The 131,035-nt window shown below is 44.5% G+C and overlaps 3 protein-coding genes across 7 annotated transcripts in view; 1 reads left to right on the forward strand and 2 right to left on the reverse strand.

Moving 5' to 3' along the window:
• LOC127050967 (MAPK-interacting and spindle-stabilizing protein-like) overlaps positions 1-113 on the reverse strand; it is a 13,483-nt gene extending 13,370 nt beyond the window's left edge. Inside the window, exon 1 of the mRNA XM_050952743.1 lies at positions 5-113. The gene's annotated coding sequence lies outside the window, so the exon portion shown is untranslated. The remainder of the gene's footprint in view (positions 1-4) is intronic.
• Positions 114-26,002: 25,889 nt separating this feature from the next.
• SOCS4 (suppressor of cytokine signaling 4) lies at positions 26,003-38,969 on the reverse strand. Of its 3 annotated transcripts, XM_050952669.1 has the most exons (3): positions 38,899-38,963; positions 31,277-31,335; positions 26,003-28,263 (listed from the first exon to the last, which is right to left on the reverse strand). In XM_050952669.1, the coding sequence occupies exon 3, from the start codon at positions 28,162-28,164 to the stop codon at positions 26,857-26,859; it is 1,308 nt and encodes a 435-aa protein (XP_050808626.1). In that variant the 5' UTR covers positions 28,165-28,263; positions 31,277-31,335; positions 38,899-38,963; the 3' UTR covers positions 26,003-26,856. The 3 variants fall into 3 exon arrangements, with proteins under 3 accessions (XP_050808626.1, XP_050808624.1, XP_050808625.1); XM_050952667.1 differs by lacking the exon at positions 31,277-31,335 and having other exon boundaries at positions 38,899-38,969; XM_050952668.1 differs by lacking the exons at positions 31,277-31,335; positions 38,899-38,963 and adding an exon at positions 34,953-35,079.
• A 32-nt stretch (positions 38,970-39,001) lies between these two features.
• Positions 39,002-101,182, forward strand: WDHD1 (WD repeat and HMG-box DNA binding protein 1). Of its 3 annotated transcripts, none has more exons than XM_050952529.1 (26): positions 39,002-39,094; positions 46,110-46,198; positions 47,767-47,878; positions 53,911-54,062; positions 58,186-58,297; positions 58,885-58,935; positions 59,888-59,983; positions 62,594-62,686; positions 63,644-63,750; positions 68,533-68,674; positions 68,858-69,056; positions 69,253-69,437; positions 70,450-70,634; positions 72,208-72,449; positions 73,331-73,468; positions 75,953-76,109; positions 77,918-78,032; positions 80,355-80,486; positions 81,415-81,635; positions 92,521-92,648; positions 94,063-94,119; positions 94,387-94,430; positions 94,586-94,744; positions 95,180-95,301; positions 97,392-97,527; positions 100,233-101,182. In XM_050952529.1, the coding sequence occupies exons 2-26, from the start codon at positions 46,122-46,124 to the stop codon at positions 100,434-100,436; spliced, it is 3,366 nt and encodes a 1,121-aa protein (XP_050808486.1). In that variant the 5' UTR covers positions 39,002-39,094; positions 46,110-46,121; the 3' UTR covers positions 100,437-101,182. The 3 variants fall into 3 exon arrangements, with proteins under 3 accessions (XP_050808486.1, XP_050808487.1, XP_050808488.1); XM_050952530.1 differs by having other exon boundaries at positions 72,232-72,449; XM_050952531.1 differs by lacking the exons at positions 39,002-39,094; positions 47,767-47,878 and having other exon boundaries at positions 46,114-46,198.
• Positions 101,183-131,035: the final 29,853 nt, after the last annotated feature.

Consider the following 131,035-nt stretch of genomic DNA (forward strand, 5'->3'; position numbering starts at 1 on the left):
CTACCTGCGAGGGGACCCGCGCGCGCCGCAGACCGAGGGAGGAAGCCGGCCCAGCAGCAGCACCGCGACCCAGCCTCGCACGCGGAAGCGGAAGTGCGTCTCTTCTCCCCCCTCCGACAGGAAGGTCACGTCCGCTAGCCCCGCCCCTTCCCGACGGAAGAGCGATCAGACCGGGCCCCCAAAGGCGGGTCACGTGATAAAGACCCCGCCCGCGGCCCGAAGCGCGAGCTGCCTGTCGCGGCGCGAGATGGGTCACGTCACAGCTTCAAGCCTCCTCCTCTGTCCAGGCTCTGTGCCTGCTCCGCTGCCGATGTTTGAGAGCACCACAGCGGCCCCTAGTGGAAGGCAAGGGAGGTGCAGCTGTGAGGCAGAGCCATTCGCAGCAGCGAACAAGGGTTTGAGAGAATCCCATGCTTGGGCCATTAACAAATAACAATAACACACTGACGATTAAGGTTGCTCATAGAAATAACCCCCTGCAAGAAGCCAAGAAAACAAATAAAATATCAACCGCCTAATGTGAGATGATAAGTCACATGATGAAACAATGAAACAGCAGCGCTCAGGGAAGGACAACAAACACAACCCCGCCACCAATAATCAGAAATTGAAAAATTCTGACTTAACCCCCTGGATGCTGGGGATTTGCTTAATACAAGAAGAATACAATGGGGTGGGGGGTTAGCTATTTGAAGAAAATCTGACTGTTTTGGTCAAAAATATTTTTTTTTCATAAAATGCTTCATTTTTATGAAGCGACAAAGAGTCCTGTGGCACTTTATAGACTAACAGATGTATTGGAGCATAAGCTTTCATGGGTGAATACCCACTTGGTCGGATGAATGTAGTGGAAATTTCCAGAGCCAGGTATAAATATTGCAGGCAAGAATCAGTCTAGAGATAAGGAGGTCAGTTCAATCAGGAAAGATCAGGCCCTCTTGCAGCAGTTCAGGTGTGAACACCAAAGGAGGAAAAAACTGGTTTTGTAGTTGGCTAGCCATTCACAGTCTTTGTTTAATCCTAAGCTGATGGTGTCAAATTTGCAGATGAACTGAAGCTCAGCAGTTTCTCTTTGAAGTCTAGTCCTGAAGTTCTTTTGCTGCAGGATGGCTACCTTTAAATCTGCTATTGTGTGTCCAGGGAGGTTGAAGTGTTCTCCTACAGGTTTTTGTATATTGCCATTCTGAATGTCTAACTTGTGTCTATTTATCCTTTTGAGTAGGGACTGTCCAGTATGGCCAATGTACATAGCAGAAGGGCATTGCTGGCACACGATGGCGTGTATTACATTGGTGGACGTGAATGAACAGATGATGTTGTGACTGATCTAGTTAGGTCCTGTGATGGTGTCGCTGGTATAGATATGTGGGCAGAGTTGGCATCGAGGTTTGTTGCATGGATTGGTTCCTGAGTTGGAGTTACTATGGTGCGGTGTGTGGCTGCTAGTGAGAATATGCTTAAGGTTGGCGGGTTGTCTGTGGGCAAGGACTGGCCTGCCTCTCAAGGCCTGTGAAAGTGAGGGATTGTTGTCCAGGATGGGTTGTAGATCACTGATTATGCATTGGAAAGGTTTTAACTGAGGACTGTAGGTGAAGTTCTGTTGATTTCTTTCTTGGGCTTGTCTTGCAGCAGGAGGCTTCTGGGTACACGTCTGGCTCTGTTGATTTGTTTCCTTATTTCCTCGTGCAGGTATCGTAGTTTTGAGAACGCTTGGTGAAGATCTTGTAGATCTTCATTTTTTATGAAACCCTAATTTTTATTTAATTTTTTTATCAGAAAAGTGTCAAGCAGCTGTAGCGACAATATAAATGTATATCTACAAATAATAAATAGATAAACATCATTTTGAACTTATATAGCACCATCCATCCAAAGATCTTACTCTGTTATAAAGAGGGTAGGTGTCACTATCTGTCAGCCTGTCTAGCAATCTATCTAGGACTCAAGGAGCTCAATCTATTTATTTTAGCAAGGAGAAAGCTAAGGGGTGACTTGATTACAGTCTGTAAGTACTTACATGGGGATTAAATATTTAATAATGGGTTCTTCAATCCAGCAGAGAAAGGTCTAACATGATCCAATGATTGAAGCTAGACAAATTCAGACTAGAACTCAGGTGTAAATTTTGAACAGTGAGAGTAATTAACCATTGGAACAATTTACCAAGAGTCATGGTAGATTCTCCATCACTGACAATTTTTCAATCACTATTAGATGTTTTTTGAAAAGATCTATATTTTGGGAAGTTCTATGGCTTGTGTTATCTGGGAGGCCAGGTTAGATGATGATCATAATGGGCCTTTTTGGCCTTGGAATGTATGAATCTGTCTATGAGCTCCATATATTGTACCTAGCACTTGTAGCTCTTGCTACTGGGTCTCCACCTTAATGAGCATAAACCCTTCAATGTGTTATTTAAAATTCTATCACAGCGTTGGTGATATATTTAGGTCGGATTTTAGGACATTCTCCTGCCTGACACTCCAAACTGTAGTAATGATCCTGCAAACGTTTTTGTATCTGAGTAATCCCACTGAATTCAGTGAAATGTGTTCATGTGAGTACACGCGTATCTGAAGAATTGGGCCCCTCATTCTATGCATTTTACTGTTGTCATCAATGTACCTCTTTTATCGCTTTCCAAGGTCTTGCTCCTGCTCCCCTTTGAAATCACTTGCAAAAGTACCACTCTCTTCAATAGGACCAAGGAGAAGCCCCAAATGTTACCATAGCTGAAATAGGAATGAGAATGCAATAGCTTTGCTGATGCAATTTATTTACATAAATTATTATTGCCTAAGCCAAAATATATTAACTACAGCCCCAATCCTTTTATGAGGTAAATGATGATTTAATAGTATGTCCGCTAATCAGCTCACTCGGCATTTAATGAAATACAATGGATCATTTAGGCCAGCTTCAGCAATTCTTTACTACTGTAATTTTGTCTTTGGCTTTTTAGATTGTCTGGCCAGTATCATCACCACTGGTGATTGTACCAGAAGGGCCCCGACCAAGTTGGAAAAACGAGAAAATAATATAATAGTGAAATGTACCCTCTTGCCAACAAAGTGCCATTCACAATGGTTCATTTAGTGGCATACTCCAGATTGAGGGGTCCAAGCATGGCAGCTGCTCAGTGCCCCAGACTGTCTAGCGAACGCTGTACTGAATAACCTGGTAGCCAGGAATCTTAATTAAAGAGCATATGTGCAGCTAATGAAGGTTACAATGTATTACCGTAAATGTTGACCTAAAGCTGCCCTAGATCAGTGGTTCTCAAGCAGAGGTATGCATACCCCTGGGCAGGGCTGGTGCAACCATTTAGGCGACCTAGCGGTCGCCTAGGGCACTAGGATTTGGGGGGGCGCCATTTTCTTCAGCAGCGACTGTGGCGGCCGGATCTTCGGCTACCCCGGTTGCCGCCGGCATTTAGGCGGAGGGAGCTGGGACAGGCAGGAGAGCGCCAGCAGGGCCAGGTTCAGCAAGTAAGGTGGGGGGGTGGCACGCAGGGGAACTCCCCGCCCCAGATCACCCCTAGGAGGCGGGAGACGTGAAGCAGTGACGGAGGCGGGGCAGGTGTGAGCTGCTTCACTTCTGCCGCCTCCCAGACTTGCAGCACCAATCAGCTTAGGCGCCGCAAACCTGGGAGGCGGGAGAAGTGAAGCAGCCATGGCGTGCTTGGGGAGGAGGCGGGGCAGGGGTGAGATGGGGCGGGAGGGGTGCCTCAGGGTAGGGGTGGGGAGCTGCCGCAGGGGGGCGCCTCAGGGCGAAGCGGGGGAGCTGCCCCTGCCCTGATCCCCCTCCTTCCCTCTAAACCCCTTGGTCCCACACTCCTGCACCCCAGAGCCGCACCCCCAGCCAGAGCCCTTACCCCATCCCACACCCTAACCTCCAATTTTGTGGGTATCTGTGGCCTGGCAGACAATTTCCATATCCAGATGTGGCCCTTGGGCCAAAAAGTTTACCCACCCCTGCTCTATGGTAGCTTGTATTTTTCTTCAGTGGCAGAGTTGTCATCCTTAGCTACTCACCATAGATTGGGATATTGGAAAGATCATTAGGAAACACTTAATCTAGAATTTAAAATATGAATAAAGTGTCAGCGATGCTATTCCATGTGAGAACTGTTAGCAACTGCATCTTCCATGAATACAAACACTGGCTTCCTTGGGGTTGCAGGAGTGAAAAAAGGGGGTGGAATTTGCATACTGTGCTTCAGTTATATTTCACAGGAATTGAGCTGTCATTGTTCCTACAGAGTCAGATTTAATCTTTCTCAGGGACAACAGCAGAGATGCAGAGATGACAAACATCGGAGCCAGGAAATCCAATCACACCCTCCAGGCTGTGTGTACCACAAACAAGCTATCCAGAGAAACAATAACAAAATCTTTTTTTGCACCAGCTGTGTGAATCCAGCTACTCAGACCCATTACAGAATGGAGAAAAGAAGCATCTTTAACACCCAGTCTAATAGAAGGATTTTCATTTTTTAGTCCAATAAAAGTTCTGGAATACAAAATTACTTGTAGCTCAGACAGAAAGAAATTGCCAAAAGCTTACAATGGACTAGAATGGTAAACTATGTAAAATTAATCTGCAGTTACACAGAGCTGGTTCTTACTGAGTTACTTCCATTTTTATATCCATGCATCATTGTGCACTGTGTACATCATGCACTCTAAAGAATTAGCTGACCCACCCCGAATCTAGTTTGTAAAGGATACCAGATGGTACATTCAATGCATGTGGTAAGCTTTTATGTGCTTCTCCCTTATGGCCAATCGCAGACTGATAATTTATTTCAGAAACCCTCATAAAATAAATCACATTGAAAAAGACGCTGTCTTCTAGTTAATAATTGCTCTTTCTCTAGGCAGATCCTTGCTGCCATGATGATAAAATCAGAAAGCTGGTTTAATGTGCAATTAAATGGAAAATGCATCCTATTGAGAAAACGAGATTAGACTGGGTTTAACTGGAAAAGAAGCAGTGCTAACATAGTAGAACCTTTGATTCTTCCGGAATTATGTACAGGTGGTCTGTCACTAGAGACACTTTGATAATCACTTACACTCTGGAACACAGCTCCCCACAGCAAGGGGTGAACTCTGCAGCAAATTCTAGGCGTGTCAGACTGAGGAGTACTGTTTGAGTTTTTTTCAGGCCTCACCTATGTGGCCATCTGAATGTATTTAGCAGCTGCCAGGATAACCCCATCTATGGAGGAAGATGTTTACTTTCCATTGATGTTTAGTGAGTAGGAATTCGTATTTCCAGTACTTGTTGACACCCAGAAACTGGGCCTAACTGGAGCTTCTCATATCATTTTCCATTCTCTAAAAGGGAAAAAAAATGTTTTAAAAAGTACTAAACATTGGAGCTAGACCTGAATCAACCCCCCGACATCTGTACAACCACACATATTGGATCTTGATCCAGTGATGCCATCTGTAAAGTCTCACAACCTCAGCTGCTTTGCTTAAAGCTCCAGTTCTGGAACCAGGTGATGACATCAGACTCAGTCCTTGCATAAAAAAACAAACAAAAAAAACAACCCCCAAAACCCACAAAACTTTTTCTAGCCCTCACTGTTGCGGAAGAAAGCTTTAAAATGTGACTCCTGTGGGTCCACAAAGCAGAAGGCAAATAAAAAGAACCCCAAATTTATAATTTAAAAAAAAATCTAATGTAATGTAAAAATCAATATTTTTAAAAATCTAATCTCAAATTTAAAAAAACTAATCTCGTTATTTTGGGGGGGCCTGACACGATTCTTGAATGCTTAGGGCCACCAGTACTCCCTGGTTGGCCCTTATTCTCTAATGAATAATAAGAGCTCCTTTATGGGGCCTGGTACTACTTTTCAGCTCCACGGAATGTTGTATTCTTGTATCTCTGATGGTGCAGCAGCTTGGGTACATACATGTGATAGATTGATCAAAAGGTAGATGCCTTATCACCCAGCTCCACAAAGGTATTTAGGCTTCTAATTTCCACTGAAATCAATGGGAATGAGGTGCCTAAATACATTTGAGGATCTGGGCCTGTGTCCATAGTGACATTCTTTCAGCAGCTGCTCTTATTTTGGATACTGTTTTGAATAGCACTAAAGCAATTAATGTTCTCCCAAGGCCCACAAATATATGTCCAAAGCAAGAACAGCATTTTCTACAGGCAGTATGTCCCACAATTGCCTCTGGGGCCTTGTGAGTAGCCCTGAGCAGGGAGTATATTGTGCATCATAGGACACAAAAACGATTCACGTCTGCATACATAGCAAATTACACCGACTGCAGTCATTTCAGGGACTCAGCAACGTGGCTACATCAGTCAATTGTTTGCCACTTGACTGCTTACTTGTGAGTCAGCTTGTGAATGCGTCTGTTTCTCACTTTGTCTTTCTGTGCAATGTTGCTAGGATCCATTTGTCTGTCTAGAGATAAACGTGCATTCACACTTTTCTCTCTCTTGATCAAACATGTCCTCTAGCAATCCCTCTTAGTTCCTTTGAGATCTCTAACTTTGTACGGCCATAAATGCATGTATTTCTACATGTGAAATTAATTGTTCACAATATAAAGTTTCTCATTTATCTAGTTAAAATGTATACTAATGACACATATATGGGTAAGGTCAATGATCCACTGATCAGTGCCAGAGAACACATTTGCAGTCCAATGGCTTGTATTAATGATTGGAATGAAGCATATATGGATCATTTGGACTTGTCAGGGGTCTATAAGTTACTCTAATGGCAAGGATACTAATGAAAGGCATGTCATGAATTACTGATATAAGTGCTCAGTCGGAAGCAGTCTGCGGAAAGGATTAGGTGTAGAAGGTCTAGCCCAAGAGCTAGACACAGGAACCTCACCTGGACAAAGGGGGTGGGTTAAATTTTCCCTTTTGTCTGGACGGAGACCATTGGAGGAGTTGGCTCCTGTGGACATTTGGTTTTAGTTCAACCTCTTTGAGGTTCCTTTGTGTTTCCTAGCAGCAGCGTAGAAGTTTTAACAGCCAGGCTAGGTTAATTACCAAACCTAGACTAGGGAAGGACAGGCCTACCATAGACCCTTTTACCTGGATTGTAATGTCAGTTGGATGGAGGGGTCATGAGAGACACACCAGACATTTTTGTATTGGCAAAAGCCCCAGTGCTGACTCAGTTATACAGGCAGAAAGTGCTTTTGCCTGTACTGTATAGCTTGTTCACTGAACCAGTATAAGCTATACTACCAAAAGCACTTTTTTGCTGGTATAAACTGGGTCTATACAAGTAGGGTTTGCTGGGATATAATACTGGCAAACCTTTTTTAGTGTGGAGCTGGCACTAGTTTTGGGAACATAAGGATCATGCAGCCAGAGGGACAGTGACTTTGGGCTATGGGATTTCATGAGAATAAAGTACAGGACAGAGGCAGGAGACAGGAAGCGTGTGCAGTGGGAGGAAAGTAGAGGTCCTTAGCTGTGTCCTCCCCACTTTGGGTCGTAACTTGATGGCTGCACCGCAATGCTACCAGTAATGCAGGATCCAACTCCACAACACCCCCTGTACCTCAGCCGCTTTTTACATTTGCTCTGTCAGTTTCCAACCCTTCAAGAGCATATTGTAAAAACAGTCATATAGCAGTCAAAGCTCATCAAATCAACACTGAATCTTGTGGCACCTTATAGACTAACAGATGTTTTGGAGCATGAGCTTTCGTGGGTGAATACCCACTTTGTCAGATGCATGTAGTGGAAATTTCCAGGGGTACCTGCCCTGGAAATTTCCACTACATGCATCTGACGAAGTGGGTATTCACCCACGAAAGCTCATGCTCCAAAACATCTGTTAGTCTATAAGGTGCTACAGGATACTTTGCTGCTTTTACAGATCCAGACTAACATGGCTACCCCTCTGATACAAATCAACACTAACAGGGACATTTCTTCCCACATAGCTAAAGTTAAAGGGCATTCAGCCATTCAAAGAAAATCTGGATAAATAATACCCATGTTATTCTTCCTTGGTTCCCCTTTTCAGATTGAAGGCCCTGCTTTGGCAAATCACTTAAGCACATGCTTAAGTGCTTTGTTGAATCAGTCTCTTACTGCTGATAATACCAACCTGCATCTTCAATCCATGTGAAAGTGCTCTAGGGGTGGTGAAATTGCTTCTGAAAATCCACATGAGCGCTTCCATAACTGGGTTTTATTTTCACATCAGCCTGCAGGAAAACTCAGCAAGAAAAGAGGTTGGCCTGGAAAAGGCTTTTCTTTTCAACTAATAAAAACACCACCGTGATACTTATTCAGCAGCATTTTAGATCAAATGGATTTGCCAAATCAATAGCCATCAATGGATGCATGATTCCTGTAAATAAATAAGAGACTTAGATATTTTGAATACCTATTTGACAGAGCTATTAAAATCCAGAAATTAGACAGCAATTAATTAAAGGCACAATCAGTTCAAGCCAAAAGACCCATAATAAAACCCTGAACATATTTTAATTGTAGGGGTCTCTTTAGTCAAATATATAGCAGTAATAATAAATTCAGACAAATTCCATGAAAATCTCTGTTCTTCCAACTCTCGAGGCAATTAGCATAATCACCAGTTCCTATTCCTTTTTATGAAAAGAGGAAGAAATTATGCAGGGTAGGAGTATTTTAAACCCTAGCCCGCATCCCTGGGGAGTTTTATAGACATTGCAGTGATAAATTAAAAGATAGATAATTGAACATTCTTAATAGGCTTGATCCAAAGCCCACTGAAGTTACTGGGAACCTTTACTTTGATCTCAGGGCTCTGGATAAGGTCCACGATGAACAGGTCTTGTCTGGTGGAGCCATGCTGCCAAGGCTCTCCCTGTGGGCAAAGCTCACAACAACTTGGGTTTCACAGTGGGGATTACAGAAATGTTAATTCAAACTCGGGCTATATTCTAGGAAGTCAGATTACATACACTGAAATCAACGGATTGCCGTGCTGCTCAGTTAATCTCCTTCAGGATCACTGCATTCATCTGCAACATAACTCTTATCCATTTCTTCAAAAAGGTAGAGTATAGCGAATGGTCAATTTGTGCTAACAATCATCTTTGATGACTCTGCTTTTCTGTACGAATAAAGAGATTTCTGTCTTCTTGTCTGTGCCTCCTTTTTATCTTGGTTTTAAAGTTCTCCTCCCAAGTACAGACCTTTTAGGAAGGCCTTGCTTTTCCAGTTTACAGCATTCCAGCTGGCTGGATTGAGATCTCAGAGAATTATTATTTATTCTATCGTCGTGTCATGCACCAGGACCCTGTTGTGCTAGGCACTGTATAAACACAGAACAAAAAGAAAGTCCCTCCCCAAAAAGCTTAGAATGTAAGTACACGTCTACCTCGATATTACGCTGTCCTTGGGAGCCAAAAAATCTTACCGCCTTATAGGTGAAACCATGTTATATTGAACTTGCTTTGATCCACCGAAGTGCGCAGCCCCACCCCCCCGGAGCACTGCTTTACCGTGTTATATCCAAATTTGTGTTATATCGGGTGGCTTTAAATCGAGGTAGCGGTTATAAGACAAGGACAACAGACAGATGGGGGAGTATCAGGAAACAAAGAGACAATAGTGGTCAGCAAGGTAGGCAGTGGTCTCAACTCACCAGTAACCTACCTGTTGTCAAATCAAATGGCCTCCCTATGCTCGTTCAGGCTCTGCCGGGATAAGAACTCAAGGTCTTTCTAGTGTCTAGATTGTTGTTTTAACTTCTAGACAGCATAGTCTTCCTTTAACTATGAGGTATGTTACTGAACAGCAGATGCTATCCTGGCTCTTTTATCTGTCTGCTGAAAATCACGGCCCGTTCCTTTGTTTGTCTGCACTGATTCAAAATTCCCTCAGTAATTTTTTCCAAAGGGAGAACTGAGCCTAATTCATGAATTGAAGATTTCGACAAAGCACACTGCAAACACATTTGGTTTGACTAGATAGCTATATCACAGGAATCAGAGGATGTAATGATAGAATCATAGAAATGTTGCGCTGGAAAGGACCTTGAGAGATAATCTCATCTAGCCCCCTGTCCTGAGGCAGGAGTTGCAGGAAACAGCTATACCATCCATGACACTTTCACCAGGCTGGGGTAGGGGGTTGGAGTGTGGGATGCAGGAGAGGGCTATGGCTGGGGGTGCAGGCTCTGGGGTGGGGCTGCGGATGAGGAGTTTCAAGTGTGGGAGAGGGCTCCAGGCTAGGGCAGGAGGTTGGGGTACAAGAAGAGGTATGGGCTTTGGGCTGGGGATGCGGGATCCGAGTGGGGCCAGAAATGAGGGGTTCAGGGTGCAGGAGAGGGCTCCGGGTTGCGGCAGGGGGTTGGGGTGCTGGGGGAGTGAGGGCTTCAGAAGGGGGTGTAAGCTCTGGGATGGGGCTGGGAATGAGGGGTTTAGGGTGTGGAAGAGGGATCTGGGCTAGGTAAGGATGTTGGGGCCCACCAGGTGCTGCCCCCACAGCTCCCTTTGGTCATGGTTCCCGGCCAATGGGAGCTATGGAGCCAGCACTGGGAATGGGGACAGCGCGCAGAGCCTCCCTGACTACCCATGTGCCTAGGGGCCACAGGGACTTGGCGGCCACTTCTGGGACCCATGCAGAGCCAGAGCAGGCAGGGAGCCTCCCTTAGCCCTGGATTCGCACTGTGCCTCCGACTGGACTTTTGAGAGCCCGGTCGGCAGTGCCAACTGGAGCTGTCAGGTCCCTTTTCGACCAGGTGTTCTGTTTCAAAAACTGGACGCCTGGCAACCCTAGCTGGAACTTCGGGACATGGTGTGGGTGGGTGGCACGAGGCCCCATCCCTCTCCATGGCCCCGCCTCTCTCCATGGCCCCGCCCTACTTTTCTTCTTTCCCCTGAGGCCCCACCCCCTGACCAGGCAGAAGCCCTGGACCCTCCCCCTGTCCTGGGCCAAGGGGGCCTGAAAGCAGCCCCTAGGCCATGTCCCCGCCTCTTGGGGCACACCACCCAGGGCTGGAGGAGGGTCCAGAGCTCCCCACAGCAGCCCAGGCTCCCTGAGCAGCTCTTTCCAAACCCTGACTCTGGCTTCCGACCTGGCCAGGGGGCGGGACCTCAAGGGAAAAAGAGGAGTGAGGGAGACCTTGTGACGAGGGGGTGCTAAGGCTCACCTCGGTCCTGCCCCACACCAGGAAGAGTAAGGCGGGAAGTAACTGTCTCATTGTTACCTTGTGTTCCCCTAGCTGTTTGCTGCATTCACCCCCTCTCCCTTGACTTATACTGAGAGTACATCTATACTACCCGCCGGATCGATTTATCGCGTCTCATCTGGATGTGATAAATCGATCCGCTAATCAACGCCCGTACTCCGAATTCTGGGTTGACAGCCCAGTGGCTGGTGGGGCAAAAATCATTGTCGCGGGTGGTTCTGGGTAAATGTCGTCAGTCACTCCTTCCTCTGGGAAAGCAACGGCAGACAATCATTTCATGCCCTTTTTCCCTGGATTGCCCTGGCAGACGCCATAGCACGGCAACCATGGAGCCCGTTCAGCTTTTTTTTTTACCGTCACCGTATGTGTACTGGATGCCGCAGACAGAGGCGATCCTCCAGCGGTACACAGCAGCATTTATTTGCTTTTGCATAATAGCAGAGATGGTTACCAGTCGTTCTGTACCGTCTGCTGCCAGTGTAATTTGGCAATGAGATGACGGTTATCTGTCCTTCTGTGCTGTCTACTGCTAGCATGGGTGCCCCTAGCTGAGATCGGCCGGGAGCGCAAAAGCAAAACTGGGAATGACTCCCTGAGTCAATCCCTCCTTTATGGTTTCTAAAAATAGAGTCAGTCCTGCCTAGAATATGGGGCAAGTGTACTAGAGAACCAGTGTATCAGAGAGCACAGCCGCTCCATGTCAGATCCCGCAGAAATGATGAGCTACATGCCATTCACGGGGGGTGCCCCTGCAACAACCTCACCCATTGCTTCCCTCCTCCCCCAACCTTCCTGGGCTACCATGGCAGTGTCCCCCCTATTTTTGTGTCATGAAGTTATAAAGAACGCAGGAATAACAAACAGTGACTTGTTAGTGAGATAAAATGAGGGGGAGGCAGCCTCCCGGTGCTATGACAGTCCAGGCAGGACATTAAGCGGTGCAGGGGAGAGGAGCCCAGCATGCCGCTGCTATGATAATCCAGGCAGTACAGAATCTTTTCTTTATACAGGAAAGGGAGGGGGCTGATGGAGCTCAGCCCCCAGTTGCTATGATGAGGACGGTTACCAGCCGTTCTGTCCCATCTACTGGGAATGACCAGAAATCATTCCTATTTTTACCCAGGCGCCCCTGAGGCCAGCCAGGGGTATTCAGCAGTTATCAAGCACGGGCTGATGGTGACGACAGATAGCAGTCATATTGTACCATCTGCCACCGGGGAGGGGAGAAGAGCAGATACTGCTCTTCACTGCTGCAGCATCGCTTCTACCACCAGCATTCAGTAGACATAGGGTGACATTGAAAAAAGTCAAGAAACGATTTCTTTCCCTTTTCCTTCACTTGGTGGGGGGAGGGAGTAAATTGACAAGCTATACCCTGAACCACGCTGGACAATGTGTTTGAACCTACAGGCATTGGGAGCTCAGCCAAGAATGCAAATACTTTTTGGAGACTGCTGGGGACTGTGGGATAGCTGGAGTCCTCAGTACCCCCTGCCTCCCTCCACGAGTGTCCATTTGAGTCTCTGACTTCCCGTTACACTTGTCACACAGCACTGTGTAGCCTGTAGATTTTTTTTTCAAACGCTTTGGCATTTCGTCTTCTGTAACAGAGCTCTGATAGAACAGATTTGTTTCCCCATACAGTGATCAGATCCAGTATCTCCCATACGGTCCATGCTGGAGCTCTTTTTGGATTTGGGACTGCATTGCCACCTGTGCTGATCAGAGCTCCACGCTGGGCAAACAGGATATGAAAATCAAAATTTTGCAGGGCTTTTCCTGTTTACCTGGCCACTGCATCCGAGTTGAGATTGCTGTCCAGAGCAGTCACAGTGGTGCACTGTGGGATAACGCCCGGAGGCCAATACCATCGATTTGCAGCCACACTAACCCTAATCTGATATGGTAATACCGATTTTAGCGCTACTCCTCTCATTGGGGAGGAGTACAGAAACCGATTTAAAGAGCCCTTTATATCAATATAAAGGGCCTCGTAGTGTGGACGGGTACAGCGTTAAATTGGTTTAATGCTGCTAAAATCGGTTTAAACGCGTAGTGTTGACCAGGCCTAAGATACTTCGACTTCAGCTGAAGTTGTGTATCTTAACTCGAATCCCCCCGCTACTGTAGCCCAGGCCTTAGATTGTAAGCATTTTGGGGAAGAGACCATCTTATTAGAGTTTCCAGTGCCTAGAACCATGAGACTGCAGCCTCTATAGGGGCATGGACAACTTTTTTTATTGTGAGGGCGGGAATAAAGTTAAGAAATAATAAACTAATAGTTGTTAAATAGCACTATAATGAGTAGTTTTGTACCATGACTAAACTTGTCCACTTTTAATAAAGAGAAATAAATTAGCTTAAATTCCAAACTCAGAGTTTTCTTTCTTTCTTTATTAGTGCAATCTCTAAATTTTTGGAGGGGCTCCAGCCACTCTGTCCCCATCCTCTATGTGCTATCTCAGTACAAATAATTAATATAAATAACACTAGCTGTCTACTTCTTCTCTGTCTAGTATCACATTGAAAGGAGATCTCTTGCAGAAAAACATAACATCAGGGCTGGTTGCTGACCTGAGAAAACTAGTCACATTCTGGAACAGTTCAAAGAAATCACTCTCCCTTCCCCACTACTACCCTTGCTAAATACATTTTGAGAAAACAAGTTTTGCTGCCAAAATAGCTAGAATGGGCCAACTCCCTAAATGGGAGGGAGACCTTCCCCTAACTCTACCGATGCTTCAAAGCATACTCCTCCCTTCAGAACCAAGTATTTTTAGTGCTTCCAAAGAGCAGCCCAAGATTTTATGATGTTACTATTTATGTGGTTGTTTTAATCAAATAACAGCGAGTTAAGAGCAAGGAGCACAACACTGCAATCCTATGAAGAGTCCTTACTCACAAGACTAACTTAATAGAAAGACTACTATGTGAATAGAGTTTGCAGGACATGAAACTAAATCCTGTACATTAGGGCCTCAAATCTGCACTGCATTTAAGCGCATGCTTAACTTTAAGCAAGTGCTTAAGTCCCATTGACCTCAATGGACTTATGTATGTGCTAAAAGTTCAAAAAGTACTTAAATGCTTTGCTGAATCAGGATGTAGGAAGAGAATTTAGTTTTGCTGATTCATTTTGAAATTAGACCATGCAATAGTAGTTTGAAACATTTTAAATCATTATTTACTACAAGGATTCGGTATCTGAACCATAAAGTCTATTCCCCTTGTACGTTATGGTATTTGAACCAAAGCTTATGAAATATGGTTAGGTCTCAATGATCCATATTATACTTCCCAATACAAATATTTTTATTGCAAATTTGTGGTTGAAGAAAATGCATTGGCTAATAGGAAAGTGATATTTTACAAGCTTAGCAAATTCAGAAACCAATGTGAAAGGGAATGAATGCCAAAAGACATGAGACTTACTATCTTCCTGCATTTAAACTAGCTATCATTGTGTGGTCTACTCAAAATACTCTTATTCCAGGTTGTTGCTAATCCCTCTAAAATTACATTAAAGAGCAGGTGGGTCAATGAAGTGCAAAAAGAGATTTTATGTAGCTAGCCCAGAGCTTAGTTCCACTAAACTACGATTTGCACTGTTGGTTAGGCAGCTCTTGTGTCGTGGCTACTGCTTATTTGGCTGTCCATAATTATCTCATGTTACCTTGTTCTCCACCCATCTGTTTGTATCTGTCTTTGGGAGCAGAGACCATTTTTTGCTGTGTGTTTGTACTGCACCTAGCACCTTAGAGTCCTGATCCCTGGTTGGGGCTCCTAGGCACTATGGCCTAGATCCTCAAAGGTATTTAGGCACCTAACTTCCATTTAAATCAATACGTAGCATGAAGGACAACGCTTCTATGCAAATGTCCTTTCTGAATGTCTGCCAGAGAAGTGATATGAAGGCAGATGAGGTCACAGTTAAGGTTTTGCATTAGAGTACAAGTCTAGGAAAACTGAGGCTTCTGCTTTTGGGTATCTGTTGGAGACAAAAGTTAAAGCCTTGTGGGACATTGGAGCATGTTATTGATAGTGTTGAAGGCCAGATGATGGTGGAAAGGAATGCACAAGTTTTTCCCCTTAACTTCTCATTTTAATGATTTTAAGGTTATGGGTGAATGGAGTGTGTCCTGTCACAATCTTAACTGCCACTACATGTAATTTTTATATGCTAATACAATACACTCTGTGTGTGAAATGGGGTATGCTTCTTGCTTGAATCACAAAGGGTTACACCCAGTTTCCACAATATAATTTATATTGCAATCTTGGAAAGTGTTGAAAGGCTGAGCTCTAAAAGATACTTTCTAGAGTGCTATTTGGTCATGTCTGTGTAGGAGTTTAATTGCTTGAGGATGCAGTTTTGGGGAATGGAAGACATTATAGTTAAATAACAATGGCACAGTTGCTGGCTTGATGAGTGGCTGGAAATGGATGAGTCATGTGCTTTTTCCCCTTCCCCAGAATCTCTCCACCCAACTATTCCTGGCTATTTTGACTCCAAAGAAATGAGCATGTTGGGTACAAGAAGGTGGTAGTTCATTTCCTGCTTTTGTCATTAAATGAAGAAAAATATAAAAGAATTGACTATATGACCTTGACCCATGTAAAAGAAGTTTTCTATAGAAAGGAATGGACTGCAGCCTCTGTAGGGGCATAGACAACTTCCTTTCCATATTTTTTAATTGAGGTTTATATAAATGTGAGCGAGATTTTCTTTGAAATCCTAGTACCTTATACAGTTTATATGTTTAAAGTCACACAAACCCACACAATGTCACCCTGGCATGTATCTAACCCACTCAATTAATCTTCTATTCACCATCACACCTACCCCACCCAAGTGAACACTGGGTCAAATCCATCCACAGTGTAAATCTTCTAAAGCCTTTGGAGTTATACCAAGGATTAATTTCATCCCAGAGTTTAAATATGCCAGTAGTTGGCCTGTCTCACTCATTAATCTCATCTGAGAGTGGCTGAGGTTGGATTGAAACCAACCTCCAAAGCAAAAATTTTGTCATTTGACAAAAGATCTTAAAAGGATCAGCCTGACACTCATTCTACAGCTGTTGGAGCTGGAAGGTTTTTGCACGAGATATATGGGCAATTTCTGAGCAGTATTCAAGAGCTGTAATATCAAGTTCTCCCACAGGAAATCTGAGCATGAGGTTTCTTGCTTTTATGAATGAAATACTGTGACAGTGCAAGGAGTTAACAGCTGAGCCAGGACTCTGATCACTCTGGCACTAATTGGCTCCCCCAGAGAGGTCTGGTTGGGTAATTGAAGTTAATGATATAATCAGGTGAGTGGAAGCTGGGTGAGCTAAAGAGGCAGTTAGCCCATCAGCCCAAGACTGATAAAAGCACAGGATGTCAGTCCAAGGAAGGAGAAGGAGAGTGTGAATGTTGGTTTGAAGTATCAGAGGGGTAGCTGTGTTAGTCTGGATCTGTAAAAGCACTAAAGAATCCTGTGGCACCTTATAGACTAACAGATGTTTTGGAGCATGAGCTTTCGTGGGTGAATACCCACTTTGTCAGAATGTTGGGTTGCTGTGTTTAAGGTCAGAGAGCTTTCCAAGAAGGGAGATGTCTTTTCCTCTTGGAACCTGGGAATGGGGCTGAGCATACAAGGGATGTGGGAAATCATATTGCTGCACAAAACTGGAAAGGTGTTATTGGAGGAAACATATACAAACAGCAAAGTGTGGAGCAGCTTTCTGTGGTGCAAGAAGGCAGGAGCAGAGCATGCCCTGTTACAAGGAAACAGTCAGGGGTTCCTGCAGTTTGATCCTGCACCCCACTCAGCTTTACATCCACACCTCTCTCTTATTGCTGCAGTTTTCCATTCAGATATCTGCTGTGTCTTCCCTTGTTCTCTTCACTTTGGGCCAGTAATGCTTTGTGTGCACTAAGCATCAGTGGTCTCTAGTATTTATATCAATGCTTTGACAATGCAAACCAAGTCCATTCTTTTTACAAATGCAAGCAGGTTACAACTACTCAAAACAACACAAGTGTTTAGTCATCAGCCTCTGTTGGGCTTTATTGAGACACTGCTAACACACAGGGCATACAATCCTTGTGTGCTTATTTTGCTAAAGAAAATTTATTTTCAAGGGGAAAAAATAACCCCAGAAACAATGAGACAATGAGTTTTGGGTGTCATGCAAATGATACAGTAACATTGCCATAGCTCAGATTAATTTTCACCCGACTAAGTTTACTTGACCAATTTGTCATGGTCTGAATATCAATTAAAAGAACCCTGCCCATTTGTCTAGTGTGTTACTCCCCTACAAAATAATGAACTGTTTAATACCCCAGAGGCAATTTCAATTTATCTAGTTTAATGAGGGAGGTTGTGGCAAAAGATTTATTACCCTGTTTGATCTGCTAATGTATTTCCCTGACCATCCCAGCAGCACCAATCAGCACATTTACATTATACAGCTCTATTTTCAGAGGGTCATTACTTGCAGTCTAAAAATGTAGATCTCAGCCCAAGAGCTAATCCAATTTGTTTTTAATTGGAAACAAAATTTGATCAGCCCACTTTCTAGTCAGACCAGCATCAAAAATTAAGAGACATTTACAGGGCTTTTTGGCCATCTTGCAACTTTTTTAAGGCCTGTCCTTGGAATATAACTACACATCTGTTGCAGGAGGACAAACTGCAGTCTATTCCTTGAAAATTCACATTGTTAATGTAAGCAATAGGTTGTAATTGGTGCTGATTAACACATTTTTAAAAACATTGTAAAAATGACCTATTCAATTGATACAAACCCAGAGCTTTTTCTAGCTGTTGGCTCACAGTGACACTTTTAAATAAATTGCCTAATTATACTGAGTAAAAAGATAAATACGAAATCATTCCTCTCTGATGGGTTAGAAAAAGAAATAAAGCAGGAAGAGGTGGATTAGGCTGCAGACACAGAGCCACGAACCACTAGGTTACTCATTAAAATCCTGATCAGGTTGGCAGTTTCCAGCGATTGTTATCAGATTGATTCATTGATTGCTCTTCTGTCATGGACAACAGTAGGTGAAACAAGTGTGGTGGCTTTCCAGCTCCATTTCCATATAGAAGAACCAACAATGCAGCTGGCACCCATCTTGTCTATCACAACAGAGAAGCCAAATGGACTTAAAGGCTGAACTGCTCCCCCCTTTCAAAGCGTTCGTGCCATTAGGTTGAGTCACATTGATCAGGAAGGGTCCAATGGCACTGTCTGCATTATAGCAGATCTGCAGATACAGAGAGGATTTCAGTTCTTGCAGGGCTATTATCAATGAGGATGATATAAATTACATAGGTAGATTAGCTGATCAAATATGCTTAACATTAATCATGAGTCTGTCTGAAAGATCAAGATTGGATGTGCTTCTAAAATACATGGTCTATGAATTTAGGGGGGAAGGTTCCATGGCCTTCGTTATACAGGAGGTCAGATTAGATCAGTGTTTCTCAATCCTTTTGTGTGGGCAATCCCCTTTGGACTTATCCCTGTGGCACAGGGACCCAGACCCAGCGCTTCCTACCCCCAACACCAGCCTTGTTTTAGACCCCCCTAATCTGTCTCGTGACCCCCAGGTTGAGAAACATTGGCCTGGGAATCTATGAATCTTGACACCTTTAACAGATACATAAAGGTCAGTGTAAATTTTGCTACTGACATCTCAGGGAACAGAATCAGGGACAGCGATCCCACAGAAGAATTAATGAAAATAAAGAAGAACTCAGGCTTTATTATGGGTACAAATGCCAACCTCCACTGGAGACAGGAACTTACCTATATAATGTAGATAAAATAAAATGAGCAAATCAGTTTCAATAAGGGTGGAAATGCCACTCTTATAATATGTGGCAAAAGATTCAGGGAGGGTTGAATTCGCCAAGCATGCTTGTGTGTAGAGGCGGAGGGGGCAGGGGTGGATGGAGAAAGGAGCGAGATTGCACCCTAAGGCCTGATTCAGCTCCCTTTCAAGCCAATGGTTTAACACACTAGCCAAGTGTGTTTTTGTCCTTTCTCATGGCCAGACCTCATAAAGAGGTTTATAAGCCTGCTACAACCTTTCAGCTATGAAGCTGGTTCTTTAACTCAAGCAGTAGAGGTTCATGGTTGTAGATCCAGATGTCCTTAGTTCATTTTCTGCAGACAATCTGACCAAGGGGTCTTATAGTAAAACTCCTTTTGAGCATCAGTAGGAGAAGATCTGGAATCCGGGGAAGTTTACCAGAATCTTTAGAGGTGCAACAAATACCTTTAAGAATGCATGCAATCCTCAGTACTTTCACTTGATTGTCAGAGGGGAAACATTTAGATAATGTATCAGCAACACTCATTGAGGCAATAATTACCATGAGTATTGGGGGTGAAGTTATTGCAATTCACCCCATGCACGTACTATTGATTTTATATGCAGCCCTAGCAAATCATGCAGAGTTGAGTAAACCTGTATCGATTTTTACACTGTAGCACAAGATGAATATTTCCAACATTCTAAAGGCTTTCATGACGCTCTTGGTAACTATCCCCTCACCCTTGGTTCCTCAGAGTAGTATTTAATATGGACAATCAAGTTAAAAAATCAGTTAACAGCTACAACCTCTGTTTCAAATGGAAATCAATGTACACAGGAGGTCAAATCTCATGCAGGGCAATAGAGACATCTATTGCCTCCCAATTGTAGTCCAGCATGGTTCAGAATAGATATTCTGCCCCCCCAGATGACTCTACACATATCATAGTCTACAAGAAAGCAATGAGGAGAGGATGTTTGAAATGATGTTTCCATCTTTCTCCGGTGCTAGCTGGTTCCCAGACTAGGAGTGACATTAGCTCCTGTGCATCCTGCCGAGAGACAGAATATAATAGATATATGACTGCAGTGCTGAGACCAAGAAAGAAGATGGCTCTCAGTATCAAAGGAAGTGAGAATATTGTATAGATCAGCCTAAAATCCCAAACCATCAGCAAAAGCTCCCATCAGCAGAATATGAGCTGTGGTCAAGATTTCTGTCTCATTGTACCATCAACTTATCACTTCACATACACATAAAAAAATAAAAACAAACAAACTTCAACAGCATTTTCTAATATAATGTACATTAGAGATTTAAAAAACCACTTTCTTCACAGTTAATTTTGCTACACTGGACCAATGTACAAGTCCTTTATTGGATTTTTATTACAGCTAAAATTGACTGAGAAAATCACTAGGATATACTTAAAAATGGGAAGGAAATGTACGTTTACAATAAATAGGTCTCTGAAGGTCTCTTGTTTCATAGGAAGGAAGCTGTCTTTATATTACATGAACTATAAAAAATTATTAAAACTGAAGAGACAGGAAGCTGATAATTTGATTTATCATCTTAATGGCTATGATTCATGAATAAATAATATAATGGTTTATGTCTCTCTCTTGTAAAAAAGTAAGGAAGAGCAATTTGTCTAATAAATGACTTCAAAGATTACAGTTGAGTCTTGTTTGCCACATTTGTTCTATTTAAAAGAATGAGTGAATTCCTTATTTCTTATTACTTACTAAGACATTTGTTGTATTATTTATAAGAGTCAAAAACCTTAACTAAAAGCCACTCATCTTTGACCACAATCTCCCATTAGCTTTAAATTCAGGAAAGAAGATGGGATTGATCACCAGATCAATAAATCTAGCCTCAAAGCTGACTAAAAGCTTCCTTCAACCTCCTTCCTATGGGGTCTTTTTTCAAAATTAAAGTACCCCCTTTTTAATTATTTAAGAGTATGTCAGTTTTACAGTAAGGCCATGTATGACAGCATCATACAAATATTCCTTCTTTATATTGGAAATGTGGCAAGCTTCTTTAAAGGGACAGCATATAAATGATGATCCCTGTATTTCTTTGCAGCTGGATGTGCCACTAAAGAGATATAGCTTGTAACAAATGACTGCACTGTAGATTTCATTGGTTTGAAGCTGCTGACAAGAGTAATAAAATCAACACGAAATATATACCCCTGATTATCAGACATGCTGAGCACCCAAAACCTTCACGCACTCCACCAGGAGTTACCAGGGCTCTGCACTGCTGATGTCAGGCCAATAACTTACATTGCTGCAGAGAGCTATATACACTCAGTGAGAGTAAAATCCAACATAAAGAGTAACACCAAAACAATCTTTTCTGTAGGAAAAGCTTATATCTGAAATTTGTACACTGTACATTACAAGGCCTGACTTTCCTTCCTATGCTTTCTTACCAAACCTATTTTACTGAAGATAATGGTAGCCAGGCCTTTTCTTTTCCTTACCAGATGGGAGGCCTAACTAACAAAAGGTAAAAGCATTTCACATTTATTACTATCAGCTTGACATGTTTCTAATGTAGGGTAAAGAAAGAAATTAAGTGTTACCCCCTCCCCAAGTCATTCTGCTTATGGCAAGACTGGCAGCGTGGTCCAGTGAATAAGGTATTGGGCTTGGTCTCAGGAGAGTTGGATTGTAGTCCCAGTTTAGCCACTGACCTGCTGTATAATCCTGTGTCAACTGCTTCACATCTCTGTACCCCTTCCCTCCCCATGCTAGTGTCAGCAACTTAAATAGGTAAGACAGGCAATCTCTTACTCTGTATATGTACAGTACCTAACACAATAGGTCACTTGATTGTGACCTACAAACAATAATTTACTGTAAAAGCAGCATCTGACATGCATCTGAGGAAGTGGGTATTCACCCATGAAAGCTCATGCTCCAAAACGTCTGTTAGTCTATAAGGTGCCACAGGATTCTTTGCTGCTTTTACAGATCCAGACTAACACGGCTACCCCTCTAATAATTTACTGGCACTCATTTGTTGACTTGGGGAAGCAAGAGTGGGAAAGAACATTTTGCCTCATGACAAACATATGGACCGGTTGTCAAACTACTGACATATGCATGAGTTTATCCACTGGGTCAGTTTTAGAGGAGTCTTGGGTTAGGAGTAGGAGTTGTAGTGTCAGTCCTACAGCAGTACTCAGCTGTGCATGTGGATTTTCCTAACACTGAGTATGGTGTGTGATCTATAGCACAAGCTGAGGAGTGATCAGCGGACCAGACCTTCTCATGCCAGGGTTTGGAGCCTCAGACAATAGGACCAGCCTGGTATAGTGTAGGATTATCATGGGAAAAAACAAGCCCCAGAGGTTAAATGGCATGCCCAGGTCTACTAGATTTTGCATGGACCTGGGAGTCATAAAGATATAATTTATAATCTGGCTTCTGACACTCATTCTCTGTGTGATCTTGAGCCTGTCACTTAACTTCTGTCAGCCCCAGTTATCTTTGAAGCAGATATATTTGCCTACTTCACAGAGGCGGCATTAGGCCTTGTATTTAAGACAACATATTAGCAAGTCTGTTAGTGGCCGATAAAGAACCCAGGGATGTTCTAAATCAGATAGCCTCTAAGAGGGTTCTTTCTCAAAAATTGGACAGTTTGAGTTTTTGAACAAAAGGGGCTATTTGAGTTTCACATGCTTCATGGTAAAAAAAAAATTTGTCTTGTGAAATTAAAGGCCCACAGTCAGATCCCAGCGGTGCAAAAAATCACATTAAATGAATTGGCAAAACAAAACAAAAACCTGTACAATTAAAAAAAACAACACTTGTTCAGCAATTTTGTTCCTATCTAGGTACTTTAAACAGTTATGATTAATGAACCCACACGAAAGGCTGTTTTATACACACAATAACTTTCCCACTTAACTATTTAGTCTCCCAAAATTGTAGAAAAATCTGGAATAAACCAAGCTATTGTTTCATTTCAGTGTTATAACAGATGCCACAATTATAGAGGCTGCATAAAAATAGATAGACAAAGCTGAAAAAAATGCAGCAGGTTGTAAAATTGCATCCAAGACACATTTGTCTGATGGCCTTTCACTGTGAAGGGACAATTTTTGTTGTTGAAAATGAAGATAGTCTTTGCTTTGTAAGCCTTCATTAAAGCACTCATCTTCCTTCTTAATGGGTTCAGTGTAAGAACTTAAATATATTAGATCATCTTTATGAGTTGCAATCTAGTTTTTCTACAGTGTTGTGGAAAACATGATGAACAATTCCACTTAAGTAAGAAATCCTTTAGTTATGAAGTGCTTGGCTTATATTGGAGTTTCTGAAGAACAGTTTGATTAAGCAAAGTGCCCCTGCAAATTTTGGATAAATTTAGGTTTGGACTATTTATTAGTCACTCATGGACCAATACTCCATTGTACTTGATGCTAAGCACGCATGGAACAAAAGATGATTCACATTTTTCATCCAGTCTCATGTGACTATGGCAGCAGTAGATAATGAAGAAATAGATTTTCTAACATGAACTAGCTTAAAAAAAATCATGAATCCTCTTAAGAGAATGTCTGGTCTATTCAATGAAGTTAATTGAAGTGGAGGAGTACAAGGAAGTATACATTGATAGCTATGGATAGTTTCATAAATATCAGTTCCCTAATAGCGATTTGCACATACAGAAGCAGTGGCTCCTCTGATGTAAACTTTTGATAGACTCATCTGTGGTGCTATGATAGTTTGCACCAGCTGAGAATCTGCCCCATACACCACTCAGAAATATTAATTATCAGTGAGTTATTAGTTTTCCAATGATATATTTGGGTATATATCATAACATCAGTGTGTTAGGTGTAGTGAGTCTGTCAGGCCTGACAAGTCGCTGGCAGAATAGCAAACCGCTAATGGGCCTTGGTGTCACATCTTCCTTTTCAGGCCTCAGCCTTCTCAGCATAGAAAATGCCCTGAATGAATCTGGCGTCTTTGTGATGTAGACATTTTTCCACTAGGGACTAAAAGGAGATCACTGTTTGTTTTCACTTGTGGTTTAACAATGATAAAATATTAGTGCATCAATCCATGTTATTGCATGAACATATGTGCTAGAATTATGTTCTTAAAAGGTGTTTGGGAAGAAATGCATAAGCCTAGACTGCCTTACACGAAGGAATGTGAATTTGATTTGTCTGACCAGCCAGGTCATCAGGCAGAAATACTGAAGGTACTTTTACATAAAAAGGAAACAAAGCTATCAAGCTAACATGGAGAGGAACCAGTATGAAGACTTCATCAGACTGCATGGCATCTCTTCCCCGTAGGAGAAAAGTTACTTTATCTGAGAATACATTTCAAAAGATTATTGGTCTATAGACAGGGGGTCTGAACTTCAATAGATAAGCAATTGAATCAACTGCTTGTAAACAATATTGCTGTATTACAAAAGTATATTGAATAAAGTCTTATGAAAGCCTATGACATGCTGGTGATTAATATCATTGTGAAATGAATGCATTAACACCATATGAGGAATTATGGATATTTACTGATATCATGCTTTAAAGTATGTGACCAAATCCAGGGACAAAAAAATTCTCTCTCAGTCAGGAGGGAAGGCAGCTCTATACTGATCTCCAATGTAAATTAAACAATCTAGAATCAAGAAAACAGAAACCCTCCTAACATACAAATCAGCAGGGGGATAGGAAGTCCACAGGAAGCCTTCTTGACTCTTGAAACAGAGACAATGAACTGTGGAGTGATGGAAAGGGGCAAAAAGACAGTGATCAATTACTTGTATGATTCAAGGGGCCAGAGCTCTTGAAATCAAAGAACATTGGGTCCTTCAATGTCAAATGTTCAATAGGGGCTGAAGGCTTGAGGAACTGAACATAGGTGAGAAACCTACTTCTGCAATGATTGCATCTTGCTGAAATTAAGTGTTAGTCTTAAAAGGGTATTTTTACTTTTGCTTGCTTGCAACCCTTTCTATTTGTATTATGTATACAAATAGAATAGGGTATAATTTGACCCTATGACTTTTTGTTTAAAAAACTGTAAAACAAGTTTATTAAACAAAAGGTCACAGGTAAAAATACCCTTTTAAGACTAAAACTTAATTCAGTTCTGTTAAAAGTAAGAGTGTTTGTCAAACCTCAGTTAAATCAACAACCTGCAGTGTATTCTTTTTAAAGAGCAACAAACGTAACTTCTGTGAATGTTCCAGGAGAGGGCTGCAGGGAGACAGCTAAGGAAATTTGGGATCTGGGGTGCACTGGCATCACTCTGCAAATAGTTACCGGGCTGTGGAAGCCCGAGTGTAACCTGCATGCTTGTAGACTGACTGTTGGCATTCAGGCTGTGATCCCAGCAGCCTAGCATTTAAGACATCCAGAGTTGAAAGGGAGGTGATGACAACCCCTAACTGGTCTGGGTTGAACCCTAGGATGATGTCACAGAAGAATTTTTAGGCATGGAATGCAGTGCTTCAGTGGAGCTGTGTGGGAAAGTTTGCGGGGGGAGGGGAGATTTGCTGCCCATAAATTCACATAATTTTCTGACAACTGTTTCTTTGGCCATTTTAATTTCAATGTCATGCTATTTTAGGTTCCAGTTCTGCAAACATTTATGCATGTGAGTGATCTCATTCAAGTTAAAGAGACTATTCATGAGTTAATCATGTATGAAAGGATCAGGGCCTAAATTCCTAAGGGATTATTCAACATGTCAAAACTGTCCACATGGTTAAATGGAAAAAAAATATGCTCACTTTAGTTACCTATATTATTACTTATCACATTTGACAGACTGGATAATCTGGGCCCAGTGCCATAAGCAGAAGTGAGTCCCTTCAATGAAGATAACGAGATTGGAGAGTGCTCAGCACACGACAGAACTGGGCCCCTCTGCCATTTATAGTGACTAGTTCTATGCCTGACCCGGCACCCACTGTGGTTCACTTGGATTATGCCATTGATTCAAGTATGAGCAGAATAATAATTTTATTGAAAAGAAGGCAAGAGTTTGATTTCTATAAATGACCATACAAATATAACGTAAAATGGTGCAGCTTTCCAGAGGATTATCCATGCATAATTTTCTTGCACACAGAATTTGGCAGCAAGCAATCTTGTCTGGGGAGATGCAGCATTTGATCAATCTGTAGCTATTTTTTCTACACCATATTTAAACAAAAAGCCCTCCCGCTACTAATGAAGTAAGAAGATTATCCATCTTTTCAGGATTAACAGTGCAAGATAAAACAGTGCTGTGTCAAGAGTGTTTAAAGAAAAAAAAAGTAGAAAAAACTTTATAGCAATAACTGCCCATCAAAAGATAAAGACTGATTAATATTTTATACACAGTAATAGTGTTAGAAATAGACTGATTAATTTTACTTTATATATAGGTCATTAGCACTCATTTTAAAAGATAGAAAATACAGATTAATCTTTAGTGTTCAGTGCATACCTTTCAAACATGCCTGCAACCTATGCAAATTACAATATAAAAAGACAGACCAAATTCAAATATGAATTTTTATTTTTAAATCTAAAGACTATCCCTATGTGGAAACCCTACAAAACCTACCTGAAATTCCATAAAACCCTAGGGTATGAACATTACCAAAAAACCAGACTCGAGTGAGTTGACTAAAAAGGGGTGGCAGGAAAAGTCAAAGGACATTTGGATAGAAAGACCCAGGGAGAGATCAAGTTGGACTGTAAATTATCTGCAGAAAAGATTCAAATTGCCATAGGAAAAAATTCAAGGAAGGAAGGACAACACAAATTTTATCAGATCAAGAGACAACCCCTATTCCCCCAAAAAACTACATTCTAGCTTTGTTGCTCTGGTACATCGATCCTGAGTACTCTAACTTTTGATTTATAGTGATATTCCTTCAGATATAACTTGACAGATGGAGGAATAGGAAGAGCATCAATGCCATCATATGTTGTAGAGTTGCAAATAACTGTTCTGCATATATGCTGAAGGGAAAAAGGAAAAGTCCTGTGTAAGGGAGTGGATAAAAGTGGTTCAAAGAACATACAAGAGCTCGGGTCTTTATAATGCTCTAAGAGACCAGTAATGTCAGGAGAATGGAAGACACAAGGATCATGAGCATCAAAGCTGAAGTTATGATTCCACTGTTCAATTCTTGCATGAAGAGAACGACTATACCGTCTAAAACTAACAGAAAACAAATAGTCTTCTTGGGCAGAGTCTCGTAGTAAAAAAGTTCCTTCTGGCTTTCCTTCTAGTAGTGCCTCAGCTGCGTATTTGTCCATTACGCCCCAGTAGCATGGATTGTTATTGATCTGGAGAAGGTCTGGGACAAGACAGTGGACATAATCAATCTGGGTATGATATTTGGGAGGAGATTCCAAATGTAGCAGTTCATCATCTGTTTCCCATTTGGGTTTGTTCCTCTTTCTAGAACTTGTGCAAAGTGTTATAACTTCATCATCAGAGTCCATATCACTCTCCTCTTTATTGTTCTTTAACACCTTACTCATAACCGATTCAGTCCTAGGATCACATTTACAGGAGTTGCTATCTGTAATGTCACACGGTCGTGAGAAAGAGTTTCCTCCCCCTGTGCTCGCTCCATCTCTCAGATGATCATCCTTCTCTTCATTTTGGGATAAATCAGGGTTTATCCAATCTTCTGATTTTTGACTTATAGGGGCAGTGTGTCTTTTAATTAAATGCCATCGAAAAGCTAGCTCTGATCGTGGTGGAAAAGGACACTTATCTAGCATTAATTCACTTATATGAATTTTTCTCTTCGATGGAAGTACTGAAGAGTGCCGACTGCTACAATTCTTTATAGGAAAACACTGTCCCACAGCATCTTGCAATTTCTGTTTAAGAGACCGGCCTAAAAATCGGTGGCCACATGAACGATCTAAATCCAGTTCAATAGATGAACAGCTGTGCTTCCTCTCTTGGCTCCTTAAACCAGCCACTGGTTTTCCTACACTACTTGCTGCTTCACCATCAGAACAATTCTCATTCTTTTTTGACCATGAGAGCTTCTTTCCACTCCATACATAACCATCCTTTCTGTCTGCACTCCTACTACGGGTGGTTTTGGGTCTTACATCGACATTTTTACTATTACTTTCTTTATTTTCCGCCATTTTGATAGCTTAACTCCAAAAGTCCCAGAGCTCTATGTTGTGTTTTTCTGTAACAGTTTCTACAGCTTGAAGCTTCTTTCAGGCATTTTCTGGAAATATCTAAGGAAACAGAAAACACAACTAGGTTAACAGCTTCACAAGTTCACAACACAAGACCAACTCAACTGTATAAATGACAGTAATGGCAATTAACTGCTGGCATATGTATAAATAATATACATCAAGCTCAATTCATTAGGAAGGTTCTTGACAAACACTGCCTTGGTCACAGACCTAGACTCTCTTAATCCTTCTCCATTATTAATATTTTCCAGTAGTTACCATCTCCTTGAGTATGAATAAGGCATACATACACTGTGCTTTATAGCAAAATTGACAATAATTTTGTGCCAGGTAGGTTTTAAAATGCCACAGTACATGCATTAGGTTATATTGCTTTGGTTGTTCACTGAGCAAATGCTGCATCTATTCCAATCAGCCTTTCAGGAAAGAACAAGCCAGAACAGAAACAAAGTAGGTCAAAGAGTACAAAGAGCTACTGTACCTAGATGATATGCTTGTTTATTACTAATCCACAAAATCTGATGCCTAGGATCCTATTCTTAATTGACACTTTTGGGTCACTGTCAGGATACAAAATAAATTAAAAATAAGTAAGTCGCAGATTCTGCCAATTTCTGAATGTTGTTTTCAATTATTTTTCAAAATGGAGTTAAAAAAAACACATTAGGTCCCCAGGGGGCTGAAATATCTGGGATTTTACATATGGTAAAGGATTAAAACAAATCCAGATCCCTTACTAAAAGCAATTGAAAAAGGCCACAAAAGATGGAGCTGCTTATTACTTATTACATTAAATGAGCGTTTTCCTGAGACTTATACATGCTTAGTTCACTCCCTATGTTTGCTTCCTAAGGCTTATTGTATTCTTGAGTTAAAATATGTGTATGTGTGTGTGTATCTGTGTGTACATGCTACAAGGAAGGGAGGGAGGCATCTTAAAAAATCTGCTTCTGAGTACATAGCTGAAAGTATAGTAGCACATTTTTCAACATGCATGGCAAGGTGCATCTAAGCACTCCAGGTCTGTCATAATCTGAGGGAGGTCTTTTCCATACCAAAAAATCAGATGTGTGTCCTCTCCTCCACTGTTAAAAACTGACAGAGATGGAGAATACAAAGAAGGGAAAGAAAAGGCATACACTTCCTCTCTCCATCAAATCCATTCTCATCATGAGAATTACCCAGTATTATACCCCATCGCTCTGCATTCCCTGAGGGGCTGAGCATGCTGGCAATTCTGCATGCTGCGTTCTCTTCTCTGTTAGTGGGCGAGCAAAAGTTGGATGATAAATGAAACCTATGTCTCTCATATAGAACTACACAGCACTACCAAAAGGCTAGCAAGATGTTTCAATTTAATCAATGGGCCAAATTCATCCCTGATGTAACTCCACTGTGGAATTTTGGAGAGTCACTTCATTTTACTAGAAAATATTTCCCATAGGCATAGTATGGACTTTGCAGCCTGGGTAGACAGATATATGGCAGCAGGGCTTGCACTAGTACACTAAAAATAGTTGTGTGAAAACTGCAGCACTGGAGGAGGCTCCGCCCAGCCGCCTGCACTCAGAACCACCCTACCTCCTGGGTCCAAGCTCAGGTGGCAAACCTGAGCTGCCAGTGATGCCTCAACATCCACACAGCTATTTTTAGCACACTAGCCCCACCTTGTCTACTCAGGCTGGAAGGCTCACGCCCTGTTGCTGTGTAGACATACCTTTTATGTCAAGTACCAGAAGTTTGTGAAAAGTATTCGATTAGAACACTCTTGATGATTAAAAACTCAACAATATGTAGTACTGGAGAATAGAAACTACAGGCCTGGAGGGTAAGTTTAATAGATTCATTGGCCCAGTTTTCATTTACATCCATATACATATATGAACAACAATTAGCATTTGTACTTCAGTAGTGCTTAGAAGATCCAATCAGGGATCAGACTCCTGTCGTGGTAGGCACTGTAGATACACATAATGAAAAGGCTGCACTGCCTCAAAGAGAATATTATTTTCCCAGTTTCATCTGCTGCTGCAGACTAATTTTGTCAGGCCAATCAGAAAGGCAATTGATACTCAAAATATATGACTGTGCAAGAGTATCTGGAGCTGCAACCTCTCAAAACCAGATCTGAACTTGGCCTGATAAAAGGACAGAAAGGATGGTGCAATGGCTACCTGGGGATCTGGGAGACCCAAATTCAATTCCCAGCTCTGTACATATTTCCTGTGTGAAGCTGAGCAAGCCACTAAATCCCATTGAAACCAAATGAAGTTAGGTGCCTAAATACCTTTTAAAAAACTGGCCCTCAGTCTTGGCATGCCTCAGGGCTTGTCTACACTTAAAACACTACAGCAGCACAGCTGCATCACTTCAGTGCTTCTATGTAGACCCTTCCTACACCAAGGGGAGTATTCTTCTGCCAGTGTAGGTAATCCACCTCCCCAAGAGGCAGTAGGTGGGTTGATGGAAGAATTCTTCTGTTGACCTAGTTCTGTGTATGTGGGGACTTATGTTGGTTTTAACTACCCTGCTCAGGGATGTGGATTTTTCACACCCCTGTCTGACGCAGTTAAACTGATCTAATTTTCTGCCACAGACCAGGTCTTAGTTCTCTGTTTGTAAAATTAGATTAACAACAAAGTCACAGGGGCATTGTGAGGATAACTACTTTAAAGATTCTGAGGTGCTCAGATATTATAGTGATTGGGGTCATATAAGTACATTGGACAGGTACTGTACACTTAACTATCCTATCCATAAACTGAAGACTTTCTAACTAAATAATGCCATGTAGGTGTACTGCCATTAGTGACTGAAATGCAACCAAAAGAAAAAGAAAAAGAGAAAGCCAGCAGAGAGAGAGAGTATACTTTTACCTACCGGGAAATGTTAAATGAAGCTATCCAGTATATCAAGTTATGCACATCAGCTCTGAGAACTTTATATTTACAAAGATGAATAGACACAACAACCAGAAGACAATTATATGCATAAGATTAGCGTATCAGATAAGCCTGTCTACTGAGGCTTTCTTGTAAAATGGGTATACCTTAGGCATGTTAAAAGCAGATACAGCTGACAAAACTCTTAAACATGAAACTCTTCCTCCTAAACAAATGACAAGACAAAACAACATAAATGGTTAAAACAGGGTGCATGTCAGGCTACTGGATTCTGAAGGTTATCAGACATCATCATGGATTTAAAATCCCTATAGGGTCATTGCTACACTGTGTTCTGACATAAACTTCAGGATCTCAACTAAAAGCAACATCTTCTAACAGATGCATTTATACAATGAAAATGCTGCCCCCAATCATACAGTAGGCAACAATCACCAGCCAGTCAAAAATATCAAAGAGACAGAGCCTGATCCTGTGTGCTGGAGTCAATGGCAAAACTCCCATACACTTCAGAAGCAGTAGGATCAGGGTCATAACAAACACAGGGAAGTCCTGTTCTGAATAACTTGAGTGTTGCTCTACTAAAATATTATTTTTCTACAGCCATCGTGAATGTCTGTCTGCACTGCACTGCCAATCCCTCCAAAACCTTTCTAATCAAGTTGTTAGTTATAGTTTCCATGTGATTAATTATTTAGACAGTTCTCTACTCAAATACAAAAATCCAAGTGTCTCCATTTGATTTTTCCTCTCATTAAATGACAGCCCCACCCTTGGTATACTACTAACCAAAAAGATTAATTTCAGTCACAATTGTGGAAGCTGATATTTTTATGTAATTTATAGCATTCAAATCTATTAAATGATTTTCCTAACTACTACCCACAGTTTCAGACTGCTTACATTTCAATAACTAGTATAAATTAATATATTATTTGAATGGTCTATATTTATCTGTCATCTCTTTTTACTGGTATTTTTAGTTTTTTTTTTTCCTTTAAGATTTTTTTTTTTAAAACAAATGACTTAAGTTAAGACCAGCCATACTGGGTCAGACCAATGGTCCATTTAACTCAGTATCCTGTCTTCCAACAGCAGGTGGTGCCAGATGCTTCAGAGGGAATGGACAGAACAGGTAATCATCCTTCCCCTGTCATCCAGTCCTAGTTATTATATACCAAAATATATTCAGTTATTTATATATCTCTCATTGACCAACTGCTGTTCACATTCATCTTTGCCCAATCATTATTTTCGCCATCACATCTGACTTTAATTTAACACTTTCATTTCCACTGAAGGTGGGACACTGTTGACTTACTTCTGAAATAAACCCAGTCAAACATAGCATTAACTCCCAATTCCCTTGTCTCTGTTCTAACTATTTATTTTGATTTACATTACAGATTCTAAAAGTACCTAACCTTATCTCTGGGTGCCTCTGTAATACATTACTGATACAATCCCACTCAAAAATGGAACCAGCAACTACCTCTCACCCCTACACCGGAAAATGATTTACTAGAGACAAAATCAAAACCCAGATACCACCTCCAGCCCAACAAGAAATCCTGATTCTTACCCTGCCTTTTTCTTCACCAAAACCCTGGGTAGAGGGGCCTTGCACCATGCCTAAAGATTAAATACTGGGGCTATTTCATATCCAGTATGTGCGTGCGTGTTGGAAGTAGGTTCAAAAGTTCAGGGCTACTCATGCAAAATGCCCTACCAGAAGTTCCCCCTCTTTTATATTCAAGGAGCTCAAAAAAAAAGTGCCCCTGCAGACTCAACAGCAGTGGCCATGTGGCACAGGGAGCGCAGCAGTATCTCATGTAGTCAGGTACCAAGACATCAGGGCCTTATAGAGCAAGACCAAGCCTTTAAATTCCACACAGAAACCACATAGGCAAATCATGGAGCACTGCTATCGTGCTCCCGCAAGTTTACACCAATTAATAAGTCAGATACTGCAATCTGCACAAGCTTCAGCATCCAGGTAGATTTAAAGCGTAGCCCTGTGCAGTGTGCCCTGCAATAATTTAATACTCAGATGACAAATGCATAGATGACGGTAGCAAGGTCTGGAAAAAAAAACGGTTGCATCCTCTTGGCCAAGCAAAGATGAAACAACCATTAATAGAAAAACTACTGCTAGACCATTTTTTTAACAGCAGCTGAGGATCCAATAATACCCCCAGATTGTACTTTAACAACAAATGGAGGGCAGGCACAATTCTCACCATATCTTCTGGTGGCTTTCCTAACCTAACAACATCATATCAATCTTATATGGATTCAACTTCAGCAAGATTAGCTGTAACCTGATTTTGTACTTAAAGCAACCTTTACAGTATAAAACATTTTAGATGAAAGCATTAAAATGTTTATGAAAGACACTATGCATAAGACTACTGAATTGTTTTAAAACATTTGAAATGAAATTCCCTCAGCCCCCATAAGAAATTTATGAGTTGGAGAGTAGTTCTACGTTCCCACTCACCTGATTAGGAGTTCCTACTATAATAATTTGTAAGAACAAATACCTCATATCCCCACTGAAAACCATGTCTCTGCACAGCTTCTACAAAGTTCTGCAATGAGAGCTGAGAATACTAAAAATAAAAAAACATAAAGGAAGCCTAGAGTCTAATACTGTCTCAAACATGAAAGCACCAATGAAGTGACTACTACAAAGGGACCAATAACACTTCCAATACAAAAATTATTTTCCTTCACCAGGCACTGATGATGCAACTGCAGAATAAAACTAGACATAAAAGGTTTCAGCCTATAAGCAATTTTTCTTGGAAGCATGAATAAAATGGGCTATATTGTTAAAGGTACAGGAAGAGAAAACAGATCTATTTTCTTATTTCAGATACTTAGTGATTTTAAGACAAACCATTTTTTTTGTCCTTAAAGAAATATCAGTTCAATTTTAAAAATGAATATTAATTAATGAAGGTTGTAAAGGATCAAATGTGCTTGCAGGGACAATATTTTTTTTTAAAAACCACCAACAAAACACTGCAGGTTTGACTTGTACAGTCAAGCTATTATAGCTAAAAATTATAACAGCAGCATCACTTAGAATAGTTTAAGACGGCAACTTGTATTTACAAAAATGTCAATGTACTCTGAGAAAGTCTATTTTAGTAAAAATGACTATGCAAGTCAGCATGAAACATAAAATATGTTCTTGTGTTCTGCAAACACAGGCTATAAGACATCAACATTTATTTTAACTGCTTTTGTAGACGTCACAACTATTTACAGCAACAAACCTGCACCAAAATACTTAGGAGGACAAGTTCTATTTCCTGTTATTCTCCCCTTCAGGAAGACAACAGTATGAGAAAAAAGGGAACGTGTCCTCAAAATACTCTTATGTGTCTCCCCAGTGCTTATGAAATCACAGACATTTAATACCTGACTCTCTGGAATTAACAACAGAAGGAAAACATGATTATTTGTACTTATCTATATTGTAGAGCTTTCACTCCACGAATGAGATACTACTCCACTATTAAAAGTTTGGCCTAAAACTATTTAAAAAGCTGAATAACTGCTCCTTTAGGACCACCCTGAAGGACTATAAATGGAAAACAATGCATATTTGAAATGAAGCATAGATTTGTGCACACTTATTTCTAAACATTATCTTGTGTCACCAGTCTGTTCTGAGCAGTATTAAAAACCCAGCATCCCTCCATGTTAAAAAGTGTGAACTGATCAAAGCTTTGACTCCTCTTTAAGCTGCTTGTGAGCAATAAATAAAAGAATAAGCACTGTCTGAATGCTAATACAGCCAATGTTACTTACCTGCTGCTCCCTGGAAAAGATTAGGAGGGGAATAAGCAGGTGGGAATCTCAGAGCCCGACCTCATGCCAGACAGCAGCAGATAACACTCACCATCAGACACAAGCATAGACTGGATTAATTGAACAGCTGGATGGGTGGCAAGGGAAAGAGGGAATGACAGAGAGGGTGTGGGGAGAGAGGAAGAGGAGATTAGAGTGAGGAAGAATATTGGAGGGGGTGGAGAAGAGAGAATGGAGAGGAGAGAGGGGACTGGCGGAAAATGAGAGAGGCAGGAGGAGTAATGGAAGTGTGGGACAGGGAGGGGAAAAGGAGGGGGAGGGCTGGGGGCACAGAGGGGACACAAGGAAGATGACAGAGGGGGAGGTTGTAATACAGAAGAGGGGGAGTGAGACAGGCTGGGTCAGGGAGAGAGGAGGAGGCGGAAGAAGGAATGAGACAGGCTGGGGCAGAAGGAAGGGGAGAACGGAGGGGCAGGAGGAGGCTGAGGCAAGAGGAGGAAGGGGGAGTGAGGCAGGCTAGGGTGGGAGAAGTTAGGGAGGAGGTAGCAGAAGGAAGAGAAGGGCAGGCTGGGTGGGAGGATGGGGAGTGGGGCAGAAGGAAGAGGAGGAGGGCAGGCTGAGGAGGGGCAGGAGGAGTGGGGTAGGTTGAGGAGAAGGGCAGGCTGAGGAGGGAGCAGGGGGAAAAGGGCAGGCTGATGGGGGGCAGTGGGAGTGGGGCAGAAAGAAGAGAAGGGTAGGCTGAGGAGAGAGCAGAAGGAAGAGGAGAAAGGCAGGCTGAGCGGGAGTGGGGCAGAAGGAAGAGAAGGGCAGGCTGAGGAGGAGCAGTGGGAGTGGGGCAGAAGGAAGAGGAGGGGGCAGAAGGAAGAGAAGGGCAGGCTGAGGAGGGGTGGGAGAGTGGGGCAGGCTGAGGAGGGGCAGAAGGAAGAGGAGAAGGGCAGGGGGAGTGGGATAGAAGGAAGAGGAGAAGGGCAGGCTGAGGAGGGGTGGGGGAGTGGGGCAGGCTGAGGAGGGGCAGAAGGAAGCGGAGGGGGCAGACTGAGGGGGGCAGGGGAGTGGAGCAGAAGGAAGAGGAGAAGGACAGGCTGAGAAGGAGGAGTGGGGCAGAAGGAAAGGGAGAAGGGCAGGCTGAGAAGAGGGAGGAGGAGTGGGGCAGAATGAAAGGGAGAAGGGCAGGCTGAGGAGGGGAAGGGGAGAAGGGGCAAAAGGAGAAGGGGGAGGTTGAGGAGGAGGAGGGGGAGTGGGGCAGGGGCAAGAGGAAAAGGGCAGGCTGAGGAGGGGGAGGGGGAGTGGGGCACAAGGAAGAGGAGGAGGGCAGCTGAGGAGGGGAAGGGGAGAAGGGCAGGCTGAGGAGGGGGCAGGGGCAAGAGGAGAATGGGGAGGGGGGCAGGGGCGAGAGAAGGACAGGCGGAGCAGGGGAAGATAGGCAGGCTGAGGAGGGGAGTGGGGCAGAAGGAAGAGGAGAAGGACAGGCGGAGCAGGGGAAGATGGGCAGGCTGAGGAGGGGAGTGGGGAAGGGACAAGAGGAGAAGGGTAGGCTGATGGGGGGCAAGTTGAGGAGGGGGAAGAGGAGAAGGGCAGGGGGAAAAGAAGGGCAGGCTGAGGAGGGAAGTGGGGCAGAAGGAAGAGGAGAAGGGCAGGCAGGGCAGGGGAAGATGGGCAGGCTGAGGAGGGGGAGTGGGGCAGAAGGAAGAGGAGAAGGGCAGGCAGGGCAGGGGAAGATGGGCAGGCTGAGGAGGGGGAGTGGGGTAGGGGCAAGAGGAGAAGGGCAGGGGATGGGCAGCAGGTTGAGGAGGGGGAAGAGGAGAAGGGCAGCGGGATGGGCGGCAGGCTGAGAGGGAGTGGGGCAGAAGGGCAGGCGGAGGAGGGGCAGGGGAAGAAGGGCAGGCTGAGGAGGGGGAGTGGGGCAGGGGCCAGAGGAGAAGGGCAGGGGGATGGGCGGCAGGTTGAGGAGGGGGAAGAGGAGAAGGGCAGGGGGAAAAGAAGGGCAGGCGGAGGAGGAGGAGGAGTAGGGCAGGGACAAGAGGAGAAGGGCAGGATGATGGGCTGCAGGAGGAGGAGGGCGGGGGATGGGCGGCAGGTTGAGGAGGGGGACGGGGAGAAGGGCACGGGGATGGGAGGCAGGCTGAGGAGGGAAGTGGGGCAGAAGGAAGAGGAGAAGGGCAGGCAGGGCAGGGGAAGATGGGCAGGCTGAGGAGGGGGAGGGGGAGTGGGGCAGGGGGATGGGAGGCAGGCTGAGGAGGGGGAGGGGCAGTGGGGCAGGGGGATGGGAGGCAGGCTGAGGAGGGGGAGGGGGCAGGGGGATGGGGGGCAGGCTGGGGAGGGGGAGGGGGAGGGGGAGTGGGGCAGGGGGATGGGGGCAGGCTGGGGAGGGGGAGGGGGAGTGGGGCAGGGGGATGGGGCAGGCTGGGGAGGGGGAGGGGGAGGGGGAGTGGGGCAGGGGGATGGAGGCAGGCTGAGGAGGGGGAGGGGGAGTGGGGCAGGGGGAGTGGGGGCAGGCTGAGGAGGGGGAGGGGGAGTGGGGCAGGGGAAGATGGGCAGGCTGAGGAGGGGGAGGGGGAGTGGGGCAGGGGAATGGGAGGCAGGCTGAGGAGGGGGAGGGGGAGGGGGAGTGGGGCAGGGGGATGGGAGGCAGGCTGAGGAGGGGGGCAGGGGCAAGAGGAGAAGGGCAGGATGATGGGCTGGAGGAGGAGGAGGAGGGCGGGGGATGGGCGGCAGGTTGAGGAGGGGGACGAGGAGAAGGGCAGGGGGATGGGAGGCAGGCTGAGGAGGGGGACGAGGAGAAGGGCAGGGGGATGGGAGGCAGGCTGAGGAGGGGGAGTGGGATGGGAGGCAGGCGGGGGAGGGGGAGTGGGGCAGGGGGATGGGAGGCAGGCTGAGGGGGGGGCAGGGGCAAGAGGAGAAGGGAAGGGGGATGGGAGGCAGGTTGAGGAGGGGGAGGGGGAGTGGGATGGGAGGCAGGCGGAGGAGGGGGAGTGGGGCAGGGGGATGGGAGGCAGGCTGAGGGGGGGCAGGGGCAAGAGGAGAAGGGCAGGGGGATGGGAGGCAGGCTGAGGGGGGGCAGGGGCAAGAGGAGAAGGGCAGGGGGATGGGAGGCAGGCTGAGGAGGGGGAGGGGGAGTGGGATGGGAGGCAGGCGGAGGAGGGGGAGTGGGGCAGGGGGATGGGAGGCAGGCTGAGGGGGGGGCAGGGGCAAGAGGAGGGGGGCAGGGGGATGGGAGGCAGGCTGAGGGGGGGCAGGGGCAAGAGGAGAAGGGCAGGGGGATGGGAGGCAGGCTGAGGAGGGGGAGGGGGAGTGGGATGGGAGGCAGGTGGAAGAGGGGTAGTGGGGCAGGGGGATGGGCGGCAGGCTGAGGGGGGGGCAGGGGCAAGAGGAGAAGGGCAGGGGGATGGGCGGCAGGTTGAGGAGGGGGAAGAGGAGAAGGGCAGGGGGATGGGCGGCAGGTTGAGGAGGGGGAAGAGGAGAAGGGCAGGGGGATGGGCGGCAGGCTGAGGGGGGGGCAGGGGCAAGAGGAGAAGGGCAGGGGGATGGGCGGCAGGCTGAGGGGGGGGCAGGGGCAAGAGGAGAAGGGCAGGGGGATGGGAGGCAGGCTGAGGGGGGGGCAGGGGCAAGAGGAGAAGGGCAGGGGGATGGGGGGCAGGCTGAGGGGGGGCAGGGGCAAGAAAAGAAGGGCAGGGGGATGGGCGGCAGGCTGAGGGGGGGGCAGGGGCAAGAGGAGAAGGGCAGGGGGATGGGCGGCAGGCTGAGGGGGGGGCAGGGGCAAGAGGAGAAGGGCAGGGGGATGGGAGGCAGGCTGAGGAGGGGGAGTGGGGAAGAAGGGCAGGCTGGGGAGGGGAAGGGGTCGGGGTGGGAGGGAAGCAGGGTACGGAATTGGCTACCGGGCTGTGTGGCTGGGTGAAACCTGCCCTCCCCCCGCGCGCCTCTCTTGGCGGAGCCCCGATCCCCTCACCTGCCTGAGCAGAGCAGCTCCGAAGCGCCTGGGTCGCGCCCGCCGCCGCCATCCTACCGCCCCGACTCGGGCCCGCCCCTGACGGGAGCAGTAGGCCCGAGCGCGCGGGGCGGGCTGAGGCAGGGTCGCGCAGGCGTAGTTGTGCCGGCAGGGAGCGCGGGAAGGCTGGAAACGGAGCTGGGCTGCACAGTGGCTGGTGAGCGCCGGGCTGAGGTGTCGCCGGTGGGGTGGGTGGGAGGAGTTGAGCGCGTGTCGGGGGTTAGGTTGCGCGTGGGGGGGAGGTGGGGGTTGGGTGTTCAGTGGGGAGGAGGGGGTGCTAGGTTGGGTGTGGGGGAGTGGGGGTAGGGTTCGGTGTGAGGAGGAGTGGTGAAGGTGGGGGGGTTAGGTTGGGTGTGGGGAGGTGGGGGTAGGGTTGGGTGTGAGGAGGAGAGGTGAAGGTGGGGGGGTTAGGTTGGGTGTGGGGAGGTGGGGGGTAGGGTTGGGTGTGAGGAGGAGAGGTGAAGGTGGGAGGGGTTAGGTTGGGTGTGGGGAGGTGGGGGTAGGGTTGGGTGTGAGGAGGAGAGGTGAAGGTGGGGGGGTTAGGTTGGGTGTAGGGAGGTGGGGGTTAGGGTTCGGTGTGAGGAGGAGTGGTGAAGGTGGGGGGGTTAGGTTGGGTGTGGGGAGGTGGGGGTAGGGTTGGGGGCGAGGAGGGGAGGTGAAGGTGGGGGGGTTAGGTTGGGTGTGGGAGGTGGGGGGTAGGGTTGGGTGTGAGGAAGAGAGGTGAAGGTGGGGGGGTTAGGTTGGGTGTGGGGAGGTGGGGGGTAGGGTTGGGTGTGAGGAGGAGAGGTGAAGGTGGGGGGGTTAGGTTGGGTGTAGGGAGGTGGGGGGTAGGGTTGGGTGTGAGGAGGAGAGGTGAAGGTGGGGGGGTTAGGTTGGGTGTAGGGAGGTGGGGGGTAGGGTTGGGGGTGAGGAGGAGAGGTGAAGGTGGGGGGGTTAGGTTGGGTGTGGGGAGGTGGGGGGTAGGGTTGGGTGTGAGGAGGAGAGGTGAAGGTGGGGGGGTTAGGTTGGGTGTGGGGAGGTGGGGGGTAGGGTTGGGTGTGAGGAGGAGTGGTGAAGGTGGGGGGGTTAGGTTGGGTGTGGGGAGGTGGGGGTAGGGTTGGGTGTGAGGAGGAGAGGTGAAGGTGGGGGGGTTAGGTTGGGTGTGGGGAGGTGGGGGTAGGGTTCGGTGTGAGGAGGAGTGGTGAAGGTGGGGGGGTTAGGTTGGGTGTGGGGGGGGTGGGGGTAGGGTTGGGTGTGAGGAGGAGAGGTGAAGGTGGGGGGGGTTAGGTTGGGTGTAGGGAGGTGGGGGTAGGGTTGGGTGTGAGGAGGAGAGGTGAAGGTGGGGGGGTTAGGTTGGGTGTGGGGAGGTGGGGGTAGGGTTGGGTGTGAGGAGGAGTGGTGAAGGTGGGGTTAGGTTGGGTGTGGGGAGGTGGGGGGTAGGGTTGGGTGTGAGGAGGAGTGGTGAAGGTGGGGGGGTTAGGTTGGGTGTGGGGAGGTGGGGGGTAGGGTTGGGTGTGAGGAGGAGAGGTGAAGGTGGGGGGGTTAGGTTGGGTGTGGGGGGATGGGGGTAGGGTTGGGTGTGAGGAGGAGAGGTGAAGGTGGGGGGTTAGGTTGGGTGTAGGGAGGTGGGGGTAGGGTTGGGTGTGAGGAGGAGTGGTGAAGGTGGGGGGGTTAGGTTGGGTGTAGGGAGGTGGGGGTAGGGTTGGGTGTGAGGAGGAGAGGTGAAGGTGGGGGGGTTAGGTTGGGTGTGGGGAGGTGGGGGTAGGGTTGGGTGTGAGGAGGAGAGGTGAAGGTGGGGGGGTTAGGTTGGGTGTGGGGAGGTGGGGGTAGGGTTGGGGGTGAGGAGGAGTGGTGAAGGTGGGGGGGTTAGGTTGGGTGTGGGGAGGTGGGGGTAGGGTTGGGGGTGAGGAGGAGAGGTGAAGGTGGGGGGGTTAGGTTGGGTGTGGGGAGGTGGGGGTAGGGTTGGGTGTGAGGAGGAGAGGTGAAGGTGGGGGGGTTAGGTTGGGTGTGGGGAGGTGGGGGGTAGGGTTGGGTGTGAGGAGGAGAGGTGAAGGTGGGGGGGTTAGGTTGGGTGTGGGAGGTGGGGGGTAGGGTTGGGTGTGAGGAAGAGAGGTGAAGGTGGGGGGGTTAGGTTGGGTGTGGGGAGGTGGGGGTAGGGTTGGGTGTGAGGAGGAGAGGTGAAGGTGGGGGGGGTTAGGTTGGGTGTGGGGAGGTGGGGGGTAGGGTTGGGTGTGAGGAGGAGAGGTGAAGGTGGGGGGGGTTAGGTTGGGTGTGGGGAGGTGGGGGTAGGGTTGGGTGTGAGGAGGAGAGGTGAAGGTGGGGGGGTTAGGTTGGGTGTGGGGAGGTGGGGGGTAGGGTTGGGTGTGAGGAGGAGAGGTGACGGTGGGGGGGTTAGGTTGGGTGTAGGGAGGTGGGGGTAGGGTTGGGTGTGAGGAGGAGAGGTGAAGGTGGGGGGGTTAGGTCGGGTGTGGGGAGGTGGGGGGTAGGGTTGGGTGTGAGGAGGAGAGGTGAAGGTGGGGGGGTTAGGTTCGGTGTGGGGGGTAGGATTGGAGGTGGGGAGGAGAGGTGAAGGTGGGGGGTTTAGGTTGGGTGTGAGGAGGAGAGGTGACGGTGGGGGGGTTAGGTTGGGTGTAGGGAGGTGGGGGTAGGGTTGGGTGTGAGGAGGAGAGGTGAAGGTGGGGGGTTAGGTCGGGTGTGGGGGGTAGGATTGGAGGTGGGGAGGAGAGGTGAAGGTGGGGGGTAGGGTTGGGTGTGAGGAGGAGTGGTGAAGGTGGGGGGGTTAGGTTGGGTGTGGGGGGTAGGATTGGAGGTGGGGAGGAGAGGTGAAGGTGGGGGGTAGGGTTGGGTGTGAGGAGGAGAGGTGAAGGTGGGGGGGTTAGGTCGGGTGTGGGGAGGTGGGGGGTAGGGTTGGGTGTGAGGAGGAGAGGTGAAGGTGGGGGGGGTTAGGTTGGGTGTAGGGAGGTGGGGGTAGGGTTGGGTGTGAGGAGGAGAGGTGAAGGTGGGGGGGTTAGGTTGGGTGTAGGGAGGTGGGGGTAGGGTTGGGGGTGAGGAGGAGAGGTGAAGGTGGGGGGGTTAGGTTGGGTGTGGGGAGGTGGGGGGTAGGGTTGGGTGTGAGGAGGAGAGGTGAAGGTGGGGGGGTTAGGTTGGGTGTAGGGAGGTGGGGGTAGGGTTGGGTGTGAGGAGGAGAGGTGAAGGTGGGGGGGTTAGGTTGGGTGTGGGGAGGTGGGGGGTAGGGTTGGGTGTGAGGAGGAGTGGTGAAGGTGGGGGGGTTAGGTTGGGTGTGGGGAGGTGGGGGTAGGGTTGGGTGTGAGGAGGAGAGGTGAAGGTGGGGGGGTTAGGTTGGGTGTGGGGAGGTGGGGTGTATGGGTTGGGTGTGAGGAGGAGAGGTGAAGGTGGGGGGGGTTAGGTTGGGTGTGGGGAGGTGGGGGTAGGGTTGGGTGTGAGGAGGAGTGGTGAAGGTGGGGGGGTTAGGTTGGGTGTGGGAGGTGGGGGGGTAGGGTTGGGTGTGAGGAAGAGAGGTGAAGGTGGGGGGGTTAGGTTGGGTGTGGGGAGGTGGGGGGTAGGGTTGGGTGTGAGGAGGAGAGGTGAAGGTGGGGGGGGTTAGGTTGGGTGTGGGGAGGTGGGGGGTAGGGTTGGGTGTGAGGAGGAGAGGTGAAGGTGGGGGGGGTTAGGTTGGGTGTGGGGAGGTGGGGGTAGGGTTGGGTGTGAGGAGGAGAGGTGAAGGTGGGGGGGTTAGGTTGGGTGTGGGGAGGTGGGGGGTAGGGTTGGGTGTGAGGAGGAGAGGTGACGGTGGGGGGGTTAGGTTGGGTGTAGGGAGGTGGGGGTAGGGTTGGGTGTGAGGAGGAGAGGTGAAGGTGGGGGGGTTAGGTCGGGTGTGGGGAGGTGGGGGGTAGGGTTGGGTGTGAGGAGGAGAGGTGAAGGTGGGGGGGTTAGGTTCGGTGTGGGGGGTAGGATTGGAGGTGGGGAGGAGAGGTGAAGGTGGGGGGTTTAGGTTGGGTGTGAGGAGGAGAGGTGACGGTGGGGGGGTTAGGTTGGGTGTAGGGAGGTGGGGGTAGGGTTGGGTGTGAGGAGGAGAGGTGAAGGTGGGGGGGTTAGGCTGGTGTGGGGGGTAGGATTGGAGGTGGGGAGGAGAGGTGAAGGTGGGGGGTAGGGTTGGGTGTGAGGAGGAGTGGTGAAGGTGGGGGGGTTAGGTTGGGTGTGGGGGGTAGGATTGGAGGTGGGGAGGAGAGGTGAAGGTGGGGGGTAGGGTTGGGTGTGAGGAGGAGTGGTGAAGGTGGGGGGGTTAGGTTGGGTGTGGGGAGGTGGGGGGTAGGGTTGGGTGTGAGGAGGAGAGGTGAAGGTGGGGGGGTTAGGTTGGGTGTGGGGGGTAGGATTGGAGGTGGGGAGGAGAGGTGAAGGTGGGGGGTAGGGTTGGGTGTGAGGAGGAGTGGTGAAGGTGGGGGGGTTAGGTTGGGTGTGGGGGGTAGGATTGGAGGTGGGGAGGAGAGGTGAAGGTGGGGGGTAGGGTTGGGTGTGAGGAGGAGAGGTGAAGGTGGGGGGGTTAGGTCGGGTGTGGGGAGGTGGGGGGTAGGGTTGGGTGTGAGGAGGAGAGGTGAAGGTGGGGGGGTTAGGTTGGGTGTGGGGGGTAGGATTGGAGGTGGGGAGGAGAGGTGAAGGTGGGGGGTAGGGTTGGGTGTGAGGAGGAGTGGTGAAGGTGGGGGGGTTAGGTTGGGTGTGGGGAGGTGGGGGGTAGGGTTGGGTGTGAGGAGGAGAGGTGAAGGTGAGGGGGTTAGGTTGGGTGTGGGGAGGTGGGGGTAGGGTTCGGTGTGAGGAGGAGAGGCGAAGGTGGGGGGGGTTAGGTTGGGTGTAGGGAGGTGGGGGGTAGGGTTGGGTGTGAGGAGGAGTGGTGAAGGTGGGGGGGTTAGGCTGGTGTGGGGAGGTGGGGGGTAGGGTTGGGTGTGAGGAGGAGAGGTGAAGGTGGGGGGGTTAGGTTGGGTGTGGGGAGGTGGGGGGTAGGGTTCGGTGTGAGGAGGAGAGGTGAAGGTGGGGGGTAGGGTTGGGTGTGGGGAGGTGGGGGGTAGGGTTGGGTGTGAGGAGGAGAGGTGAAGGTGAGGGGGGTTAGGTTGGGTGTGGGGAGGTGGGGGGTTAGGATTGGGTGTGGCTATGCACACACCAGACAGTGCAGTAAAGCAGGAGAGAGGATTGTGGGGTGTCTCACTGTGACCCCAGCACTGAGCCAATGATTCCTCATGGGCTGGGTGCAGATCTCCCCTTTGACACGCAGAAGATGGAGGCAATAGCCTTCAGATACTAGCCAACCCAGGCTTTGCCGCTACTTAGGGTTCAGGATCTACACATGTTGAGTGTGGGACTACATCACCCCCCATAATCACCATTCCCGTGAAGAACATAATCATATCTTAGGGCTGGACAATTTCTGAGAGGTTCTCTCCCCATCTTGCCCCCCACATTGATCTAATGTGAAAGTTTCAGGAGTAGCCAGTGGCCAGCAGGGAAGCCTTTAGGGTACATCTACACTGCATATTAAGCCTGGGCTTTGACTGAGGTTTGAGCCCAAGTTCCCCCACTATCCACACACAAAGTCAGTCGGATTCAGGTCTGTGAGCTCAAAGAACTCTGATCCTAGGACCCTGGTAGGGGGGTGGGTCAGAGCCCAAGTCCCACTGTGACTTGGGTCCAAGCCCTGTCATTCTGCAGTGTAGATACAGCTCATTGCCTGAGGGACAAACTTCATTCCAAACTGGTGGAATGATTTGCCCCTTCCAGCAGGTATTTTTCTCCTTGGTAGGGAATGATGGTTATCTAGCCCTATGCCGCATACTGAATGAATGACTTTAATCTGATATCTGGTCATTTTTTCTATTGCCAGTGAATATCGAGTGATGCTTGCACTGAGGTCCCACCTGCAATAGGCAACACTCTATCTTAAGCAGCTTCTGTACTTCCAAGTCCTGCAGCCTTATTTTGTTTCACCATTAGCTAAAGGCCCACCACTCTAGGGAAGTGGCTTTCACTAGTTCCCTGTGAGGTTGCTAAAGTCAGTTCTTGCCATATATTGTAAAAAGTAAAACACATATCAGGGAATCAATATAACAGACATATATGAATTGTGTGTTTTGAGGTTCTGTCCAGTTTATAGGTTTGCTGTCAGGGTAGAATAGAAACTTCAGAGGTATTCAAAAAAGCAGACATGTGGAGGCAGTTTTCTTGTTTTAAGAGTCACCGTGTTTAACCAAATGTAAGTGTTAACATTTTTTAACTATGATCCTCCTGGACCTTAAAAAAATACGATCAAAATTGAAATGCACTGTGTGTGTGTTGTTCAGTCACAGTCAGTTCATGAATTTAAAATACAGAACTGTTCTGCTTATATCAGTACAACTTAGAACATATGTAGAATTTTAGAATAGATGACTTTTTAAAAAATGCCTTCTGTTCCAACTACATTCTCTGAAATGACTGTCAGGTATCAGAGGGGTAGCCGTGTTAGTCTGGATCTGTAAAAGCAGCAGAGTCCTGTGGCACCTTATAGACTAACAGAAGTATTGGAGCATGAGCTGTTAGTCTATAAGGTGCCACAGGACTCTGCTTTTTGAAATGACTGTTATTTGGGGATGATGTTTATCCATTTTTATTTCCCTCGTAATAAAGATATAGGCTTGTCACAAAGATATCGTTATTGCTTATGTGAGTCTCAGCACTTCAGTTGGATCTACCCAGGTGAACCCTGGTGCTTGCATGGGACCCCATTAAAGTCATTGGAGCTCTACATGGGTGCAGGGTTCTGCCTTTGTGGATACAGTTACAGGACTTGGGAGCACACTAACTATTTTGGCATAGGCTAGCGGTTGTTAATGAAGTTCTAATCAATTTAAACTCTCATACAGTAAGGTGGTGTTGTATGCTCTCAGTTTATATTTGTTTAACCAGAAATACTGCAGTATTTACTAATCCCCCCTTTAAATTTCTTCATTTCCCCTCATCATACTTTTCATAATATTTTTCAAAATATATATATTGTAGTGAATCTTATCAACACTGCTAAGCTCTTTAACAGGAAAAAAACATGCAAAAATACCACTGCATCAAAATTATTTAACTACTGAAGTTTAAGTAGTGTTTTCCTGTTATTAACACTAACAAATCATTTGTATTTATTTTACAAAGCTTTTTACATTTTTATTATTATATAGATAAGAGAGAAGATGCCTTCAACACAAAAGCCAATGCGCTATGGACACACAGAAGGCCACACAGATGTCTGCTTTGACGACATTGGAAGGTAAATTATTGAAATTAGGACTTATTTCAGTAGTTCATATGTCTGTAAGCAATGACATTGATATTGCAAAACTAGAGGGGGTGAGAGAAGAGTGGTGGGAATATTCATGGGCCTGGCAAAACTCTCATATGAAGAGATGTTAAGAAGATTGGGGTTGTTTACCTTAGAAAGAAGTTGAGTAAGGAGTTGAGTAAAGGAGGTGGCTGGCAGCTAGGGACCACCCATATAATAACCTCACAACCCCCTGAGGGGTCCCGACCCCCAGTTTGAGAACCCGTTGTGTAGTATGATAATGCTATTGAATTGAAACTGAGCCCTGGTCCACACTACAGAGTTAGATCGACGCAAGGCAGTTTACATCAACCTATCTATTTAAGTGTCTTCACTAAAATTTTGCTCCCACTGATGTAACTCACCTGCTACACCGTCTTAATAATTCCGTCTCCACGAGAGATGTAGAATCAATGTTGATGTAGCTAGGTTGATGCAGTGTCAGTGTAGACAGTGCCTTGCTTACATTGACTGTCATTGGCTTTCAGAAGCCATCCTGCAATGCCCACAGTGAGGAGTTCAATTGGTGCAAAAACTCCTGGTGAGGGACATGCACCACCAACATGTGGAGCAAAATGTAGACATGTACAAGCGATATAATGACTGTGGCAACTGTATGCCAATGTAAATTAGGTCATCTTAATTTTGTAGCATAGATGTGGTCTGTGTGTGTTAAAAGAGGGTATTAGGGTCAGAATGGTATGGGGATTGATCTAGCAACAAAGTGACAAAATACAAAAAATGATTGACAGAAGTTATAAAACCTTTCCATTACTTTTCCAGCATGACTGATAGCAAATACAAATGTCTTAGTCTGAGCCAAGTACACTAAGAGGAGGCTGAAGTGTTGCTGATATAATGGAATCCTGAAATCATTCCTGTCTTTCTAGCATTTAAAATTGGAGATTCAGATTCCTGCTCCCAATCTCTGGTTTTGAAAAAGGTTGTGTAACAATTTGTTGCATCAAAGTTGTAGAAGTGAAATCATGAAAGACAGGAGAGTTGAATTCAGAATCTTGACAGTTTTTAAAAGGCCTGCCCTCCTTTATAGCCATCTCAACTTCAATCAAGTGTGTTTAGCACATTTGGATTAGGTCAGAACTTTGTGACAGGATAGGGGGCAGAAAGGGCAGTTGGGTGCCCAACTTCTAGTGAAAGTCAGTGCAAGTTGGGCTCCTAACTTTCCTTTGTGCTGTTGAAAATTTCTTCCTAGATGCTGAAAAATGAATTGGCTGGTTAGTGTCTGAGTATCTAAGGACAGATACAAAAGAGGGATAGGCATACCTAGTTAGTAGACTTATACTCAATTATTGTGTTATACTAGCAGAATTGCAAGTTTTTCATGTTGTATAATACGAGTGTCTGTCTCATATTATTTGAAGAATAAATACACTTATAAAATGTTTCATTTAATAAAAATGTGAATTTTTAAACATTTCCCCCCCCATATTTTGAGCTGAGGAAAATCATAATGATCCTGCTGTAGACAAATATTAATATTATTATTTTCTTAACAGCTGTATTGTAACTTGTGGCAGTGATGGAGATGTTAGGATTTGGGAAAACTTGGATGATGATGATCCTAAGTCCATTAATGTGGGAGAAAAAGCATATTCATTTGCTTTAAAGGTATTAGTATAATATTTTCTATGAAATGTGCAACACGGGTGCTGATATATGTCTTGATGCTGCAAAATCTTCCTTGTGTACTTAACTGTATGCATGTGAACTCAATGGGACTGCTGACGTGCATAAAGTTAAGCATGTATTGGAAATATTTGCAGGATTGGAGCTAGAATGGTATTGGATTTAGCAAACTTGATTTAATATTACACACATAACTCATAGCATTAACTTGCATAACATAGCTTTCAACAAATAAAGTAGTCTAACTTTTTTTCTTAATGTTGTCACGGACATATCTTACATGAGATTAAAAGGATCTGTCTTAATCATACAATCAGAAATGTAGGGCTGGAAGGGACCTTGAGAGATCAACAGCTGCAGTCCCCTGCACTATGGTAGGACCAAGTACACTGCTACCTCGATATAACGCGACCTGATATAACACAAATTCGGATATAACGCGGTAAAGCAGTGCTCCGGGGGTGGGGGTGGGGCTGCACACTCTGGTGGATCAAAGCAAGTTCAATATAATGCGGTTTCACCTATAACGCAGTAAGATTTTTTTGACTCCCGAGGACAGCATTATATCGAGGTAGAGGTGTAAATCTAGACCATCCTGACAGGTATTTGTCTAACTTGTTCTTAAAAACCTGCAGTGATGAGGATTCCACAACCTCCATTGAAAGCCTGTTCCTGAGCTTAACTACCTGTATAATTAGACAGTTTCTCCTAATATCTAGCCTAAACCTTTCTTGCTTCAGATTAAGCCCATTACTTCTTGTCCTACATTTAATGGGCATGAACAATTGATCCCCTTCCTCTTTGTAACAGCACTTAACATATCAGATTCCCCCTCAATCTTCTTTTTTCAGGACTAACCATGCCCAGATTTTTTAATGTTTTCTCATAGGTCAGGTTTTGTTAACCTTTTATCATTTTTGTTGCTGTCCTCTGGACTCTCTCCAATTTGTCCACATCTTTCTTAAAGTGTGGTGCCCAGGACTGGACACACTAGTCCAGCTGAGGCCTCACTTGTGCAATAGAGCAATTACTTCCTGTATTTTACATATGACACTCATGTGAATGTACCCCAGAATATTAGCCTTTTTTGCAACTGCATCATATTGTTGACTCATGCAATTTGTGATCCACAATAACTCCCAGATCCTTTTCAGCAGTGCAGTACTACCACCTAGCCAGTTATTTCCCATTTTGTAGCTGTGCATTTTATTTTTCTTTCCTCAGTGAAGTGTTTTGAACTTACCTTTATTGAATTTCATCTTGTTGATTTTAGACCAATTCTCTAATTTAAGGTCTTTTTGGATTCTAATCCTGTCCTCTAGTGTGTTCCTTCCAGCTTGGTGTTATCTGCAAATTTTATAAGCATCCTCTTCATTCCATTATCCAAGTCATAAATGAAAATATTGAATAATACTAAATCCTGCATTGACCTCTGCAAGGCCCCACTAGATACACCTTCCCAGTTTGATAGTGGACTATTGATAACTACGCTTTGATGTGGTCTTTTGACCAGTTGTGCACTCATCTTATAGTAATTTCATCTAGAGCACATTTCCTTAGTTTGCTTTTGAGAATGTTATGTGGAACTGTATCATAAGTCTTACTGAAATCAGGATATATCATGTCTACTGCTTCCGCCCATCCACTAGGCCGCTAAGTTTGTCAAAGAAGGAAATTAGGTTGGTTTGGAATGATTCGTTTTTGACAAATCCATGTGGCTATGCTTTATAACCCTATTATTCTCCAAGTGCTTACAAATTGATTGTTTAATAATTTGTTCCAGTATCTCTCCAGGTGTCAAAGATCTCTAGATTGAATCACTGGAAACATCTAAGATACTTACTAGTCTGTAATTCTCTGGGTCCACTTTGTTCCCATTTTTAAAGATAAGTATTATGTTTTCCCTTCTCCAGTCCTGTAGGACCTCACCCATCATTCATGAGTTGTCAAAGTTAATTGCTAATAGTTCCAAGATTGCTTCAGCTAGTTTCCCAGTTACCCTAGGATAAATTTAATCATGCCCTGACAACTTGAATACATTTAACTTATCTAAATATTCTTTAACCTGTTATTTCCTTATTTTGGCTTGCATTCCTTCCCCCTTATATTTATATTAATTGTGAGTGTCTGATCACCATTAACCTTTTTAGTGAAGATTGAAGTAAATAGGCATTAAGCAGTTCAGCCTTCTTGATGTTGTCACTTACTAGCTCTCCGTCCCTGCTAAGTAGAGGACCTACGCTTTCCCTTGTCTTTCTTCTGCTCCTTTTAAAGAACCTCTCTTTATTGCCTTTTATGTCCCTTGCTAGGTGTAACTCATTTTGTGCGTTAGACTTTCTGATTTTGTCCCCACATGCTAGTGCTATACTTTTGTACCCCTCCTTAGCAATTCATCCATGTTTCTACTTTTTGTAGGATTCCTTTTGGATTTTCAGGTAATTAAAGAACTCCTGATGGAGCCATATTGGTGTCTTACTATTTTTTCTATCTTTCCTTTGCCTTAGAATAGTATGCAGTTGTGCCTTGCACAAACTGCAAAAGTGACTGCACTCCACCAATGTGTTTAGGTGAAGGTATTAAAGCCATTAAAAATTGATCAATTTACTTTAAATATCATTTTACCCCTAATCTACTGACATCTGTTCCCAAAAGACAGATTAATGTTGAATCACTAGAAACATCTAATTGGTTGAACATGTCTATCTGGTTTATAGTTTAGATAAATCATTCAAGAACTTTGAAATGCTTTAGAGTATATTGATTTGACAATTTATTCCTTATCCCATTCAGTGGGATAAAGAATTACAGAAGTTTTCCTCCTGCTGAGTTTCTCAAGATATTTTGACTTCATGATCTTAAACTCTCTTAGAGAAACTGAAACAGAAAATTATTTTTTAATATACAGTGTAATTTAACTATAATGCTCAGACTTTGTAGTACTCATTTGGCTATATGGATCAAAAATTACATTCCAGAAGTCATTTCCTAGTGGTGCCCTTGCTAATCATTGAGTGTCTGGCTTTAAAGATTTTGGGGTATCCAAAAGACGGTTCTCTGACCTTTTCAAAGGTAAGAGAGAAATTGAATCTTGAATTCTTCTTCCACTGCAAATAATAGTAGTTTGTGGGAGTGCTGATTAGAACCTATTCTAGTAATCCAACTGATCTGCTCTAGCATAAAGTGCCTAATATAACTTGCTGTATCCATCATGAAGGAAGTTCATATTTTTAGAAATATGGGTGGAATGATTATTTGGCTATGATAATTAAAATAAGGATGACTTACATCACTTCTTATAACAGGTGTCAACTGTACATCATTAATGCATCTGTTGAAAACTTCACATATTTGTCTTGAGAATTTTCGTAGTAATTCCTTTGTCTGAAGCTATTCTTATGCTACATTAAAATGTATTACATAAATACTTTGGTTTTTGTATAAAATCTGAAATGTCCTCTCATTTTACAGCATCTTTTGAAAATGAGAGAATTATCCCAGGAGTTTGTTTTCCACTTGAAGATTAATTACAGTGTTTGTGCCATACAAGTTTGCAGAGATAGCAGATTTATTTTAAAAAAATGCATGTATCAAATTTTGGTAACTTTTTTGGGGGAATGAGTAAGCAATTATTGATGTGTGTACTTAAAAAAAAGACTACATTTCAATATATAAGCAAAAACTCAATGTTATCAAGTAAAATTTACTAAAGCAGGAAAATTTTGAAGAATACTGATTTTATTTTTTCAGATTAAATAGCCCACTGCTTTCAAAGATGTGTGTCTGAGTTTCTTTGCATGAGTTTCAAAAACATTTTCCAAGACTTAAGTCCAGTAATTTTGTTTAAAAAATTAGATATCATTCTTAATTCACTCATAAATAATTTATCTTTAAGGAAAAAAGGTTTTTAATCTGAAGAAGGTCTGAATCAGTTATGTACAATCTGATATCTCTTAACACATTAGGTTATCTAGTCTGAGTGTTGCTGCGTATATAATTTTTGTAATATTTATATTTGTGAACATAAACTTTATGTACCTCTGCTTTTGGAGAGAAATATGCATGGCAGCTGTAATTATGTATTTTATGTAGGCTATAACTTAAATTATTTGTCGAACCTGCTGCCACACATACGTGAAGAGAGATGATACATTTTCATCTTAACAGTAGATTTTTTTCTATAAACATAAAAGATTACCGTAAAATTTGCCATGTCACTTGACCATATATATTCATTTGGCATTCTGAATAGGGAATATTGGAAAGATTAATGTGATGATCTTCTAGTATGTGTTTCTGCAAACTGGCCATTTGTTAAACTATGCCTGACAAGCCATCAAGCTTTCCTTTATGGCATTTAGTCTGTGAAATTTGGGACAAGGGCGCCCTCTTATGATCATGTGGCACATAAAAACAAAATATAGGCAGTTCTTGACTTTGACTTGCAAGTTACGATGAACGGCACTTACAACATTTATAAACTGTCATTGTATTTCGACTTTACAATGTCGGTTTCGACTTTAAGATGCTCGATCAGACATTGTTCCTATGGAAAATTCAAGTTAAGACATTTTCAATTTGATGCGATTTTCAGGAGCCAATTGTGTCGTAAGTCCGAGACTGCCTGTATATTTTGATTACATTTTTTTCCTTTGGGAATTGAGTTTTTTTTTCTCTCTCAAAACCCTGAGAATTCCTCCTTGTTTTCTTGCTTCATACTCTCCACGGTTAAGGCCTCATAATCCCCTTCTTCCAGGTGTATAGGATTGAATGGATCTCTTTAGAGTTCATTAGTGCCATTCCTTGACTCTCACGCTCACTATTTCAGTAAAGACACGAGGCTCTAAGCAGGGCCATCCTTACTCATATGCAAAGCATGCAACTGCTCCAGCCCCTGCTTCGGCTATTCCCCATGGCCCCCACCCCTTCTCCGCCCCGCTCTGCTCCTTCCTCACCCCAGCCCCATCTATTCCCGCCCCTGTCCAGCCCCGCTCCCGCTCTCCTGAGCTCTGCAACAGCTATCATGGCCGGGCCTGCATTCCCCGTGGTGGGAAGTGCAGACCTGGCCCCAGTCGCACCGCTGGTGAGTGCTGGGGGGTGGTTGCCCTCTGTCCTCCAAGTCATCCCCCCTCCCCCTTCCGCGCGGAGTCTGGGGCCTGCACCCCCCCACCCCACGGAAGCATGGCCTCCACCCCCCCGTGAGGGGGGGGGGGGGCTGCATAGGGCCCCAGAATAGCTAGGGACAGCCCTGGGGCTAAGGCCCTGATCCTGCAAAGACCTATTCACATGTGTAACTATGCACTGTGAGTAGTCCCATTGAAGCCAGTGGGGCTGCTCACAGAACAAATATTTAAGCATGTGAATACATCTTTACAGGATTGGGGCCTAAAGGAAGTAACTTGTTTAAATAGCTTAAGGCAGTGGTTCTCAACCTTTCCAGACTACTGTATGCCTTTCAGAGTCTGATTTGTTTTCACCTCACTTAAAAACTACATGCTTACAATATCAGACATAAAAAATACAAAAGAGTCACAGCACACTATTACTGAAAAATTGCTTCCTTTCTCATTTGTCTAAATAAAATTTTAGTTTGTCCTGACTTCGCTAGTGCTTTTTATGTAGCCTGTTGTAAAACTGGATAAATATCTAGAGTTGATGTACCCCCAGACGACCTCAGCATACCCCCAGGGGTATGTGTACCCCTGGTTGAGAACCACTGGTTTAAGGAAGATAGTTAAGTAATATCAAATTAAAAAATTTGAAGTGTGGAGGGTTGTACTTGTTAATTGAAAATTTTCTCCTTAGTTTCTGTTAATTTTTTTTGTAGGGGGTGGGGAGAGGGAAGAGGAAGAAATATAACTGGAAGGAACATTTCCCAGCTGCTGCTCCTTTTTAAAACCAGAAGCTCTTGGAACTACTCAAGATTATATATGGAAAGATCACTGGCTTTCTGTTCCTTGGACCAAAATATTTTTCTTTAACCCACCAATTCCAGAGTTTGTTTGTTTCATTTTTAGAATGGAAGACTGGTTACTGCAGTATCTAACAATACTGTCCAGATTCATACATTCCCCGAAGGAGCTCCTGATGGCATCCTGACTCGTTTCACCACGAATGCAAACCATGTTGTCTTTAACAGGGATGGTACTAAAATTGCTGCTGGATCCAGGTAATTTGATCTTGATGCAGGACAAGCCAATAGCTACGCTAAATCTGGAATATTAGCAACTTCCTGGGATGTGACTTTTGTTCACAATACCATCTAATTAATCTGCATTTTGTGAAGATTTTACAATGCCTCAAAAGGTCTTCATAGAAGAAAACAGTCAAATGGAGGAGGCCATTAAGAAAAGCTTTTATGGGAGAGGTTGGGGCCACATAAATAACTGCCCCCCAGCATCAAGTTTCCAGATGTAATTTATATTCTTCAGGGACTTACTTTGCAAAGGCGCAAGGGTTGACCCATATGGAGCTCATATCAGGATCAGGGCTTTAGTTACTAACTTTGTATTAAGAATCACAGTATTGTTGACAGTTTAAGGACCCACTACTGCAAATGCTAATGCGCATGCATAATGGTCACAAGTCTCTCAATTATTACTTTAAGGGTATGTCTACATCTACAATTTTGCAGCGCTGGTTGTTACAGCTGTATTAGTACAGCTGTATAGGGCCAGCGCTGCAGAGTGGCCACACTTACAGCAACCAGCGCTGCAAGTGGTGTTAGATGTAGCCACACTGCAGCGCTGTTGGGCGGCTTCAAGGGGGGTTCGGGGAACGCGAGAGCAAACCGGGGAAGGAGACCAGCTTGCCCGCGGTTTGCTCTCGCGTTCCCGGAACCACCCTGCAAACCGCAGGGAAGGAGACCTGCTTGCTCGGGGGTTCGGGGAACGCGAGACCAAACCGGGGAAGGAGACCAGCTTCGCCGCGGTTTGCTCTCGCGTTCCCCGAACCACCCTGCAAACCGCAGGGAAGGAGACCTGCTTGCTCGGGGTTCGGGGAACGCGAGAGCAAACCGGGGAAGGAGACCAGCTTGATTACCAGAGGCTTCCTCAGGTATGCTGGGATACCTGCTTATTCCACGGAGGTCAAGAAAAGCGCTGGTAAGTGTCTACACTTGATTACCAGCGCTGGATCCTCTACATCCGAGACAAAATGGGAGTACAGCCAGCGCTGCAAACAGGGAGTTGCAGCGCTGGTGATGCCCTGCAGATGTGTACACCTCCTAAGTTGCAGCGCTGTAACCCCCTCACCAGCGCTGCAACTTTGTGATGTAGACAAGCCCTAAGTCTAGAACTTGTGAGTTGACAGTACATTCCACTTAAATGCAGAACATATGGATAGAGCCTTGCAAATCCACGATATCTGCTTTATATCCTTGGACTATTTCTGCGGATACCAGCGTGGATGCGGATACAAATTTTGTATCCGGGCAGGGTTCTGACAGTAAGAGCGGGTGGGCAGCTGTGAGGAATCATGGTGTGGATCCTCCACCTACCCTGGTTGGGAGGCCTGGGAGCAGGAACAGGGTTCAGGGGCTGATCAGGCTCCGTGCCCAGGGCAGGTGGAGGGTCTGCCACAGCTCCCTATAGCTGTGCCCCCGGCTCTTACTGTGGCCAGGCTGCAGCTCCGAGCCACCCCCCTGGCCGGAGCTGGATTGGGAAGACAACGCTGGCAGTTGTAGGGAGCTTGGGTCCCTCCACCTTCCCTGGGTGGGGGGCAGGGACAGGAGTTGGGGGCTGTTTGGGCCCCCCACTCAAAGCAAGTGGAGAGTCCCCTGCGGCTCGGCATAGCTGCCTGCCCGGCTCTTATCGTGGCTGGGCTGCAGCTCTGAGCTGCCCCCCTCCCTGGCTGGAGCCAGGTTGGGGAGAGCTGCACTGGCAGTTGTGGGGAGCCTGGGTCCTTCTACCTGCCCTGGGTTGGGGGGGGCTGCTCAGGCCCCCTACCCAGGGCAGGTGGAGGGTCTGCTGCGGCTCTGCACAGCTGCCTGTGCATCTCTTCCCGACCGGGCTCTGGAGGAGGGGGGTTCCCCTCAAAGCCTCAGTTTGCCGCTGGTGTAGAGCCCTGCAAATCTGTGGATATCTGCAAATATCCACAGATAATTTTTGTGGCTCGCAGATCAGATGTGGATACCTTTGTTTAAAAGGTAAATTTCGTCAACTGTTCTGTTTTTAAAGTTGCAGGGCATGTTACAGAGATACTAAAATAGTAGTAATATGGATATGAATGAATACAATTTATATGCTTCTTACTATGGCTATTTTTTGTGTTAGACTAAAATATTCAGGGCATTTGCACTCCAGTGGGGTGTGATCTGAAGAGCTCTGTAACGTTGTGCTCTAACTGCCCTGTGTATGCCTTGCTAGAGTGCTCTAAATGGTACCTAGTTTGCAATAACAAGGACTACTTTGTCCTCGTTAATGCAAACTAGGTACCTTTTAGAGTGTGCCAGCAAGGTCTGTGCTGGGCAGCTAGAGTTCAACACCAGGGGTGACCAGCCTGAGCCTGAGAAGGAGCCAGTATTTACTAATGCACACCTCTACCTCGATATAACGCTGTCCTCGGGAACCAAAAAATATTACCGCATTATAGGTGAACGCTTTATATCGAACTTGATTTCATCCTCCAGAGCGCGCAGCCCCGCCCCCCTCCTCCCCATGGAGTGCTGCTTTACCGCGCTATATCTGAATTCGTGTTAAATCAGGTGGCGTTATATTGGGGTAGAAGTGTACATTGCCAAAGAGCCACAGTAATACATCAGCAGCCCTCCATCAGCTCCCCTACCCCGCTCCCAGTGCCTCCCTCCCACCCACCAGCAGCCCTGAGGATCAGTGCCTATCCCTCCTTCCCCCCACCTCCCAATCAGCTGTTTCCTGGCATGCTGGAGGCTCTGGGAGGAAGAGGGAGGAGCAGGGGCACTGCAGGCTCAGGGTAGGGGGCAGGAAGGGGTGGGGAGGGGGCAGGGCCTGTGGTAGAGCCCCGGGGTTGAACAGTGAGGCTCCCCCTCCCCCCCCAGTACGTTGGGAAGTTGGCACCTGTAGCTCCTGCCCCAGAGTCAGTGCTATACGAGGAATCACTTATTAACGTATGAAGAGCCACAGGGTGGCCACCCATGCCTTAGAGCACTCCACAGATCACACTCCTTAAAGTGCTTTGCCATACAGTGTAGACAAGCCCTTGGTATCTTGCAGAAACTGTGGCTGTGATCCTGAAAAGAGTTGTGATTATGCTTGGGACTGCAGGGTTGAGGCCCAGGGTTAGATTTATTTAATGGTTTTGTAGATTGCAACACTCTTGTGGTATTAAGATATTTATAGGGAAGTGCATTATAATCCTGATTTTAAGTGGTTCATATGTCAACCATAAAAATGTATTCCACACTGAATTAGAGACTCAGATGTTTCTAACTAGTGTTCTATTTTTTCATACATCAGAAACATCAGTTTAAGTACTTTTAAATTTTACATTAATTTTTAAGTTTGGGTGAAGATGCTATTGTGGGGCCTAGTATGGCTTAAAAGTTGATAGTATTCTTAATTATGGACTAGATTGAGTCATAATACTGAAAAAATCCAATTATTTGAAAATTAGCTAATGCATTCTTTCTATGAAATATTTTAAAGTTTCATAATGATTTTTAGCAAACAAGCTTAATCTACATATGTAGCAGCTATTTAACAAGATAAATCAATCAGTTATGGTAATAAAATATAAATATCTGCTTTTCAAGAGCCAAAATACAGATGTAGGTGATATTAGTCTAAAATTACATAATAATCTAGTTATTAATATGGGTGGGTGGGTATGATTATGACACATACACCTCTACCCTGATATAACGCTACCCGATATAACACAAATTCGGATATAACTCGGTAAAGTAGCGCTCGGGGGTGGGGGCAGGGCTGCGCACTCTGGTGGATCAGAGCAAGTTCGACGTAACGCTGTTTCACCTATAACACGGTAAGATTTTTTTGGCTCCTGAGGACAGCATTATATTGGGGTAGAGGTTTATATGATTTATTATTAAAGCATTCCATTTCCTCTTCAATTCAGGGGAAAAGTTATTCTATTCTGATATTGATAGCCTGCTCCTGCTCCCGTTGAAGTAAATGGCAAGACTTCTATTTTCACGTAGATTCTACAGTGATAAGTGTGATTTTAAAAAAGCATCCTATCCCTCAAAGATCAATAAGATAGAACTTTCATTTACTTCAATCAAAGCAGAATAAGGGCCCGCCAGTCAGTATTAAACTAATCTGGTTAATTAAGTACATTTCTCTCATCTGCAGTGATTTTATGGTCAAAGTTGTGGAGGTGACAGATAGTAGCCAACAGAAAACATTCCGAGGACATGATGCCCCTGTCCTAAGTCTGTCTTTTGATCCACAAGACGTTTTTCTGGTAAAACATTTTCCTGTCACTTTCTACTTTGTAATACTTTTTGCTACAGCAGTTCATATTTTATGTTTCTTATGGGATCTTAAATCATAAAATGGTCCACAGGCACAGAGGACATTGTTTTTATTTAATTTGTCTACCGAGTATGGCCCATCAAAAGGATCGTGTGAATATCAAACTGTATCCAATAACCTTAGCTGTACTTTCCTACACGTACATTCTCAGTGTGAAATTTTTGTATTGTCCTTATTGCTGAAAGAAGTTGATCTGCTAACATAATTTAAAACAAAATTTTGATTTAAAAAAAAATTACATCTAATTTTAAGTATTTCATTGTGAAGAATTTGTAAATACAGAAGCTTTGAAATGAACGAGGGTTTCTTATATTTTCAAACAAGATAATTTATATTTTATTTAATATCAAAAATATAAATCATATAAAATGTATTGTGAGTTTCTTTAAAGGCTGTTCATATAGTATGTGTCTATTGCTGACTGTACACCTCTTAAACTTCTAATTGTAGCGTGACTTTTGTTACTTTTACTGCAAATTGTTGGGTACATTTTAAAAACTACTCTTTCTTATACAGACATCAGCAAGCTGTGATGGGTCTGTCAGAGTATGGAAAATCTCAGATCAGGTAAAATGCTAATCTTTTGGAGTTAAACCTTAGATTCTACTGTGTTACTGTATTTTACAAAAGAATGATCTTAACTAAAAGAATGTGTTTTGTCTTTTGATGTGTCAGAATTGGTGTATTAGCAATAAATGCAAAAGATAAATATATTAAAAATCCTAATTCAGATGAAATCTAATTTGCAGGTTTAATGCTAACAAAAGCTCATAATAATGTAGTTCTCCAGAGTTAGGGCCCAGTCCTGCAGAGTTGTGTCTAGAATTACTTCGCTTAAGTCCTGTTGACTCTACAGAAGGACTCCAAATGGGAGTAATTATGCATGGGCTGATTGCAGGATTGAGTAGTATCCTTGTGACTTGCTAGTTTTTAAGACAAATACACACCTAAATTGTCAGACCTAGCATTAGAATCTGTGATTGTGGATGCCTTTTGTATACCAATGCTGGCACTGTAACTTTTCGTATGCAATGTTTTGAGATCATAGCTGTGATTTGCATTTTAATGTATAAGCAGTAATATGGAGCACAACAATACAACTCTTTTTGTATTGCTTTGGTCAAATCCTGCCTTGACACACACCCTGTCCAGCCCTATTAAAATCACTGTGGTTTTACAAAGTATTAATCGAGTAGAATAACCAATCTGATTTGTACTACATTTAATTAAAAATGAAAGGTTTGCGCTTGGTCTGAGACATTATGCTATATTTTATAATAAGCTATATTGTTATAAAAATATTTTCACTAAGTTATAAAACCTAGGCATGGTTTTTTATAATAATAATAGGACAGACTTACTGTCATTTTTGGGTGAGAGAGATTACTTCACTTCCACAATTCTAGTATAATTACCTCTTTTCCCCACACTCCACTTTTAAGACTTTCTTTTTTTTAATACAGAAGGATTTTTGCAATTGCAATGTAGAGAACCTAGTTCCTAAATATTCTGTTTTCAGACATGTGTGACAAGCTGGCCACTGCTGCAGAAGTGTAACGATGTTATAAATGCTAAATCAATATGTAGGCTTGCCTGGCAGCCGAAAAGTGGGAAGGTAAGTGACACATTGTTTTGCTGTCTGTAGTAGTCCTCTCTCTGCGAGTACTTGGCACATTGATTGTTAACAACAGAATTTAAGCCAGGCCAATCCATATCCCAACACCAAAAAATAAGAAAAGTGTTTTTGATGAAATTATTAAAAAAACAAACAAACAAAACCCCCCTGGAAATGGATACTTGGTAAAGTACTGTATAGTCAGTGCCAAAGTGAGGCTGGCAATACTCCAGCTGTCAGCCTGATACACTATTCTATATTCAGGTTATGCTGAACAGGAAAGAACCCTGTTGGTAGGGAAATAACTTATTTGCTCACTACTAGGTATCAAAGTGGTTCAGTCGTTCTTTCATGTAAGTAAACTTTATACTGAGAATAATTTCTATTGTATAAATAAACAAGACTTTTAAATAATAAGTTACTGTATTTTCAACAGAAGAAAAAAATTGTTTTTAGTGTGAATGACAAAGTGCTGATTGTTACATTACAAATAAAATGTATATATAATGTGAAACTTACCCTGCCATGCACACAGCCATAGTACAGTAACTCCTTACTTAACGTCCTCCCAGTTAACGTTGTTTCGAAGTTATATCACTGCTCCATTAGGGAACATACTCGTTTAAAGTTGTGCAATAACGTTGTTTGACTTTAAAAGGGAGCATTGCACAAGTTCCTCTTTTCTGCCTCCTTCCCCTCCCTCCCTTTCTCCCTCTCTCCTAGTGCCTCCCCCGCCTCCAAACAGCTGTTTGGCGGCACTTAGGACTTTCTGGGAGGGAGAGAGCAAGCAAGCGGGAAAGCTGCCCTCCGCACGCGCAGGCAAGGCCACCCGGAACGCAGGGGCTTTAGAGACTGCAGGGCCCTGGGCTAAGGGGGCCCCTGGTCCCTGGCCTGCAGCTCTAAACCCCTTTTGGAATATGGCCCTGTGAGCATGGGCTGGAGGACTCAGGAGGAGCAGGGGAAGCCACACAGCCAGCAGCTGCAGAGAAGCGGCGCTTTCCCCTCAAAGCTGGCTGGAGAGAAGCCACGCTTTGAAGGGGAAAGCGCCACTTCTTTCCAGCTGCTCACTGCACAGTTGCTTCTGCTCCTCCTCAGTCCTCCGGCCTGTGGAAGAGCAGGGGCAGCCAGCGGCCGGAAAGAAGCGGCACTTTCCCCTGCAAAGCCGGCCAGAGAGAAGCGGCGCTTTGAAGGGGAAAGCAGTGCTTCTCTCTGGCTGCACGGCTGCCCCTGCTCCTCCTGAGCTCCCAGAATCGTGGCCATGGAGGCGGTGCTGCGCTGCTTAGAGCCACCTGCACCTCCTCTGCACCAAACAGGACTGCTTCAGGTACGTGCTCTGCACCTCCTGCCTGCCCCAGTCCTGAGCCTCCTCCCGCAACCCCACCTTGAGCGCCCTCCCACACCCTAACTCCCTCCCCGACCCTGCACCCCCAGTCTTGAGCCCCAGGGGTAAGCTGGGGCACCTCCCCACCACCATACAGTGCAGTATTGTACATTATATAATATCTTTTGTTTGCCCCACAAAAAATTTCCTTGGAACATAACTCTCTGCATTTACATTAAATCTTATGGGAAAATTGGATTTGTTTAACATCGTTTCACTTAAAGTTGCATTTTTCATGAACATAACTACAACGTTAAGTGAGGAGTTACTGTAAAGGGGCTTTGGACAGGGAGCTAAGTGAAAAAACCCTCTTCCAGCTTATGATCTGAAAAAATGGTTGCAACTTCTACACCCCATGTGGGTTTCCCATCCACTGGATCTGCGTAAATGTATTTCCATTGTCCCCTCACAAACCTTGTCTGAATAATCCATTTCAGGCCGTCTTGTATGTGGAGTCTCTTACCCATGTCCACTAGCACTGATACCAGAAGGCTTAAGTGGTGCAGAAGACCATGTGTCACCCTTTTGTGCCTGCTTGAATGTCACTTACAGTCTATTAGATTGGCATGTTGCTTTACCAGTATACAATTTGAATACAGTTCTAAAACAGTAACAATTTTGATTGGCAGAACAATCTATATTGCATTCATATTTTGAAATTTAAACAAATGTATTATTTTTCTTATTTAGACATAATGTAAGAAGTACTTTGACCTGCAGTGGTCATGGGGTGACTGGCAATAACTGTTCTTTTCCTTGTTTTTTTGTACTCTTTGAATTAGGTGAAATTATCTTGTTTAGGAATCAAATATTCAAAGATGTATATATTTACAAATTTTGCTAGCTGTTCCAAAGGTCAGAATTTCTGTAATTTTCAGGGGCAGCTGTCAGCCTCTTCATCCTTCTGCCAGAAATAAATGCAGATTAAAATACAAACTGCTGTGCTCAAATATGCTTACTTATGGTTTCTTGAAATTTCCAATATAATTCACAATGTTTTGTCTGTCTTTATTAATCAACAATGTTGAGATGCTAATTAAAAGATACTGTGTCGGATTGGCTGTTGTGGCAGTTACAACTATAATATCCCTTCTGAATAAAGAAACTACACTGCTTGTTGGCTGCTGTAATTAGCCTTATTTGAATGGGAAGGGAAATGTGACGTAAAAATAAACTGTTTAAAATTTTTTTATTTGTCCTAAATTAACACACTTTTTTTTCCTGAATAGTTACTAGCAGTTCCAGTTGAGAAAGTTGTTAAACTGTACAGAAGAGAAACTTGGGATAATCAATTTGATCTTTCAGATAATTTCATTACTCAGGTACGTGCCCTATATCTTAGGTTTTCAACCTTTTTGTCACAGGGTGAAACACATCCTCTTAGAAACAGTCTAATGGACAATTAACCCTCCAGGTCAGTTTCCCGCTTATTTGCAATCTTGTGGAATCTACAGCAGTAGTTTAAATAGAAAAGTAATATTAGGAAAGTATCTAAAGTGTTTTGAAGTATACTTGGATGCAATGTGGTAGAAAATCAAGAGGAGAGAGAGAGCACCATGTAACCAGCCAGATCTCTGTGGGCCTGAGTTTGGGAGCATCAGTTCCAGACATTTGTTCCAAATAGATTTCATACAAAGAGAACTGTTAAAAATATTTCTTTGCTTGCTTGCATAGTAGAGATTTCATTATTCTACTCTATATTTTGATGAATTGAAATCTGCCTACATAGTAGGGAAATAGCAACTTTGCTCTCCCTCGTCTTATAACATCACGTCTTCGGAGATTGCTGGGTAGAAGAATGCTAATTCACCTACATGATAATTTAGATATATGTGTACCTAGGCCTTCAAGAGTCTTGGTACAGTACATGTGTAAATCACTGGGCATATTGTCAGTGGAACAGATCTTAATAGTCTTTCAAATATTAAAATATAAAAGTCTTTTATGCGTACATAACTCCACCTAAAATGGTTGCTTTTTGCAGTTGCAGAGTGCATTTTGCTCCTGTCCACGTGTTGCAGGACATTTGAAAAACTCAGACTTTCTTGCATTTCTCTACAGCGTGCAATGACTAAAAATAAGTACTCTGACTGAAAAAGAGTAAAAAATGTGCTGATTTTTAGAGTGGCTCTTATACCAGGGTAGCAAAAAAATCCTCCCACAGACAGCTGGATGCAGTTTGCTAAAAGTTCTTAATCTTTTTCATAGATGTCTATTTTACTATACAGGACCGAGAACGTTGTCAGCACTCAATTAATAATAATGTCTACTTTCACTAGACTCTGAGTATTGTGATCTGGTCTCCCTGCGGACAGTATGTGGCAGCTGGAAGTGTCGATGGTTGTATAGCAGTTTGGAAAGTGGACACTCAGGAGTGCATGGAGAGGTATTCATTGCTTTCCATACAATATATAAATGTTTATCTGTTGTTTTCACAAAGGGGAGCTTTTTTTCTTATCCCTTATTTTTAGACTTTGTCCATGTAAATAGATAAATAATTTGCTTATAGAAAGCTCTTAAAAAGATATATATTTAGATTTACAAAAAATTCCACTTTGTCTTGCACTCAAGGGAGCTCAGGGGCTGCTTGAGATACTTTTCCTTTTCCCCTCACCAGGAGCAACTTCCCAGAAAGAGGGAGGGGAGTAGGCAAAGCCAAGGCGTCATCATCACACACGAACACATAATGTGCACCATGCTTTCCTCTCAGGGTAACCAAAGAGCTCTGGGAGGTACTCTCACTCCTGGCGATTCTTCTGGGGCAAGGACCCAAGTATGGGTTTATGACTAAATACCACTATCTAGCCCTCAGTGGATAAGGTGATGCATTTTATTTTTCACTTTCATCCTTTGGTTAATTTATAAAGAATAGTGTTGTGACAGGCTGTGAGGGGAATATAGCTTTGAGCCTCCCAAAAGGGCAAGAACAATGGCTCTTGTGATGCATCTTTTCAAGAATGAGATACTTTAATCAGGGAGTCAACCACTCTATTTCCCCACCTCCTGATTTATCTTTTTCTCCTTTGCCCCAAAGGAGAAATGGCAGAACCCGATTGTGCTACTGTCTTGTTAGTAAAGTATCTCTGTTTCATAAGTATGATGAAATGAGGAGGAGGGAGGGTTTTTGCATGTGAAAAAGTCAATTAAGAAACATGATTATTACTTTTAAAATACATGTTAGGAGCACAGGAAGATGATATACCGATGATTCGTAGGAGGACACTTACATGAGAACAAAGGGAGAGAGGAGATTTAATCCATTTGACATTAGAGGCAAAGGGCTAATTAGTCAAATATGATTCACGAGAGCAGCCATATGCTCTATTGTAACTGGACAATTCAGCAGGACATGTCTGCTGTGGAATTAACTTCTCTTTTTCCACCTATAGGGGGAAATTATCATTTCATGAATATAATTCTGATTTATTAATTGTTTTAAAACTAATTGATTTTCTTCATACAAAAGGAAGAACTTTTAGGTGCTATATTACGTATTTCAGCTAACTTCACTTCTGCTCATAGACTTTGATGCCAGAAGGGACCATCGTGATCATCTAGACCAGCGATACAGGCCCAACAAAGCTTCCTGTGTGACCCACCAGCTCACCTTAAAAATATGCTCCACTGCCTATCATTTGCCTATGATTTCCTTAGTAAGTAACAAGGAGTCCAGTGGCACCTTAAAGATTAACAGATTTATTTACCCAAGAAAGCTTATGCCCCAATAATCTGTTAGTCTTTAAGGTGCCACCGGACTCCTTGTTGTTTTTGTGGATACAGACTAACACGGCTTCCCCCTGATACTTAGTAATTTACTTGCAATGCTTAATTTGTAATGAAGGAGGTGCTGGGGACTCAGCCCCAGCAAGTCCTGGCACAAATTATGCGACTGGAGAGGGGCAGTTGCTGGCTAGGTGTCCAACTCTGAAGATAGCGCTGCCACCAGCAGCAGCACAGAGGTAAGGGTGGCCTGGTAGTGCCACTCTTCTGCGCTGCTGCTGACGACGGCGCTGCCTTAAGAGCTGGGCAGCCGGAGCTGGGCAGCTGCTGGCTGGGAGTCCAGAGGTGCCAGAGCTGAGCCCCAGCATGCCCTGGCACAAATTAAGCACTGCTTACTGGATCTTAAGTTCTCATGATAGCATTGGCTTTGATTGAGCTAGGATGCTGCTCATTTTTTCACTAATGATGGCAATGGAGCTAATAATTAATGCGAGTGGGAGTAAACATTGCAAAGTCGACAGCAAAAACCAAGCTTTTAACCCAAACTGGACAACTGATTTTCTTTTTATTATGCAACCTCGTTTAACTGCAAAACCTTTGCGTTTAATATGCCAAACCACTGTATCCATATGTAAGGTCATCAGTGTGATGTGACACTTTGAATCAAAGCACATTAACTTCAACATGGCCTAGATTCCTGGCAGTGTTGCAAGACGTGACAAAATTGAAAATCTGAAGTCTTCGTATCACATTTCAACTGTCATTCTCACAACATCAGCGACTACGGGAAAAAGCAACAGCTGCTTCTATTTGGATAACATTGGTACAAGCTAAAAAGAAAAAAGCCTTTCTTGGGTGCCAACCTTGTGAAGAAATGCCATTGGAAATGCTGGAGGAGCTTTTTTCTAGAGATAGAAACAAAGATGACAATGTGAATCATGTGAAGCAAATTCCCCTGTCTGATTCCATGGCAGTGCAAAGATTGGAGGTAATTTACGAGGATTGTTTGTCAGCACTTCTTTCTGATTTAAAAAATGCCAAATACATGTCTCTTAAAGTGGACAGATCAAGCGATTTAAGTGACACTGCCCAGCTATCACTGTTTGTTAGATTTTATGATGGTAAAATATTCAAGGAAGAATTTTTGTTCTTAAAACCATTAGAATCCTACTCCACAGGAGAGATCATTTTTGAAAAGGTAAAAGGCTTTTTGGAAAAAAATGGTTTAGATCTGCAGAAAGTAAATTTGCTTGTTACAGATTGAGGTCCCTCCATGACAGGGAAAGAGAAGGGCTTTGCTTCACGTTTGGCAGCGATACACCCTTCATTAAATACTCTTCACTGCATCATTCACCAGACTGTCCTATGCCGTAAATTTTTTTTTTCCCCCAAGTCCCCAGACAATGGGTATTGTGATGACATTAATGAACTACATACACTCAACTTCTAGCTTGCAACAGAGTCTTTTTAAAGCTTTTTTTACAAGACATTTCAGCTGAATACAGTGACCTGTTGTGGAGCAACAACATTCACTGGTTAAAGCATGTTAGAGAGGTTTTGAGCACTTCAAAAAGAACTAATCAAATTTCTTTCAAACCACAATACCAAGGCTTGCGAGTTCCTGGAATTTATAAACTATGTCTCCTCTATGTCACAGGTAACTTTTCTGTACGATATTATTGGTCACCTGAATTCCCTCAGCTTGCAGCTCCAAGGCCATGTGTGCAAGCAATGTGGGGATCTGTTTGAAAAAGTGTGTGCCTTTCAGAGGAATCGTGAAATCTTTCAGACAGACTTAACGGGAAAGATGCTGCATTTTCCCACATTGCATGTTGTTGTTATTACAGATGAAACTTCAGTGAAAATGATCCAAGAATTCCTAAACAATCTGATTTGAGAATTTTAAAATTTCCAAAGGATTTACTTTTACTTATTTGTCATCTGTTTGTTGTTTCTACTGATGGACCTTGCCCTTCTAAAGCAAAGAACATTCTTGATTTAATTGATGAAGGTGCCCTTCAATTAGAAATTGTAAGGCTCCAGAGCTCAGATGTCTTGAAGGCAAAATTCAGAGAAGTGGGACTTGTGACTTCTGGGCTCAATATGCTGAGCAGTTTCAGAATAGCCAGAATCTAGCCATCTATCTTTTAACAATGTTCGGATCAACATAACTCTGCAAATCTGGGTTTTCTACCATGAACGTTATAAAAAAACAACACTGCAATTGCCTGACAGGTGAGCATCTTCAACAGTGCGTGTGCCTTGCCCTGACCTCCTGCAAAACACTCTTCACAAAGCTTGCCAGAGATCGTCAATGTCACTTCTCCCATTAGATATTATCTTTGTTTCTGGCAGTGTTGATTTATAAATTTTGTTAAAAGAAACACTAATACTTATGTTGCAGTTGGGGTCTTTATTTATTGACAGCTGAAGTTTTGTTTTGTGTTGTTAGCCTTCTGCACTAATGGCCCGCCTCTTGTCACAAAATTCTCAAATCGGCCCATGGGTAGATCTAATTGAGTATTACTGATCTAGACTGACTTCCTGCGCATCAGAAGCCACAGATCTGACCCTCTCCCCGTCCCCCACTCATGCAATAGGCCCATAACCTCTGGCTGACTTATTGAAGTCCTCAAATTTTGATTTTTAAAGACTTCAAGTTACAGAGAATCCACCATTTACTCTAGTTCAAACCAGCAAGTGACCCATGCTGCAGAGGAAGGCAAAACCCCCTGTGGATCTCTACCAATCTGACCTGAAGGAATAATTCCTTCCCAATCCCAAATTCAGAGATCAGTTAGACCCTGAGCATGTGAGTGATTCTCACCAGCCAGACACATGGGAAAAAATTCTCTCCCCAGAACTCTCCCCATCTAAAGTCCCATTTGTGGCCCTTGGAGATATTTGCTAATAGCAATTGTGGATGTGCTGTATGCCATTGGAGGCAACCTCATCATACCATCTCCTCCATAAATTTATCAAGCTCAGTCTTGAAACAAGTTAGGTTTTTTTGCCCACACTACTCCCTTTGAAAGGCTGTTCCAGAATGCTGCTACTCTGATAGTTAGAAATCTGTGTCTAATTTCAAGCCTAATCTTGTTGATGGCCAGTTTATATCCATATGTTCTTGTGCCAACATTAGCCCTTTACTTAAATAACTCTTCTCCTTTCCTGTTGTTTATCCTACTAATGTATTTATAGAGAGCAACCATACCTTCCCTCAGCCTTTGTTTTTTTTAGCTAAACAAGCCAAGCTCCTTAAGTTTCCTGTCATAAGGCAGTTTCTCCATTTCTCTGATCATTGTAGTAGCCCTTCTCTACACCTCTTAATTTTGTTGTTGCTTCATTTATCTATATGTTTTATAGCACCAAGGAGCACTAGAACTTTGCGGAATACACTTATGAAGGTTCCTACCTTAAGAAGCTTTAAAACATTTTTTGTTTTTAGGATGAAACATGAGAAAAGTTACACCATTTGTGGGCTGGCATGGCACCCCAAAGGTGGGCAAATAGCGTATACAGACACTGAAGGAAATCTGGGACTGCTTGAGAATGTTTGTAATAAAGATGGAAAGAAATCAAGTGGCAAGGTAATAAAAATATCACTTAACCCTCATCTGTATTGGTTAAGCAATCATGCTTATTTTGACTGAGCACATAAAAACTCAAAGCTCTAGCAGACTCAGCCCCAGTTTGGTTTGGTTATTAGCTAATCCAATTTGTGAATGCCAGGTTCAGAAAAATGCTCTTTGAGGACTGTTGTTTCACTTTAGGTCTCCAGTGCAGTGGCAAAGGACTACAATGATCTTTTTGATGAAGATGATGACTTTTTAAACATGGACCTGATTGAGCCACGGTCATCTCCAAAGGTCATATCTAATGAGGAGGAGGATGATGATGACGACCTCATGCTAGCTTCAGGCTATCCTAGACACCAAGGGGCAATAATAGAGGATGATGAGAACTCACTAGGTACAGAGTGAACTGGGTTCTGCAGCTCTTACAGAGTTTTTTCAGGATCTGATAATGTTTTATTGAGTCTTACCTACATTCTCTGTTCAAATATGGCCTCCGTTTTATCACACTACACAATTTTTAGTGTTTTCTTTAATTGTTTTCTATCTCATCTTCCATGGTAATTCTCTGATATTAAAGTTTTATCTTCTAGATACTGCACTGATGAAAGTTAATTCCAATCTTGAAAAAGATGATGACAATGACCAAGATGGTAGCATTCCAATTCTGCCAGTATCAACCACCCAAAGACCCTTCTATGACGGACCAATGCCAACCCCCCAACAAAAGCCATTCCAGTCTGGTTCCACCCCTTCGCACCTCACGCACCGCTTCATGGTAAGTCTAATTTTATCTGTGGCTGCACTGATTGGTATGATAACTTCTTCAGTAATTACTGACACTACTCATTTGACTTGTCTTAGGCTAAAATCAAATTTTTTACTGTTATCTTGGAAAGCTCTAAAATTTGACATAACTCTGAAGCTAAATAATAAAAGTAGCATTCTGTTAATACCCAGAACTCTTAATGGTATACTTTGCACTTAGCACCTTTTACCTGTAAATCTCAAAGTACTTCTAAAAAGATGGGTAAGCATATTATTTATATATATATCTCTCCCCATTTTACACATGGAGAAACTTGGCTGTAGAGAGGTTAAGTAACTTGCCCAAATCACACATGGGTTAGAAGTTCCGATTTTTATTCATTTTGATGTAGACACAATATTTAGTTTTAAGGGAAAATTAGAATATGACATTTTGTACCTGTGCTATTGCATTCTAGATAAAATACACTTTTAAATCGTTTATCTTCAACTGTGACTAAGATTAAGATTTTGTCACAGTTATTTTTAGTAAAAGTCACAAACAGGTTGCGGGCAATAAATCAAAAATTCACAGAAGCCTGCGACCTTTCCATGACTTTTACTAAAAATAACCGGGGCAGGGGAAAAGGCTGACTGCTGGGGGGGATTGACAGCCCAAGTTCCACTGTTGGGGGAAATGGGGACTGACAGTTCTTGCTGCTATGCGGGGCCTGGGATGGGGAGGACAGTGCCAACTCCAGCCCTGGCTGCTGACAGCGCCAGCTGTGGCTGCTGGGAGGCATGGGGAGGGGGGACAGCTCCAGCTCCAGCCATAGAGGGGAATGGGGGGACAGTTCTGGCCCCAGCAGCTGACAGCTGCAGCCACTTTGGGTGGGTGGGTTTCTACAGATGAAAGCCAGTTATATTTTTATTTAGGAGCCATGAATTTGATTTGAAAAAAAACTTTTTAAGCTGTTCATAGGTGTGAATAATTTAACTAGCTTCTTTGGAATTGCTCATATTCTTCACCTTTTGTCTTACAGGTGTGGAACTCTGTTGGTATTATTCGTTGTTATAATGATGAGCAAGACAACGCTATAGATGTAGAGTTTCATGATACCTCTATACATCATGCAACACACTTGCCAAATTCTCTGAATCACACAATGGCTGATCTCTCCAGTGAAGCTATCCTATTGGCATGTGAGAGCACAGAGGAACTTGCAAGGTAAACTGTAATACATCTGCATGGAACCTGTATTGTGGAATTAAAGTCAGCATGTTCAAAGAGCTCTTTGTAGTTATAACTTTTGGTTCTTGATCTTGATTTAAAAAAAAATAAAAAATTGGTGGTAGATTTTCACATCCTTCCACTATGTAGATTTAAGGAGTATCCTAATACTTTATGTAGTGCAGGTAGTTTTTTCTTTGTTTCTTGTTGTCTAAAGTTCTTCCCTCTTTCCAAGTTTATGTTGGAAGATTTTAATGCATTGATGTCTCAAGAGAAACTGTACATACTGATGACAGAATTTCAATCCCCTCAAGTCAATAATGCATGATAAGGCACTGTTGGCCAGGTTGTTACTTCTCTCTGCAGTAGTAGGAGTGACGATAGAAAGCTATTGTGTCGGAGCATTGGTGTGGAGATGCATTTTAGCTGCAGGGACACGTTGACAGAATGACTTAAGTTGTGCACTGTATAGTGCTTCTTAGAACCTGCAGATGAAATGTGCAGTACATGCTTTCCAACAGCAGCTGGGCATGCTAGAATGTTCTCCCTTACACTTAAGGAGTAATAGCAATAACATTCTGCCTGATTCTTAAGTGAGTGTTTTAGGGAGACAAGAATCTTCCACCCATTTCCTCATCCAGTTCGTCCATGTACAACTAGCCAAAACGTAGCTCTTAATTTATCAAATGTGATCAGCATCTCCTAGTTAAAGCAGCTCTGAAAAACCTGTAAGTTTTTCAAAGCTTTTTCAAAAGCGTGTCAAGCACTTGGGATACTGTGTCAAACACTTCGGAGTCTGCCTTTTTTGCCTTCTGATGTTTTTAAATGTAACTGGACTCTAAAGTAGCTGTATTTTTAAATTTGCCATATGAAAGATGCTGCACTTGGAATTCCACTTTTAAATGACAGTCAGAATATAACAAGCAGTAATGAATAATGGACACAGGGATCAAACCCTAAACATGTAGCCCTATCCCTTGGTTGATCTTACTTACCTTTGACAGATATCTGTGGGAGTTGTCTTTTTTATTTTTTTTATATCCTTGCAGCACTGAATAGAAATATTCATGCAAATAAACTCTCATGAAATTGCAATTTTTAAAGCAATTTGCTTATGTCTATCTCGTAAAGCTTAAATTTTAAAAACTAAGAGTTTTAATAAAAAAAGAACAGAATTTGTCAGGAAAATGTGGCAAGATTTGTAGGACCTGATTTTCAGGCGTGGTTAGCACCCTCAGCTCCCATTAATTTTAATTGGAGTTGGAGTTGCTCAGCGCATCTGAAGATCCCATCCATAGACTCCAATCAGATTCCTCATCATGCTTTTGAAGAATCTGAATTTCTGAAGCTACAAATTGAATCGGATGATCAGTCACTGAGCAATAGGATTACAAATGGTAATCTGCAAGTATCATACCATTTCACTTGTCTGATAGCTGTAAATTGTAGGTAATCCCCAGTCTCAGAAAACAATAAAACTTTACAGAGCACAGGTAAGTGGATGGTGTATTTTAAGTCATGCTGTCTATTTCAGCTTTAAATGTTTTCCTTTTATTCCTCTCATTTTTAGCAAGCTTCATTGCGTTCATTTTAGCTCTTGGGATTCCAACAAAGAATGGACAGTAGATATGCCAAAGGATGAAGATATTGAAGCTGTTTGTCTGGGTCAGGGCTGGGCTGCTTGTGCCACTAGTGCCATGCTAACTCGTGTGTTTACAATTGGTGGAGTTCAGAAAGAGATGTTCAGTTTCCCTGGTCCAGTGGTGTCAATGGCGGGACATGGAGAGCAGCTTCTCGTTATTTATCACAGAGGTACTCTTCTTTCTCTCGTACTCTTTTTTTGGTTTGTTTTAAATCCCTACCATCTCTTGTTAGTGGTTTCAAGTATTGGTTTATTGTGCATGGTCACCAGTTCTTCTTTTCCTCACTCTGTGCTTCCTCTCTCCTCCTCCAGCAGTTACTCCTTTTATTGCTGCAAACCCACAAATGTCATTAAACAAATAAACAAATAAAGCCTACATATTCAAACTCGAGTGCCTTAAATTAGGCACCTAAAAATAAGTAACCTAATTTTGAAAGGTGCTAAGGATGCACAGCTCCCATTGACTTCAGTAGGAGTTGTAGGTACTCAACACTTGTGAAAATCAGCAAAAAAAATTGTTGCTTGAAATTTTAGGCACTCAAGTTTGCAAATGTTGGCCTCATTGCATATTTATACACATCTATCACTTAAAATACCTTGAATTCTGAAGAAGAATATGCTATAGACATTTAATTGCTAGGCAGGAACAAATGAAATGTTTTGATAATTGGCTAAGTTTGGGGGAGAGGATTGTAACTGTAAGATAGCCATGATCCAACTTGGATTTCAGATACACAGGAGCAAATTGCCCCTGTAGTTTGTCAAAACAAATATTACGCATGTGCTTGTAAGAGTTGTAGCTGATCTTATTAGATACACAGACCATGTACCCACATATCTGAGATCAGAATTGAGCTCTCAGTTATTTGACCTAGGAGTTCAGGCATAGACCTGAAATAGAATTACTCAGGTAAGTGTTCAATTAAAAACTTATATTTAACATGAGCTCAGAAATAGGAAGATGCATTTTACCATCACATTCTGTCTAATCAAGTCTAAAATTATATTGTTATGCAACACAGTTATTGAGTCAACCTTCTTTTCTTACTAGGTACTGGCTTTGATGGGGACCAGTGCCTTGGAGTACAGCTGATAGAGTTAGGCAAAAAGAAGAGACAGGTTTTACATGGAGACCCACTTCCTCTTACAAGGAAATCCTACCTGATGTGGGTAGGATTTTCAGCAGAAGGTAAGATGATGCAGCTATATGATGAGAGTTCCAGTGAGCAATCTTGGCTCTCTTTTAGATGGAGAATTTTACAGAAGCATTCACCTAATTTTTTAAAAAATTAGATGTTCCTGTAACTCCAATTTGTTTAGAACATCTCGTGACCATCGATCCATCCATCTTCCTCTGATATAAATGTAGTAATTGGAAATCTTAGTGCATTTACAATGTTAAAAAAATACATTAAAATGTTACCAAAAAACCTTGAGCCAATCAGCTTCCCTCCTGCTTCCCCCCAAAAAAGCTACGTCTCTGCCATTCTACTGAAATAGAAAAAACTTGAGATTTGTCCCAAATATCTGCTTAGGGAAAAGCCTGTGAGAAAAATATTTAAACCCTATAGCATTCTATGAAGGTCAACAAAGTCTCCTCTGTCAGATCAATGTGTGGAGTGAGTTCTGGAACTGAGGGCCCATAGCTGGGAACACTATGCCACCAACCACTCCCCTTTTAATTGTGAGAGCTTTTAAGTCAGTTCTTCAACTGACGTCAACTGCTGTGGTATAGCATGAGGAGAAGTGTTCTCTGCAATAGTCAGGAACAAAATTATAAAGTTATTTTATAGGTTGCAGCCAACACCTTGAGTTGCACCAGGACACAAATTAGAAACAAGAGCACACTGTTGTCATAAACAGATAGCTAAGGGTTAATGTCTCTTTCACCTGAAGCACCTGACCAGAGGACCAATCAGGAAACCGGATTTTTTCAACTTTGGGTGGAGGGAGTTTGTGTCTGAGTCTTTTGTCTGCCTGCCTGCTTTCTCTGAGCTTTGGAGAAGTAGTTCTACTTTCTAATTTTCTGTTTCTAAGTGTAAGGACAAAGAGATCAGATAGTAAGTTCTGTGGTTTCTTTTCTTTGGTATTTGCATGAATATAAGTGCTGGAGTGCTTTGATTTGTATTCTTTTTGAATAAGGCTGTTTATTCAATATTCTTTTAAGCAATTAACCCTGTATTGTATCATCTTAATACAGAGAGCACATTTGTATGTATTTTTCTTTCTTTTTATATAAAGCTTTCTTTTAAGACCTGTTGAAGTTTTTCTTTACTTCAGGGAAATTGAGTCTGTACTCACCAGGGAATTGGTGGGAGGAAGAAATCAAGGGGAGATCTGTGTGTTGGATTGCTAGCCTGATTTTGCATTCCCTCTGGGGGAATAGGAAAGTACTATTTGTTTCCAGGATTGGAAACAGAGAGGGGGAGTCCCTCTGTGTAGTTTCACAGAGCTTGTGTCTGTGTATCTCTTCAGGAGCACCTGGAGGGGGGAAGGGAAAAAGGATTATTTCCCTTTGTTGTGAGACTCAAGGGATTTGGGTCTTGGGGTCCCAGGGAAGGTTTTTCAGGGGGACCAGAGTGCCCCAAAACACTCTAATTTTTTGGGTGGTGGCAGCAGGTACCAGGTCCAAGCTGGTAACTAAGCTTGGAGGTTTTCATGCTAACCCCCATATTTTGGACGCTAAGGTCCAAATCTGGGACTAAGGTTATGATAACTGTGGACTCCAGGTGTCATTCTCCCAGTGAGAAGCACCACTAAATATTCAGGAATTGCATTCTGCACTAGCTGAAATGTGAGTAGTCTTCAATGATAGCTTTGTGTGCAATAATAATTGCAGCTTGAGGTGACAAAGAGACCGGATAACTGGGCAGCTCTGCATCCAAAAAGAGAGGTTCCAGTTTGCTAGCTATACATAGATGAGAAGAACCCTTCTTGGCTACTAATGCTACTGAATGCTAAAAAATACTGGGGTTCTAGCAGAATCCCTGGCTTACACACGTTACTGACTAAATGCAGATAAACACCCTCTAGTCCAAGGACAAGTATCAGCCCTAACATCTTCTGAATATTTTCTGTTCCAACCAGTATTACCTCTTTCTTCTGTGGATTAAGTCTCCACCATCTAACCTTCATTCAGGCCCCAATTTTGGCTGGATAGTGAGAAAGCAGCGAGACTGCACCATTTGAATCAAATATAGATGATGTTTACAGCTGCTAAGTAGTTGAATTTGAGAACTAGCTGCTTGGGAGTTTCAGGATAAATTACAAATACTGCTGTGCCTCTGGCTGAAGAGAGAAACCTTCTTTCTGTTGAACTTCTAACTTTTGAGACTTATAGTAGGAAAAAGTGCTTATTCTTAACGTTGGAGTTTTTCCTAAAGTAGCTTATTTTCTGTCAAATTCTTCAAATCTGTCAGGAATTTCATTCTCTTACATATCTCCATGTTTAAATGTCAGTTTGAATAATCTGGCCAGCAGGTGGTGCAGCTTTCTAAACAAACGGTAGCTTCTCCCAAACAGTTTGTACTTTTTGGCTGGAGGATATTACTTAATATTTGGGCATCCTAACCATGTACTGCTGCCTAGCAGCATCCGCCCATAAATCCTTAGTCATATTGCGGCCTTAGATTGTGTTGGCTGCCAGAACAATGCTTGTGTTTGTTACAAATAGGTACCCCATGTTATGTGGATTCTAAGGGAATTGTGAAGATGTTGAACAGAGGACTTGGGAACACTTGGATTCCAGTATGTGACACAAGAGAATACTGCAAAGGAAAATCTGATCATTATTGGGTAATTGGCATCCATGAAAACCCCCAGCAGCTGAGGTGGGATATTGCAAAGAGAGTTACTTATGCGTTTGTCTTGGTCATGGTATACGTTACTTTTCCCCTTTATAATAATAGAAACTGTAAAGAAACTTTAACTAACATGATTTTTAAAGGGTAAATAGCTAATAAATATGCTCAGAAAGTGATCCAATTATATACGTAATTTTAAAAATGGACATTTAATTACTAAATTGACCTTGAATAAAATTATCAGTAACAATTTGAATTAGAAATTTCTAATGTGTGGCTAACAGGCATCTTACCTTTTATCGTGAATTACAAACCTTTTTAAAGTTACAATTTTCTAAAGCAAATAAGTTTGTAAGCTTTCTTCTGACTATGGGGTTCCTAAAACTGCATCATAAGCTCCCAATTCCATTTGGTCCAGTCCTACATTGCCTTTTTACACCTTGATTACTTTGTATACCTTTCCCCCTTGTATTCCCTGGCATGTTTCTTCTCTCCCCCCCACTTCCTCCTCCCCCCCCCAGGTTGAAACTTTGAGCGGCTGAAACTGGGAGCAGACCCGTGGGGAGCCTCAAGCCCCAGTGCCCTCTGTGAAGCTGAAACAGGGAGAAGAGCTGTGGGGCTGAAGTTCCGAGCCCCAGCACTCCAGGTCTCAAGCCCTGAGCCCTGGTGCTCCCGCAGGGCATTCCTGAGATGTCCATAACTCTGAGGTTCTCCCTTAATTCAAAATGGAGCTTTTTACACTCCTCTGTAGTGTTTTATTAAGTGAAAGTGTTTTGTGTCACTGGCAGACTTCAATTCACTGTCCACTTCCTCTTCCAGATCTTTAAATAACCCTGGTCTCCAGGAAACTTATTAAAATGTGTATCAAACTGGTGGGATGACTGAGTCAGAGTCATCATGAGTTTTTTCCTCCTGTTCCTCTAAAGAAAAAAGGTGCTCCTCTTTGAATTACAAAGAACGTTTTATTCAAAGCCACCACAACTGCTAAAGATAAAATAGGGGAGGGTCATTGTTTGGTGTTTCATTTATCAAACCTTATGCAGTAATTGACACACGTAACCAGACCAGTAATGCTTCCTCTTTTTTTATGCAGTGTTTGAAACAACATCACTTAAGGAGAAATTTTGTTAATGCTGCAGTGATGCAGCTGTATAGATCAGCTTTCCCAAACTGACATTTTACTTAGCTGAACCCTGCAAGAGTGTACTGGCTTAAATGCCACTGTAGTGCTACAGTAACGTTAGAATCACTTTATTCAGAACTGTATGTGTGATCCAACATGCTACAGGACTGTCGAGAGAGAGAGGGAGTGTGTGTGTGTGTGTGTGTGTGTGTGTATCTATACACACACACCTTTCCATCACACACTTCATTCCTCAGCCAAAAATAAAACAAACAATAAGAAAGTCAGCTCAAATTTTGCAATTATCTTCAGTTTTTCTGTGGCCTATGTTTCAGATAAATTAGAATGTATAGTTTCTAGAATATACTAAATCGTGTGTTAGAAATTTGCTATGTTTTTATTGTTTGCTGTATTTAAAGTATCTAAAGTGAACAAGAGAATGGAATAGGGTACTCTGGTGTAGCTGACATTGCGGAGCATATGTTCTGGTCATCTCATGAGCTTTTATTTGTTTCACCAGTTGTACATATGTAAAAATATATTTAATCCCATCACTACAATATTGATTTAACAGTTAGGATGTACAATTTTTGTAAATAACAAACCCTGTTAAAATATCTTGTTCCTTCTACATCCTTGGGAGACTTGACTTGCAGTTAGGCTTTTCTGTAGATTTTGAGTGGTTTGTATGTGTTTTGTTTTCCTTGGACAGGTGCATTCCTTGTAAAGGAGCTCGGTTCCCTCCTACACTTCCACGTCCTGCTGTAGCAATTTTATCCTTTAAACTTCCTTACTGTCAAATTACAACAGAAAAAGGACAGATGGAGGTATGTAGACTTTACCAACAAATTGGGATGAAATTTTCTTAAGTGTTCCTAATGAACAGGGGTCCACGTTATTAAAACCCTCATTGCAAAGAGGCAAACTATTGAATACATGACAGCACTGAATTAGTGTTCTGCTCCTAGGTCAAGGTTGAGGAACATCGGTAGGATAGTATAGGGAAGCTTCCACTTCTGAAGTCAATATGTACATAAATAGGGGTCTTTAGTCACCAGGCTGTCAATCTGGCATCTTTCACTAAATTTATTGCAAAATATCTAACCCATGTAAACAATTTGGGAACCATACTACAAAGAGGCAGCGTAGAGTCTGTGGAAGAGATCTAGGCATGGAGTTTGTTCAGGTTTGGTAGTTCATGCAAGTTTTTTGTTGTTGAAATAATTGTATGTACCAAGGAGAATAAATATAGAACAAAGTTGATAGAATCAATGTAAGATTACTCATTAAGAAATGCTATCTCCCTTTGATCATCAAAATCTAATCTGTCTGCTTTTCAAAAGTGATTAACATTTTTTGGCTGCCTTAGTGTTTTGGGCCCAACTTGAAACCCATTATAGGTGTCTATTTTCAGGCAGTGCTGAGCACCCAACTTTTGAAAATCAGGCTTCTCTAAAGTATTTCACTAAGCACCCAAAATTTAGTCATTCTGAAAATTTTGGTCTTCAGGTTTAATTTGTCTCTTAAAATAGAGACTAGCTGAAAAAAGATGCAAATGCAGAATATTCTTCAGTATCTCTGCAAAAGATCTGTACTTTGCTTCAAATTCTGCTTTGATTTAAACCTCATTTTAGTTGGGGTGTACATGGTATAAATGGTGCACTGAGTTTTAATCTCCATCTCAGAGGCAATTTCGTATGTTTTGAAGTCTGTGCTCACTGATCTATGTATACAGAAGAAGCTTCAGCAAAAAATACCATATTCTTTTGTAAAGTGTTCAATGGTTTTCCTCCATTTTTCAACAGTACTGACTGAATCTGTGTCTCATTTTCCTTGCTAAGCAGTGAAAGAAGGATGTCCTGAACTGTTAATTTGGCTGGAGGGAGCTTGTATTTTAGGTAGTGTCTACACACTATAGGACTGAATGGTTCCCAGTTGATCCAGTGTGCATGGACTAGCTTAAACACAAATGGTTCTGTTTATGCACACTAGCCCTGTTTGTTTGTGTTGCAAACCACTGCAGTTTTGGCCAGTGTCCATGCTAGTGCTGTTTTATACCATTTCACTTACAATACCTTCTGGTGTTCTATCCTACAATTTCTGTTACAGCTCCTAGAAGCAGTGGATTCTGGGGATTTTGAAAGGCTGCCAATGCACTGTAGAACAGTAGTAGTAGGAATGTTTGAACTGTTTTATTCTGAATGGTTTAGATTGTCCACTCTAGCACTAAACTGGTGAAGGCTCAGATAGTTCAGATTAGACCAGCTGTGAACAAGTATAATACAAATGGCATTTGTTTTGCATGTAAGCTGTTTGGAGCTAAGGTTGCCATATCTCCAGGATTGTCCTAGAGTCTCCAGGAATTAAAGATTAATATTTAATTAAAGATCATGTCATGTGATGAAACCTCTAGAAACACATACAACCAACATTGACAACACTATTTGGAGCACTTTTGTGTGTGGACATGCTGTGTTTTACAAGCATGCCATAAAGTTAGAATCATAGGACTGGAAAGAACCTTGAGAGGTCATCTAGTCCAGTCCCCTGCACTCATGGCAGGACTAAGTATTATCTAGACCATCCCTGACAGGTGTTTGTCTAACCTGCTCTTAAAAATCTCCAATGATGGAGATTCCACAACCTCCCTAGGCAATTTATTCCAGTGCTTAGTCACCCTGACAGTTAAGGAAGTTTTTTCCTAATGTCCAACCTAAACCTCCCTTACTGCAATTTAAGCCCATTGCTTCGTGTCCTATCCTCAGAGGTTAAGAAAAAACAATTTTTCTCCCTCCCCTTTGTAACAGCCTTTTATGTACTTGAAAACTGTTATCATGTCCCCTCTCAGTCTTCTCTTTTCCAGACAAAACAAACCAGTTTTTTCAATCTTCCCTCAAAGGTCCTATTTTCTAGACCTTTAATCATTTTTGTTGCTCTTTTCTAGACTCTCTCCAGTTTGTCCAATTTGTTCTTAGTGTGGCATATTTTTTTTTTGCAGATAAAGACTTAAGGACAAATATCTATCACTTCCCCAACAGGATGTGAAAAGGAACATTAGAGAATAATTTGATACAAGTTGGTGAAAAGTACTAAGCACCTTTTTTTTTTCTGGCGTTTAGTATGCTTTTTTTCCTCTCTCTCTTATTCAGGAACAATTTTGGCGTTCAGTATTGTTTCACAACCACTTGGATTATTTATCAAAAAATGGATATGAATATGATGAAAATGCTAAAAATGAGGCAGCAAAAGAACAGCAGGAGCTTTTAATGAAATTGTTTGCTGTAAGTAAAATTTAAATGCAAAAGAAATTAAAGCTTATTGTTGAGCATTAATTTTCAGTATATGGCATTTGATGCTGTTTAAGTATGGATAGCTACTTTGTCATTTTCTTCCATGTGTACAGTTATCCACCTCACACACTGTATGATTTTAGTCTCACTGTTGCATTTCAATTGTGGAAAAGGTGGTGTACAGCGAGAACTCCTTTTTTTTGCTATACAATTAAGTATTGTTGGCACTCTCTGCGTAATAAGTCTAGCACCAGAATACTATAGGTGTTGCAGGATCAGAACTGAATTGTGTTGGCAGTGCTATGTGAAATGTTTGCGTAGATCCTGCCCACATTGTGTAAATCTTGTTTACTTCTCTTATACATGTAGTCCCACTGAAATCAGTAACTCTAATCAAGAGAGTCAGGAGAGCAGGATTAGGTCTATCCTTTGTTGTTGAAGGCAGTGTTGTTAAACTTTCACTGTCATGATTACTAAATTTCCAGCAATTTTTTTTAATAAATGAAAGCCTTAATTGATGGGCTTGCATACTCATGCATGCTCCCTATTAAAAAAACTATTTTGAATTTCAAGGCTCTCTCGCGCTCTCTCATTCGCTATTTGTGTGTGTGTGTGTGTGTGTGTGTGTGTGTGTATGTATGTATGTGTGTGTGTATGTATATATATATATATATATATATATATATATATAAATAAAAATTGGCCAATAGGTCTGTGTTGCCTAAGAAAAGTTACTGTCCTTACAAATGACTAGGAGCTATAAGGTGTATATATACATGTATCTGGCTAAGCTGTGCCCCTTATGAGATATTAAGTTGGTGGTGGTTAGTGCCATTACTACGATTAATTATTCTCTTTGGGTCATTCTAGGAAGCATGCCTGTGGAGTATGTAACTAAAGGATTATTTTTCTTTGTTAGCTTTCTTGTAAACTGGAACGTGAATTTCGTTGTGTGGAGCTTGCTGATTTCATGACCCAAAATGCTGTCAATTTAGCTATCAAGTATGCATCTCGCTCTAGAAAACTAATATTAGCCCAACGGCTGAGTGAGATGGCTGTAGAGAAAGCGACAGAGATGGCAGCACCTGAAGAAGATGATGATGAGGAGGAGGAGGATTTCCGAAATCATCTGAATGCTGGGTAAAAAGAATTTTGACATGATAAAGGAACCTGCAGTTTTTTTAATATGGATAGATTCAAAATTATAATGCTTTAACTTGCAATATATTTATTAGTGTTACGACAATCAGCTCTAATCCTAGTGTGATTCTACTCTAAAAATTGTCTCTATAAAAGTAGAGCTGTGTTCAATAGCTTTACTCCCTCTGGGGATTCATTGCAATAAGTTAGCTCTGAAGAGCCAGCAAAGCTAGAGAGAGTGGATTGGTTCATTTCCTGCGTATGTGATGTTGGAAGAATTTTTATTTAAGTCTCTCAGTTACCATACTAATGATGGTGGTATTTGAACCTATATAGAATAGAATAGAACTAAGTTCTGATTGCAAACTACTGTTGATGATGCATTAGGCTGAAGGAACTCAGATCAATTTCTTGAGATTCTAAGCTGGGTTGGCAGTGTAGGGACTTAAGGCTAGTCTACACACAAAACTGATCCTGAAATAAGTAGGTCAGTTTGATGCACACCTTTTGTTGTTAATGTCCACACGCAGACTTGCACCAAAATAACAAAAATTGTGATTTAAAACCAAGTTAGTTATTTCAGTGCAAGAATGTGGTAGAACAGCCTTTAGTTGCAATTTACAGCCAAAGTGGATGTTCCTCACAGTCCCTGTCCCCCTAGGAGTAGACAGAGGATTAGAGGTGGTATTAAATGGCGTCACTAATCCAGTGATAGAAAAGCTTTCGCAGCCTTTCACCAGCGGTGAGATAATGGCATCACAGTACAGTGCATAAAGTTAGGAAGCTTATTTTGGTAGAAGGAAGTTTAATTTTGCAACAAGTCAAGGCCCATACATAAAAATGTCTGCAGGTTTACTTTGGAATACGTGGCTGCAAACAGGATGATAACTCCCTTCCAAGTAGTCTGCTCCAGTTTCTCGGTTCATGAATGGAAGCCACAGTCTAATATTGATGATTTCAGTCTCTTCTAGGGTTGAATTATATCACAAAAACTAGATTTTTCTTATTGCCAGATTCAGTCGTTGCTGTAAGATTCTTGTTGGAAAAAGAGAGCTTCTGTTTACGTATACACACATCTTAGTAATCAGCAAAGATTGGGAGAGTATTACAGAAAATGTACTTAGTAATTTAATGGGATTTCAGTAAAATATAAGATCATATTTTCAACATTTGTTGCCTAAATTGCAGTTTGAAAATATATGCGTCCAGTTTTTTTGGCTTTTTATTTGAATGAGTAGTTCTTCTTCGAGTGCTTGCTCATATCTATTCCAATTAGGTGTGTGCACGCTTGTTGGAAGATTTTTACCCTAGCAACGCTTGGTGGGTTGGCGGGGCGCCCCCTGGAGTGGCGCCGCTATGGTGCTGGATATATACCCCTGCTGACCCAGCGGCCCTTCAGTTCCTTCTTACCGCCTGTGACGGTCATTGGAGCTGTGGAGTGCGGCTTTGCTGATCTCCACATCCCTAGCTACTCATAGTTCTTTACTGCTACTGTGTCTATAGTTCGAGTTCTTATAGTTAGTTCTTATCTTTATAGTTAGTGTATATAGTTCAGGGAGGATTGGGGTTAGCCCCTTTCCTCCACCCCAGTGCAGGCCCATGCCCAAGGCACCGGGATTCAAACCGTGCTCGGCGTGCCAAAAGCTGATGCCAGTAGGGGATCCCCACGACTCCTGCCTCAAGTGCCTAGGGGAATCCCACCTTCCTGATAAGTGCCGCATTTGCAAGTCCTTTAAACCAAGGACAAAGAAGGAGCGGACTTCCGATTGAAGCAGCTCCTCATGGAGTCGGCGCTGAGCGCCCAACAGACTGCTTCGGTAAGGAGTGCCCCTCTGGCACCGACCCTTACCAGCACCGACATCTGCTTGGCACCGCTTCCTGTCCCTGAGACCTGGGAAGCAACATAGTGCCTCAACTTCGGCTGCATGGAAGGAGCGCTCTTCCAAGACGGCTTGTCCGGCACCCTCATCTGCCACGGCACCGTCGACTGTGACTCTATAGATTGCTGCTCTGCCAAGCTCGGCACCGTCGATTCTGGTCCCACAAAAGTTGTTGAGTCCGGTTCCCGACAGCTCCCCGCAGGGCCGTAGCAACAAAGAATGTGGCCCCCTCCGAACATATGTCCGGGCCCCTTACAATGCAGAAACTGGAATGCGATATTTATTTTATACAGTATACAGGGTTCATATTATGTATACATAGGCCTACAGTGTACATGTATTCCGTATTTACGCAAAGCGCTTCTTTCGAGCCTTGTTCTCCACAAATTGGTTAATCAATGCGTCATAGTCTAGAGATCTGGCAATCTTGTTTTCGATTGAGATAACTGCAAGCGCAGAAAGCCTGTCATCTGTCATGGTTGAGCGCAGGATATTCTTGATCAGTTTCATTCTGCTGAAGCTCCTTTCAGCACCAGCGACAGTAACTGGTGTGGTCAGAAGAATTCTGATGCAAATGCAAAGATTCGGATATATCTCCTGAAGGCTGTTCTTGTATATGTATGATAAAAAAAAGTTTGCCGTGACAAGTCCTCTCTCTTTCTTGATGACATAAATAAAACGATTCAATTCCATTATGAGTTCGTTGGCATCAATGTCTCCCATTTTTCTTTCAAAATTTTTGCTGTGATTCTCTAGTTCATTTTCTCTGTGACACTGCTTCAGGCTGTTAGCGTTGTACAGAAATCCAAACAACTTATACCACTCCACGAGTTGGTCAAATCGCGACGAAACAGAAGATATGGCCTGATCAGTGAGAACAAGAAAGAACTGCGATTTGAATTTTTCTTTGGCAGAAAGACGACTCGAATCATCAGCACATTTGTAATCAAACATTCTCTTCTTATGTCGCACCCTGGTTTCTGGAAACACCTGCTCAATAGCCATATGCTCTGCTATTTCACGTGCATTTGTGACCACAGAGTTATATCCTGTATTTCGATAGTCTTCCAAAAACTTCATTATAGCACCGACTTCTGCCTGCAGTACGTCAATTGACACATCTGGTGACTGAATTAATTTGCTGGTTTTATTGACGTAAAATAGTATATCGTACCACGTGTACACAGTCAGAACAAAAGGCCACGTAGTAACATGGTCTAAAAGCGCACTGGCTTCTGTTGCTGTATTGCCACATTTCTTTTCGAGCGCATATTCTCGCAAAGATGACAAAGCATTGCACAATTCTTCAAGGTGATAACGCAATGGCTTCACAGCATCAATTCTCGACTCCCAACGAGTGTCTGATAACCCTTTAACAGATATTGGCATATGTTCTTGAAGTATATCCCAACGCGAAGGTGAAGAAGAAAAGATAACGTATATTCTGTTAATCAGACTGAAAAAGTCAGCGGCATATTTTGATGATTTTGCTGCGTCTGAGATCAGAAGATTCCAAGTGTGAGCTCCACATAGTACATACAAGGCATGGTCATTTATTTCTAGCTTGCGGGCTTGAACTCCTTTATTCTTTCCTCTCATATTTGCACCGTTATCATAAGCTTGGCCTCTCATGTCAGCAATGTCTATTCCTAAGTTGTTTGCCTTTTCAAGAAACGCTTCCAATAAGCCCTCGCCAGTTGTATCATGAACATTAAGAAAACCAACAAACGCTTCACGAATATTGACACCATCTTCACCGTTGCATTCAACAAAGCGTAACACCACAGACATCTGTTCTTCATGTGACATGTTGGGAGTACAGTCCAAAATAACTGAATAATATTTTGCTTTTTTAAGCTGCGCTATGTTGGCCTCTTGAATGTTACTGGCAACAAGTTGAATCAGCTCGTTTTGGATCTGTGGACTGAGGTACTGAACATGTGTCTCTGCCTTCTTAATCCTCTGTAAAAGTTCGCTGAGGACAGTATCATACTTTGCAAGCAATTCAAACAGTCCCAAAAAGTTGCCATTCGAAGGATTGCCAAGCTTTTCATTACTTCCTCGAAATGCCAAGTTTTTTTCGGACAAGAAAATAACGACATCAACCATGCGTTTGACAACATTTCTCCAGAAATCTCTTTCTTTCAGAAAAGCCTGCAATTCGAGTTGGTCAATAGATGTACGGTTTACTATGCCTGACCGAAGGTCAAACCATTTCACCATACAGTCGTGATGACCTTTGCCTGTTTCATGCTGCTGAAGTCTTTTTGACAGTGCTTTCCAAGCAGATGTTCCACGACGTAGCGGTATGTCGCCAGTGCCAAATAATTTACAACAAAAAATGGCATCTTTCTGAACTGAGTACATTAACCATGAACGTCTTATTTTCTCGCCATTTGCCATGGTTCGATAGAAATGAGTACTTGTGAACCTCCGTCTTTCCTCGTTAAATGGAAATTTGTAACTTTCATTCTGCTGTGGTGGGCCACGTGCAACAATGTCACAGACTTGCCTGTCCGTTATTATAGACGGCCAGTCTCCTGGATCATCAGTTAGTGGTTCAGATTCAGATACTTCTTTCCCGGCAGCAGCTGGAATATCTGTCAGTTTGTTTGGTAGAACAACTGGCTTCACCTTCGACCTCACTTGAAGCACTTCTGGATACTTCTGGATACGATTCGTCGCTGCTAGCGCTGTCCGTTTCATGTGCCTGTACCTGTAAGTTGGATTGCAGCGCAAAATACGTTGACAACTTTGGAATTTTCTCAAGTTCCTTCTCGGCATCTTTTGCTGCCTTTCGTTTACTAGCTCCGCTCTTATACATTCTCTTAGACATCACAAAGCACGCTTCTGCTTTGGAAACAATAAAAAACTAAACAACTAAATTAATAACATTTATCCGCCGACCACCATTATGAACGCAAATAAACATTCTTTGAATGGGTCCAACTAAAATTCGAAACTGACCGACAGACAACTGATGTAGCCAATAGCATTATGATGTATTATAATGACTTCATGGTTTTGTCAGTAAAACCGACATGGATTGTGCAATAGCGTCAATAAATGTCACTTACCTAGTTATACCTTACACTTTTTTTGCCACTTTTAGGGGCCCTCTTCCTTGCGGGGCCCCCTCCGGTCGGAGGGTACGGAGTGCGCTCGCTACGCCTCTGGCTTCTCGGCTCGTGCTGTGGTAGAGCTTGCCCTCCCTTTTACGCCGGAGACCTTCTCCACGGCAAGGGAGCTCATCGCAATGACGGAGTCAACATAGCCTCAACCCCTGGCACCGCCAGTGCGGGTCATACAATCCATCGGCAAGCTGGCCATGGTAAGGCCTCCTTCTGTTGGTCCACCAGAGAGACGTCGTTCAAGATCCCCGTCTCGCAGACGCTCTCAATCGCGCCGTTCCCACTCTCGGCACCGCTCGCAGTCCCGGCACTGCTCTCCATCGCGGCACCGATTGCACTCACGGCACCGTTCGGCATCTTGGTCACCGGACAGATGCTCCCGGTACCGATCTCAGCACCGTGTATCCCGCAGTCGCTCCAGACGAAGGCACTCGAGATCTTGGTCGACCTCCCGGCACCGATTCAGTAGAAGGTCCCGGTCTCACTCGCAGTACCGTTATAGCTCCCGGTACCGCTCCCCGGTACTGCCCCGGGCCCGAGTGTCGAGATCAGTGGTGCCATCTCAGGGCCTATCGGCACCGCCGTGGCCTTCCAGACACACACCGGTGTCATCGCAGGCTGATAGTGCATCCTATCATCAGGAGCGTAACTCTGATGTCCCCAGCCATATATTGTCGGAGAGACAGAGCCACGTGCAAGGGCCTCATCACTGGTCCTTCTGGACACCATGGGCATACCACCAAAGCCAAGGTGCGCCATCAGTGGCTCAACGGTCGGCCCCATCAGAACACTGGGCACCAGAGGCGACAGTAAGCCGCCCCCCACCCACAGGCACGGTCGAGGCGCAAATACCATCTGCAGTCGCCGAGGTTCCACCAGATGCAGATGACGCCCATCAAGTGCAGGAGCCACCACAGGACCCTTTGGTCCCGGGCCTCTCCTCCTCCTCCTCGCCTGATGAGGCGGTGGCGGGGACATTCTCCTCAGACCCTCCACCAATTGATCTCAGGGCCCATCAGGACCTTCTGCGCCGAGTGGCTCAGAATATGAACTTGCAGGTGGAGGAGGTCCCTGAAATAGAGGACCCAGTCATGGACATCCTGTCGGCTGATGTACCTACTAGAGTTGCTCTTCTGTTCATCCACACTATACAAGCTAATGCAGACACCATTTGGCAATCCCCAGCTTCAATTCCACCTACAGCAAGGGGAGTAGAGAGGAAATATATGGTCCCCTCAAAGGGGTAGGAATATCTCTACACTCACCTGCCTTCTTGCTCTCTAGTTGTCCAGTCGGTGAACAAACGGGAGCATCATGGCCGGCCAGCCAGCCCCAGCTCCTGAGTCAAAGGAGGCTAGGCATATGGACCTACTAGGCCGCAAAATATACTCGGCCGGGGGCCTCCAGCTTAGGGTGGCGAACCAACAAGCCCTCCTAAGTAGGTATAACTTTAACACTTGAGTGTCCCTGGGGAAGTTTACGGAGCTTCTTCCCCAGGAGTCCTGTCAAGAATTCACGGCCCTACTTGAGGAGGGTAAAAAGGTAGCGAGAACCTCCCTCCAGGCCTCTCTGGATGCAGCGGACTCTGCAGCCAGAACTCTGGCATCAGGAGTAACGATGAGGCGTATCTCCTGGCTCCAGGTATCCGGCCTTCCCCCTGAATTGCAACAAACTATTCAGGATTTACCCTTTAAGGGCCAGGGCCTTTTCTCAGACAAGACTGACCCCAGGTTGCAAAGTTTGAAGGACAATCGTGTTATAATGCACTCACTGGATATGCACACGCCAGTGACCCAATGCAGGGCCTTCAGGCCCCAGCTACACCGTCCTTACGCCCAGACTAGGCCGCGTCAGGGCGTTACTAGAAGGCGTGGCAGGGGGAATCGTCAGAGACAGTCTAGCCCTCAAGGAGCTCAAAATCAGGCACCCCCTAAACCACCAGCAGGGCCTAAGCAGAACTTTTGATGGGACGCCCGAGGACGGCCCACCAGTTACCCCACTGGATTCTTCTCCTCCGTTTTTCAACCGCCTCTCCCGATTCTTCCCTGCCTGGTCCCAGCTAACTTCTGATCGCTGGGTCCTGTGCATGGTGGAAGAGGGATACCACTTCCAGTTTGCCTCAACCCTGCCTTCCCACCCTCCCTACCCGTCCCTCTTCAGGGACCCCTCTCATGAGCAATTCCTCCTACAAGAGGTCCAGTCGCTCCTAGCCATGGGAGCCATAGAGGAGGTGCCAAAGGACATGAGAGGCAAGGGGTTTTATTCTCGCTACTTCTTAATCCCCAAGGCAAAGGGAGGTCTACGACCGATCCTGGACCTGCGAGAACTCAACAAACTCATGATAAAGCTGAAGTTCTGCATAGTATCCCTGGGGACCATTATCCCATCCCTGGATCCGGGAGACTGGTATGTCACCCTCGATATGAAGGACGTGTATTTCCAAATCGCAATTTACCCACCGCACAGATGGTACCTCCGTTTTGTAGTCAACCACCAGCACTTCCAGTTTACTGTACTTCCGTTTGGCCTTTCTACAGCTCCGCGTGTCTTCATAAGTGTAGTCACCACCTCCCTCCGCCGTCGGCAAGTACACATATACCCGTATCTCGACGACTGGCTCATTCGAGGGACTTCCCAATGGCAAGTATTACAGCACCTGCACATCGTCGGAGACCTCTTCAGGAGCCTAGGTCTCATGATCAACACGGAAAAGTCTACCCTCATGCCATCGCAGAGAATAGACTTCATTGGAGCAATTCTGGACTCCAATCTGGCCGGAGCCTGCCTCCCGCAGTCGCGTTTTCAGACAATGGCTTCATTAATCCGAAGTCTTCAAACCTTCCCGACAACGTCGGTGCACACCTGCCTCAGCCTAGTAGGTCACATGGCCTCCTGCACCTTCGTGACCAAGCACGCCAGGCTACGCCTCCGTCCCTTCCAAGCCTGGCTGGCTTCAATGTACCAACCACGCAGAGACAGCCTGGACTCAGTGCTCACTATCCCCAGGAAGGTTCTGGGCTCCCTAACCTGGTGGCTAGACCCCACTCTAGTCTGTGCAGGGATGCCATTCCACCCAGCTCAACCCTCGATGGCCCTAACCATGGACATGTCATCTCTGGGTTGAGGTGCACACCTCGGGGGACTCCGCACTCAAAGCCTCTGGTCGCCTCAAGAACTGGCTTTACACATCAATGTGTGGGAGCTGAGAGCAGTTTTCCTAGCATGCCAGGAGTTTCGAGACCATCTCCAAGGCCGTTGTGTATCAGTGTTCACGGAGAACACAACGACCATGTTTTACGTAAACAAGCAGGGCGGAGCACGCTCCTCCCTCCTTTGCAAAGAAGCCATCCACCTTTGGAACTTTTGCATAGCCCACTCCATCGAATTGGTAGCGTCTTTTCTCCCAGGAATCCAGAACACCCTGGCAGATCACCTCAGCAGATCCTTCCCATCTCACAAGTGGTCGATTTGCCCGGACGTCATCCATTCTGTTTTCCGGAAGTGGGGGGTTTCCCCACATAGACCTATTCGCCTCCCGAGAGAACAGGAAATGCCAGGTGTTCTGCTCCTTCCAGGGATGGTCCCCGGGCTCCCTCTCAGACGCATTCCTGATCCTGTGGAAGAGGCATCTACTTTATGCCTTCCCACCGTTTCCACTCGTCCACAGAGTCCTACTCAAGCTCCGCAGGGACAGAGCCCACCTGATCCTCATTGCTCCAGTGTGGCCGAGACAACACTGGTACACCACGTTGTTCGACCTCCCAGTGGCAGACCCGATTTCCCTGCCACTCTGGCCGGACCTCATAACACAGGACTTCGGCAGGCTTCACCATCCGGATCTGCAGTCCCTTCATCTCACAGCTTGGTTGCTGCATGTTTGAGCCAGACTGAATTGCGTTGCTCTGCCTCAGTCCAACGCGTGCTCTTGGGCAGTAGGAAGCCTCCCACTAGGATGACATATCTCGCTAAGTGGAAGCGTTTCTCCTGTTGGTGCGCTCAGCTTAACTTAGTCCCCAGGCAGGTATCCGTTCCCACTGTCCTGGACTACCTCTGGTCCCTAAAAGAGCAGGGCCTAGTGGTCTCTTCCATAAAGGTGCATCTGGCAGCCATTTCCGCCTTCCATCTGGGTGAAAATGACCAATCAGTCTTCTCACCCTATAGTCTCAAGGTTCCTCAAAGGACTGAAACGTTTGTACCCTCAAGTTAGACGCCCGACCCCTACCTGGGATCTAAACGCAGTGATAGCCAAGCTTATAGGTGCCCGTTTCGAACCACTGGCTACCTGCTCGCTGCTGTACCTCTCCTAGAAGATAGCCTTCCTCGTCGCTATTACTTCGACGAGATGAGTATCTGAGCTTCGGGCTTTGACAGCGGACCCACCGTACACTGTATTCCATAAGGACAAGGTACAGCTGCGACCGCACCCCTCTTTCCTCCCTAAGGTGCTGTCTGCCTTTCATGTCAACCAAGACATCTTCCTCCCAGTCTTCTTCCCGAAGCCGCACTCATCGCGTTGGGAACAACAGCTACACACCCTGGACGTCCGCAGGGCTCTAGCCTTTTATATCGAGAGAACCAAACCCTTCCGAAGGTCACCTCAGCTCTTTGTAGCTGTCATGGACCGGATGAAAGGCTTACCAGTCTCTTCCCAACGGATTTCGTCTTGGGTAACATCCTGCATTTGCACATGCTATGAATTGGCTCACGTTCTGGCTAGCCACCTCACCGCCCACTCTACTTGGGCGCAAGCTTCATCTGCTGCCTTCCTGGCCCACGTCCCCATCCAGGAAATATGTCGAGCAGCTACCTGGTCATCAATTCATACCTTTGCCGCACATTACGCATTGGTTCAACAGTCCAGAGACGATGCAGCATTTGGCTCAGCAGTTTTGCATTCTGCAACATCTCGCTCCGACCCCACTGCCTAGGTAAGGCTTGGGAATCACCTAACTGGAATGGATATGAGCAAGCACTCGAAGAAGAAAAGACGGTTACTCACCTTTGTAACTGTTGTTCTTCGAGATGTGTTGCTCATATCCATTCCAAACCCGCCCTCCTTCCCCTCTGTTGGAGTAGCTGGCAAGAAGGAACTGAAGGGCCATTGGGTCAGCAGGGGTATATATCCAGCGCCATAGCGTCACCGCTCCAGGGAGCGCCCAGCCGACCCACCGAGTGTTGCTAGGGTAAAAATCTTCCGACGAGCGTGCATGTGGCGCGCGCACACCTAATTGGAATGGATATGAGCAACACATCTCGAACAACAGTTACAACGGTGAGTAACAGTCTTTTTGTGCATGTAATTGGCATGTATGCTCAATTAAATGATTAGTCTTGAAAACTTGGCCCATTTATATTATTGCAAATTGTCAACGCTATATCGCAGGAGACCTCAGCTACTTTATCCCTTTCTTCAATAGTTAGCACCTTTCTCATTAATTCTTCTTACTCAGAGCACACCTACTCTTGCCTGTCTTGGGGAGTAAGGTAAAATAGTGTGAATCTGTCTCTGAGCCTTTTGAGTTCTGGAAGTCCGTGCAGGCTGTTTTAATTCAGTGTTGTGAACTTCAAGAGAACACACAGGCATATGTGATCCCACTTAGTGTCATAGGAGTACTGTGTTGGTGGCACTGACGTAGTTATTGATATTTAATGTATTAAACCCTTGAATTGTTTTGACTGTCTTATCACAGATTAATCAATAGCATAATAATAATAATAAAAAAAAGCCCAGACTGTTTTCATTTTATTAAAATTAATACATAAATGTAACGTGGTCTCATTTTATTCCTTTCTGTTAATGAGCGTTCCTCTTTCCCTTTTGGATGAGGTGGAGTTTTATGCACAGCCTCATTAGAATTAATTATTTCCACTTAGTTATAGCAGCTCTACAACAGAGTGGAGCCAGCCTCGAGTCAGAAACCTGCACGAACAAGACATGGAAGACAGCAAGGAAGCTGATGCAGTTGAGGAAGTGGAAGAAATGCCAGAAATGCAAAAATTTAGTAAGAAACACTTCTTGGGCAGGTTGGGAAGTTTACACCGATCTTTGTTTTACAGACTTAATAGGAATTTTTCATTCTGGAAATTCCCCTCATAACTTTATAAAATGGATTGGGTGATAACACAACAATTTATATAGCATTTAACATTTTTAAAGAATTAATTTTAAGGACACCAATCTGAGGTAGGTAAGTATCATCTCCATCTTACAAGGAAAGTGAGGCACAGATGTTAAGTGACACAGCAGGTCAGACACATACGTAGAACCCTGCAAGGATACAAAATTTGTATCCGCAACCAAGCTGTAATCCACAAAAATGATCTGCGGATATAAAGCTGATATCCGCAGATTTGCAAGGCTTTAGATATAAAATTTGGATCCTCATCCATCCGCGATCTGCAAAAATGGTCAGTGGATATCCGTATCTGTGGATGCAAAGCAGATAGCAGCAGATTTGTAGTGCTCTACACATAGGGTCTGATTCAAAGCCCACTGAAGTCAATGGAAAGAAATAAGGATTCTTGACTCCAGTTAGGACACTAACCATTAGTCATGTTTGAACATCCCACTTAACTATGTTACTGTCATTGCATTTTTTGTATGGTTTCATTTTTAACAATAGCACCTACTGACTTCTGGGTCACCTGATGGAACTGTTTCCTTGGTTTCAATTCAGCTCTTACATGGGCTGAATTAACAGAATGAAGGCACACCCTGGCTGCGTCCTCTCCCTGGCTGCCAATGCCCATTTTCTGCGGCACCTGAAGGAAAAGGGTTATAGGGAGCTTGTGATGCTCTGCTATATCTTTACTATCACCTCCAGACAGACTTTCTAGCACGCATCTCCTTGTGCTCTTTCCATTTCTCTCCTTCTGTATATTAATACATATTTAGTAATATGAATGCTTTGGACTCTAAGATGGAGGGGTTGGAGGGGAAATAATCACTGAACTACAGTGTAGCACATGCTTGCCATATTTTTTTGGAGGAGTGAAGAGTGCAAACACTGACACTTGCTTTGAAGACTTGCAGTTATAAGTTTGTTTTTTCTTTTCTTAGTATGCTCTTTTCTATATTATGGTAACACTTTAAGTACTAGAAATTCTTTTAAATAAATACTGTTGCTTCTACTGCTCAGAAAGATGAAGTTTAAGTGGGGTTATCCACAAAAGTGGCAAAGTAAAGCTTAGCTTATCAAAATAAATATTCAACTCTTTCCTTCTTGTTAGAAAAGGTGAGTCCAAATAGGGATTCAATTATTTAAATGTGTCGGTTAAAGCACTTATGCAAATACTAAAATATAAAGTAATGATGAAAGTTACATATGAGTTCACTATGATTTTTTTAAAATGAGTTGTGCTGTTTTAATATTTGCATTTTGTTATGAATTTAAAATGCATCTTTTTATTCTGAAGGACAAAATCCATTCTGCAAAACTGTAGGATTGCCAGAAATGTCTACTCCTAAATCTGGTGAGTAAATCTCATTTTATTCCAATAAGAAAATGTTGTTGTCAGGTCTATCATTTTGTTGTCATTATCTACCCATGTGCCTTTCCTCCTGTTTCCTAACATTCTAATAAAAGTGCAGAACTCTCAGTTTTCATTTAACAGGCTGGAATACTTTTATTTTCCTAATTAAGGAAATAAAATTATAAATGTTCCATTTAAACATATGAAACACACACAATACTTTGCAGATTTTCATGTGCTGTTTTTTTCCCTTTTCTGTAACAAAAGCTGTAATTACATCTAGCAGTCAAGGACGAGTCAATCCCTTCAAGGTAAGAATTTTGCGGTTCATCTGATAGTGGGTTGTGGGTTTTTTTGCTTTTTTTTTTTTTTTAAGTTAAGATTTTCATATAAAAGAAATTCTTTGGAAAAGAAGACTCCCTTTTGTGACTGAAAATAAAATGCTCCCAACTGTTTGTTATTTTAGGTATCGGCTAATCAAAAAGACCCAATGACTCACTCAGCTAATATTCTAGATAATATGAGCAAGTTCTCCAAGAATACCCCGACACCTAACAGCCGGGCTGTAAACAAACAAAAGTCTCCAGTTATAAAGCCTCTGATCCCCAAGCCGAAATCCAAGCAGGTAATATTTCCAGTCTTTACACTAGTTCAGTGAGCAAAAAGTTAGTGAGTAAAATTGAATTTTCCCTGCTCTTATTGTATATAGGAAACACTGCTGATTGAATGAAACAACCCAGATAGTAAACTCTGTCCAAGCAGAGTACAGAAATGTGTAGAACTATACCATGTGCAGACTAAAAAGCAATATGAGATTTTTTTTTGTCCAGCTGTAGAAAGCATGCCCTTGCAGTGACTTCAGTAGTTATTCTTATTTAATAATAGAGTATTAATAATACACATATACTGTCTTAAGGTTTTAAACCATCAGTTTAACAGCAGAAACCCTCGGTAAAATCGCTTTTCCTTGGGATGATATGTTTTATATTGTCAGATGTAGACGTATTCACAATGTGTAAATATCACCAGTGAATTTTTCTAAATCTATACATTTTTATAGGCTTTAGCAGCCACTTTTTTCCAGCCCCGTCCACCCCATGCTGGTGACAAAACAGAAGAAAAAGAAGAAAAGGCTGAAAATATATTGCCTGAAATCCAAGCTGCTGCCACTGAAAACAAGAGGTGAGTGAATACAAGGGATTTAGTTTCTCACATAACACTTAATTTTAATTTTGATGTATACACTTGACACAATTTCAGAAATGTCTGCATTTCTAATATCAGGCTCGTTAATTGTTGCTATTTCCTTTTTCTCATTTGCACATTAATGTTCTTTAATTCTTTAGACCTGGCTAGTCTCAGGGTATGTCTGCTTTGCAGCCTGGGGTGTGAATTGTAACTCTGAGATGTACCCATGCTATCTGTACTCTAGCTAGCTTGCTAAAAATAGGAGTGAGGATGCTGCAGCGTGGGCTTCAGCAGTTGCTGCACAAGTGAGTACATACCCAGCAGGGTCAGGTGGACTTGTGCAGCCCGCACTGAAGCCTGTGCTGCAGCATCCTCACTTCTGTTTTTAGCAAGCTAGCTAGATTATATCTACATGAGCTGCCATTCACGTCCCAGGCTGCAATGTTGACTTACCGTAGAAATGTTGCATTTTTTAAAAGTTTGGTTTGAACGTTTTGGAACATAGGTATATCTCCATATATTATTATCTCATAGAACTGGAAGGGACCTTGAAAGATCATCGAGTCCAGTCCCCTGCCTTCACTAGCAGGACCAAGTACCATCCCTGACAGATTTTTGCCCCAGATGCCTAAATGGCCCCCTCAAGGATTGAACTCACAACTCTGTTTAGGAGGCCAATGCTCAAACCACTGAGCTACCATGAGCTATCAAAGTGGTGTGTCAGCATTTCTGTTATATTCATCTTCGGAGTTTCACTAACTAACTGAGTGAAAACTTAGCTGCCTCGCCTCTAGCAGTAGTCGTTACACATCAAGATTGTGGGAACGATTTCTGATGGCCTTGGAATGAGACAAAGCTGTATAAAACCATGATAAGAGCATTCATTAATAAGTTTTCACAGTTGTGAAGGCACTTTTAGGATCTTAGCTGGCTGCTATTTATAGTACATGTATTGTCAAACCTGTCTCTGCATAAAACAAATTGTGTGATTGTAAGGAAAATACAGTGAAAGCATAGAATGTTGCACATCTCCCAATAGTTATAGAAAATCCGTTCACAGCTGATTTTGTGTCACTTTGAGATAGGTGCATTCGTATGTGACTGATAGTCATGTACAATATGTAATGTAACTTTTAGGCCCTCAGCCATGGTTTCTGCCTGGGTATTATTTATGCATCTGATATTGATTGTTGAACAATAGATTAAGCCATGCTGCTGTGCTTGATTGGAGTACTGGAAGTATTTACATTTGAAACATTTCCTGACATCTAAAATCTAAATCTAAAAGCTTCACAAGAGGTTCCAGATTCATAGGAGACTTGCATGAAAGTCTCCAATTTGAAAAGAGAACTTTGTGGCAGAGATCTTCGGAGACATTTTAAAGCAGTGGTGGGCAACCTGCAGCATGCAGCCCATCAGGGTAATCTGCTGGCGGGCCACCAGACAGTTTGTTTACATTGACCGCAGGCTGCCCACCACTGTTTTAAAGTCAAGTACTCTATTTTAAAAACACGCAGACTTGGCCTGTTGCTGCAGGCCTACTGGTGAACTGTTCTGAAGAGCAAAAAGAACAGAGTACTTGTGGCACCTTAAAGACTAACACACTTATTTGAGCATAAGCTTTCGTGGGCTACAGCCCACTTCATCGGATGCATAGAATGGAACATAACTGTAAGAAGATATTTATACATACAGAGAACATGAAAAGGTGGAAGTATTCATACCAACTGTAAGAGGCTAATTAATTAAGAAAAGCTATTATCAGCAGAGGAGAAAAGCTTTTGAAATGATAATCAAGATGGCCCATTTCGGACAGTTGACACAAAGGTGTGAGGATACTTTAACATGGGGAAATAGATTCAGTTAGTGTAATGACCGAGCCATTCCCAATCTCTGTTCAAACCTAAGTTAATGTTATCTAGTTTGCATATTAATAGAAACTGCTGAGTATGCTGACTTGCTTTTCTAGACAGGATCTCTGTGGCAATAAAAAACACTCCAATCAGTTCTTGTTGCAAATGCTATATTTGTAAAGTTGTTCTGTAGGCTTCATATGCTGGAAATTATTTTTGTGACAATTTTAGACCAAAGACAGGATTCCAAATGTGGCTAGAAGAAAACAGAGAGAGTATTTTGGCAGATAATCCTGGTTTGGAGGAAGCAGACATAATAAAAGAAGGCATGAGTCGATTTAGAGTGCTGTCATCTGATGAAAGGATGGTAAGAAAGCTGTGTGGCACTATATTTTTCAAGAATTGTTTCTCTTTTACCACTGAATCCTGTGGAAATTCCAGTTTTGAAATTTCCTTAAATGCTGCTGCTCTCCATCTGGACTCAAAATATTATACCAGGCCAAATCCCAAAATACATGCTTTAATTATCAGCCAGATCTTAATAAATTGTTTATTTTCATAATGATTTAGAGGAAGGAGTAATGTTTACAATAGTAAATTGCAGACATGAAATCAGATTTGGAGAGGATGCAGAGACTAGGAAAGGAAGGAATTTAAACGTTCAGCGAAGTAGTCAAAAATTAGTAAGGTGAGAGAAAAGGTAAACACACCAAGCGGAAGTTCAAAATGAGAGAATACTTGTTACAAAGGAGAAATATTGAGAAAGGCCTAGATGTGATCACAAGTAGCAAATTAGACAAGCACTTACAGTCTGAAGGTGTAGCAAATGCCATAATGGTATGTATAAATAAGCTGCGGCATGTAAGAGCAAGGAGGTAATAGTTCTTCACAAAGCCTTGGTTAGACCATGTTTATGTGAAACAGTGTGTGCACCATTGTCTTGTCTTGTTTTCCTGTACATGTCTTTTCTGTAACAAATAAGAAAACTTTGCTATTTTGGACCTGTAGCGATCTCATGGTGCAAATATTTAGTGATTAGATGTCCAAATTTCACCTGCAAAAACAAACGGACCAAGGCCTGAATAAAACCTGGTTTTTAAAATGTATAGACTACAGAAATCAACAAAAAAGAATAGGGGTACTTGTGGCATCTTGGAGACTAACAAATTTATTTGAACATAAGCTTTCGTGGGCTACAGCCCACTTCATCGGATGCATGTAGTGGAAAATACAGTAGGAAAATATAGAGAGAGAGATAGATATAGAAATATATCTATAATATATACACAGAGAACATGAAACAATGAGTGTTACCATACATACTATAAAGAGAGTGATCAGTTAAGGTGAGCTATTATTAGAAGCAGAGAAAAAGAACTATTTGTAGCGGGAATGAAAATGGCCCATTTTTGGCAATTGACAAGGAGATGAAAGGAACTGGGGGGGAGGAAGGGTGGGAAATAAGCATGGGGAAATAGTTTTACTTTGTGTAATGGCCCATCCACTCCCAGTCTTTATTCAAGCCTAGTTTGATGGTGTCCAATTTGCGAATTAGTTCCAATTCAGCAGTCTCTCGTTGGAGTCTGGTTTTGAAGGTTTTTTTGTTGTAATATTGTGACTTTTAGGTCTGCAATCGAGTGGCCAGGGAGATTGAAGTGTTCTCCAACTAGTTCTTGAATGTTATAATTCTTGACGTCAGATTTGTGTCCTATTATTCTTTTACATAGAGACTGTCCAGTTTGGCCAATGTACATGGCAGAAGGGCATTGCTGGCACATGATGGCATATATCACATTGGTAGATGTGCAGATGAATGAGCCCCTGATGGTGTGGCTGATGTGATTAGGTCCTCTGATGGTATCTCCTGAATAGATATGTGTACAGAGTTGGCAACGGGCTTTGTTGCAAGGATAGGTTCCTGGATTAGTGTTTTTGGTGTGTGGTTGCTGGTGAGTATTTGCTTCAGGTTTGGGGGTTGTCTGTAAGCAAGGACTGGCCTGTCTCCCAAGATCTGTGAGAGTGATGGATTGTCCTTCAGGATAGGTTGTAGATCCTTGATGATGTGCTGGAGAGGTTTTAGTTGGAGGCTGAAGGTGATGGCTAGTGGCGTTCTGTTACTTTCTTTGTTGGGTCTGTCCTGTAGTAGTTGACTTCTGGGTACTCTTCTGGCTCTGTTCTGTTTCTTCACTTCAGCAGGTGGGTATTTTAGTTGTAAGAACTCTTGTTAGAGATCTTGTAGGTGTTTGTCTGAGGGGTTGGAGCAAATGCGATTGTATCGTAGAGCTTGGCTGTAGACAATGGATCGAGTGGTGTGGTCTGGATGAAAGCTGGAGGCATGTAGGTAAGTATAGCGGTCAGTAGGTTTCCGGTATAAGGTGGTGTTTATGTGGCCATCATTTATTAGTACTGTAGTGTCCAGGAAGTGGATCTCTGGTGTGGACTGGTCCAGGCTGAGGTTGATGGTGGGTGGAAATAGTTAAAATCATGATGGAATTCCTCAAGGGCTTCTTTTCCATGGGTCCAGATGATGAAGATTTCATCAATGTAGCGCCAGTAGAGTAGGAGCGTTAGGGATGTCAAAAAATCAACAAAGTGACTATAACTGTACTCTAAAGCCTGGGGCATTAAATATCCATCATGCTAAATTGAGAGAAACATAATTTTTTTGTGGTGGTGGTGGTTGAAGGGGGGAAGGAGGAATTGTTGTATCACAAAAATTTTTTTTGTTGTCAAAATTACTTAAACACAACCTTACCATGGTGTGTGTGCATTTAGAACAAAGGACCATTGAACAATTTGTCGAGTGATCATTAAAATACTACCATTAGTGTTCACAACTAGACTACGTAGGATATTGATGTAAAGAAGAGTCCTGCAGTAGCACAAGCTGGACTCAGGAAGTAATTTCCAACCTTACCAATGTCTCTCAGACTTTAGCGGTGGTCAGTGTAGTCACTATTGCAATGCTGCCTTATTCTGCAGACATTTTATTTCTGTGATTATATGGTAGGATAGTAGAATTCACTGTATTATGCTTTCGGTTTAGTTTTTTAATGTACTTGCTTTTTTAAGGTCTGGACAGAGAAAGCTAAAGGAGGAGCAGCTAGTAATTCAGCTGAAGCAAAAAAGCGGAAGCGCCCAGCAGATGCAAAGAACGAGGGGAAAGAGAAAAGAGAAGAAAAATCAAAGGAGGACTCCAGTTTGCCCAAAAAACGGAAGCCGTTAGATCCATCTATAAATGTCAGATTGTCAGCCTTTGCATTTAAGCAGAGCTAAATCAAAATTGGTACCTTTCCACTGTTTTCTTGTCTCAAGACATTAGTTTCTCCTGTATTGAGAAATTTGCCAACATACTCCAGGTGCACTTGCAAAAAGAGTGTTTTGTCCTAAACGTTCCTTTACAAAGTGGAATGATGGAAATGATGCAGCATCCCTGAGATCCTTGATGCAAATAAATTTTTATATAAAGTGTGTATAGTTGATACAAATAGTGATAATTCATTGATTATTTTGTAGATATAGGGCCAAATTCTATGATGCTGCTTGGCCTTTGTGTGCCGTGCCGCTCATGATATTTGATCCTAAAGCCAGTTAGGCCATGGAGAATCGGCAAAGCGTAAGGATGATCTCATGGTGTTGTAGAGCCAAAGTAGGGGCTCTTGTGTCACTTACTCTTATCCAGTCAAGGTAGCAAGGAGAAGAAGCAATGGGGGGAGAGAAAGATGCCCCTGTACCATACTGATCTTTGGCTGCAGTTTCAACTCCTTGTGATGATTTCCAGCCATTGAGTTCCAGCAGCCTGATTTAGTACTGAAGGTCCATTCATGTACCAAAGCTGTACTGGGAGCAGTGGGTATACAGAGGAGAGATTTAAGCCGTCTTATGTGTACATATGTGTGCACCTCCCCCAACCTACACTCTGCGGAAGAGCTCTACCCCAGGATTTGGTCGCTCTTAACTTTTGAACTTGTGGGTTTTGTGTGTAATATTTGTTTAAAATAAAATGTGAACATTTCTGTGTTTAGGTTGGTGGAAGTCTCCTTTTCAATTTTTGCATGTGTGGCAGAGCTCTGACCTTGCTCCCGTGGGTCCTGTGCTTCTAGGCGTTTTATGCTACGCTCAGTGGCTCACTGTGATCCTCCACGTAGCCCTTCTCTCTCTAGGGCCAGGGTTACAGTCTACTGAGCCCTTTTCATCATAGGCCTGCAAGGAGGTTGGTGAGAGAACTCCCACAGTCTCTGTTCAGCCTCCTGTCCTGACAGGGGCCTGACTTCCCCTCCCAGGAGATGTTCCTGTAGTGGTGGGTTGGGGGGAACCCGGGCTGGCCCTCTACTCCGGGTTCTGGCCCAGGGACCCTAATGGTAGCAGTTTTTGGCAGCCAACCTTTCACTGCCAGAGTTGCTACATTTCCCTGGGCCACTTCCCCACAGCTGTCCTCCTTCTCCCTTCTTCACCCTTACCTTAGGGCTCCTTTTAATGATGGTCTGAGGGTGTCTTCAGTAACCAGCCCTTCAGCCGCACTTCCTCTGCTCTGGCTCTTCCCTGTCTGACTGGAGTGAGCCCTTTTTATAGTATCAGCAGGGCCTTAATTAGAGTCAGGTGGTCACATTAGCTTAATGGCCTCACCTGACTCTTTGCAGGTTAATTAGAGTCAGGTGTTCTCATTAGCCTGGAGCAGCCCCTGCTCTGGTCAGTCAGGGAACAGAAAACTGTTAATCCAGTGACCAGTATATCTGCCTTCTGCTATTCTGCTGTACCCAAGTGGCCTGGGTCTATCACATATGTTGCACTAGGAAGTAGACTTGCACCCAGGGCCAGCTCCAGGCACCAGCAAAGGAAGTAGGTGCTTGGGGCAGCCAAAGGAAAGGGGCAGCACGTCCAGGTCGTTGTCAGCAATTCGGCGGCGGGTCCCTCAGTCCCTCTCTGAGCGAAGGACCTGCCGCCGAATTGCTGCCAAAAAAGCAGCGCAGTAGAGCTGCCGCTGAAGTGCCACCAATCACTGCTTTATCTTTTTTTTCCTGCTTTGCCGCTTGGGGTGGCCAAAAAGCTGGAGCCGGCCCTGCTTGCACCTCCATAGTCAGAAACCAGTTTTATACACCATTCTTGCAGATGGATAAAATGCAGTGTCTGATGACTGGAAGTCAAGCACACATTGATTTTGATTTAAGATCTAGGAGTAACAGCTTTAGCTTTTCACTGTAGCAAGTCAAATTTGAAGGGCTACAGTCATTTAGTATATTTTTCCTCCTTCAGTCTGGTAATTCTACTGAGATGTTAAGCTGCTGCCGATTCAGTAGGAATCATGAGTTTTTAGTGTTCAAATCAGTTAGAAGCAAGACATAAAACTGAGATTCTGCAAAAACCCCTTAAATCCTAGAGAATTTAAATTTCAGAGGTTAGTGATAAATTGAGAATTTTTGTTCATTTTAACATTCTTCATTTTGAAAAGCTTGACCTTGAGATTTCAGTGTATCACAGCATTTTTAATTATATGTGGAAAAGTGGAGGTGATTGTGGCAGCTATTGTTGCTAAGAGTAAGCAAATGGAAGAAAATCTGAAGATGTATTAACCCAGGTAATATAAAGCTTAAATAATAATCTAATTGATAAATACAAACTTTTTTCATACTGTTTTTACTCTTACATGCTTTTAAACAAATGACATGCATAAGGCACGGTACACATCAATAAGTAAAAAGAGAAAACAGATTAAGCGTTTCTGGGATCAATATGCAAATACTATTATTTTAGAAAATACTGACTGAATTCCTAAGACTTACACCTATCTCACATGTCTGGTCCTCGCAGCATGACAAGTGCAGGAGGTTGGAGCCTTCAATGACCTGACTCCACACTGCATCTCCAACCATGGTCTGTCCTCAGGGTCTGTCTATCTCGCAATCACAGGGTGTGGTTGCAGCACACGTAGATATACGTGAGCTAGCTTTAATTGAGCTAGCTTGAGTACCGAAGCAGTGACACTGTGGCAGTGCATACTTCAAAACAGGCTAGCCCTGCAAGTAATTACCCAGGGTTTGTGGTGGGCTTCTCCAGTCTGTACTGACGCGCATGCTGCTGCTGCTGCTGCTTTACTACTATCAGGACTTGAGCTAGCTCCACCTGAGCTAGCTCCACCTAAGCTAGCTTGGGTATGTCTGCTTAAGCTGCATTCAGCCCCTATGATTGCAATATAGACATCCTCAGTCTGCTTCTCTAGCACGATCTATATATTGTTAATCTAGAAAGTGTTTATGGCTGTAAATAAGCGTCTTTGACCTGTTGGCAGTCATAGACTTTCTGCTAGCCACCCTTCATTTGGGTTAAATGGAAGAAATAATTGAGCTCCTTGATGGAGTGAGATAGCTAAAACAGTAGAAACCACGGACTAAGGTACTAGATCTCATGGGAAGGGAGAATAAGAGGGATTTCCCTGGGACTGATTGAAATGCTGGGGCATTGATCTGGAGTCATATGCAGAAAGCCAGAACGGCATTTGTGAGCATGGCCCTGAGAGAGAGAGCTCCTTGGGGCACAGGACACAGTTGCTAACTTTCACGTGGTAAACAAGCACCCCGACTTTCACAATAAGCGAAAGATCAAGCTAATTCCTTTCAAAACAAGGCCAAAACAAGCCAATCCCTAAGAACCCCAACATTCTGTGACTAGATCCCCTCGGCGTGCAGTCCGGGACTGTGGTGGGCCTGCTGTGCACCCCTGACTCCTTCCCCCTGTTTGCCCCTTGTCCCTGTTTGCGGGGAGCCAATCAAAAGGAGAAAAAAAAAAGGGCAACAAGCTTCAAGCCAAAATCTAGCCAATTAAGCCAAAAACAAGCCCAATTTCTGCGTTTTTTCCACAGGTTTGGCATGTCTGACACAGGACTATCTGCAAAGGCAGCCTTGGAAATCATGAGCAAGGAAACTGCCTGCTGTTGTTTGTTCATTCAGTGTTCAGGGAAACAGGACTTTGTGTACATTCTTTTTGAGTAAACAGGATTGCACTGAGGAAATATCTGATTCACATCATCAATTTCTCTTCCTAATGAGAACAGCACAGCGGGGCTCTGAATATTGGCTGACCGCTGGGGTCTTCTCCTTAGTGTTGGTGAGAGAGTCTTTGCCGTGGCTTCTGTCATTTGTCTCTTAGCCTCACTGCTTTCACACCTCTTCAAATCCTCACTGAAGAAAGTATCTTTTTGGTCAGTTTAACTTTATTTCTGTGGGGGAAGGGGTTGTTTTGTTTTGCTCAACCCTCTCATTGCATGTGACCCTAGAAAGCTGTTTTCTCGTGCATTGTCAGAAAGGTGACATACAAAATGAAGTTATATGGACAAAATGGGTAACAGTTACTACAGTAAGAACAGGACTACTTGTGGCACCTTAGAGACTTAACAAATTTATTTGAGCATAAGCTTTCAAATAAATTTGTTAGTCTCTAAGGTGCCACAAGTACTCTTGTTCTTTTTGCAGATACAGACTAACATGGCTGCTACTCTGAAACAATTTACTACAGTGTTCACAATAAAAGAACAGCTTTACCCATCTTTGCTGAACCCCTTTAGGTGTTTTAGTTTACTTGGCATCTGCTTTTGCTGTCATTTTGGTTGCTACAGTAACTCATAGCAAGATCACCATAAAATTTCACCATTGATAGCATTGTAAAGTCTCAGCCATGACTCAGTACAGCAGTTTTCTGCAGTGGAGAATCATTGCAATTAGACTATATATATCTGTCTCATACTGTCAATGCCTAGGTCAGAGATGCTTCTTGCTGAAAAGCTGTGACTGCTACAATTTACACAAGCAGCAAAGAATTCTGTGGCACCTTATAGACTAACAGACGTTTTGGAGCATGAGCTTTCGTGGGTGAATACCCACTTCTTCAGATGCATGTGGTGGAAATATCCAAGGGGCAGGTATATATATGCTAGCAAGCAAGCTAGAGATAACGAGGTCAGTTCAATCAGGGAGGATGAGGCCCTGTTCTAGTAGTTGAGGTGTGAAAACCAAGAGAGGAGAAACTGGTTCTGTAGTTGGCAAGCCATTCACAGTCTTTGTTCAGTCCTGAGCTGATGGTGTCAAATTTGCAGATGAACTGAAGCTCAGCAGTTTCTCTTTGAAGTCTGGTCCTCAAGTTTTTTTGCTGCAGGATGGCCACCTTAAGGTCTGCTATAGTGTGGCCAGGGAGGTTGAAGTGCTCTCCTACAGGTTTTTGTATATTGCCATTCCTAATGTCTGATTTGTGTCCATTTATCCTTTTCCGTAGAGACTATCCAGTTTGGCCGATGTACATAGCAGAGGGGCATTGCTGGCATATGATGGCGTATATTACATTGGTGGATGTGCAGGTGAATGAACCAGTGATGGTGTGGCTGATCTGGTTAGGTCCTGTGATGGTGTCGCTGGTGTAGATATGTGGGCAGAGTTGGCATCGAGGTTTGTTGCATGGATTGGTTCCTGAGCTAGAGTTATTATGGTGCGGTGTGCAGTTACTGGTGAGAATATGTTTCAGGTTGGCAGGTTGTCTGTGGGCAAGGACTGGCCTGCCACCCAAGGCCTGTGAAAGTGTGGGATCATTGTCCAGGATGGGTTGTAGATCCTTGATGATGCGTTGGAGGGGTTTTAGCTGGGGGCTGTATGTGATGGCCAGTGGAGTCCTGTTGGTTTCTTTCTTGGGTTTGTCTTGCAGTAGGAGGCTTCTGGGTACACGTCTGGCTCTGTTGATCTGTTTCCTTATTTCCTCGTGCGGGTATTGTAGTTTTGAGAATGCTTGGTGGAGATTTTGTAGGTGTTGGTCTCTGTCTGAGGGGTTAGAGCAGATGCGGTTGTACCTCAGTGCTTGGCTGTAGACAATGGATCGTGTGATGTGTCCGGGATGGAAGCTGGAGGCATGAAGGTAGGCATAGCGGTCGGTAGGTTTTCGATATAGGGTGGTGTTAATGTGACCATCACTTATTTGCACCGTGGTGTCAAGAAAGTGGACTTCCCGTGTAGATTGGTCCAGGCTGAGTTTGATGGTGAGTGGAAGCTGTTGAAATCATGGTGGAATTTTTCCAGAGTCTCCTTCCCATGGGTCCAGATGATGAAGATGTCATGAATGTAGCGTAGGTAGAGAAGGGGCATGAGTGGACGAGAGCTGAGGAAGCGTTGTTCCAGGTCGGCCATAAAGATATTGGCATATTGTGGGGCCATGCGGGTGCCCATAGCAGTGCCACTGATCTGGAGATATATATTGTCATCAAATTTGAAATAGTTGTGTGTAAGTATAAAGGCACAGAGCTCAGCAGCCAGTTGTGCTGTGGCATCATCAGGGATAGTGTTCCTGACAGCTTGTATTCCATCTGTGTGTGGGATGTTTGTGTAGAGAGCCTCTACATCCATGGTGGCTAGGATGGTGTTTTCTGGGAGGTGACCAATGCATTGTAGTTTCCTCAGGAAATCAGTGGTGTCACGGAGATAGCTGGGAGTGCTGGTGGCATAGGGTCTGAGTAGAGAGTCCATATATCCAGACAGTCCTTCAGTGAGAGTGCCAATGCCCGAGATGATGGGGCGTCCAGGATTTCCGGGTTTGTGGATCTTGGGTAGTAGATAGAATAACCCTGGTCGCAACTCTAGGGGTATGTTGATTTCTTCTGGTGTTAGTGTGGGGAGTGTCCTGAGTAGATGCTGTAGTTTCTTAATGTATTCCTCAGTGGGATCTGAGGGAAGTGGCCTGTAGAATTTGGTACTGGAGAGTTGTCTGGCGGCCTCCTTTTGGTAGTCAGACCTGTTCATAATGACAACGGCACCTCCTTTATCAGCCTCTTTGATGATAATGTCAGGGTGGTTTCTAATGTGGATGGCATTGCGTTCTGCATGACTTAGGTTGTGAGGCAAGCGATGTTGTTGTTCCACGATTTCTGCCTGTGCACGCCGGCGGAAGCATTCAATGTATAGGTCCAGACTGTCATTTCGACCCTCAGGAGGAGTTCATGTGGAGTTCTTCTTCTTGTGCTGTTGGTGGGAGGGCACCTGTGTATCCGTGCACTGTTCAGTGTTGCCCACAGACAACCTGCCAACCTGAAACATATTCTCACCAGTAACTGCACACCGCACCATAATAACTCTAGCTCAGGAACCAATCCATGCAACAAACCTCGATGCCAACTCTGCCCACATATCTACACCAGCGACACCATCACAGGACCTAACCAGATCAGCCACACCATCACTGGTTCATTCACCTGCACATCCACCAATGTAATATACGCCATCATATGCCAGCAATGCCCCTCTGCTATGTACATCGGCCAAACTGGACAGTCTCTACGGAAAAGGATAAATGGACACAAATCAGACATTAGGAATGGCAATATACAAAAACCTGTAGGAGAGCACTTCAACCTCCCTGGCCACACTATAGCAGACCTTAAGGTGGCCATCCTGCAGCAAAAAAACTTGAGGACCAGACTTCAAAGAGAAACTGCTGAGCTTCAGTTCATCTGCAAATTTGACACCATCAGCTCAGGACTGAACAAAGACTGTGAATGGCTTGCCAACTACAGAACCAGTTTCTCCTCTCTTGGTTTTCACACCTCAACTACTAGAACAGGGCCTCATCCTCCCTGATTGAACTGACCTCATTATCTCTAGCTTGCTTGCTAGCATATATATACCTGCCCCTGGATATTTCCACCACATGCATCTGAAGAAGTGGGTATTCACCCACGAAAGCTCATGCTCCAAAACGTCTGCTGGTCTATAAGGTGCCACAGGATTCTTTGCTGCTTTTACAGATCCAGACTAACACGGCTACCCCTCTGATACTTGACACAATTTACACAGTAATCTAAAAAAAGACTGTGGTCTGTAAAGATGCACACATCATGCTGCAATGGTCACAAAATGAAAGTTGTGTGGTGGCTTTTAATGGCTGATGTGTTTCCTTCAGTGGTTGCACGTCCACTCAGTTACATAAAGAAACTAGGGATGTAAAATATTAAATGGTTAACCGGTAAGCATTAGTCTTAGCAGTTAACCCACCCTAACTGTTAACTCTCAAACCCAGGCCAGCGAATCCCAGCCCCAGCCACGCCGACCAGCCAACCCCAGCCATGCTGAGTGGAGCAGCCCCAGCTGCCCACTAGCCAGAGCTGCCCTGGTCCGGCCAACTGACTCCAGCTGACTCCACTGGAGCAGCCCCAGCTGTGCCGGCTGGTTGACCCCAGCCCTGGGGCTGCTCTGGCGGATGCAGCTGGAGTTGCCAGCCCCAGCCCTGGGCTGGCTGAAGCAATGCCAGCTAGAGCAGCCCCAGTCCCTCTGCCTTTAATTGGTTAACTGATTAAACAGTTAACTTTTTAAACAATATTTACATTCCTAAAAGATCAGAGGGGTAGCCATGTTAGTCTGGATCTGTAAAAGCAGCAAAGACATGCATCCGACGAAGTGGGTATTCACCCACGAAAGCTCATGCTCCAATACGTCCGTTAGTCTATAAGGTGCCACAGGACTCTTTGCTGCTTTTATTCCTAAAAGAAAAACTTTGAGGCCCTATCTTAAAGAAGGGTTTTATATGTGCAATACTTGAGGTTTGAGTCTAAGACATGCTGAGACCCATTGACTTTAAATAGGAGTTACAGTACTCAGCCACCCTAAAGATCCGATTAAATTGAACACAGGCAAAATATACCTAAATACCAGGGATGATATAGCATTTCATAACTTACACACCTCTTCAAAAGAGAAGCATTTGTGCTATAAGTAAGTAAAATACACCAATCATCCTACTAAGGAACATTTTATTTGGCCTTCCAAGCACTTACTCCATAATATTTGAGTCCAAAAAAAGACAATTATGCATGGCTTTCAAGCTGTGCCAATCGGACTGAGGATTTTTTAATTTTTTTTTTAAAGGTGAGATTTTAAATGCCTCATTCAAACACAGAGCAAAATCCTTCATCAGAGGAAAGAATTAAACTTCCTTAAAATTAACACAAACTGAGGGAATTTCCAACCCAGAGAAGTGAGGCTTTGAAGGTCTGTGTGTGATGGTCTGAGTGAAGAAAAACGTGCTTTTTCCCCAATGGCACAAATTCATGTCTGCCAGACTCACACAGCCTCTGCACTTGGTTCAGAGATCTGTTTAATGATCTGGTAGGTGGGCCGCCTGAGGGCACCAAGGAGGATGATTGGGCTCACAAAGAATTGCTGAAATGTACTTTGCATAGCTTGCTGTTTTTTTTTTTTTTTTCCTCTGGCCTGTACTGCCAAGGTACTTGCAAAAATAAAACCTGGTATTTCTTCTTTCTCTCCCCCCCCCCCCGCCCCAATTTCTTAGCCACTTGTTTTACATAAGTCTGTGATGATTAATTTTTTTGGCATCTGAAGACTACTGAGCATAAAATAGTATCTGTAGTCCTCAGAATATTTAATCTGTCCACATTGTTTTCTTTCACTTCCCTTTAAATAACAGCAATAATCAACCCCATGTCCAGGATGTTAAATATCCATGATGTTTAAACAATATACAGTCAAAATACTGCAGAGTTTATATCTGTGACAGTCTGTATCATTATATTCACCCCTTTTACAAGACTATGATATCTTTTGTGCAAAGTATACCTTGTGAGGTATCATCTGAAAAGTCATAATTTGTTGATCATTACTGTCCTGGTAAACTATGTGTGGCAACGTTGTATGTAAAGTTATAAGATTCCACTGTATGGTATTACTCAGACATGTTCCAAAGCAGTTCCTCAGAGACAAAAGGCAGACTGATGCCTCAGCCAGGTGTCAACAAAATCAAATGAACTATCACCTGGTTAAGTGGCCATTCTTTGACAGGAAAAAAAGAGACTGAGCAAGAAATTTACAGCTTGTCAAATAAACAGCTGGAGATTCCCATTCCCACTGACTTTGTCTCCTGAGCCCCAGCTGGAGATGATTTTCAAAAAGGAAAAGAGAACTAAAAGAAAGAGGAACAGATGCCCCCAAAATACCCCTTTTCTCTCTGCCCACAGCATCAACAACACCTGCAGGACAAGGAAAGTAACACTGAACTATGGGAGGCATCTTAGCTGGATGGAATCCAGCCAGTAAGATTGCTCAAGTATGTGGTGAGAGAGACCTTTGCTTTGAATTCATTTAGCTTGTTAAGTTATATATTAGTTGTGTTTTACCTTTTTCTATCTTCTTGTAACCAATTCTGACTTTTATGCCTCACGACTTGTAATTGCTTAAAATCTATCTTTCTGTAGTTAACACATTTGTTTTATTTAAACCAGTGTGTTTGGACTGAAGTGTTGATAACAGGATTTGTGCATATCATTTTCTGTTAATAAAATGATACTTTATATGAGATTGTGTTGTCCAGGATAGGGCTGGGCAGTACAAGCTTCACATTTGGGGAGGAAAGCCTGGGACTGGTAATTTGCTGGTGTTGCTCTGCAGTGTAATTCAAGAGTGGTTTGCCATAGCTCTTATACAGTATAGCTGGGAGTAATTTACATGCTGAAGGTGGTGAGAGAGCAGATCAGGAGTGGTTGTTCTCACAGCAAAGCAGTGTGAAAGGCACCTCAGGCTGGAAAACTGAGGGGACACAGTTGTTCAATAGTACAATGTGTACCCTGGGATAATGTCACAATGCCTTTTAATACAAGGATTTTAAAGACTTTTTAATTTTCTTTCCTAACTTGCATAGGAGTTCAAATGAAAATATTCTTTTATGGAATAACATTTGACTGAAAAGCTTATCTCATAATTTTGTATCAGTAAATTAGCAATGCAATTTTTAATTAAGATACTCATCTCCATTAGGTGAAGAAAAATGACTCTCCACTGCCTGTGTCATTTGGGATGCTCAGGGCTCCTCCTAGTGTTCTCTAGTATTGTACATGAAGGATAAACTTGGTTCTGTGCATTTAAATACTGTCTTAACATTGCATGTTATGTCTAGCTAAAATAGACCTTCCCTAAATTGGGCTTCTGAAAAATCTATCAGTTCTTCAAGGTTTCTGGAGGATAGGTCCATCAATGACTATTAGCCAGGATGAGCAGGAATGGTGTCCCTAGCCTCTGGTTGCCAGAAGCTGGGAATGGGCGACAGGGGATGGATCACTTGATGATTCCCTGTTCTGTTCAATTCTTCTGGGGCACCTGGCATTGGCCACTGCTGGAAGACAGGATACTGAGCTAGATGGACCTTTGGTCTGACCCAGTATGGCTGTTTTTATGTTCTGCTGCAATAGTTACTCATTGAGTCACCCCAGCAAGCCACATGCTCCTTCCCAGCACACTCGTGATTTCTTTTGCATTTCTGTTTACTGATTACCCAATAGTTACTTATTTTTCTAATTCTTACCTTCCCCTTTTTGTTGCTGCAGGAATGAGTAGCACAACATGACTGAGATGTAGGTTCAACATACAGGGCTAGGGCTGTAAGTTCTTTCAAAGAAGAGGCTGCTCTGGCTTTGGCCAGTGTTGTCATTTCAATAGCCTGTAACAATGTGCTTGGGCTTGGACAGCTTGGTTACGGATTTGGGATGTGTTCTTATTACTAGATGGCAGCAGCAAAGTGGTTATTTAAATGAAATATCTGGATTTGCCAGTTAAGGCTGTTGTGGGCTGCATAACTCTATCAGCCCACTGGCTGGGGATGGATTCAGAGCACTGAGACAGCAGAGTCTGACATGATGTTTCTTGTTTTAATCTTTTTTCCAGTGTGAAATGTGTCCCAAGTCCAGTCTCCATGAGCATGCCCCCTCCTGTGCATGTGGATTATAGCACCATAGTACCATGTCCTAAAGAGGGCAGGAAATGTGACCCCTCATGAGATGGCTCAACAGTGCACACCCTGTTTGCTAGTCAGAGCTATTTCACATTAGGCCATATCATCTCCATGTTGTGAAATACACTTCACGAAGAATGTCTGAAACTTTTCTAATGAAATATAATAGGATTTTTTTTTTTGCCACCCATCTTACCTCTCCTATCTATAGTATTTCCAAGGCAATGGGCTCAATTCTGGCCTTGAGCGATTAGACTGAGAGCAACAGTTTATTTTACCTACCTGTGGCATCCTCTTGCCACAGCAATAAACAAACAAACAAACAAACAAACAAAGGTGTGCATGTGGGTAACAATAGCTGCCATTCTGTGGTTTTTGCTGGTGTATGTATATGAGAGTGATAATCCATTTCAGAGGTAACTGCACTGTTTCTCCCACTTCAGTTGTATACTGCTGGCAAAGTGTTTTGAGGTCCCAGGATGAAATAAATGAAGGCCAAGCACAACAGCATTGCTGTTTTATATTGGTGCAAACCCTGCTACAGAAGCACTGACTTGACACATGTTCATTCGTTGTGTGTCAGGTACCAACATTGTGCTTGGCAGTCTACCAAGGAGTAAAAAGGATAAGTGAAATGATGGAAAACGTAGAGCAATGAACTGGACTGGTAGAAATTTAGTGAGGCAGGCTAATCAGCTTCCTGCCTGCCTACTGCAAAACCACACCAGGAACATTATTTTTAACTTTAAGAGTGACTTTTGAAAAGTGCATAGCATTTGCTTTGGTAAATGCCAATGGTAAAACTTCTGATTTAAATTAAAATAGATGAATGACAAGTGCTTTTGAAAATCCCATCTTAAAGGTTTTGCAAGCACCCATGCAAGTGCTGTACATCTTGGCATCATATTTGCCCAGTACAAATGAATCTCTCTCTCTCTGTAGGTATTTTAAATAATCAATAACATTATTAGTAAAGACCCTGGCTTGTTAACAATACATTGGGACAGATCCTGAGCTGGTAGAAGACGACGATGTGGCTTATGATTGTGAAAATATTCCTTCTTCTTCGAGTGATTGCTCATATCCATTCCAGTTAGGTGTGTGCGCCGCGCGTGCACATTCGTCGGAAAACTTTTACCCTAGCAACTCAGTGGGCCGGCAGGTCGCCCCCTAGAGTGGCGCCGTCATGGTGCTCGATATATACCCCTGCCGGCCCACCCGCTCCTCAGTTCCTTCTTACCGCCCGTGTCGGTCGTTGGAACAGTGGAGCGCGGCTTAGCTGACCTCCACTTCCCTAGCTACTCGTAGTTCTCGTATATAGTTATGCAGTTATAATCCTTTTTTATATATATTTGTATAGTTATACATTTTTTCTTTGCTAACATAGTTAGTTTAGTAATAGTTAGCGGGGTTCAGGAAGTAGCCCCTTCCATGAACCCGGCACCAGAGCCCATGCATGGCTCACCGGGTTTTAAAATGGGCTCGGTCTGCCAGAAGCCGATGCCGAAGAGCCACACGACTCCTGTTTGAAGTGCCTCAGGGAATCACACTTGACAGCTAAGTGCCCCATTTGCAAGGCTTTTAAGCCGAGAACAAAAAGGAGCGGGACTTTCACTTACCCCTCCACCTTTGGCGCCGAGCGATGATCAAGCGGCTGGCAGAAGCGCCTCCTCGGCACCGGACCCCGCCGGTACCGCCAAGGACTTTCGGCACTGGCCGGCACCGAAGTCGACTCGGCACTGCTCCCTTCCTCCGAGGTCGAGAGAGCCTACGATTCCTGCTGGTGCCGGACGGCTCCCCGGCACGCGCCGTGGTTGAGCCCCCTGCTCCTGCTGCTTCCGTGTCACCTGCATCACAGCCAGAGAGCTCGTCTGAGTCGGATTGCCCGGCACCGACACCTGCAGAGGCACTGATGACATCGGCACTGTCGATTCCAGTCCCCCAGGGCCATTGAATCCAGTGCCTGACAGCTCCCCGGCACGCGCCGTGGTAGAGCTTACTGCTCCCGCTGCTTCTGTGCCAACTGCACCGCAGCCAGAGAGCTCGTCTAAGTCGGATCGCCCGGCACCGACATCTGCTGAGGCACCGACGACGTCGACACCGTCGATCCCGGCCCCACAAGGGCTGTCGAATCCGGTGCCTGACGGCTCCCCGGCACGCGCCATGGTTGAGCTTACTGCTCCTGCTGCTTCCGTGCCAACTGCACCGCAGCCAGAGAGCTCGTCTAAGTCGGATCGCCCGGCACCGACACCTACCGAAGCTCTGACGACCTCGGTACCGTCGATCCCAGTCCCACGAGGGCCGTCGAATCCGGTGCCTGACAGCTCCCCAGTATGCACTGTGGTTGAGCCTGCTGTTCCCTCCACGCTGGAGACATTACCAACGGCGAGGGATCTCATTGCCATGACAGAGTCGATGCTGCCTGACCCTGGCACCGCCGGTGCGGGTAATACAGTCTTTTCATATGACCGTCCTCTGTCAGCACAGCAGAGCGGCACCGTTCATGATCACGGTCCTGCAGACACTCCAGGTCCCGTCGGCACACCCGACACCACTTGCAGTCCCGGTGCCGTTTTCCTCATCGGTACTGGTCGCACTCGCCACACCGGTCGGTATCCCATTCGCCGACCCGCTATCGGCACCGTTCCGACTCCCAGCACCGCGACAGGTACCTTGACTCCTGTAGCCTCTCCCCGAGCCTCGAGATCTCGGTCGACCTCCCGACACCGTTCTGGTTGCAGGTCTGGATCTCGTTCCAGGTACCAGTACGCCTCCCCGTGCCGGTCCCCGGTGCCGAGTTGGGCAAGGTCAACCTGAGGTGGAGGAGGTCCCAGAGGTAGAGGACCCGGTATGGGGCCCTCTAAGGGGTACGACTACTCGTCTGTCCGCTCTCCTCTCTGCTCACTTGTCTTTCAGTATGTTAAGGAGAGGTATTGGCATGGCCAGCGGGCGCCAGCCCCAAAACCGAAGGAGGCTTGGCGAATGAACCTGCTGGGCCGCCAGGCGTACTCTGCAGAGGCCCTGCAGCTCTGGGTAGCAAAGCAACAAGCCTTTCTTGGCTGCTATAATTATAGCACCTGAGTGAAGGTAGTTTAGTTTATGGAGTTTCTCCCTCAAAACTCCCGCCAAGAGTTCGCTGCCGTCTTGGAGGACGGGGGAAAAAGGTACCCAGAGCGTCCCTCCAAGCCTCGTTGGACGCAGCAGACTCAGCAGCCAGGACTCTGGCCTTTGGTGTCGCCATGAGGTGCATCTCATGGCTTCAGGTTTCAAACCTCCGGCCGGAGCTGCAGTATGCCATTCAGGATTTACCCTTTGTTGGTAAAGGCCTCTTCGCGGCAAAGACAGCCCCAGGCTGCGAAGCCTGATGGACAATAGGGTCCTAATGCGCTCTCTCAGCATGCATATGCCAGCGACCAAAACGCAGGCCTTTCTGTCCCCAGCCGCCATACTCTGTGCCTAGCCAGAGACAGGACTTTGGCAAACGGCGAGGCCAAGGTGGTCGCAGACGAACGTCAGGACCCCTAAAGAGCCAAGGTCAAGGTCCCTCGCAATTACCACTGGGACCAAAGACGAACCTTCCAAGGTGCGCCTGAGGGCGGTGTACCAGTCACAGGCCGGGATCCCAATCCCGCTTTCTCCTGGCGTGGCCCCAGTTAATTTCAGATCGCTGGGTCCTGCGCACGGTGGAGCATAGGTACCACCTCTAATTTGTTCCAGCCCTGTCCCCCTTCAGGGACCCCTCTCACGAGCAATTCCTCGTACAAGAGGTGCAGACGCCGACTGACGAAAGGGGCAAGGGGGTTTACTTCCGTTATGCCCAAGTCCCCCACTCGAACGGAGGTCTCAGACCTTCCTAGTCCTGCACGGACTCAACCAGTTTAGGATAAGGTTGAAGTTCCGCATGGTATCCGTGGGAACCATTATTCCATCCTTGCCTCCTGGGGGCTACTATGCCGCCCTCGATATGAAGGACGCGTACTTTCGCAACGCCATCTTCCCTCCGCACAGGAGATACCTCCGCTTTCTAGCCAACCGTCAGTACTTCTGGCTTACGGCAATAGTCGCCGCCTACCTTCGGTGATGTCGGATATGCGTTTTTCCGTATCTGGACGATTCGCTTATCCGAGGAGACTCCGAGACACAAACCACTCAGCACGTGGGCATCGTCACGGTCTTATTCACAGGTCTAGGCCTGATGATTACTATAGAGCAATCCACTCTGGTTCCCACGCAGAGGTTGGACTTCCTAGGGGCTATCCTGGTCTCCTACCTAGCCGGAGCCTTCTTATCACAACTGCGGTTTTAGGCGATGGCAACAATCATCCGAGGTCTGCAGGCTTTCCCAACGACCTCGGCTCGTACTTGTCTCAGTCTCCTGGGTCCATGGCTGCCCGCAAGTTTGTAACCAAACACACCAAGCTCCGCCTCCGTCCTCTCCAAGTCCGGCTCACCTCGGCGTACCACCCGGACAGGGAGCCAATGGTCATCGTAGTCACCGTTCCCTCGAGCACCTTAGGCTCCCTAGAGTGGTGGCTAACTCCCTCCCTGGTGTGGGCAGGGATGCGGTTCCATCCGCCCCAGCCCTCACTGCCCCTGACGACGGACGCGTCATCTCTCTGCTCGAGTGCTCATGGTCACCTCCGAGCTTAAGGCCTTTGGTCTTCTCGGGAGCTGGCATTCCACATCAATGCCCCAAAAATGAGAGTAGTCCGCCTGGCGTGCCAGGGGTTCCAGCGGCAGCTGCGAGGCCGTGGTATCTCGGTGTTTACAGCCAACACAACGGCCAGGTGCTTCATAAATAACCAGGGAGGGACATGGTCCTCCCCCCTTTTGTCAGGAGGCCATCCATTTCCGGGACTTTTGCATGGCCCACTCGATGGAGCTGGTGACGTCCTTTCTCCCAGGCGTTCGGAACGTCTTGGCGCTTTGACTCAGCAGGTCTTTCCTGTCTTACGAGTGATCACTCTGCCCCATGTGAGGTGTTCTGCTTTCCAGAAGTGGAGATGTTTCCTCACATAGACCTGTTCGCTCACCGTGAGAGCAGAAAATGCCAGATGTTCTGCTCCTTCCAAGGTCTCTCCTCGGGATCGGTCTTGGACGCATTCCTGATGCCGTGGAAAGGCCAACTCCTTTATGCCTTCCCACTGTTCCCACTGGTTCATTAGGTCCTGCTCAAACTCCGCAGGGGCAGAGCGCGCATCCTCATGATCACTCCAGAGTGGTCCAGGCAGCACTGATATACCACGTTGCTCGGCCTGTCAATAACCAACCCAATTACCCTGCCACCCCACCCAGACCTCATCACTCAGGGCAACGACAAGCTTCGTCACCCGGACCTGCAGCCTCTGCGCCTCACCGTGTGGCCGCTGCGTAACTGAGCCGGGGTGACAGGAAGCCTTCCACCTGGTCAACGTACCGGGCCGAGTGGAAGCGTTTCTTCTACAGCTGCAATACGCTCGATCCTGCTCCTACTGAGGTCTCGATCCCCTCTATTTGGCCTGCCTCTGGCCTTCAGCGGCAGGACCTGGCGGTATCATCGCTGAGGGTACACTCTGCAGCCATCTCTACCTTCCAGCCAGGCTAAGGTGGACGTTCCGTGTTCTCACACTCTATGGGTTCGAGGTCCCTCAAGGGCTTGGAGCGCTTGCACCCTCGGGTGCGCCGCCCAGCCCCAACCTGGGACCTCAAACTAGTTTTAACTAGACTTATGTCTCCCCCATTCGAGCCGTTCGCGACTGGCCCTCTGCTATACCTGTCTTGGACGACAACTTTCCTCGTAGCTGTTACATCGGCCAGACGGGTCTCCGAGCTCAGAGCTCTTACGGTGGTTCCGCCGTACACTAGGTTTCACAAAGACAAGGTGCAGTTATGACCGCACCCGGCTTTCCTCCCTAAGGTGGTTTCGGCCTTTCATGTTACCCACAGCTCAACGCAATGGGTGCAACCATTGCACTCCCTGGACATCTGTGGAGTGCTCGTATTTATATTGCGCTGACAGAACCATTTTGTAAGGTGCCCCAGCTCTGTCACGGTAGCAGACCAAAGGGAGGGCTTGCTTGTTTTCCTCTCAGAGGATCTCATCTTGGGTGATGGCGTACATCCGCACTTGTTATGATTTGGCTCATATTTCCCCAAGCCACATCACCGTGTATTCTACCAGGGCTCAGGCTTTATCTGCCGCCTTGCTGGCTCGTGTTCCTACCCACGAGATCTGTCGCGCAGCTCCATTGGTCCTTGGTCCATACCTTTGCTTCGCAGTATGCCCTGGTTCAACAGTCAAGAGATGCTGTAGCCTCTGGCTCAGCAGTTTTCATTCTGCCACATTTCACTCCGACTCCACCGCCTACGTAAGGCTTGGGATTCACCTAACTGGAATGGATATGAGCAATCACTCGAAGAAGAAAAGACGGTTACTCTCCTTTGTAACTGTTGTTCTTCGAGATGTGTTGCTCATATCCATTCCACACCTGCCCTCCTTCCCCACTGTCGGAGTAGCCGGCAAGAAGTAACTGAGGAGCGGGTGGGCCGGCAGGGGTATATATAGAGCACCATGACGGCGCCACTCTAGGGGGCGACCTGCCGGCCCACTGAGTTGCTAGGGTAAAAGTTTTCCGACGAATGTGCACGCGCGGCGCACACACCTAACTGGAATGGATATGAGCAACACATCTCGAAGAACAACAGTTACAAAGGTGAGTAACCGTCTTTTTAATGAAGTTCCTGGCCCGTTTTGTATCACTCCACATTTTCTTAGGTTGGCCTAATCCAGGCCAAGGGGCCAGGCAGGGACAAGACAGGCCTTGCATTTAACTGCAGTTCATACAAGGGAGACTAAGACTCTCAAGAAAACACATACAGCAAAATCATCCCCTCAACCTGACAATTTCAGAGCTGGGAGAAAACTACAGGAATGAAAGAAGGAAGTGTGTATCCCACAAAGTTAAGGTCTCTACATTTTTTGTTGCATTCTACATTATGCAAAGTACCAAGCTTTCATTTAAAAAAATATATTTTTCCACTGGAAGAATAAACTGCCATAATGTAAAATGATAAGCTACTACATTGTTCACAGAATCATAGAATATCAGGGTTGGAAGGGATCTCAGGAGGTCATCTAGTCCAACCCTCTGCTCAAAGCAGGTCCAATCCCCAACTAAATCATCCCAGCCAGGGCTTTGTCAAGCCTGACCTTAAATACCTCTAAGGAAGGAGATTCCACCACCTCCCTAGGTAACCCATTCCAGTGCTTCACCACCCTTCTAGTGAAAAAAAGTGTTTCCTAATATCCAACCTAAACCTCCCCCACTGCAACTTGAGACCATTACCCCTTGTCCTGTCATCTGGTACCACTGAGAACAGTCTAGATCCATCCTCTTTGAAAAGTGTTAACACAGTTTTGCAGAAAACTAACAGTAGCAAAGAGGAGAATCTTACGCCCCCTCATTCACTAAAGCCACACAAAACTAATATCCAACAAGGTTGTGAAATGAGCCACTTGATACTAGATTCAATTGGACATGAATGACAGAGGAAATTCACAGGAATAGTTCCAAGATGTGCGTTGCCAGGGAACTGTCCAGTGTACAAATCACATTATTGATCCCAGGATGATAATGCCACAAAGTAAATGAGGAGAGAGATGCAGGGACATAACTACTATTTTAGTTTCCTTTAGTCAAAGGCTTTATCTTGTTTTAGATGAAGGTTTATAGAAGACTGCTGCTTTTAAGGGAAGAGCAGTTATAATATTTGGTGTAAACAGAGTTGCCTTATATTTGTTTTCAGATTACAATTTTTATACCTTGTAATCAGTTGATAACGTTTATAACACCAGGCGGTTTAATTTTAATGTATTTTATATTTGTTGTTTGTTTAATACTAGAAGATCTGTGTGGGGAAATAGGTAAGAGGGAAGCTATGCCTCCGTTGCTTCACCCCCAATCCTTCCACCATCCCCCCAGCAGCTCCTTTGGGGGGGTTTCTCATGTGTTGATTATGATAATTATTTACCAGGGCCCCATTGTGCTAGATGCTTTCCAAACACAGGACAAAGAGATGGTCCCTGCCCCAAAGCCCTGTGGTATGGTTTGGAGCATATGGGGCTGAGCAAATTTGCTCTTTGTAGCATCATTTTCACCTCTAACACCAGAGGACTTTCGCAGGTAAGTTAATGTAGAGGGTGCATTATAGGAAAACTGTGAGTGGAAACTTGCAGTGTTTCCCGTCCCTCAGGGAGAAGTAGGCCACATAGTGGTGTATGGCACCTAAAACACTCATCTATTTTGTTTTTTATTCTAGATGCTGGAATTCTACTACATTTAACTCAATGTTTCTTTAAACTGACAGATACAGATCCAAATGACTGATGAGTCATAGTGCTGAGTGAAACGTTCCGCGTGTATTTAATAGTCTATAGGAAATAGGTAAGTACTTTGTGACACTGTCACTGATTATCACTGTATTCAACATGTACACCTGTGTATATCATCATTCACCTTACACATTCCAGTTAAATTCTGCTTAAATGCTATTAGCACCTTTTATTTGAACCATCCTATTCTCATCTGAGCTTTTAATGGTATATTATGGCAATAGAGAATACAGTAGACAGTTAGAGTGTCTCTTTATTAGCAAACATTGCATAATTTGTTTCTTTCAAGAGCTTGAATCCTGAAAGGTGTTGAGCCCCCTCAACTCCCCTGGACTTGAATCAGAATTGGAGGTGCTCCTTACCTCACAAGATTGAGCCCCAAGAGCCTCATCCAAATCCCACCAAAGTCAATGGAAAGACTCCTCAGTCAGTGCTTTAGGATCAGGTCCTAAATGAGCAATAATGCTTTTGGCAGATTTGCCTCACTTCCCCCCCACCCCACCCCAAATGAACATCTCCTACTCACATTTGCATTCTATACCCTCAGAGGACAGAGGTACATCTTTTCAGCACCTTTTCAGCCGAGAACTTGGTAGGCTGCAAGTTTCATTTTGCTTTGTGCTGTTCAAACTGGTCTGCGCTCACAAGTCACTGTGTTGTCTTTGCCACTGTGATGCCTCTTCTCTCTCCTTTGTGTAATCCACCAAGTTTGGCACCTTTTTGGGAGTAAATATCTTAAAGAAGTACTATCTAGCCACTCTTTAAAAACTTGACAAATCAGCAAGGACTATGACTAGCTGCTGTGACATTGAGCATGTCTTGTCCTTATCTGCTACAAAATTGTAGTTGGCATTCTGTCAGCTGACTCTGCTCTTCATACTCGTGTTTTATTATAAACTTATTGTTGTGCCAGATAAGGCTAACTGATCCAGCCATTCCTCTTGATTATTCTTTCAAAACAGGCAGTGGCACAGCATGCAACAGCAGGGTGATTACAAACTGATGTAGCTGTGAAAGCAGACACTTATTGCTACTGTAATTATTAATATTGTGGCAAAAAGCCAATGCCTCTCCTCTTCCAGGACAGGAGGAGAGCCAAAAAACTGGTAGGGTGGGAATGTAAGGATGAGAGGAGGTAGTGTTAGCTCCGCAGCATGCTACACTGTTCTCTGTGACCCCATCAGACTCAAATGCTATGGAGGCAAGGGGTTCAGAGTGCAGGAGGGGATTGGGGTACAGGCTTACCCTGGCTTACCTCGGGCGGCCCCGGGTGGCAGTGCCGTGCAGTGGGGCTAAGGCAGGCTCCCTGCCTGCCCTGGCCCTGCACCACTTCTGGAAGTGACCAGCATGTCCGGCAGTGGCTCTTGGGGATGGGGTGGAGTAGGCGGCTCCACCGCGTGCTGCCGTCGTCTGCGGGTACCATCCCTGGAGCTCCCATTGGCCGCAGTTCCCTGATAGGGCAGATACAGCCTGTGGCTCGTAGTTTATCCTCCCCGATGTATGGAGTCCCTCTTTCCCTGTCCACTCATCATGATGGGAAATCCTGACTGGAGGTGTGAGAATGCCCTGGGGCATGCCTCCTCCAGGAGCTGTGTTTATGTGGGGGCTGGGCCTAGGGAGGAGCCAATGTGAAAACACAGGGACTCCTCATGGATGTTGCAAAGGTATTGAGTGATCTTCAGGTGTCTAGGTCTGAACTCCTTTCCCATTCTCTAGGGGCAACCAAAGAACTCTTGGACCTTGTCTACACTACAGGTTACTTCAGTATAACTTATGTCACTCAGGGGTGTGAATAATCCACCTCCCCTGAGCAATATAAGCTATGCAGATCAAAGTGCTGGTGTAGACAGTGCTATGTCAGCAGGAGAGCTTCTCTCACCAACATAGCTACTGCCTCTCGATGAAGGGAGAGCTCTCTCCTATCAACTCCAGAGCGTGTCTATCACAAGCACTACCGCGGCGCAGCTGCAAGTGCTGTAGTGAAGATGTAGCATTAGAAAGAAACATTGTGAGTTAGAGGCAGGGGACAAGACAGGAATAACTTGTGCAGGGAACAATTTGACTAAGGAGCCATTTTATACAAGGAGGAGGAAAGAAGTGATGAAGATACTTTCCTATTATTGCATACAATCCAGGTTACATTCTTTGCAGCTTTACATCCCTTTCCTGTGTCAAGTTTTTCAAGACTCGCTTTTAAAAATTAAACATTGCAGAAAGCAATCAGAAAAAGGAGGGGCAAGGATAGCTCACTTGTTTGAGCATTTGGCCTGATAAACCCCAGGTTGTGAATTCAATCCTTGAGAAGGCCATTTAGGGATCTGGGGCAAAAATCTGTCAGGAATGGTATTTGGTCCTGCTAGTAAATGCAGAAGGCTGGACTTGATGACTGGTCCCTTCCAGTTCTATGAGATAAGAATATCTCCATATATTATGTTGTTATTAAAGAGCAAGATTCCTTCATGAGCACCTACCCTGTGCTTTAATGCTGTCCATTATAAAGTTCAGTCTATCGCTTCCTTTCCGTGGTTTCTGTGCTTTACCTTTCAGATATGCATAACATCATGGAAAGCAGCTTGCTTTGGTGTGATTACATGCCATGTGAGAATGTAGGATGCAAACAATATACTAGAGAGACAAGATGAGTGAGGTAATTTTTTTTATTGGACCAACTTCTGTGGGTGGCAGAGACCCACTTTCTTCAGACCTGAAGAAGAGCTCTGTGAAGCTTGAAAGCTTGTCTCTTGCTCCAAAAGAAGTTGGTCAGATAAAAAATATTACCTCACCCACCTTGTGTGTCTCATATCCTGGGACCCACACAGCTACAACGACCCTGCAAACAATATACAGTAAAAGCTTTGTTATCCGGCATGTTGGGGAAATGGGGGGTGCCAGTTAATCAAATATTCCAGTTAACAGAGAGTTACACTTACCAATGGAATACCAATTTTCAAAGAATTAGAATACCAGAAGGGAAGAATGAGGGGGGATTTGATAGCTGCTTTCAACTACCTGAAAGGGGGTTCCAAAGAGGATGGATCTAGACTGTTCTCAATGGTAGCAGATGAGAGAACAAGGAGTAATGGTCTCAAGTTGCAGTGGGGGAGGTTTAGGTTGGATATTAGGAAAAGCTTTTTCACTCAGAGAGTGGTGAAGCACTGGAATGGGTTACCTAGGGAGGTGGTGGAATCTCCTTCCTTAGAGGTTTTTAAGGTCAGGCTTGACAAAGCCCTGGTTGGATGATTTAGTTGGGAACTGGTCCAGCTTTGAGCAGGGGGTTGGACTAGATGATCTCCTGAGGTCCCTTCCAGCCCTGATACTCTGATTCTATGAATACAATAAAACAAATAAAGTATAAAATAGTATACAGATACTCCAGCAATCCATTAGTAGTACTGCACTGCAGAGTGGTTGGTTTCTTTAGATGCTTAGGTGTATACAGGAAAAGTTTTCTATGCAGTAGGTTATCTTATCACACTACATATCACTATGGCCAGTGTATGGCGTACACCCAGATCAGTAAAAATACACTTAACACTAAAACTTTGATGATTCAGAAGGCAGTGCAAGATCCTGCTCAGACTTCTGCAGACTTAACTCAAACACCAATAGAAATGGGTTCTTCTAGGAATTCGCAAGGCACTTGCAGTAACCAGAAAAAGGAACAATCAACATGAGTAAAAATGGAAACCAGACCCCAGAATCCCTAAGCATATAAAAGTGTGACTCATGCACAACTTTGGTCTCATGTTTTCTAAGAAATAAATGAAAAAGATTAGGCATGTCACAGTACACGATGATGGTTTAATAAACTCTTCTTCATTCCTATCCCCGTTTACTTGCATGTTTTGTGTGATTAAAATAGTATTTCAAATGCTTATCATATATTATTATATATCTTAGAGGAAATAAAGCGTGGCCTACAGAGCATATCTTTAACCCGTGAAACATCCACTGTGATCAGTGGTAGTCTTGTCATTGACTTCAATGAGTTTTGGATTAGGCCCTTAATCTGCACTAAGGGCACTGGCACAGCCTACATAGCTAGATGTTCTAGAATTTGAATCAGTTCAATTCAATGAGATTTTATTGGTCTGACAAGTTACATAAATGTTGCCATATGTAAAACCAAGATAGACCCCCATCTGTCAGAGGTAGGCATCTTCCCCCAGGATTGGGTTATACACTCATGTTTGGGATTTGATCCCATGTCCATTTGTCAGTAGTGTCTATTCCGGATCCGATGTCACGAGCAATAAAAACAGAGCTCTGATTTTGCTCCCCTACTGCCTGTATGCCAGTGCAACTCCACTTACTTCAACTGAGCCACTCTGAGCTTACACTGGTGCAAACTGAGGTCAAAATCAGAGCCCCGGTATTTGGGTGTTTCTGTTTCCTGCCTTGTTTTTAGTGAATGTAGGGCTGGTGCTAGTAGGGGGATGAAGGGAAATGAGTCATGTTCTAAAATCTGTATCTGTGACATGTTTCCCTGCCTTGTTCTTGTCTTTGACCATTTACCATTTCCTAGGAGCCTGGTGGCAAACTATAGTACTTGATACTGAGAATGGAGGCAGATAGACCCCACCTGAGACAGGACATAAGAAGCTATGAGCATGAATATAAAGCCGGGGAAAGGTCAAAACTTACCTGGACTGCTTCAAGGGACTTCATAGTGAGGCAGGGGTTGGCCATTGCTTGCAGTACTAGAGATGGGAGAGGTTACAGATAAACAGTAGCCAGCTAGAATTCAGAAATGGGCCCGAAGCAAATTCTTAGCAGCTCCAACTACCCCCAAACTTAGGGTGGAGAGTGTGTATGTATATTATCTGTCTAATCTATCCATCTAATACAGGGGTTCTCAAACTGTGGGTCAGGAGCCCTAAGGCTGGTGTTAGATTTGCTGGGGCCCAGGGCCCAAGCCCCCGCCCCACTGCCCAGGGCTAAGCTTACATGCCCCCGGCTCAGTGCAGAAGCCCTTGGGCTTCAGCTTTGCCCCCCACTCCCCCCAGGGAAGGGATCAAGTGTTCCTAGATGGTGTATTTGTACAGCACAATTATTTTATTTGTATTTCAATAATGCCTAGGGCCCTGGATCAGGGCCCTGGTGTGCTAAACCCTGCACAAACATGATCAGAGAATGGCCCCTGCCCTGAAAAGCTTTCAGTCTAAATAAATAAGACAGATACAGTATTACCAGATGTTCAAAAATTGTGAGTCAGGACCTCAAATGTCATGAAAGTACTTAAAAAAAACATACGATTTTATAACACATTGTGGTGCCTTTTTTTTTTTTTTTTTTTTTTTTTTGAGCCTTTAGGAGACACATGAGCAATGTTTTCAGGCTCTTTTCCATAAGCATGAAGGCTAGAAACTAACTTTAAAAAAGAAAAGAAAAGAAAAAGAAAGCTGAGATTATCATGTAATCCCCTGACTCCAAGAGCTGGGGCTTTAAGGAAAAGACCACGTATCAGGAGAGCTGGAAACACTGCAGCAGGGACGGAAAACAGAAGTGAAGTGACTTGACGATAGTCAATGAGTGGTAGAGCTGGGAATCTAACTCAGGTCTCCTGAGATATAGCCTAGCGTCTAATCCACTAGACCAATGGTTTTCAAACTTTTTTTCATTTGTGGACCCCTAAAAATTTTTTAATGGAAGTGCGGACCCCTTTGTAAATCTTAGACATAGTCTGCAGACCACAAGTTGAAAAACATTGTTCTATGGTAATGACAACTTTTTGTGCATCCTTTAGACATAGTCTGCGGTCCCCCAGGTTGAAAACCACAGACCTAGACCAAACCTGGGGGCTTAGGGTGATATCACAATACAAATAAATAATAATTTAATGGTGTCATGGTACAATTCCCCACTCTGAACCTTAGCGTCCAAAAGATGGGGTACCAGCATGAATTCCTCTAAGCTCAATCACCAGCTTAGAACCTGTAGCGCTGCCACCAGCCAGGAATTCCCGTGCCTGGTACACTCTGGTCCCCACAAAACCTTGCCCGGGGACCCCCAAGACCCAGACCCTCTGGATCTTAACACAAGGAAAGTAAACCCTTTCCCTCACCGTTGCCTCTCCCAGGCCTCCCCTCCCTGGGTTACCCTGGAAGATCACTGTGTGATTCAAACTCCTTGAATCACAAAACAGAGAGGACAATTCACCTTCCTCCCTCCTTCTCTTTCCCCCTCCCAGACTCTTCCTGAGAGAAAGTAATCCTGGCACAGAGAGAAATCAGCCTCTCTCTCCCCCTTCCCTCCTTTCTCCCCACCAATTCCCTGGTGAATCCAGACCCAGTCCCCTGGGGTCTCACCAGAATAAAAAAACAATTAGGTTCTCAAACAAGAAAAGCTTTTAATTAAAGAAAGAAAAAACAGTAAAAATTGTCTTTGTAAATTTAAAAAAAATGGAATAGGTACAGGGTCTTTCAGCTATATACACTAGGAACACCCTCCCAGCCTAAGTATACAAGTACAAATTAAAATCTTTTAAGCAAAATACCAATTTGAACTCCTTTCAGCCAAATACACATTTGCAAATAAAGAAAACAAACATAAGCCTAACTCGCTTTATCTACCTTGTACTCACTATTCTGGATCTATAAGAAACTGTATCAGGGAGATTGTAGAGAAACCTGGTTGCACATCTGATCCCTCTGAGCCCCCAGAGTGAACAACAACCAAAACTAACAGCACAGCACAAAAACTTCCCTCCCTCAAGATTTGAAAGTATCCTGTCCTCTGATTGGTCCTCTGGTCAGGTGACAGCCAGGCTTACTGAACTTGTTAACCCTTTACAGTCAAAGAGATGTAAAGTACTTCTATGCTATTAACTTTTCATATCTGTTTATGACAAATGGTTATGATAATATATGATGGAGTGCACACTCTGTGTACTTTACCATCCCGTAAGAGCACATTTGCATTTCATTGCGCACTGCAGATCCCCATTCTACGTTTTACTCTGTTCTTTCAAAAACCAGGTTCAATAAATAGTCCCTTCTTTTCTTATTTGCGCAATGCAGTCCCTCTCCCTCATAGGCCCAGGGCAGCAGGGCCAGCTTTAGGAAGTGCGGGGCCCAATTCGAACATTTTCGGCCAGGCCCCAGCAGGGATGACTAAAAAAAAAAAAAAACATTAAAAAAAACCCTTTCATTTCTTAGCAACCGGTTCCGTATAAAAGGTTCTGATTTAAGGGATGTGCCACAGTATGTATTTTTTGTACCGATAGGGTTACCATACGTCCGTATTTTAAAAATTCCTCCTGGATGGTGATTTAAGAACTAAAAAGCCTGACATGTCCGGGAAAATACGGATGTATGTTAATCCTACCTAAAGTTCTTTTAAAAAAAGATGGGCCTGAACTAGAAATGAGCTCCATTTCACATGTGTGGGTCCCCACCACTCCCTGGGCATGTTAGGGTGACCAGATGTCCCAATTTTATAGGGACAGTCCTGATTTTTGGGTCTTTTTCTTATATAGGATCCTATCACCCCCACCCCCAGTCCTGATTTTTCACACTTGCTGTCTGGTCACCCTAGGATGTGCACATGTGTGGGTCCCAGCTGCTCCCTGCTTCCCTCATTGAAGCAGGCATGCAGGGTTACTGCCCTGGGAACTGCAGAGCACCAGTGGACATGGGGCTGGCTGGAGGCAGGGTCTGGCTGCAGGCAGGGCAAGGGGTGCAGGGCTGGCTGGAGACAGGGGTATGCGAGATGGGTTGGGCTGGCTGGCTTCAGGCAGGGCCGCAGGGGTGTGCGGCAAGGGTTGGCAGGGCTGGAGACAGGGCAGGGGGTGTGGGGCTGGTGCAGGAAGGGCATGGGGTGCGGCAGGGGCTGGCTGCGGGCAGGGGGTGCGGGACTGGCTGGAGACGGGCTGGTGTGGGCAGGGCAGGGGTGCAGGGCTGGAGGCAGGACAAGGGGTGTGGGGCTGGCTGAAGATGGACTGGCTGCAGGCAGGGAGTGGCTGCAGGCAGGGCAGGGGGTGCAGGGCTGGCTGGAGATGGGCTGGCTGTGGGCAGGGCAGGGGGTGCGGGGCTGGCTACAGCCAGGCTGGCTGCGAGAAGGGCAGGGCAAGGGGTGCGGGGCTGGCTGCAGGTGGGCTGGCTGTGGGCAGGGCAGGGCAAGGGGTGCGGGGCTGGCTGCAGACGGGCTGGCTGCGGCCAGAGCAGGGAGTGAGGGGCTGGCTGCAGACAGGGGCTGGTGCGGGCAGGGCAGGACAGGGGATGAGGGGCTGGCCGCAGGCAAGGCAGGGGGTGCTGGGCTTGTGCGGGCAGGAGTGCAGCAGGGGCTGGCTGTGGGCAGGGGGTATGGGTACAAGGGGTACAGCCCACCCTGTACAGTAAGTGCCCCCTCCTTCTCCTCCTCCTCCCTCCCCCACTGGGATAGCAGCAGCAGCCTGGGGCTCGGGGGCTATTTAAAGGGCCTGGGGCTCCCCTGCTTCCACTGCCCTGGCCCTTTAAATAGCCACGGGAGCCCTGGGGAAGCAGCATGGCTCCGGGGGCTATTTAAAGGACCAGGGCAGCAGAGGCAGCTGGAGCCCCCCAGTACCCCAGGGCTTTGGGGGCTATTTAAAGGGCCCAGGATTCCCCTGCTTCTACCATCCTGGTCCTTTAAATAGCCTCCAGAGCCCTGGCATAGCAGCGGGGCTCTGGGGCTATTTAAAGGGCCGGGGCAGTAGAAGCAAGGAGAGCCCTGGACTTTTTAAATAGCCCCCAGAGCCCCACAGCCACTACCCCAGGGCTCCAGCAGTGGGGATCTGGTGTTAATTTAAAGGGCCTGAGGCAGTCCCTGCTGGGAGCTCCAGGCCCTTTAAATTGCCCCCTGGGGAAGCCAGGCCACCCCGGTACAGCGCACCGGCGGGGCTTGGGCACGGGGCCAGATTCAGGGGAATTGGTTGAATTGGCCTCAAGCCGGCCCTGCAGGGCAGGAAAGGATTAATGAGATAGCTAGCAGACTCCACCCCTGCAACATCAGCCATAAATGTCAAGCTGAGAGGATAGATCCTTCAGATGGAGGAAATAAGCAGGAGGAGAACAGGAAATTAAAGGGAGGAAGCAGAGTTTGGAGACGAGTTAACTTGCTGGTGCTAAGATTTGTCTCACAGGGGCCTGAGAGCCACAGTCTGTCTCAGTGAGGTGGTCTGGGCAGAAGCTGCATAGGGGCTTTTTCTTCAACCACAGACTTAATGACCATGCTGGGAGTGAGTGGGTTGTCCCGGTCTCCCTGGGGAAAGTGGGACTCTAGAGATTAAGTGAGTTTGCCACCATCTCCCCTCCACAGACCTAATTCTAGCCTGTACCCAATTTGAGCAATGGTATCCTGCTTGCTGTCTCTTGTTTACCTCTTGAGTAAGGAGGGAGTTGTTTTTTTCCAGCACCACCCACCTGTATACCCCTTGATACCTCTGCTGTGGCCAGCTGATATTTTAACATGATAACTGCACATCCATGAGAAATGGAAGGTTAAATCAGTGCACTGTGGTGAGATAAACTAGCAGAACTTCGCTTCTCTTCCCAGAGACAATTTAGATCAGGGGGTCTCAAACTTCATTGCACCATGACCCCCTTCGGATAATAAAAATTACTATGCAACCCCAGGAAAGGGGACTGAAGCCTGAACCAGTCTAAGGCCCCGGTTGGAGGGTAGGGGAGAGGCAAAGCCAAAGGCAGGGGGCCTGTAATCTTGGTCCCTATTCCCAGGAATTAAGCCCTCAGGCTTTGGCCTCGGGCACCAGCAAGTGTAAGCTAGCCCTGGCAACCTCATTAAAATGAGTAGCGACCCACTTTGGGGGCCAAACCCGCAGTGTGAGAACCACTGGTTTAGACTTAAAAAACCCAACACATTATGCTCCTGGAGATCCCTCTTACCCCTAAAGGAGGTTTAGTGGAAATCTGCACAACTGGCAGGCCCCTCAGTAAACTCTGAGCTGTAGCAGTGGAATAACAAAGGATTGACTTTACTGGCTGAGCAGTCTGAGCAAATTTACATAGCAGCTGGCACTGTTAGTCCTTCATGTTAAAGGGTATAAAAACTAGCTATGATTATAGAGGGGGAAAATCTGTGTCCAGGACCTTTCTGGTTAATGTTATGTATCACACTATCACTGCCTCAGTGTAGCTCAAAACTATAATTATGCGGTTGCAGTAACATTGTAAATAGACTCTAGTATTGCATATATGAATAAGAAGAACTTTAAATCATAGAATATCAGGGTTGGAAGGGACCTCAGGAGGTCATCTAGTCCAACCCCCTACTCAAAGCAGGACCAATCCCCAACTAAATCATCCCAGCCAGGGCTTTGTCAAGCCTGACCTTAAAAACTTCTAAAGAAGGAGATTCCACCACCTCCTGAGCTAACCCATTCCAGTGCTTCACGGTTCACCACCCTCCTAGTGAAAAAGTTTTCCCTAATATCCAACCTAGACCACTACTTGTTCTGTCATCTGGTACCACTGAGAACAGTCTAGATCCATCCTCTTTGGAACCCCCTTTCAGGTAGTGGAAAGCAGCTATCAAATCCCCCCTCATTCTTCTCGTCTGCAGACTAAATAAGCCCAGTTCCCTCAGCCTCTCCTCATAAGTCATGTGCTCTAGACCCCTAATCATTTTTGTTGCTGTCTGCTGGATTCTTTCCAATTTTTCCACATCCTTCTTGTAGTGTGGGGCCCAAAACTGGACACAGTACTCCAGATGAGGCCTCACCAATGCCAAATAGTGGGCAATGATCATGTCTCTCAATCTGCTGGCA

This window comes from Gopherus flavomarginatus, chromosome 5 (assembly GCF_025201925.1).
Source record: "Gopherus flavomarginatus isolate rGopFla2 chromosome 5, rGopFla2.mat.asm, whole genome shotgun sequence".
Taxonomy (NCBI): domain Eukaryota; kingdom Metazoa; phylum Chordata; order Testudines; family Testudinidae; genus Gopherus; species Gopherus flavomarginatus.

Bases quoted from the DNA above. Each gene is read 5' to 3' on its own strand.
- SOCS4 (XM_050952667.1), bottom strand. From the start codon at position 28,164: ATGGCGGAAAATAAAGAAAGTAATAGTAAAAATGTCGATGTAAGACCC.
- WDHD1 (XM_050952529.1), top strand. From the start codon at position 46,122: ATGCCTTCAACACAAAAGCCAATGCGCTATGGACACACAGAAGGCCAC. The intron at 54,063-58,185 runs GTAATTTGATCT...TCTCATCTGCAG, and splicing joins AAAATTGCTGCTGGATCCAG to TGATTTTATGGTCAAAGTTG. The intron at 92,649-94,062 runs GTAAGAAACACT...TTTATTCTGAAG, and splicing joins GCCAGAAATGCAAAAATTTA to GACAAAATCCATTCTGCAAA.